We start from the raw sequence: 142996 nt of genomic DNA, 5'->3' as shown, positions 1-142996 counted from the left end.
AAAAAAAAAAAAAAAAAAAAAAAAAATAAAAAAAATAGTAAGTTTTAGCTACTCTTGCGACCTTGGTAGCCCTTGACTCAGGTTCATCAACTTTTCTCTTCAGCGAACGACTCTGCTCGGGTGGATCAAAGACGATATCATCCAGATTGTAGGGTGTGCTCTCAAGCCCCTTACCAACCCCAGCCCCCGAGCCTCCATCACCACTGGTCAGTCGCTTCTGCCCAGAACGGTTCCGATTCCTCTCTTCTCTCGTCACCAAGTCGTCACTCCTCCTCTCCATGAGTGATTCACTAGACGCCCTGAGTAATTTCCCAGTTGTAGTGCACAGCAATGGACAGTATCAATCTAATTGTAGTTGGCTTGGCTACATGATTGAATGTCTGCCAGTAATCAACTCCATACTGCTGATGAAAGCCCTTGGCTACCAGTCTTGCCTTATGTTTATCAATTGTGCCATCTGCCTTTTGTTTAAGTCGAAAGACCCATTTATTATCCACTAGATTCTGAGAAGAAGAGGGTGGAACTAAAATCCATGTATTTGTTTTTATTAAAGCATTGAACTCACTCACCATTGCATCTTTCCAATTTGTATCTTTTATGGCTTGAGAAAAGCAAGTAGGAGTTGGAGGAAGTGAGGATAAGGTAGTTTGAAGAGCATATGGTAAAGGATGTTTAATAGCATGAAAGACCTTAGGTTTGAAAATGCCTTGTTTAGATCTAGTCTGCATGATGTGATTGTTTGATGAGCTAGAGGCAGGAATGATACTAGACAGATTTGAGGTCTGAGTAGAAATGGAAGGTAAACCAGAGTTCAAAGTAGGAAGTGATTCAGTAGAAATAGATTGAGTAGAAATTGATGATTCAGGAAAAGTAGAAAGATGAGAAGGACCAGAAGAACTGAGAGTGACTTGTCTAGGAATAGTAAAAGGAAAATTTGAATTGAAAGAAGAATCTTGTAGTTTGAAAGGAAACTCTTTTTCATTGAATATAACATGCCTAGAAATGTACACTCTTCTAGAATTAATATGAAGACATCTATATCCTTTATGATTCAAAGAATAACCAATAAAAACACAGAGTTTGGATCTTAACTCTAACTTGTTAGAGGTATAGGGTTTTAACCAAGGAAAACAACTACACCCATAGGTTTTGAGCATTGAGTAGTCTGGTTTTCTGTGAAAAAGTTTCTGCCAAGGTGAAATGAAACTCAAAGAAGACGAAGGCAATCTGTTTATAAGATAAACTGATGTTGAGAAAAGATCAACCCAATATTTCGAAGGAATGGAAGATTGAGATATTAAGGTTCTAGACATGTCCAAAATATGTCTGTGTTTCCTTTCCACCACTCCATTCTGCTCTGGAGTGTGTGGACAAGTAAATTGATGAGAAATACCATAAACAGACAGAAAATTTTCAAGTATATCACTAACAAATTCACCTCCATTATCAGTTCTAACTGTTTTGATTTTGTGTGATAAAAAATTTTCAATGAATGATTTGAATGATTGAAACACAAGACAGAATTGAGATTTTGCATGTAAGGGAAAAATCCAACAATATTTAGAGTAATCATCAACAATGGTAGCAAAAAAATTATTTCCACTTACTGAAATTACAGGAGAGGGACCCCACAAATCCATGTGTAACAACTGCAAAGGAGCAGTGGACTTACAAGATGACAAATAAAAAGAAAGTTTTGTAGTTTTGCCTATAGCACAATCAGTACAAAAAGAGTTCTTTGAACCAATGAGAACATTAATAGAGTTATCTTGAATGAGTTGATCGCGATTATAGAAGAGGCGGGGATGTCCAAGTCTACTATGCCATGTAGAATTTGAAGTTTTATTTGATATGAATGCAGTATGAGCAGAGAAGCATGGAGATGATGATGATGAGAAATGTAGAGGGTACAATCCATTTTCAGTTGGGCCTTGGAAAAGCATCCTCCCCGATGCCATGTCCTTGACAAAAAAGGCATTGGGAGTTAAAATTAGGACATAATTATTATCAGAGACAAATTGATGAACACTAAGAAGATTGTGTTTGATATGAGGAACATGTAAGATATTTCTAAGATGAAATGGATGATGTGAATTAGATATTTTAAAAGTAGTAGAACCAGTATGAAGAATAGGCAAACCTTGTCCATTGCCTACGAGCACTTTATCAGATCCTTTGTAGTCAGTGTGAGCAGCAAGATTGTTAAGATTGGCTGTAAGATGATTGGATGCACCAGTGTCAGCATACCAGCAAGAGTCATTAGCTTGAGAAGATGAAGCTTGATTTGATGTGTGATTAGACTCATTGAATTGAGGTGAATCATAGTACTGAGTATCATTGGTTTGAATAGAAAATTTTGTATCATTGAAGCTTGCTAGCATAGCAAGTTTTGCAGGTGGAATCCTGCCAACATAGCTGTGATTCATCCTATTGTGACAGTCCAAAGCAATATGACCAAACTTGTTACAGATTTGGCACTATGGCCTTGAGGATCCTGTATTATTGTATCCTAAATTCTTGTAATAACTACCACCATTGGGACTAAAACCTCCACCATTGGTACTAAAACCTCCATTGCCAGAGTTATTGTTTCCAGGACTGTTATATCCAGAAGATTGTCCTTGATTAAAATTTCCTCTACCTCTATAAGAACCATTTCCTCTTCCATTTTGATTACTTCTTCCACTATTTCTACCATAACCTCGATTTGAACCATAGAAGCCTCTATTGGAGATATTGAAAGCTGCAAAAGCTTGATGTATCTGTTCTGTGTTCAGAAGTCCTTTATTTCGTTGTTCAGTAGTAAGCTCTTCATTCAAAAGTAACCCGTGCAATTCTTCAGAATGAACCGGATCATTTACAGATCTTGTACGAATTGATGTAGTAAATGAGTGATACTCTGTAAGTAATCCTCTTAAGGTGTGATAAATCAGATCAGCATCATCAACAGGAGAACCAGAAGCAGCTAGGCTATCAGTTATCATCTTGATCTTTTGAAGATAATCAGCCATTGAAGAATCACCCTTCTTAATCTCTTGTAGCTGTGTTTTTAACTGAATAATATGTGCCACATATATTGTTCCTAACCTCTTTTCTAGAGTTTGCCATAACTCTCTTGAAGTAGATACTCCAACAACATAAGGAAGCAGTTCTTCAGATAAAGTAGCATTAATCCAAATTAAAAGCATTTGATCACGTTTAACCCATACAACATATTGAGGATTTGTAACAGTTGAATAAATTCCAGCATTATTCATAAGAAATTTAGGGGGACAAACATCAGTACCTTCAATTAAACCCATCAAATCATGTGTTTTGAGTATAGGCATGAAGACTTGCTTCCACATGAGATAATTATCTCGCTTTAGCTTTAATGGAACCATATTTGAGATGTTCTGAAACGAATAAGAGCTGCTTGATGGTGGAACCGCCATTGGAGCATTGAAGCTTGTAAAGTTGTAGTTCTGATTTGGATTTGAGGTTTGAAAACCATTAATAGAATTGAAACCTTGATAATAACCTTGATTTGGCATAAAGAAGGTTTGAGGAACTTGATTTTGTTGTGAGTTTTGTGAAAAACTTGCTGAATTTGAAGTCATGTTGTTGAAGCTTTGAAATTGTTCTTGAACTTGTTCTTGAAGATTTGCTGGAATAGAAGCAGCTGCAATATTGATTTGAGATGCCGGAATATTAGCAGCGGCATTGACTTGATGATGATCATTGATCTGATTTTCATTAAGTTGAGGAGTGATTTGATTTTCAACTCCATTAACAATCAAATTAGGGTTTGAAGAAGGTAAATTTGTATGATTTGATCTTGTCATTGAAAGGTTTTATGAATTGATTTGAAGAAAATTGATGAATCTCAAAACTGTTTTTGGATCAATTAGCACCGTGAGGTGTATTTGGCTTTGATACCATCACAAAATGATTTTCATTACACTTACTACTTACAGAAATGTTCCTATTTATACTACTATCTACAAAGCAAGTAGTTACAATTAGTTACAGAGTTGTTATGCTGTTACAAATCAGTTACATTTGATTACATTTGGTTACAGAATGTTGTTAGATGATTGCTGAGCTGTCCTTCATTGACTGGTCTTCAGATGACTGTTCTTCAGACCCCTTATTACTGAGGACTGGGACTATTGAAGATTGATAGCTGTGATCATGATTAAATGGGTAGTGACAGTGGTGGATATGCTTAGCATTTTGTTTCATTGTCGTTTATGTATCTCTTTTGGAACATTGGTCCTCACTCTCTTCGATATATCGTTAGCCCCATAAAGTTTGTAAGAGATTGACATCCTACAACTCTAGAACTAAGTTGCTTTTAGGAAATGGTCAATGCCTACATTGTCAAAGGTGCCTACAAGACCAAAAGGCATCAATACTGCCGAGGGGAAACTTAGCGCCTTACCCTGCCCCTGACTTCATATGTCAAGCCATCTGGAAGGTAGCTCCTTTCTTGGGGGCTAACAGAGGATTAAGTCAAAATTAGCCTTTGCCTGTTCAGCCTGTGGTCCTCGGAGCAAAAACCCCTTACAATGGGTACGACTGTAGCAGCATTTGGGTTTTGTTTTGGGTATAGCCTGATAGTTGAACTCCTACTCTTAGTAAAGACACCATTGGTGGTTTATTGTGAATTTGGAACTAATGAATTAATGTTCATACTGGTAACGTCATCTGTAATGTTTTTTAGGCCAATCAATATGGTGAAGTGTAAGCTAATAATGGTCAGTGCATTGGTTTTGTGTTTTTTTTGTATGTTCATAAATTTCTTTTTTTATTTTAACAATTTTTTCCTAATTTTTTTGGGGCAAAGTTTTGTTTTACGCTTCATATCGCCATAAGGCATAGGCCTTGTCTAATGTTAGCGAACTTCCTCAGATCTCAATATCTTTCTGAGCTTGTGATTTCAGTGAGAATATATATGTCATTTATCGTGGATGAAGATAATGCATTATGAGTTTATTGTGTCAAAAGAAGTCTATTCTTGATTGGACTGTAGCATTCTGCTCCTGTTTTACTCCATTGTTGGTCTTCCTCATCCCTACATCTCATTTTCACAAATTCGAATAAAAAAGATTTGCATGTATGTGGATATGTTAGTGATAACATGTTCATGTGGTGAGTGCCAAACAGAACTACACTCTTTCAGAGTTTCAGGTCACTTTGAGAAGTTTTATTGGCTTGACCAAAGTTATTTGTTTTGGTTAACTTGTTTAGGGAAGTAATGAATGTACAACAATGAGTTACTTAATTCTGCACCTGTCATTAACGACACTATAGAAGTCTAGAACCTACAGAAAAAAGTTTAGTTTTAGGCATTACCTATTTGAGATTGTTACGTCATTTCATGTCAAACGTCATTCATCTATTCTTTCTGGTCGGTAAGTAACTAACCAAAGTTGAGCAAGATAAATATGTTTTAGGGAGGAATACATCCATTTCTATCCTGCCCTGCCCACAGTGAAATCTGCATGTGAAAGTTATGAATTTGAACATCCAAAGATAATTTCTCTATTTGCATCCATGTACTTGTGCATTTTTTTCTCATGTATGTTTCAGTGACATTGCTGACACACCAACTTTACATCGTAGATTCAATTTGACACCTCCGTACCAAGTGCATAACAAGTAATTTTGCAGGTCACTCCGAATCTCTATGGCAATCTGGTGTCAAATACTGCAGCTGGTATTGCTGGTGGCACTGGAGTGATGCCAGGAGGTACCTACCATAATTTTTAAATTTTCTGATGAAAAAAAGATGTAGAAATCTTCTAGTGGCAGTGTACAGTAAGAGTGGTTGATATGGGTTCCTTGGCCAACTCTAAACATAGATTAATGTGTAGTACTGTAGTGTGTTTGTGTTTTGTCTCACTTGTAAGTTACTATTGTTATCATGACTTGATGGTTAGGGAATGTCGGGGGTGATCATACAATCTTTGAGCAAGGTGCTTCAGCAGGCAATGTGGGGAATGAGAAGCTGGTAGTGGAGAAGAAGGCAAATCCAGTAGCCCTACTCCTGTCGCCTGCCATGATGTTGAGACTGCCGTCAAGAGGGTGATTGTACTTAGAATGCGAGAATCGGAGGATATCATTTCTGGCATTCTACGTACAATCACGTTTTTTTGTCAGACAACATGTCGGTGGTATATTGAAAAATATGGCCGATGTAACTTTTCCCAATATTTTACTGAATTTCGAGTTCAAAGTTGAAACCATGATTTCAATCAGTATTGAGATTTTTTGTCGTCAGTATATGTTAAAAATAACCTGTGTTATTTATTTTTAACAGTGGTTGATCACTGAGATGAATGATCTTCTTGCTCCCAATTTTTTTTATTGATCGCCAGTTATGTTGAACACTAATTTATTATTATTATTATTATTATTATTAAGAGCAATAGATGCTCTGTGAGTAACATTGATCGTCAGTAACATAATTAATTGAAAGGTTTTTACAATCCAGCAGTTTTAACCTTTGAGTACTATTTCTCCAGCCACAACTTCTTTGTTGTTTGTTTTTGGGATTCAGAGCGTTCTATTTTACGTCATTTGATCTGTTCGTTTGTAAACTGTAATTTCCAGCAATTACGAGTTACGACTGTAAATTTGCAATCACAAGAGTTTAAGAACAAACTCAACCTCGTCCCTGGATAAGCAAAAGGATGATATGGACATTGTAGAGAAAATTCTGTTTCTCACGGCCGCCAGCGGCCAGAGAAAGAAGCGACTTCGCTCACTACTCAGATGTTTTAAGCCAGCGCAAAAAAAGCCAAGCCATGGCGCCATGGCTTTTAACCAAGGCCAGAGAAGCGGCGCCCAGCCCTTCGAGTCTTTTTGCGGGCCTCATTACAAGAAACCGCGATTTTTTTGTTTTTTTTTTGGTATAAAAACAAAATCAGTTTTTTGGAAAACCTAACTTTTCCAAAACCAAGAAAAGAGTGATTACAAGAGAACAATTCTTTGTGAGTTGAGTGTTCATTCTTTGTGAGTGAATTGAGAGAGACTTGTAATCGGTTCTCGGACATCTAGTAAAGCTTGGAACTCCTTGATGTGGAAGTAGGCAAATTGCGAACCCGATATATATCTTCTTGTGGTTTGTTCTTCTTTTACATTGATTGTTTTATTTCATATACTTGTTATTTGATATTGAGAAGTGTTGGGATATTGCTTGGAGGGTGTTGAAGTCTTGTCTATTGAGAAAGATCAATCTTTGTGTAGGATTGATCCGTTTGGTGTGGGTAACGCGTTGTTTTCCAGATTAATTATTCACAACAATTGGTATCGGAGCGTAGGTATACGACCTAGGATTTTGAGTTTAGTACTAAAAATTTGTGTAGACAAGGTGTTCGATTAAATTCCGAGGTGAAACTGTTTCTTTTGGGTTATTGTGTGTAACTTGAAAGATGGCTCCCAAGATGTCAAACGCAAGGTTTGAAGTAGAGAAGTTTAATGGGAAGAATAACTTTGGGATTTGGCAAGTCCAAGTAAAGGACATCCTCATCCAACAAGGTTTGCACAAGGCTTTGAAGGGGATTAAATCTAAAGGCGAAAGTATGAGTAATGATGATTGGGAAGAGGGTTCGATCTTCGGGCTTGTTCATCAATCCGGTTATGTCTTGCTAATGAGGTCATGTATAGTGTGATGGGAGAAAATACATTTGCCGGTATTTGGCTCAAACTAGAGTCTATGTATATGACCAAGAGCATGGCGAACAAGATGTACCTTAAGAAGCGTCTTTATCGGTACATGATGGTCGATGGTTCAACGATGCAAGAGCACGTGAGTGAGTTCCGTCGGCGTCTAGCGGATTATTTGAATGTTGGTATGAAGATGGATGATGAGGATCAAGCGGCATGTTTAATATTCTCCTTGCCGAAAGCTATGAGCATCTAATGACTACATTCATGAGCGAGAGAAGTCGCCGATCTTGACAAAGTTGAGTGCTCTTCTTTCTTATGAGTTAATGAAGAAGACACGTGTAGAGAATAGCATTGATGCAAGTCGGGGGCTAGTGGCAAGAGGAAACTTCGTCAACGAGAATTATTCAAGTAATGATAATTCTAGGTCCAAGTCAAAGAAGCCTTTAAAACATGTACGCGATCTTTACAATTGCAATGAAAAAGGACATTACGCAAGTAATTGTCCCCCACCAAGAAAGAGAACAAGAGAGATGGGAGGAAGAAAGGTAAGGCAAAATTTGAGGCAAATTATGCTTCGAGCTCAAGAGGATGAGTTGGTCTTTGTGTGTCCACACAAGACTATATGACCGAGAGGTGGATTCTTGATTCCGGATGTTCCTATCATATGTGCCCGAATAGAAAGTGGTTTACTTCTTATGAGAGCATTGATGGTGGTTCTGTTTTAATGGGTAATGACGTTGCTTGTAAGACGGTAGGAATTGGAACTATATGGGTCAAGATGTATGATGGTGTAGTGAGGACTCTAACTGATGTGAGACATGTTCCTGAGCTAAAGAAAAGTCTTATTTCTCTTGGTACCTTGGATTCCAAAGGCCACAAGTTTGTGGGCGAAGGTGGAGTCCTAAATATTGTTAATGGCTCTTTAGTTGTTATGAAGGGTCAAAAATATGGAACCTTGTATACTCGATTGGTAGTGCGGTGATAGGCGATGTAGCGATGGGGTGCATGTAGTAATGATTCGAAAGTGCACTAAGATGTGGCATACGCGTTTAGGGCATATGAGTGAAAAGGGTTTGACCGAGTTGTGCAAAGCGAGGGTTCTTGAAGAACTTGAAGAAGCCAAGTATGGGGTTCCGTGAGCATTGCGTATCCATGGGAAGCAAAGGCAGAGTCAAGTTCAAGTCAAGCAAGCACCACGACAATGGCATCCTTGATTATGTGCATACGGATGTTTGGGGACCTCCGGGGTGGCTTCAAAGGGAGGTAACCGCTATTATGTCTCATTCATTGATGATCATACTCGCTATGTGTGGGTGTATATGATGAAATCGAAAGATGAAGTGTTTGAGACATTTAAGAAGTGGAAGGCAAGGGTTGAGAATCGCACAGATAGGAAGGTAAAGACATTACGGTCCGACAATGGTACCGAAAGTATACCTATGGACCTTTCCAAGAGTTAAATGCTTGCGCGGGCCCAAGTGGAATTGAATGATTAACCGGGGGGGCACGCCACAACAGAATGGAATGGCAGAGAGGATGAATAGAACTTTGCTTGAAAGAGCAAGATGTTTATTGTCTAATGCCGTCTAGGCAAAGATTATTAGGCGGAATCACGGTGTCCATGGCGTGTTACTGTCTAATAGGTCACCGATACCGGCTATAGATTGCGGGACACCTTATGAGGTGTGGTCGGGGTAACGGTGATTATAGTATCTTGCGAGTGTTTGGATCGTGACTTTACTACCATGTGAGGGACGACAAGCTAGATCCCAGAGCTAAGAAGGCCATATTCTTGGAAGGCTTCGCAAATGGGGTAAAAGGGATACGATTGTGGTGTCTAGAAGCCCACAAGTTCCCGGTCGCCAGAGATGTTACTTTTGATGAGACTTCCGTGTTATCTTTGATGTTCGGAAGTAGGCGGGCGTAATGGTGAGTCTATAGAAGTTCAAACTCACCGAGCTTGAGTTATGCGATGCTGCAGATGGTGGTTAGATCATGATGAGGTACCAAATCATGGAACCACACAAAGAACAGGAAGAAGAGCAAGAGCATCCATGAACTTGTAGTGGTGACCCAGGCCACAGAGACAAGTTAAAAAGTGCACAAGTATGGGCACGGAAGCCGTGAAACACTATGGTCGTGGATTTAGTGGCATATGCACGAATATCGAAGATGATGAGCGGATATAGCTTCAAGGAAGCCGTTAGAGATGCTCATTCTGAGATTGGTTGGTAGCTATGCAAGCGAGAGATGGAATCTCTTGATAAAAATCACACATGGGACCTAGTTTTATTTGCCAAAAAGGGCAAAAGGACTATCGGCGATAAATGGGTGTTGAAGAAAGAGGTCCTTCCCCGAGTCCGGATCAAAGATCGGGTACAAGGCAAGAGTGGTAGCAAAGGGTTTTTCGCAGGAAGGAAGGAGTTGACTACAATGAGGTATTTTCCCGGTGGTCAAACATACGTCCATTCGTGTGTTATTAAGTTTAGTTGCTCACTTCAACTAGGAGTTAGAGCAACTTGATGTGAAAACTGCTTTCTTGCATGGGGACTTGGAAGAAGAGATCTATATGAGACAACCTGAAGGGTTTGTCGTTGCTGAGAAAGAAGATTATGTATGCAAATTGAATCGGTCACTGTACGGGTTAAAGCAATCGCCCATGCAATGGTACAAGCGCTTTGACACATTCATGATGCAACATGAGTACACCCGAAGTAAGTATGACTGCTGTGTCTACTTTAGAAGGCTTCGTGGTAATGACTTCATCTATCTCCTGCTTTATGTGGATGACATGCTTATTGCTTCCAAAAGCATGGTGGAGATAGACAAGTTGAAATCTCAACTTAGCTCGAAGTTTGAGATGAAAGACTTAGGTGGAGCCAAGAAGATTGGGCATGGAGATTGTGAGGAGATAGGAAGAAGCGACGGATAGTTGTATCTCGGAAGAAATACATTCAGAAAGTAATTTCGATTTGGAATGGAGAATGCAAAGTCGGTTTCTACTCCTTTATTTGGGCATTTTAGGCTTCACCTAAGTTTCTCCTAGTTGATTGGAGGAACAAAAGCATATGGCTCATGTTCCTTATGCAAGTGCCGTGGGTAGTTTGATGTATGCTATGGTGCACTGCGCCCGGACATTTCCTGGCGTTAGTGTTGTGGGAGCGTGTATATGGCTAATCCCGGGAAGCAAAGATTGGGGAGGCGATGAAATGGGTACTAAGGTACTTGAAGGGTACTTTGGATGTGGGATTAGCTTATGGTGGAGGCACTTGTTATGTCGGTGGGTTTGTGGATTCCGATTATGCGGTGATCTAGATAGACGACGATCATCGACCACCGGTTATGTGTTTATGATGCATGGTGCACCGGTTAGTTGGAGGTCTATGCTACAGCTTCTGATTGCTCTATCTACTACCGAGGGCGAGTATATGGCGATGGCAGAGGCGGTGAAAGAGGCACTATGGCCGAGGTCTTCTAGATGATTTGGGTATTGAAGCGAAACGGTGTTCTTTGCGTGTATTGTGATAGTCGAGTGTTATTCATTTGGCGAAGAACCAAGTTCATCATGGTCGGACCAAGCATATTGATGTCCGATATCACTTTATCCGGGATGTCGTTGAGGATGGTGATGTAGCACTTGAGAAAGTAGACACCCATGACAACCTGGCGATATCTTGGCGAAAGTTGTCACCGGAGTTAAGTTCCAACACCGTTTGGACTTGCTCCAAATCCTACATGTTTGAAAGAGCCCCGTGTGGGCATAGCCGCCAGGCGGTGACCGCGAAGTCTTCCTTCGGAGGTGTTCTTCTTGGATGTGATCTTCTTTGGATGTGTTCGGCTTGGTTTTATGTGTTAAAACCTCACCGAGGTGGAGAATGTAGAAAATTACGTTTCTCACGGTCGAGCCGCCGCACGCCGAGTGGCGCGACTTCGCTCACCACTACTCCGGTGTTTTATACGCGCAGCTCAAAAGAAGCGCCAGCCATGGCTTTAAATACGAAGCGCCAGCTCTTCGAGTAGTAGCGCCCGCCTTCAGTCTTTTGCGGGCCTCGCTACAAGAATCGCGATTTTTTTTTTTTTTTGGTATAAAACAAAATCAGTTTTGGAAAACCTAACTTTTCCAAAACCAAGAAAGAGAGTGATTACAAGAGAACAATTCTTTGTGAGTTGAGTGTTCATTCTTTGTGAGTGAATTGAGAGAGACTTGTAATCGTTACTCGGGACATCTAGTAAAGCTTGGAACTCGCGAGTGTGGAAGTAGGCAAATTGCCGAACCACCGATATATCTCGTCTTGTGGTTTGTTCTTTTTACATTGATTGTTTTATTTCATATACTTGTTATTTGATATTGCGAAGTGTTGGGATATTGCTTGGAGGGTGTTGAAGTCTTGTCTATTGAGAAAGATCAATCTTTGTGTAGGATTGATCCGTTTGGTGTGGATAACGTTGTTTCCGCAGTTAATTATTCACAACAGACATGAAAACGTTTGTTTCTGAACCTCACTAGAGTCATCACTACTGCTCTTGATATTGCTCAAAATTTTACGTTCAAAATGTTCTGACCAACTCGGTCTCTATCTGTTATTAGACGACTACATCAAACTTCGAGTCAAAGAACACAAGTAATACATTTCTCTTCGAAGAAACCAATGGAGGGTCTATTCCAATGCCCTGCAAACTATGTTCCATTATCACCCATAAGCTTTTTACAGAGAGCTGGTATTGTATACAGAGATAGAGTGTCTGTTATTTATGCTTGAAAGATGTCTAAGACTTGCTTATGCTCTTACCCAGCTTGGTATTAATTTACTTAGTTTCTCTTCAATTGTTTCTTTAGTTATCTTACATTTTTTTTTTTTTTTCTGATCTGCACTTGTGATCCCCCTCTCTTTTTTTTTCTGTGTTTGATTGTGATGTCTGATGAATAATTTGATTGTTCTGATTGTGATGTCTGATGAATAATTTGATTGTTCTTTTAGTTAGTTAACTTGGTGTTTTGGTACTTAAGTGTCCAAGATTGAGTTCTCATGCAAACTGATTTCTCCGAATTGAGCGTTAAGAAGTAAAAAGCTATTACTACTGAGTCTATAGCCAATTTTATGTTTTGGCTTATTTCAATTTTAATGGTGTTTTATGTCACCTATATAACTGCTTGTGTTCGTATTACGTTAATATTTAGTCTCATGAATCCTTCTTCACGCTAGAAGGGGCAGTTGCGCATAGATGGATACTTGATTGCAGGCAAATGCTTTTGAGGTATTGAGAATTGAGAGGCAGATTAAAGAAACACAACAGCTAATTTCTGTAAAGTCTCCCACAGTGCCACTCGAGTTTGTAATACGGATTTCTGCCAACCATTGGTGTATGAACAATTTCTGTAAAGACAGCTGCATCGCAGGGAACCCAACAATTTTATTTGCATCCAGATTATAAGTTTATAACAACACTTGAGTTTTAACAGGTGTTCAAAGTCGGACACTATCCAATTCGGAAAGGACCATTGAAAGATGTTCGAACTCACTCTCCATGAGAGTTTTACTTGTGGGTGTATTTTTATCTTTCCATCATACTGCCTTGTTGCAGGGACACCGTTCAAAGATGGTCAACAATGCTGGATGCAATATATGCTGAACAGAAGTTAGAAATAATGATCCCAATAAAATTGCTTTATCAGATCCTCTTATGTTAAAGTTGCTGAAGACTTTTTGGCCATAAAACTTAGCTGCAGTAAATGTCACGAGTCAACAACTTCCTCTTGGGCACCTGAAATTGCATGTAAGCATTTTCTGTAAGTACCAAAGCTCACATAGTCGCATGTCAATAGGGAAGAACAGTTCAAATGAGAACATATATGATTTTGCACTGAACAAAATGCTTAGACATGGGGACACAGGACACCTCCCTATCAAGTATCTAAGCAGTAAGCTCACATAGTCGTGTGTCAATAGGAAAGAACTGATACAATAAGAATGTATGTAATTTCGCAATTAACAAAATGAGTAGACATGAGGACACCTCCCTGTCTTAAGAAGCACCACAAAAGGGACAAGGAACCCAGCATTGTTTCTCATGATAGGCTCTACCATACCAAATGAACTTTCACATATTTAGTAACCAAATGCTACTTTAACTAATGGGGCGGTTATATGAACTCCACTTAAGTGATTCCAAAAAAACTTCACCACTCAAAACTATGAATTAGAAGCTGATTTTTGGTGGAAATGTTCTCCACACAATAGAGATCAACCTCACAAATAACAGCTGTTTTGAAGATGTCTAACCCCTTCAAAAATTGTTTAGAACATTGTGGTATCTAATGGACCTAATTCCGAAAAAACGTTTGACAAGTTTAAATATATTGTATAAGCTGATTTTTGGTGGGGGTGTTCTCCATTATGGGATGCCTATCTCCACCAAAAATCAGTCCTCAATTCATCTTGTAACTCCACTTTTAGAGGTGGGAGTTATTTTCAAGTCTCGATAAGGTGGAGTTCATATAACCACCCCCCTTAACTATCACACTATAAACAAGACTAGCAAGTACTAGAAAACATAAGAATAATGTATCAAACGAATGCATAGTATGAGGTATATAATAGTTCTGAAAAGTCTAACAAATCACACTAGGAAATCCGAGAGGAGAGTCCTTCGTTTATAATGGTAGTCAAGCAACTCACTTAGTTCATCAACAAAATCAAAGAACATTTAGCAGATATGATAAGATGAAAAATCACAGTAAAGAAGAGAAGATACCAGTTAACCTTAGCCACACTATCTCAAGAAATAACTAGTTAGCCATATAGTAAAATCGAGCACATCACCTTTAGCACAACCTTTTGGCAGGCGCTTGAGAAGCATCTCCATTTCTTTAGAATTTGGTCCACCTTCCACAAACAAGTCTACTAGAAGAGAACTAGTTTTTGCATCTGGTGAGAAACCCTTGTCAAGCAGGATATTGAGAAATTGCTTTGCCTTGTGGGTATCATTTTTTTTGGTCTAGGTATCCTTGGACCATGATATTGAACGATGAAATCATCTGCAGCAAAACCCTTCTCTTGCATCTCATAAAACAAATCTTGAGCTTCTTTGAATTCCCTTCTCTAAAACATTCACTAATCATTACGTTATATGTCCTAGTGTTAATAAGCTGCAAATCCCTGGCTGAGAGGGTACGAAAGATTTCCTTGGCCTCACTTATTTTACCATCTTTGCACATGCCATCAATGATGATGTTGTAAATCAGAACATTAGCTTTCATTCCATTATTTTCCATCACACGGAACAGCTCCATTGCTTCAGCAGAACAACCATTTCTGAAGAGGCCATGCATTAATGAACTATATGTGAACTGGTTTGGTTTTTCCCCACAAGCTTTCATGTCTTTCAGAAGCTCTTTTGCAACCAAAACTTCTCCACTCTTGCAAAATCCATCTATCAGGGTACTATAAGTTATAGTGTTGGGTTTGACTCCCTTAAGTTGCATCTCCTTGAAAACTTGAACTGCCTTGTCCATCCTCCTAGCCTTGCAATAGCCATTGATCAAAATGTTATAGCTGATTCCGTTAGGACCATGACCTCTAGCGACCATCAAATCGAAAACACATTTTGCCTCCGTTATCCGCCCTTGCAAGCAATATCCATCCATCAAACTACTGTATGTGACTGTGTTAGCCTCGTCACCTCTTTCAATCACTGTCTGGAATAGTTCAAATGCTTCATCGACCATCCCATCTTTGCAACAAGCATCAATTATAATACCATACGTGTGTCCATTTGGTAAGATTCCCCTACCTGTCATTTCATTGAACAGTCTTATTGCATCCTTCCCTTTCCCTGAAGTGTATAAACCATCAATTAAAGCATTGTACGTGAAAACGGTAGGCTTTAATCCTTTTTTATATATTTCTTGAAATACCTCAAAAGCCTCCTTTATCCTACCTTGTTTGCAAAGAGAATCCACCATGATGTTAAAAGTTACAACATCCGGTGAGACATTCTCAGATAACATTTGGCTGAATACCCTCTTGGCATCTTCCCACTGATTTGATGTGCATAGGTGCCTGATTAAAGAGTTAAATGTGAAAACATCAGGTTTTAAACCTCTCTGAGACATCTGTTGTAACAAATCAAAAGCTTTGTTTGCCCTGCCTTCTTTACAAAATGCATCCACCAAAATGTTAAAGGTTATGACATCCGGTGTGACATTCTGCGCCAACATTTTGTCCAATAAATGCATGGAATCTATCCATCGACCAGATCCGCATAGCCCGCAAATCAAAGAGCTGTAGGTGATAACATTAGGTGTAAGGTTTCTGGAGGTCATTTCCTGAAATAGATTCAATGCCTCGTTCACCAAATTCTCCTTACAAAGGGTGTCGATAAGCATATTGTATATATGAACATCAGGAGTAAACTCTCTCTTTTCCATTGCCCTCTTGAATTGAAGAGCAGCAGTAGAATTCACAGACTTGCAAATCCCATTCATTACTGTCCCATAACTGACTTCATTGCATGGATATCCGTTTTCCAGCATTTGGGTAAAAAGATCTATAGCTTCGGCAACTTTACCCCCTTTACACAGCCCCTTAAGGAGGGTGTTCAAAGTAACAACACTAGGTTCAAATCCGCGTTTCAGAATACTAGCGAGAATAGCAAAACCGAAATCAAGCCGACCCATATTGGAGTAACAATTGATTAGTGTAGAAAGTGTAACAATATTAAGTTGAATACCAGCTGCATCCATCCTTTTGGAGATAGATAGAGCGACAGAAAAGTGTTTCATCTTCACAAGTGCTCCTAGTAATTGGTTAAAAGGGAAAATGGAAGGCGAGTGTTTCATCTGAATCAACTTATTAAACAGACATAAAGCCTCATCGAGTCCAAGTGTCCCTGATTTACATCTTTCCCGTACAAAATCGGAGAAAGAGGAAGTAGTAGAACTAGTCTTGGAATGGAAAAGAGAAGGAAAATTTGTTACCAGCGGGCGACCCAACAATCCAACAACACATGCTGCTCTTCTCCACATCGCCATTTCCAACAACTCAGTCAAGGTAAAAAAAAAAAAAAAAAAAATTGCTAATGTTATGTTTGAAGAGTGACGTTAATTGTTTTCCCTTTTACAGGCCCATATTCGTTTTACACCATTTGGGGAAATCACACCAAATAAGTCTAAAGTCTTGTGTCAGCTACCATCTTGGCCCAAGATATGATAAGCTATATTTGTCCTGAGAAATCCGGTTGCATTAATGTAGTAGTCTAATTCATGACCTACAGGGTTACATGTCACATGGCCCAAGATGCGGAATAAGAATGAAATGACAGGTAGCAGGATAACAGATTTGCAGAACCCTAAAATTACTGGGTACACACAGCGACATGTAAGGAGAGGAGCGACCATTAGATAGAAAAGACAATCAACGGATAAGAGAGGAAGAAAGTAGTGAAATAAAGGGGGTGGGGTGGAGGCGAAAAGAGAGGAGAAAAAACCCTAAATCCCAGGGAGAGAGAGAAGAGAAAGTGATTGGAAGAGAAAGCCCGATCTCGACCATTTTACAAGAGGTGAATCGAAGAGATATACACATTGACGGGTAGTAAGGTTAAAAGGTGTAAATTTGGCTCACACATTTGGCGACGTTTGTCGGAAGCGAGTCACCCACGACCACGTGGTAAAGAAAGAAACATAGAATATGGCTACAATAGCTAAAAGAGGTGTAGGGAGACCCAGGAAGGTTACAATTCAAGAAGTTGAAGAAGAAACGGCAAGTGCTGAGAAAGGAGGAGAAAGTCACAGATATGGCGGCAGAAGCAACTAGACTCCTCCCAGAAGAAATAGATAGGCTGAGAAATGAGGATGATGAGTTAAGGAGATCAGAGAGAGAGAATAAAAAATAACTAATAATTTACCCAATTAAATAACTAACACCCAAAATATAAATAGTAACAAATAAATACTAAAAATCTTACTACCTATATTTCCACAAACATATTAAACAAATATATATATATATATATATATATATAGGGTGGGATAGAGGCACAGTCACTGTAGCCACATTATAGGCACAGTTAATCTAATCCGTCGATCTGTTTCCAATCCTACGGTTGGATCAGTTTAAATCAAACACCGAAATATATCTAAACGCGAATGGTTTTCTCTCTTCTATTCTTCTCTCTCCAACAACACAAAATCAAACAACAACAAATTTAGCAAGCAACCAACTATTTTTTCGATTTTCAGCACCCAAATTTGAAGAATCCATCTCTGATTTGGGGTTTAAAATTCGATTTGAACCAATTCTCGATTTTTTTTTTTTTTTTTTTGATTGGTCTGGAGCAGTAAATTCGTTAAAATAGATATATATATATGATCGATCTCGACCGTCGCGGAAATAGTTCCGATTGACCGATGCTTACCCGAGCTCCTTGCTTCTCTTTATCTTGGAAGTGAGGCCGGAAGCACTTTGGTGCATTGGAAAGCTAGCTTTGTTGAGTAAAAAGCGGATTTGGACATTTTTTAAGGAGGAATTCAAGATATACTCTTGTTTCTCTTGAGAGGAAAAGAGCGACTCACTTTTTTATCTTGGGTTCTTAAGGAGTTACCAAGTTCACATATTAAGTTTCTTCGATGATAGCCTTCGATTTTTATTCGAACCGATCGAACACACGTTTGAACTCCTCATCACCTGCTGCTTGCTTTTGGCTTGCACGTTCGTTTTAGCTGCTATTCGCCCCCCTTTCCTTGTTAGAAGTGAGTTTGCACAGTGTAGTTTAGTTCTTCAAGACCATACCTAGGCTTAGAGAGTTAAGTTCCTCGAGACCTTGAAGTGTATAGTAAGCTTTCTAGACCTTGAAGGGAATATTACGCTTTCTAGACCTAAGAAATAAGTTAGCATCAGCGTAGTCGCTTCGCTCTAGTTGCTTCTTCGCTCTCACAAGGTATTGAACCCATTTTCAGTAAGTGTTTTTTTTTTGTTTTTGTTTACGTAATAGTAAAATGTTGGTATTGTTATTATTTTAATTGCTTTATGTTATTATTTGTTGAATTAGAGAATACTATGGCGGAATTAGGGAGGCTACTTATATATGAAGCTTGTAGGGATTGGCTGGTGAGTTGATAAATTTTGTTCATGCGTGTCGTGGGTCGAATGTTTTATATTATTGTTATTTGTTTGGACTTTGGATTTACATTTTTAATGCTTGATTGTTTCTAGCCTACTGTAACTGGGGAAATTCAGTCACCTATGGGGGTGGCTTCAGTTGAGTTTATTGATCCAAGAGGCGTTGAATGGTTTGGAGTATCTTCACGGGCAAGGGTGTATACATCGAGATGTCAAGGCTGGAAACATCTTAGTCGACTCACATGGAGCAAGTAAGCTCGGAGATCTTGGTGTGTCTACTTCTCTTTTTTTATTCTGATGATAGGTGGCACAAAAGAAATACAATAACAGGGACACCTTGCTGGATGGCGCCGGAGATCTTGGATATGGAAGAAGGGCATGGATACGACTTCAAAGCAGATATATGGTCCTTTGGCATCACAGCCATAGAGCTTGCCCACGGTCATGCTCCTTTCTCGAGTATCCTCCCCTGTGGAACTGTTTCTTACAATCGACGGATGATCCACAGCGTTTAGATGATATAAAAGACCGAAGTTCTCAAAGCAATTTAAAGCGGATGATTGCTAAGTGCTTAGTAAAAGATCCATCAAAAGACCTTCAAGAACAACACTTTTGAGGGATCGATTCTTTAAGAATCACAAGTTTAGTTTGCGTGACGAGTCTTTGTTGGGAAAAGCCAAAACAGTGAAGGTGAGCGAGAACATATGCAAGCACCTAGTAATATTCAGGATGTGCAAAAGGAGGAGATATATCGCATAATCAGTATGTAAGGGGAGTAAGCAACTGGAATTTTGATATCGAAGAACTGAAAGCACAGGCAGCCCTTATTGAGGACGAGGAGGAAAGTTTTTCTGTTGAAGCATCTTCAGAAAATGGCGACGAGGGAGACAAAGATATTAATGGCCAAAATCTCCAGCAAAAAGGGCGATCGATCAACGTGATATCAGAAAACGCCGACTTAGACAAGGTTTTTGGTTTTTGTAATTGAAAAAATAACTACGTGTTAGCTTGATCCTGTCAATGGGGCAAGGCTTTATGTCCCCCTCCATGGTACGTAGTCAGCCCAGAAGAACTTGGATTCAGCACCAAATATAAATATATAAATAAAAAGTTCAATTCTGTGCAAATTTTTGAACATGTATAATTTCCTTTCCACACTTCTCTTTTTTACACGAACAATACAAATATTTTTTGTGTGGGCTGCAAGTGATTCACATGAAGGTGTTCCCTGACAAAAAGGGTTTGTAATGTGAATTACTATAAATATAAAAAAACACTATTGATAATCATAACTGAGAAACTGACGTTGGGACCTTTGGATTAAAATCTTTAAACAAGATTACCTCATTACAACTAAACAAAAACTCTTCAAACTAAGCTGCAAATACTTCTGGCTACATTCTCATAAGTCTGAGGATCTTTAGAACAACACACTGCAACAGGTAACATAAACAAAACAAAGGCCATCCTCGAGCAGTGCAACCCTATAACAGTTCCCAACAATCATTTGGACTTCTTTCCTTGCTTCTTCTTGATGACTTCATCAACATACATGATACCTTTGCCTTTATAAACCTCGGGAGGTTTACAGCTGTGAAAACGATAGCGACAAAACCGGTGCACCCTCTTTTTAATCCCAAAGTCAGCAAACTATGTTGGGTTTGAAACAAAACACGAAATAAATTTGGTGGAACACTCGGTTCCACTTCATGGTTGTAACCCAATTTCAAATCTGATGAAGTGGCCCCCGACTCGACTCGGCTTTGAATCCAACCCCAACAATCTTTAGAAAAGCGAAAAGAATTTGGCTTCCATCTACAACTTTTGAACAAAGACGCTTGCAATGTGCTTGTACATGAAAAAGGGCTAAGGAAGAAAATATGTAGAAAATAAGCAAATTTAATGGTAAAACCAACTAAAAAGGAAGAATGAAAGAGTGATATAACAAAATTCTTTACTTTTCTCGAGTCAACCACTTATCTATTTTTTTTTTATTTATCAACATTATTAGTAATATTACCTTAATCAGTAGAATTGGGTTTGATACCCACAAACCTCTCTCACTGAGACAGACTGGGAAATAAATGAGATTAATTAAATTTAATAAAGACAAACTATCACTCATTTATTAGGTAGACGCCTACTTGGCAAGATTAGCTACTTCACGCTTGCTTGGCAAGATCAGCTGCTATTAGGTAGACGCCCTACAACAACTAATAAAAAAAATGACATTCTTATCTACACTCTTCACTTGAGTTTCTCCACAACATTATTCACCTCTACATTTAGCGGAGGGGCAGAAAAAGGCTGCTAAAAAGCCTGCAGCTTTACTAGATTTTTTCTTTTTTCTCACTACGTTAACAAAACTCAGAGTGGCTATGCTACAATATAAAGATATACCGAAAGCTTCTAGGGAAATAAATAAACAAATTCAGACCAATCGTGACATCTAACCTAAGGAGATTCAATAACTAAAAATTTCTAAGTTTTAATCCTTGGGCACTAACTCTCAATTTTTTTTTTGTTTTTGTTTCTTTTTAGAAATCTTAAGTCTCTCGAACCCTATCTCTTGAGGAGTGGACTTCTTCGTCTCGACAATGTTTATATTAATGGCAGAGAAATATTGCTTACCACAATGACACATCACATAAGCAAAATGTGAAAGGGCACCTAGCATCCAAGTTCAGTGGATACATTACTAGTTGGAATCCTTAACGTTTTGCTACATAATATAATCTGATGGAAACCATCCAACTTTACCTTTGCATTCCCCTTCAGACCATCCCGATGGAGCCACCTAAAAAAGATAAAGTTTCATGACATTAAACAAGAATCCTGGACCTCAATTCACAAACACTATGCATACAAAGAGAGCACATAACAAGAGAAATGGTCACTATTAATCTCCTGGCGTTATAAACTATGATAGAAGCTATGAGTCCGACTTTCATGAATGAATATCTGAGACATCCAAAAGTAGAACAAACCTTATCTTTTTCTCCTGAAACTCAGTAGTAGGATTTCCATAGTGCCCATATTCCAAACTTGCATAACGTCCCATCGTTCTGGTAAAGTTCCATTGTTTTGCAAAGAAGGAACCAACAGTTCGAATACTACCCATGACATCGTTTGCAACTTGACAGGAAGAGCACAAGCCAGTAGACCACTTCGAGCGTCCAAACACTTTCATGTTTAACTGCAGCTTGTAACAGACTACTACTACTACCCCAATCTCGATAAGTTGTCAATGAGAACAACACCATCTACCTATGGAATCAGTCGACTAGGGAAAACGAAATTGTTGCAAATACTATACCTGTCTTGAAGATTTACCTTGTCAACTTGGTATACGGTATATGGCTTCGATACATTTAAAAACAATTAACAACCAAATTGAAAAAAATAATAAATAAATAAATAAAATCAAGGTCTAAAATATAGTTAATTGATTAAAAATTATACTTGCAACTAAAAATAAAATAAAATAACAACCAAATCGAAAAAGTAAAAACATCGAGGTCTAAAAAATAGTTAATTGATTAAAAATCGAAAAAAATAAATAAAAATAAAAATTATACTTTGCGAAAACAAACAAAAACAATTCACAACTTGTTCTTCTACTATTACCGAACCCATTTCATTAAAATCGAAAAATAAAAATTGAAAATCAACAAAATACATACCTTCTTCCAATTTGTGCTTGATTTTCTCAATTTGGAGAAAGGAGAAGGACAAATCTAGCTTTTCGGGTTTGAATTTGGAGGTGTTTGGTGTTGAATTTGGAGGTGTTGGTTTAGATTCGGATAAATTTGGAGAGAGAAGAATAGGAGAGAAAACCCTTCGCGTTTAGATATATTTCGGTGTTTGATTTAAACTGATCCAACCGTAGGATTGGAAACAGATCGACGGATTAGATTAACTGTGCCTAGAATGTGGCTACAGTGACTGTGCCTCTATCCCACCCCATATATATATATATATATATATATATATATATATATATATATATAAAGAAAAGTAAAACAAATAAATAAATAATTTTTTAATAAAAACAAAGTTGGGTGCCCAAAAAATTCACATTCATCATTCTCAATCCCCCTCACTCTCTCTTTCTTGTAACAAAATTCAATTTTTTATCACGTTAGTTTATATTAATTTTGAATAGAGAAAAAAAAATCCATATGATTATTTATCTATTGACTTAAACAAATGTTTGGATGATTATGTCAAAAAATATGATGATTTGTTTCGCAAGTGCGCCCAATTCATATTTTTTTTGGGAGTTAAGGTTTATTTTTTCTTTATTTAGTTTGTCTTTGTTTGATTTATTTGTGGATAGGCAAGTTTATTTATTTATTTATTACTTTGGTTTTAGTCATTTAATTAAGTATATTATTTAGTAATTTCTATGTTTGTTTTTTGAATTTTGGAAAGAGAATATGATTTTGATGCCACATAAGAAATGGAATCCCAACGGAGTTAGTGAGGGAGTCTGAGTAGAACTACCAACTACCAAGGTCGAATTAAAAAATAAAACTACAAGTCTACGACTGATAACTCCAAATGTGGGTTAATTGGGTTATTTTGTTTACGGAAGCCAATATCTATTTACACCATTTGGATGGGATTAAGGGTGATAATTCATTGATATCATTAGGGTAATTTGGTAAACAAAGGGAGAGTTGTATGAATTTTATTGTTCAAATGACATTTTTACCCCTACTTCACATATAGTTATAACATATTCTCTTTTTAACAATGATCATAATAATTGAAACCGGACAAGGGTAAATTGGAAAATGACTACTATTCACTGAATCATTCTTTTTAAAGTAGTTAGATTTTAGATATATTTTTTGTATAATTCCAAATGATAATTCGGCAAAATCAGATAATAATTAAGCAAAATTGGATTAGAAATCGAAATATATATATATATATATATATATATATAGTCCTGGTCCCAAACAGAAGTACGTATACGGACTTAATTTTAAAAAAAGAATATCACGTGAGAAAGGAAAAAAAATACCCCACCGCACTACAACTTAAAACCCCAAAAATGAAAAGAGAAAAAAAAGGAAATAACCAAATAGATAATAATATATCCTATATTTCCTCAACTCCTACATGACTCTCTTTCCCACTCTTTTCTTTCCCTCCAATATTCTCTCTTTTCCCTCACGTCCTCTCTTGGTTCTCTCACGTCCATTTTATTTATTTTTTTCTCCACAGCCTTAAAAAAAAACAAAAAAAACTTGATTGTTACTTGCTGAGTTGCCGAATAACTTGAAGAGTTGCCGAAGAACTTGACGTGTTACTACCACTTTACAACCTTTACTAAATTAGTTTTAAGGACTTATTTCAATTGTAAGTATCTATAAACTTCTAGTTATTTTCTTTTGTATTCTCTTTACACGTACTATTTGGCACTACATTGTGCCAAGTTCAAATAACATAATCATTAACCGTTAATTTTCTTTTGACCCATGAACACCATGACATACAACTGATTTAACAAAACTAATATTAGAATCATATCATATTCAATCATTTGAATAGAGGATGGTCATATCATATTCCGCCATATAAATTTCACGTGAAAACGGACTATGTGCAGTTCTATTTTGTGCTTTAATTGTTTGTAAGCTTCTGATGTTGATATTGATGTTGATGTTGGTAGAATTTTGTCAGACGATATTGAAATGGATAATGAAGATTTTGATATGGTGACTATTAGTGCGCCTGCGGAATGTGTTGAGATTTATTGTCCTGAAGTCCCATATGATCTCAAGCCTAAAAATGGTCAAGAGTTTGAATCACTTGATGTTGTTAAGAATTTTTACAATGCATATGCAAAAGTAGCTGGGTTTAGCATTCGAAGTTGGTCTCAGAGAAAAACGAATGATGAAATTGTAATGAAAGAGTACGTCTGTTTTAAAGAAGGAAAAAGTACATTGATAGCAGACATTGTAGCAAAAAGGCGTCGGGGCATTATAAAAGAAAACTGTAAAGCAAGAATTGCAGTGGTGAAGTTAAATTCTGGCCTATTTGCAGTTAGTGTATTCTTTGAGAGGCATACTCACTCGTTGTCAACCCCTAGTAGAGTACAATTTCTAAGATCTCGTCGTGGTGTTTCTGATGCCCAAAAGTGTTTAACACAACAGTTTGACATGGTAAATAAACCGCAGCATCAATAATTTAGCCTTCTTGGAGTGCAATCTGGAGGGATAGAACATATTGGATTCATGCAAAAAGATTTAAACAATAAGAAAAGGGATAGGCGCAAGAAGAAGAAGGGCTATGATGGAGATATGTTTCATGAGTATATGAAATTGGAGCATGGAAAGAATCCTTCTTTCACTTATAAAATTGAGGCAGATGATGAACAGAGAATTACTCATTGTTTTTGGGTAGATGTGACCTCTAGACGAGCATACCAGTTTTATGGTGATGTTGTCATCTTTGATACTACGTACAATACCAATCGGTATGGGTTGATACTTGCACCATTATTCAGGGCTAATAATCCCGGTCTGCCCGTTCTTTTTGCTTGCTCTTTTCTCTGCAATGAGACTACTGAATCTTTTGTTTGGTTATTCAACAAATTTTTAGAAGCTATGCCCGGTGAGGCCCCGAAGATGATTATAACATATCAGGATCCAGCAATGACAAAAGCAATTTCTCAGACGCTTCAAACTACTTTTCACAAGTATTATAAAGTTAAACTGTTAGCAAGTTTAAATTAGTATTTTGAATGATGTGAAGTCATTGGATTCATGTTATAGGATTTTGATTTTCAAAAATTCATAACTGTACTACCATTAATGTAAATTTTATAGGATTAACTGTACTACCATTAATGCAAATTTTCAGAATCTCCAATTGTTATAGGATTTAATCTTAATTGATCATTGGTGCAAATAGGTGAAGCAATAGATAGTGATGACAACATATACCAGAAACAAGCGTGTGACTAATCTACGTTTATTTGGCCTACAATATCATTGTAGAAAAACCTTTCTCTTGTTTTTTTTTCTTTTTTGCTTGGTAGAAACTAATTACTAAGATACAAAATGCACCCCTGAAATCTGAAGGCAGATTGCATCAGTACATTGGAAAGCAGGATGGCTAGGCCAGCCTAGCTATTACAGTTCTAATAAATTCCAAGAACCATGCTGTTGATCAGACCAATAAATGAATTTTGCTTTATAACGAATTGATTCCAACAATCTATATACCATGAAAAGTTATTGAAATAAGCTTTCTGCAGTAGCTTTTTCTATTCGTGCATCAATGAAATAAAACAATTTGATGATGTAAACTTCCTAGTCCTTGCACCGTTATGTAAGTTTGTTTTGATTTCTATATTCTCCTTATTTCTCGCTTCAAGATCTTGCTTGGACACAATGTCTGATTTGGGGATGTATAATGCTCTGACATTTCTACATTGATCTTTAGTTAGAAGTCATTTAAATTGCCCTTTATAGTTCAAACACTGATCTTGATTGGAAGTTTTGGAGACCTTTCTTCAGATATAGTGGGGATTGGTCAAGGATTGGAGCAATTTCAAAAGAGTTCGAAGAGTCTCTTAGGCTTGCAGCTTATTTGGTGACATCGTTGTGTCTGTTTCTCATATTTTCTTTCACCAAGGAACAAGAAGGTGCCTGAGTATTTTATATCAACTTAAGCAATTGCACATATTAATGGATTTTGTTTCTTGATTGGAATTATATGGTGGTTTTAGCCTATAAAGCAATCAATTTTATAAATTTTAAATGAACATATATGGTGTGCTATATGGTTTTGGCCATTGACAATGGACTTACAAATTTCACTACAGTGGCTAGCACACAGGAGGGCGTAAACACTTGCAAAAGCTTTAGTTCAAGACGAAGGACTATGCATGCATTTTGTATTTTGCATTAGTTTGAACCATTTTGTAAGAATTGTCGATATTGTGATATTTGAATCTTGTGGAGAGTATATATACACTATGCATGCATTTTGTTTAAATATCTGAATGCCTTCGAAACTTGCATTATCTGAAAGCCTTTGTATATTCTATCACAGGTATTGTAGTTAGCACATACTAATGAAGTTTCCAGAGAAATTAGATACAACTAAATACAGTGAGTACTATGGGGAGTTCTCAAACTGCATATGGGGATCCGAGACGAAGGAAGTGTTTGATTTGAAGTGGACGGATCTGGTTAAGAGGAGTGGCTTACATAAAAATAAGTGGCTACTTTCAATGTATGATATCCGATCCAAATGGGTGCCTGCATATGTGAATCATATTTTTTCTACTGGCATGTCCAGTAGCCAACAAGCAGAAAGTGCCCATTCATTCTTCAAAAGGTATGTTTCAAAAGAAAATTCATTGGTAGATTTTATGGTTCAGTTTGGTAGGGGACTTGTGTGCCAACGCCACGAAGAGCTAATGGCGGATAATAAAGATATGGTTGAAAAACCAAAAATGAAAATGCTCCACAATTTTTTGGTACACATGGTTGAAGTTTATACACATAAGATGTTTTTTAAATTTCAAGACGAGTTGTGGGAGAGTTTGAGTTATAGATTTGAGCTTCTTAGTGAGAATGAAAGTTGTCGAGTTTATAAAGTTCAAAGAAAAATCGCAGAAAAGTCTAGGGTGTGGGAAATTATGTATAAAAAGGATTTGGATTTTGCTTCATGTACTTGCAAAAAAAATTGAGAGCTCAGGGATCCCTTGCAGGCACATTTTGTCATATTTGAACAAGATGCATGATTTTGATAAGTTGCCGGACCATTACATTTGAACGCGTTGGTGTAAAACAACAAAGACAGGGATAGTCATTGATGATGGTGGAACTGACCGATAAATCGTATCTTATGAAGCGAAGTGAATTAATTCACATGTCTACACTTGTAATTGATAAAGCCCTTAGAAGTAAGGAAGCAACTACAGTATTTACTGGTACTTTAAGTAGTGCACTTAAAAATATTAACAGCTTGGTTAGTTGTGGTACAAGTGTAACAGCACCGTTGGATAAAGGTAGTCAAAATTTTGGTTTTGGTACATGTTTAGGAGTGAAAAAAATAATTACTGTGAACCAATTCAAGCGAGGGCAAAAAGGTGCGGAAAAAGGCTTAAGAGGGGAAAAGAGAAAGCACTCGGGAAGGGGAAACAAAATAAAGCCAGACGATGCAATGGTTGTAACTAGGTTGGAGTGACTCATGATAAAAGAAATTGTCCAGAGTTCATAAATCGGTAAGAAACTCGCATTATTTGTTTGTTTTTTTAGTAAAGCAACCAAATACTTATAATTATAGTGGTAATTGACTTGCAGTGCACAGTCTTCCTTATGCGACGAAGATGCAAGGAATTGTCCAGAGCTCATAAATCAGTAAGAAATTAAATTTGCATTATTCGTTGGTTGTTGTTGTTGTTGTTGTTGTTGTTTTGTAAAGCAACCACATACTTATTATAGTGTTAACTGACTACCAGTGAACAATCTTCCTTATACAACGATTATGCAATAGACGAGGATGCAACATATGATGATATTTTGGGTGAACAATCAGTGGATGAGTTTTGAAGTTTACATGTTAAAGGATACTGGGAGGGGTGTATTTTGAAGAGTGCATGGATCTTCTTTTAAGTATTTTGTTTCTTTTTTATTGTGCTTGTTGCTCGGACATCGCAAGCTGGAATAACCATGTTCAGGAAGAAAGGTTGACTCGTTACAAGGGCTTCAAGGAGGGTCATAAACGAATGCTCGTTGCAACATATTTGGTTGGAAGAGGAATAGACATTGAACGCATTAACATTGTGCTCAATTATGACATGCCTGATTAAGCTGATACGTATTTGCACAGGGTTGGTAGGGCTGGTCGTTTTGGCACCAAAGGACTTGTAGTCACTTTTGTTTCATCTAATAGCCACTCGGAAGTTCGTAATCAAGTTCAAGAGAGGTTTGAAGTGGATATCAAAGAGCTTCTTGAAGATGTCGATTCCTCTCTATATATGTCCGCGTGATGTCTCTACTGTTTCATTTGGGAAGGTGGCAGCACGTCAATTCCTAATGGTTCTTTTTTTTGGGGGAATATTACTCCTAAATTCCTAATCATATAAGGGTGTACCACCTTCAGCTCCTAGAGTAAAACTTTACACTTGTTTTAGGTGCAGCTATTTTTTCGTTTCAGATGTACCAACTCTTAGATGTGCCGCATGTGAGGAATGATCCACCTTTCTCACCTCAATTAATAAGTTGATATTGCTTTACCCATGACCGCTTCACGTGCACCCAGAACCTGTTATTTGCATACAAATTAAGAGGTGTTTCTTTGCATATATAAATTAGCATCATTGATTCAAAATCAAAATGATTTTATTGAAATGAATACATGGTTTGGCGTAATTGAAACAAGACCAACATGGTTGGGTAGGACCAAAATTCATTACTACACATAATTAAGGACTTCGATTAGTAATATGAACCCGAGACAAGCTGAACACCCTCAAATTGATGTTATTGGTTCTCTCTAACCAAACTCCTAATCTCACCGCAGCATGAGCAATTTGCAGAGTCAATTACTTCTCTGTTTACAACTCTCATAGTGGGAAGTGTAGGGAGAATGATGTTTACCGTACATGTCACCATCTATAAATCGAAAAATAAAATATCGTGAGAGAAAATGTTATGAACAGAGAGACAGAAAAGAAATAGCATGAGAGAGAGAGCGTGAGAGAGGAGAGAATATTAGGGAGAGAGAAAGTCAGGATGGAGAGAGAATGGTTATACTCTTATTTCCATTCCTTATTTTTCTCTTTTATTTGTGGGGGTTTTTTTTTTGTACAAGTGGGTTTTTTTTTTTCTTTCTCACGTGATATCCTTTATTTTTTGCCAAGTCCGCATACGTACATCCGTTTGGGAGCACCGTTTGGGAGCGGGACTATATATATATATATATATATATATATATATATATATAACTGTTAGGAATATACAACTTAATTGTACTTACTCTTTACCAATTACCAAACTATACAAACCTTTTGTCTTGTAAGTGTCTTGTACTTCTTAATTAAATCCGAGCCTAGTGTAGATACACTATGTCCTTAAGACAGATTTTCCCCCTCACGGTGCTTGAAGGTTGATGGGAAACTATCTCCCAAGATAGAACGGATTTCCTTCTATAGAAAGCTAGCACTTCAATTCTATAGACTCAGCGAACACAACATAGTATTTGACTAAGAACAGAGGGAGAAGAGAAAAATCAGAACTCTGTGTGATCTGGTGTATTTTTCTCTCCAAATTCATCCACTATTTATAGGTGAGTGGTGCCTTTTCGTAACAACACAGTGACTCTTGGGAAAAAGTAAGCAACTCTTTGAAAAGTCACATGTTTCGAAAGGACACACCATTTCGGCATATAAAGCATCCTTTTTGAACCGGTGCTTTCGAAAAGGTTGCACCTTTTCGGCATGATGCAACTTTGTTTCAAACCGGTGCACATTTGAAAAGGTCGCACCTTTTCGCATAATGCACTTTATTTCAAACAAATGCATCATTTTGAAAAGGTTTTTCTCACATTACGTACTGTTTCAAGAAAAAACCCATTTCATCTTAAGTGGGGTAACTTGGGAGACAAACTACTCATTCATATTTAAATGGATTTGAGCAAATCATTTTTCTAACAATCCCCCACATGAATGAAAATTTGGCTTCTTCTATCATAAACATCAGATTTCTGTTCTTTTACAAATGAAAAGATACCGCATCAGGTCAAGTAGCATGGGAGGCCTTGAACTTGCCTTAGTGAAAGTCGATCGGATTTAATTGGACGATCAGTAGACTTCAATTAATGTACTTGAACTGTCAGCCGTTTGTATAAACCTAGACAATCATCTTCACGCAGTACCGTCTCGAATACTGTTGGTTCTCACGTTTGTGTTCATTTTGGCCTTGAACACTTCTTGGTTTTAGATAGTGCTTTTGAGATATTTGTCTTTAAAATTCTCATAGAAGCGGCCCCACTTCACACTAACATAGGTGATTTCTATAAAGAGTATCCTGCAATACTCCACTTGGATAACATAACTTTCCAAGATATAGTAAATCATTAAAAGCTTGACTTATCCTGGTTCTCGCGGCAGATATGCACTGTCTTATATAGGAATGGGTTAGAGTATAATATTACTCTCCAGTGCTAACTGAGTCACTAACATAATTCAGTTGGCCCATTGAACCTAGATCTTGGGATCTCCAAATAACTAGGTTGGTTTTTCCATTATGATGACTCTTGGTTGATTATCTCAAAAGCTTTAAGCCCATTCCCTTGATAATCTTTCTACTTGCTCTCTTGTTAAACCTTTTGTAAGCGGATCTGCAATGTTATCTTTTGACCTTACATAGTCGATTGAGATAACTCCATTTGAGAGCAATTGTCTAGCGGTATTATGTCTACGGACGTATATGTCAAGACTTCCGTTATACATGCTACTCGATGCTCTACCAATAGCAGATTAGGCTGTCACGGTGTATACATGCTTCCGGGTAATGTGTTTAGCCCCAGTTTGGAATATCCTCTAAGAAATTTGAAGCCACTCTACTTCTTCTCGGCCTTGTCCAATGCTATGAATCGGATTCCATAGTGGACCTCGCTATGCACGCGTTTGTTTTGAGGATTTCCAAGAAACGGTGCACCTCAAGTGTAAAGACATATCCACTTGTGGACTTTGAGTCGTTAGTGTCGGATATCCAATTAGCATCGCGATACTTTACGGGCGGCTGGATATCTTGTATAGTGCAAACCAAAATTCTGAGTATACTTTAAGTATCCCAAAACTCTCAATATGGCAATCCAATGATCTCGCCGGGATTACTTTCATTATATCGACTTAGCTTGCTCACGAGTATGCTATGTCGGGCCTTGTACAGTTCATGACATACATTAAACTACCAAGTATCACGAGAGTATTCTAGTTGAGATATGCTATCTCCGATATTTTTGGCTAAATGAAGATTTACGTCAACTGGTGACCTTTTTGGTGTGATGTTATATTTCTTGAACTTGTCAAGAATCGTCTCAATGTAATGAGATTGTGATAGAACAAGTCTATCCTCCATCCTAGAGATCTTAATTCCTAAGATAACATCAGCGACACCTAAATCTTTTATGTCAAACTTACTAGACAACATTTGTTTGGTAGATTTTATGACATCCATATTACTACCCAAAATTAGCATATCGTCTACATAGAGACAAATAATGACACATCCCTTTAGAGTGCTTTTGACATAGACACACTTGTCACACTCATTTATTTTGAAACCGTTTGACAACATTGCATTGTCAAATTTCTCATGTCATTGCTTAGGTGCTTGCTTTAATCCATATAAAGATTTAACAAGCTTGCAAACTTTCCTTTCTTGTCCAGGAGCAATAAACCCTTCGGGTTGTTCCATGTATATTTCTTCATCTAACTCACCATTCAAGAATGCCGTCTTTACATCCATTTGATGTATTTCAAATCCATGTATTGATGTTATTGCTATTAGCATCCTTATGGAAGTTATTCTTGTAACTGGAGAGTAAGTGTCAAAATAATCCAATCCTTCCTTTTGTCTAAAGCCTTTGACCACAAGTTTAGTTTTATACTTGTCGATTGATCCATCAGTCTTAAATTTCTTTGTGAATATCCACTTATATCCCAAAGTCTTGGAACCTGATGGTAAATCTACCAATTCCCATGTATGATTTTGCATTATGGATTCAATCTCGCTATTTATTGCTTCTTTCCAATAAGTAGCTTCTGGAGATGACATTGCCTCATTGAACGTTTGAGGATTATTTTCCAACAAGTATGTTAGAAAATCAGGTCCAAAAGACGTTGGCGTCCTTGACCTTTTGCTACGTCTAGGTTCCTCCTCAATTTCGCTTTGTGTAGGATGGTTACTAGTTGTAGCATCTAAAGTTCTCTTTGTTGAACTTGACTCTATACACATGTTATACGGAAACGTCTTTTCAAAGAATGAAGCATTCCTTGACTCTATAATTGTATTAACATGTATATCTTGAATCTCTGATTTATGAACCAGAAAACGATATGCACTACTATTGTTTGCATATCCAATGAATACACAATCAATAGTCTTGGGTTCTATCTTCACCTTCTTAGGTTTAGGGACTTCCACTTTAGCAAGACACCCCACACTTTTAAGAATTCAGTAGGAAGTCCGATGACCTTTCCACAATTAGGTATGGTGTTTAAAGCGTCTTCTTGTTAGGAATCTTGTTGAGAATGTAATTGGCAAAAAGCAAAGCTTCCCCCCACAAATTCTGGGGCAAACCAGAACTTAACAACATAGCGTTCATCATCTCTTTTAGAGTTCGGTTTTTGCATTCTGCAATACCGTTTGATTGAGGTGAATAAGGAGCCGTAGTTTGATGAATGATTCCATGTTTGAGCGAAACCTTCAAAAGGTGATTCATATTCACCTCCTCTATCACTCCTTATAGCCTTAATCTTTTTGCTTAGTTGATTTTCAACTTCATTTTTATAATGCTTGAACACTTCAATTGCCTCATCTTTACTTCTCAACAAGTAAACATAACTATATCTAGTGCTATCGTCAATAAAAGTAATGAAATACTTTTTACCACCTCTAGTTTGTACATACTTAAGATCACATATATCTGTATGTATTAAGTCTAGAGGTTCAGTACTTCTTTCAATGGAATGAAAGGATGATCTGGTCAACTTGGATTCTACACAAGTTTCACATTTATGGTGTGGGTCTATTTTTATCTTTGGTATATAGTCCAAATTAATTAATCTACGCAAGGTATCATAATTAACATGTCCTAATCTACCATGCCATACATGTGAAGACTCAATCAAGTAAGCAAAAGATTCAACTTTATTGGCACTCTTTGGCGCAATAGTAAAACAAAATATCCTAAAGAGACCATCCTGAAGATAGCCCTTTCCCACGAATACATCATTCTTAGTTAGTACAAATTTATCAGAAACAAAGACTAACTTAAAGCCATTCTTGCTCAGCAGCGACCAAGAAACCAAATTCTTGCGAATGTCAGGCACATAGAGCACCTCATTTAGAGTTAGTTCCTTCTCAGAAGTCAACCTCATCACCACCTTTCCTTTGCCTTCAACCTTGGACGTAGAAGAGTTCCCCATAAAGAGTTGTTCTTCCTTTCCACAAAGATGATAAGTGGTGAACATCGACTTGTTGGAGCATATGTGGCGAGTAGCACCAGTATCCACCCACCATTCCCTTTCATTTCCAATCATGAGACATTCAGAAACCACAGCAGATAGGTTCATGTCATTAACACTATCAGAAAGCGTGTCCATTGTCACATTTGCTTCAGTCTTTTGCTTCTTGTACTTCTTTGGCTTGTGACATTCACTTGCCTTATGTCCAGCCTTTCCACAGTTGTAGCACTTGCCCTTGAACTTAGTAGGCGTACTACTCTCTTCGCCTTGAGCTTTGTCTTGGAGCTTCCTCTTTCCCTTAGCACTAGATCCTTCCACAACATTGGCCTTTGCCACCATGGGATCCTTGCCCTTCTTCTCAGATAGGCGGTTATCTTCTTCTATCCTTAGACGGACAATCAGCTCTTCAAGATTCATATCTTTGCGTTTATGCTTAAGATAGTTCTTAAAATCCTTCCAAGATGGTGGTAATTTCTCAATCATAGCAGCCACTTGGAAAGATTCTCCTAGGGTCATTCCTTCAGCAATGACATCATGGAAGATTACTTGAAGTTCTTGGACTTGGCTTATGACGGTCTTACTATCCGTCATTTTGAAATCAAGAAATCTGCCAACTATGAATTTCTTCATGCCAGCATCTTCACTCTTGTATTTCTTGTCCAACGAATCCCAAAGTTCCTTAGCAGTCTTGAACACACTATATACATTGTATAATGAGTCAGCCAACCCGCTAAGAACATAATTTCTACACAAGAAATCAGCATGAAACCAAGCATCCTTGGCCAAAACCTTCTCCTTGTCGGTTTCATCAGAGCTTACATCAGGAGCCTTATCCCACAGAAACCTTGCCAAGTTAAGGGTGGTCAGATAGAAGAGCATCTTTTGTTGCCAGCGCTTGAAATCAGTTCCATTGAACTTTTCAGGCTTCTCCCCATGAGGAACAGAATGGGGAACAGTAACAGCAGGAGTAACTGGTGGTGTTGCCATATTCTGAAATACAACTACACTTTGTTATTCCTTTAAACCAAAAAAGAAAAGAAAACAGAAACAAATTTCGCGTTAAAGAAGAAGAAGAAAAAGAAAATCTGTCTTAAGTTGTTAGGAATATACAACTTAATTGTACTTACTCTTTACCAATTACCAAACTATACAAACCTTTTGTCTTGTAAGTGTCTTGTACTTCTTAATTAAATCCGAGCCTAGTGTAGATACACTATGTCCTTAAGACAGATTTTCCCCCTCACGATGCTTGAAGGTTGATGGGAAACTATCTCCCAAGATAGAACGGATTTCCTTCTATAGAAAGCTAGCACTTCAATTCTATAGACTCAGCGAACACAACATAGTATTTGACTAAGAACAGAGGGAGAAGAGAAAGATCAGAACTCTGTGTGATCTGGTGTATTTTTCTCTCCAAATTCATCCACTATTTATAGGTGAGTGGTGCCTTTTCAAAAACAACCACGGTGACTCTTGGGAAAAAGTAAGCAACTCTTTGAAAAGTCACATGTTTGAAAGGACACACCATTTCGGCATATAGCATTTTTGAACCCGGTGCCTATTTGAAAAGGTTGCACCTTTTCGGCATGATGCAATCTTGTTTCAAACCGGTGCATTTTGAAAAGGTCGCACCTTTTTCGCATAATGCATTGTTTCAAACAAATGCATCATTTTGAAAAGGTTTTTCTCATTACGTCATTGTTTCAAGAAAAAACCCATTTCATCTTAAGTGGGGTAACTTGGGAGACAAACTACTCATTCATATTTAAATGGATTTGAGCAAATCATTTTTCTAACAATAACTACCTCAGTTCTCATTTGTAAGACTAATTTTTCAATTTAAAGTTTTCTAAATGGTTTTTTTTAACCGGTTCAGATTAGACCGTCCCGGTTCAAATAAACCTAGCTGGTTCTTTGTTAAGAAAAGTCCTAAATATTTGTGATCTTTTAAAAAATTCTGATCCTATATGTTTTTGTAATTTGGGTTCCGATCCTATATGCTTTTGTAATTTGGATATATATAGGAGAATGGTAAAAAGGTCGTGGCATACAGGTTGAGTGGTTAGATAAAATATAGGGGAGCTCATCAATTAAAGCCTTAAAGGAGATGAAGCTTTTGGTGATTAAAACAATCGATTTTGAACTGATTCACAAAGAAAAAAGTGGTAGATAAAATCTCTCAGGTGTTGAGAACACACACAATGATTGTTGGTGGAGTAATTCTTTTGAAGGGATTTATTGCTCAAGTTTCAAAGACTACATATAGGTGCTCTTGAAATCTTCTTTTCTGGTTGTGTAGTATCAATTGCTAGTATTACCAAGGTCGGTTATACATTTTTTTTTTACTTTTAATTACTTAGAAAGAATGTTACTTCTATCACTTCTATATATGTTTAAAGATTTATTTGGAAATTGTAATATTGCTGATTTTATACTCAAATTCATTGTCATAATTGGAAATACATTACAAGTTTAGCGTATTTATAAGAGGGCTATTTTTATAGCTACGATTAATTTTCTGGATTTTAATACATTCACAAGAATGCATAGAATTTATGCGAAGTTGTTGTTTAACAAAATGTGTGAGTGTGGCTTTGAACTTCCTTTGGAAATTCATGAGTAAATGTTTTGTTAGTTCTTGATATGTGACCCGGAATAATTGAGTTTGACTCGGAACTTAAGAAAGGAGTTGTTATCCTTAGGGTGAAAAACCCAAAAGGGGCATTGTATCCATGTGTATTGACGTTAGTGTACACATCAAGGAATGCTTGATTGAGCAGATTCGAAAGTCGACCCAATAGTAACGTGTTTGTAACGCCCCAAATCTCAAACAATTATATACCTAAGATGTGTGACTTTTCTGGGAAATTTCGGCAGAGTCTCATTTGTATTTTCAACATTTCATAAATATAAACCTGTCATAACCTAAAAATTTGATAAGAATACATCCAAACCAAATATAAAACCTCATACCTCAGTCGTAAATTCAACTACTAAAAGATATACTGATTCGTAGAACTAGCTACTTAACCATCTCGACCAATGGCAGTTAAGTTAAGTTAAGTAACCAATCCTCGAAGGATAAAATTATAAATATACAAACATCCCAAAAACCCTAATACACAACTTATATAGTGCAACTAACATACATACATCTTAGTCCCATAACTATCAAAATGTTTACGCCCTTAACAATAAGTACTTACTATAAAGCCTTCTAAAAGAGATACAAAATAGAAAGATACTAAAGCGTCTTGACAAGTGCCAGATCACTTGAGTACCAAACTAATATCGGTTAAACAAACTAAACAAATAAAGATATCTCTAATATAGCAACCGAGTGGACACAAACACAACTAGAATTAATGACACTCATAGCGATAAATATCTAAGTTATAGTAAAACTTACTCTCAGTGCCATTCTTACATCTATCTATTCGTAACCAAATGACATATGTACAACATTAAACCTGAATCACTTGATATCGGTTCTTCCAAGCAAAATACGTGAGGACCCAATATTAAACATATCACACTAAGCACGCTCTAACATATATAGTTATGAAATAAAACAACGATCAAACATCAGAAACAAAGAACTCTACGGGGTAGGTATCTACCTACGGAAGCGGGTGTGCCAGGTGGCTACCTACGTACCCTTTCAGGGATCAACCCATACGTAGTTCTCCTAAATATAGCACAACAACATTATAACTCAACAAACCCACATAACAAATCAACAGTTCGGTATTATATCTCAATAGTTTGATATAATAACTCGAATATCGAAACTCAACAGATAAACTATCTTTCCATAAAAATGAATTACACCTCATATTGCACAGCACTCACAATATCATTCAATGACTGAATACCAAATCATTTAGGTTAAGACATTATTGTTTAAAAGGACGATACCGAGACCAAACACACCATTGAAACCAATAATACAAACACCAAAACAACTAGATAAACATCATAATTAAAGCAATTGTCGGAAAGGACAATAACGAAACACATCACCATTAACAATGGATCGATATACTTAAATTAATTATGCACTCAATACTAATACAAACTTAAAGTAAAATAATCAACAATCATTTCGAACATATATATTTCTTAACGTGTAATGATAAATATATATAACCTTCTTCTCAAAGTCAATGGCAAATCCCTCATTAGATTCGGGAAAAAATAAAAGAAATATTTACTTGCTTTTGAGTTACCGAATAAGCTCTTTTAAGAAATCAGCTTCAAAGCTAAGATGCATCATTCCAAGCAAAGTCTACAGTCCTTAAAGATTTCCCCATAAGTTCCATACTATAATATAGTAAAACCCCCAATTATTCCCATCGAAATAGCTCCAAATCGACACCCCACAAATTAAAACCCTACTTTGTATTTCTTAGAAATAGTGATGATTAAGAGTCCTTCAATCACACAACTAGTCGAAGAAATGGAGTAAATTCTTCCCTACAACAAAACCATAATATTTTCTTTTGAAGACTTTAGGAGAAGAGATCGAAGTCAGAGAGAGCGAGAGAGAAGGTCGAAACTATTCCCACTTTCTTTTCTTTTCTTTTCTTTTTTTTTTTTCTTTTTTATATATTTTTTTTCATGGACCCAACCATGGGTCATGGGCCACCACCCCTAAGCCCAATAATAATACGGCGTTTTACAGTGTTTGTCGAGTGGTTAAGTCGACATGGTGTTCACATATTTAGAATAAGGATTTCACATTATTAAGTGCATGGTTTTTGCATATTATATGTTTTAAGAAAATATAGCATTTTCATTGTATTATTATGCTTTCAAACCATGTTGTCTTTTGTAGTGACTCATTAGGCTTCTTGGAAGCTCACCCCCTTTTTTTTTTCTTCATATTAGTACGCTTTCAATTCACACGTGGCATTATGGAATTCGTGGATAGTTGGAATTCAGAGTTGGATTTAGTAAGAATAGTAGTAGGTTTCTTTATTGATTTCATTCATAGTTGGATGTAAGACTAAACATTATTTATTTGGAGTTTATTTGGGTAGTAATATCGATGTTTTGGGAATTTAAGTTATGTTGAACCGTCATTATTTAAATTATGATATTTGGAATAAATAATTAGACTTGGAGAATATTATTTGTGAAATGTCACGTCTTTTATATTATGGATAGTGCAACTTGGGTCTTAAATTAAATGATCTATTTTAAAATATGGGGTGTCACAAAACTCACAAGTCACACGACTACTATAAAAGCCAACCCATAAAACTACGTTGACTTGATTCAAAATTGTTAATTCAATATATAATTGGATACGTAAGCATTTGCCCCTATAGAAGAACAACCATTACCAAAACCTCCCATTCCTAATATATCTTAATCGAATCACACTATAATATTAAATAGAGTCCTAAAGAGACTCCATTTTACTATGTACACTTAGTCAAGTCAGGTGCTATACCAAAAGTCCCAAAAGCAACCCAAATTCGGTGGACTAAAGATTTTGGAAGCTAGAACATATGGCATATGGGAGGGTTCAAAGTTATTAGCTTAGCTTATGAGGAGTTCATAAAATATCTGCTAAGATCATTTCTAATGCAAGTCATTATTTTCCCCCTCTTTTTACCTCCTGTTTCGACCAGATATGATCAAAACATCAAGTGTTGATAAAAGAGACGAAGAACGTAGAAAAGTAATTAGAAAAATGATGGTGTTCGGGGGAATGATGAGACTGTACCTTGCGGTTGCCTACATACCCAAATTATCAATGGGATCAAGTCTCAAAAACGTAGTTCTGAATGAAAAATAGTTTGGTATTTATATAGGTAGAGTAGAGAGTCCTTGTAGCTCAAGTAATCTTGTAGCTTGAGTAATTGTGATATACTATAACTTTCAACTGATAATTATCTCTTTGATAAGAAAGCGAATCGGGACATAAATCAACGCACATTAGTGGCAAAGCCATGTGGCTAAGGTTCAACCTTAGTCACATGAGTTTATAGATGCAGACATTGATCCATGATATTGCGAATTGAGCTTTAGCCCTGTCGATTAAACGAATAAAGTGGAGACTCCTACCAATTGACGTTTGCCACGCAGGTGGGGGTCGAAACACCTCCATGTAGGCAGTATTTCCCCTCTTTTCCACCGTTTTGGTGGAAAGCAAGGTAAAGTTGTCCAACGCAAAGGTAAATATTAATCTCGTACGGGATGTTAGATTCCGTTTGGACGTAAAAATCGAAAAAACGTTCCGGACGGAATGAAACATCCCGTCTGAAAAAAGAAAAAATAAAAAAAATAAAAATAAATTAAATTAAATTAAATTAAATTAAAAATTAAAAAAAAAATTAAAAATTAAAAATTAAAAATTAAAAAAATTTAAAAATAAATAAATAAATAAAAACCCAAAAAAAAAGTCGAAAAATCATGCGAGACAGAATGAATGAAACATTCTGTCCGAAAAAAAAAAACCCATTTTTTTTAAAAAAAACACACACACACGAAACAGAATTCAACATCCCGTCCGAAGTTCACAACTCAGCCACTATCTCGGTTGAAGATTTCACATTCGTTTTGACTTGGGAAAATAGTCACCTTAGTATTCACTTTTGCATTGGGCAAAGATTTTGAACCATTTGGAGGTGAATAAAGTTACAAACCCACCATAATGACTTGCATTGGAAATGCTCTAAGGTGTGGTGGAAAAATTGTATTTGGGAGACAAATTGTCATCAATACTTTTAGCATCATTGCTAGAAAATATTATCTTAAGGAAAATTATATGGAATACTATACTTGGTTAGTTCTTGTCTACTGTTGATTCCGTAGATACGTACTTTTTTTATTTCTCAATTTTTGCGATTAATTAATCAAGGTAAGCTCACAAATAATACATGATTTATTTATTTGATTTTCTACGGTTATTTAGCTTGTGGCCCTACTTTAATGAGGACTCTAATTGGAAATTAGTATTTGACCCCACTTTTGTCAGTTGACTTGGTCAACTTTAATGCCATCGCCTTTCATTTTTCTAAGAAGTCGAAGGGTTTAATTATCAAGGGCGAGTTATTTCTTCATCCATTTTGTATTTATTTTAAAGTACATCCATTTTAAGTTTAATTTTGTATTTATTATCAAAGTCGAATGTACTTGAGTTTTAAGTTTGTATTTATTTTAAAATCCATTTTGTTTTGTTTGTTATTTATTTATTTATTGATAACGAGGTTTACAAATAATTAATAATTATGACAAACGTGCAATAAGCTGTGCCAACAAGTTTTTTCTGAATAGTTATTTTATTTTATTTTATTTTATTTTTATTAAATTTAAATAATTTTTTTCTCTTTTTTTTTTAAATTTTAATTTAAATCATTAAAAAAAATGAAACATTATGATGCACGGGTTATACCTAGTAATTTAATATATCGGCCTCCGTTCGTAAGATGGGTTTGAAAGCTAGTAGTATCTTAGGCTGAGTCCAATGGCTCTCTATCCCTTTAAAAGTAGTGTTAAAGTCAATAAAGTAGAAATTTAAAGTCGATAAAGTAAATTTAAAAATAAATTTAAAGTAAAATTTAAAAGTCGATAAAGGAAATTTAAAGTCAACATATTTTACTCTCTATAATAGAAGTAAAATAGAGATAGAGAGTGAAATATGTTGACTTTAAATTTCACTTTTTATCGACTTTAAATTTACTTTAAATTTTTATTTTTAAAATTTCTACTTTATTGACTTTTAAATTTACTTTATTGACTTTAACACTACTTTTAAAGGGATAGAGAGCCATTGGACTCAGCCTTATAGTTGGTAAAAACATTAGTTGAGGATACAAGATGTTTATTTGCAGCTCCAACCCACCAGCATCCGAGTTACTAATCTCACTAAAAATAAAAATACATCAAGGAGATAAAGTCATCGCTCCATCTATGTTCAAGGAAGCCAGGCTATTGATTTGAGCGAGTGCCCCCACTCGAGTTCCTGATGTAAGACACGGGCGTCCAACTCTTACAAATGTACCCAACCTTAGATCGTAAAGGAACAAGTTTCTGTGATACACACGCAATAACAATTTGTCACCGTATACTTGTATTGCTTCCACCTCAGCTTCATTCCACCATCTATGTTGTCTTCCATAGACAACCTTGCATGAAAACTTTATTGGAGCAATGTGAACGACATGCCTTTTGGTCCAAACTTGCTTTATAGAGTCCTCTAAAATCCATATGTCTAGTAGCAAATCAGAGGACGAGTTATCTGAAAAGCACAAGCACCCTTTTATTTCTAAGAGTCCCATACAATAGTGTCTTCTTTCTGAGCTGCCACACTGGCTTCCTGGGTGTGGCATTGTGGAAAATTCCTCCCGGTCGATATTGAATATCAAAATAGAATGTGAACAATCTGGCCAAACCTCAAACAGTCTCCTATATTCTTGATCGTTAACCATCCAATGTAGAGCTCCATTAAAGACTGTAGGAGCTCTATTGACATCTGGTGGATGAGAGACATCCCCAGGAATCAGTCTTAGCAATTTAGTGGCCAAGCTAAGTACTGAGAATTTGAAGAATCCACCTTCTTCCTCGATGAAAATAACTCTGTACTCCCCAGCCTTTGGGTGGAAGAAAAACCCACATACAGAATAGAATATTGGTTCTGTAGTACGCTTCATAATGACAATAAATTCTTGTCCAGTAACAGGATTCCAAATAAGTACGTTTGAATTTTTTAATGATTTTTTTATCAGAAGAAACCCGTTGCAAGAACTATAAACTCGTGGCATAGCGTATCTTGAGTGGTCGGGACTTGATAACTCGAATTTGATGCTTTTACTAACAATCTTCTTAACCTTTTCATCAGTGAAATTCATAATGATTTTCCACTTGGGTTTAGCACGACTAAGGGCGGCACTAACTGGATACATTGAATACCAATGGAAAGCAATAACCGGAGTAGCTCGATGGAGATGCATGTCAACAAAATATGGAGTGGGCCTAATGAGATGATGTATACGCTCGGCAGGAAGTCTACTAAGAATGTCGGCAATTACGTCAGAAGGGAGAGAGTCTCCATTTTCAGTTTTGTTTACACATGCTTGAACCCAGGGTAGGCATCGTGTTATATTCATAATATATCTGCACAATATAAACGTATGGCACAATATAGAAATCTAGGAATCAAATTTTTGCTAATTAAAATTTAAAAGAAGAAACAAAAAAAGTTTAAAAAAAAACCCTATGGAGTGGTTGGAGAATTTTTTTCTTCTTCCTCTAATACACTCACGCAGCAGGCCAGATTAATAAAGATAAAAATCCTTAATTTCCTAATCAAACTCGAACTGTGATTACTAGTCCAACGTAAAGATGGTGCCCACCCAACCACCGACTCTTCTTTTTTTTTTTCTATGACTACCGAAACCATGCATGCATTATTAATGCAAAAATCCTTTCTTCTTTCTTATAAACGTACGTAAAGATGGTGTCTTTCCAAGCAATTGTAGAGTTTCAAGCACACCAACACCAACAACAACAACTCACGTCACTTCAACAATTGTATTTTTTTTTTTTCGCAAATTGCAACATTGTCATTGCTGCCCAATTATTACCAACACTGTCTTTGCTGGATGATGAAGAAGATTTCGTGTTTTACAGAACACCAATTGAACGAGAAGAAGATATAACAAGTAGAAAGAAGAAATCAGTTGGTCAATTGTACCCTGGCAACAAGAGGTCCTTCCCTTTTTCTTCATTTCAGTATTCATTCATTATTAAATAAAGTGAGTTGGGATTCTCTCTGTAGGCTTGCGCTACCATCTGTTGTGCTTCTGGGAGATTTTCTTGGACAAATTCTCTCTCTATCTGCTACTATTTCTGTTGACATTGTAATCTTGCTTTCAGGTTCTTTTCAAGCTTGTCGTCATAACTGTACTTGTGAAGATGTGATTGCTGAATCTGCAGACAACTGCATAAAGACGGTACTATACTAAACTGCTTCTATAATTTTCTATTTTCTTTTAATCTATATGCTACTTTTCATAAAAATAATATTCATATTTCAGATGTTGCGTAACTGCAAAGTTGCATGTGTGCTCCCTCGAATTGGTGATTGTGCTAAAAATGACCGCAATGCAGTACTCCCTGCTAGGTATATTTATCTGTGCTTCTTGTTTAAGGTGGAAGTTTTTTTTTTTAATTAATAAATAATTACATTACATGCTGCAGGTGTTGTGACTATGCACTTCTGATACTTGAGTACTGGGCAAATGCAACAAGCAGCTGATCTTTATGAAGATCTAATAAAGTGCTGTGTGGCAGACACAATGAGTGAGGTATTATTTTTTTAGGTTGATGGGTTATGATCACTACAATTTTATATGAGAATTGTGAATTCTAACTAAGACTATCAGGGTGTTGGGTCTAGTAAAATCTTATATGTAAAGTTTTAGGGGGAGACAAATGTACATGCAGCTAGTTGAATAGGATTTTATATATCCTTCTATGTCCTAATTCCGTGTTTTGCGGAAATGAGTGTGCACACATTTATGTACACGATTTCGGTTAAGAGAACCAAGTTTGTTAACACCTTTAAATTTTGGTCTTAAAGCTTTTCATTCATTTGTTTTTTACTTTTGCATGTGTTAGTTAGAAATAAAGATCCTGATGATTTAAGGTGAATTCATCCGTTAGTGAAGCTTTACCTGCGTAAAATAAGTAAAGACAAGTGTGTTTTCGGTTTATAGTTGGTTGTTTTTTGCTTCCGACCTTGTGGTTTAGCCATTTGATTTAATTATGTATTTAAAAATTATTATTACATCTTGTTTTACGGTAGTTTCAGTTAATATAAACCTAGTGGGAAATGAAACTTTTCAGGTGCGATCAACTGCGAGAACTTGTTATCGGATGTTTACAAAAACCTGGCCAGAATGTTCCAGGCATCCATTCTCATCTTTTGATCCCGTCATTCAAAGGGTATTTGTTTCCATCTATTCATGGGATCCCTTGTTAATGATACGAACAAGGTACGAAAACTCAGTGTTTGATGTGATGCATTTCCGTATAGGTTATAAATGAAGAAGGTGGTGTCCCGTGTCCACAGGAGATATGCTTCTCCTTCACTTCGTGATAGAGGGGTGCAATTAATCATTGCGTACTCCATCCCAAACACCTAGTTCTATCGTACCTGGGTACGGAACTTCTGCAATTGTTGCAATGACAGGAGCACACTCTGCCCTCAGGTACACCTCTCTCTTCTGGTCTTGTTTTATCGCAAGCAAAATCTTTAGGAAAAGGTACTGAGAGAAGTCTTGAAAGTGTGCTGCATGCAAGTAAACAAAAAGTTAGTGTTATTGAAAGCATGCTGAGAGGTTTGGATATATCTGACAAACCTTTGCGATCTACTAGCTTGGACCTTGGTACGGAATGTTTCAGCTCAACTACACATTTAATATTACACTGTAATTATTCAGTCAGATTAAGTTTATCCATACAGAACTTTTTTTTTTTAACAATTTACTGCATTATGGATTTATTAACCATTTCCTTAATGTCTAAGCATTAATCACTGTTCCCCTAGTGCAGGAGTTGACACTCCATCAGCTCGTGTTCCGCCACCATTTTCGCTTGCTGTTCCTTCTTCAAGTCATCTCATGGATTCAGTGTTGGCAGATTCAACTGCCTCCAATATTTCTAGAGGTAGTAGTCAGAGCAGTGGGTTAATAACATCCGATCTTATTAGTGCTCAGGTTCATGCTTCCAAAGATCCCAGGAAGTTTTCCTACCGCAGTAGCCTGTCAACTGAGCCTTTTGTCATCTTATACTGCCAAGAGAACTTCTGAGAGACTGCATGATGGGAGACACATTGAAGAAAATACTGATATGAGGATCAAAGTACAGACGATATTTGAACACACATATGGATAGGCAGTATCTAGACACACCTTATAAAGATCCTTGTTTCAGGGAATCACAAAACAACTTTATCCCCAATTTCACTATGCTTCGCACATTGTAATTCTACCATTGCCAATTTTTGCTTGCAACTTAGAACTTTGATTTGGAACGAATGAAAAATTTGACAGCCAATGTTTATAATGCAAGTCAGACTTCACCACCATAGGGGCGGCCGGGTTGCAGGGGATCTAATGAAAGTGCGTTCGTTTTTTTCTTCTTGGAAACCAATGTTTATAATGGAGTGGTGAACCTTTTCTTGCCTCTCATCTGGCCGCCATGGTGGAAAAGGTGTCTCCTTTGTTGCGTTCATTTATCAATTTGATTGATGAAGTTTTTTTTTTTTTTTGTAGCTGAATCACATATGTATGGATTCGTTTAGTTTTGGACGATTCTTTTTCGGGACTAAGCACACTGCAAAGTGTAGTTTGTTAGCATTTATCCTCCGCAGTGTAGTTTTAAAAGTTATAACTCCTTAGAACTCGTGGCTGACAGCCTAGAGTATCTTGGTTTGAAATGGATACATACAATCTGTGTACTTAAGCTTTCATTTTATTTGTTTGATCCAATTATGTGGCTCAAGATATGAATTATCTAACTGCTCTTTCTTATTGTTTTGCAATAGCACTAAACTGTATGCCCTTTTGGTGGTTGGGACTTGGGACTACTACTAGCATATGCCCCCATTCCCCCATGGTCCAGCAATGCTTTTGGCCAAACCGATCCATTTATAATTTTATATACTCCATATGCTAATGCTATCGGTTTAATCATTGTTCATTTGTTCCAAAGACAAAATTTAGATTACCCTTATGGAAGTGTTTGGTTTGTGATGAGCAGTCTTCTGATTGCGAAAATTCTTAGATGTCCCTCAGTACACACGATGTTTCATCTGGGATTTGGAAACTCGATAAAATGGATGTTTGTGACTCGTTGTTAGTTATAAAGACAAGGTGGGATGTTTTCCAATCTGACTTTCCTAGTCCTCTTTACATGAAGAGATGTTATTCTTTAGTTGGATCCTCTGATTCTACTGTCTCTACCCTCGATGAAGAAAACTAATAGTTTGAGTTGTGATTTGCTGTTGGAGAATGTATTACAAACTGCTAATTTTGATAAAGATAAACTCATCTTCAGGTCACCGGAGTATAAATTCAGTTAGAATTTTGACGTATTATTCAACGTGCTTTTGTATGTCACCTCGTAGAGTTGGCAGTGAGCCTGGGAAATCCGAGAGATTTTCCACTCCCAAATCAGTCATATTAAGACTTCACTCACGAAGTTCAGGGATCAAAAAGTAGAGTTTTCCAGCTCAAGATCAAAGGTACCAACTACTTTTGGCTCGACAAAACATGAGAAGAATACAAGGAGAACTAGTAACATGCCTTCAGAGGAAGCTGATTCAAGATGATTTGGATGACGAATTGCAGATCACAGGGAGCTGCTAGAAGACTGCTTTCTGTCAAACATAGACGTTCCAATGAATAACACTTGTTGGCCTCAATGAATTCAATGGGCACAACCGCACAAGGGCGTCAGTGAAAACTTCAGTGAATATGGTTTCTCCCTGGATGAACTTTGAAATGACTACAGGGTGCATAATCCTTTAGCTGACACGTTTTGCAGATTATACTCGTAAATTTACAAACTTGTTCAAACATGCTCTGGCATTTGTGTTATTCAGCAAATTGTCAGAGTTTGTGACCAAAATCCGTTTTGCACTAGAAATGGAGCAACCCAAAGTTTGGCTAATTGATCTCTTAAACGGTTAAACCCAATGAGGTAAACTACTTAGTGCTGGTGCTGGATTCTAATTTAGCAAAACCCATGAGACATAGAAGCTGTAGAAAAGAGACATAACGGGAAAGCACTTCCTGAATCCTGAGTGTATTTGCAGGATCACCAAATTAAAACAACCAACAAATATCCAAGAGAAAGTAGAACAAAGATCAAATGACCAATGATAGGATAACTGAAACCCATGTCGCACTGGTTTGTAGGCATTAAAACGACGACAACATCAAACAACCATTGACAGACGTTACAGCAACATAAGATGATATAGTAGAAACAAAATTAACATCTCTTTAAGAATCTAGAAATCAAAAGTACTCAGACCAAACATTCAGGCGTTTTTAGAACCACCACAATGGCGGAGAACAAGGTGAAGACTGGACTCCATTTGGATATTATAGTCAGCCAGAGTGCATCCATCTTTGAGTTGCTCCCCAGAAAAAATTAGCTTCTGCTGATCAGGTGGGATTCCCTCCGTCTTGAATCTCAGCCTTTACATTATCAATGGTGTTCGAGCTATTAACTTCTAGAGTATTTGCCTTCACAGTTAAGGTCTTCAAGAAAAATTTGCATGCCACCACGTGGGACGAAGGACAAGATGTAATGTAGACTCCTTCTGGATGTCATAATCTGCTAGGGTACGGCCATTCTCAAGCTGCTTACCACTAAAAATGAGCCTTTGCTCCTCCAGTGGAATTTCCTCCCAGTCCTAAATCTTTGCCTTCACTTTGTCGATGTGTCAGAACCCTCAACCTCCAGAGTGATGGTTTTACCAGTGAGTGCCCTCACAAAGATATGCATACCCCAACGTCCGTAGATGAAGGATAAGATGCAATGTAGATTCCTTCTAAAAATTATAATCAGCCATGTCCTACCATCCTCGAACTGCTTCCCAGCAAAGATCAGTTTGGTCAGGTGGGATACCTTCCTTATCGAATCTTTGCTTTCACATTGCCAATTGTATCACAGCTCTCAACCTCCAGCGTAATACTTTGAAGATGAAGTATGATGACACAATGATGCCATATCTGGTAAAAATCTGGGGAACTAGACCCTTCGCTACAGTACTCTGAAGTGTCCATATATGTGGTACGCACATTAGTTTCAATGCAATCTATGCAACCTGCCCTGGAAGTTACAAGCATTCTGACTGTAACTTTTATCCCTCAAAAATCTTGGCGACCTATTGGAAAACATTCCACATCAGGCAGCTGTCTTATGACTTGGGCCTAGCAAACTATCAGTTGAGCACTGAAAGAAAATGCAAACCATTTTTGAATACATAGAATTCTGAGGTATCACCTCGGTAATTCTTACTTCCTCAGGAAACAAGATCATCCATCTAACGGGCTTCATCATGGCACAAATTTCACATCTGAGCATCGCAATACATATAAACCTAACAAATAAAATCTGGTTTCAAAGGGAAAAACCAAGCAGATAACACACTAAATTTCAGGATGCCACCCCTTGAGCAGAGGGGAGCTAATAAAGCGAAGGAAATAAGTAATATCCTTTCATCAATAATCAGAAATATGTAATGCGAACATATCCTTTTCATCAATAATCAGAAATACGTGGCAAAAATATCCTTTTATAAAAAATCAGAAGAGTTTTACAAAGACTATAGACTCAAGACCGTAACCCTAACAAGTACAAAGATTAAGAAATTTTGCGGCTCTAACTCTAAGACGCCAACCAGAGACACTACGCAGCACACAGCACACAGCAAACAGAAGACATCCAGTGAACTGAACACAGTCGTCCATCAGACGTCACTGTCAACGCTTGTAGGGGTGGATCTGGGCGGGGACCCTAGATTTTGTCCAAAAAGAAAATATTAGACTTTGTACTGTTTGTAGTTAGCTGCTGCTATAACTGTTATACTCGTTCCTGAAAAAGAGGCAACACATGTACGTTCAAACTCTTAAAGCACATGGTGGGATGTGGGATGCAGTGAGTTGAAATGTTCACATACATAAGTTTCTCACCAACTAATTTTATGCAATTATCATCACTTTAAACACACTAGTAAGTACTAATTTAAAACTGAATTATTACGATAAGTATAAAGAAGAGTAGGTATATTAACTAAATATGCTTATATATCTCAATGTATTGTAATTAATGTAACTCTATCGTATGAATTGCCGGTGCACTGAGTTATGTATGCCGAATTTTAAAGATCGCAAAAAATTACTTTTCTTACTATACAGAGTGCAGCCCACCCTGTTTTGAATTCCTGGATCCGCCCCTGAACGCTTGAGCTCTGCGGCTTACACTGCTGCTTTCTGCGGCTCTAACTACTAAGGCGTCAACCAGACACACAACCCAGCAAACAGAAGACATCCAATGAACTGAACATAATCGTCCATCACACCTCACTGTCAACGCTTGAGCTCTGCTGCCTACGCTGCTGCTGTCTGCGGATAGATAATATTCGTCAGGAGAAAAGTCAACTCAAACCAAAGAAAAGTGGCCCTCACAATTTCTTTTATTGAAGGTCAGCAACTTACATTAGTATCAAGCGTTTCTAATTTGCTCATCTTGGCAAATATGCTGCCATAGAACTGAGCATCATTCTTACTGAACTCCATCATTTTTTCCTTCAATACTTTATACTCGAGCTTTACGTCCCTAATTCCACAAAGATTCAACCCGCCAAACATTCAGTCAGGAGACATTGGACATCAAAGAATTTGCCAGTTCAATAAAAAGGATCAATACATACCTGTTGTTGGGATCAATTTTCAACGCCTTCCTAATATCGATCTCAGCAAGGTCCAAATCAGCCAGCTGGATGTAAGGTTGTGCACGTCAGTAGAGTGCCTTAACATTCATACTCTCAACTTCTAGCACCTACAAATTATCATTGCAACATTAATCCTTAGCCCCTTGGTTGATGTGATTTGAGTTGTAGGTATAAGTTTATCCATGAGTTACGTTGGTGCAAAGCTTCTCTGCTTGTTTGTAGTCTTTTAGCTTCAGCTTGCAAGCTGCATTATTCCGATTGCAGCTTACCTTTAAAACCTTGGACTGTTTCTTTTCCTCTTCAATGAAGTTGGTGTCATATTCAATAATTTTTCAACCTGATTACAAGGACATTTTCAGTCAGATGCAATAAAACAAAATCATATCTAAAATGATTCGATCCTACTATAAACTCTCTTACCTTTTCATATCATTTAGAAGCCTAAGCATATTTTCCAGCTTTGAATGCTACATTTCTTCTTCCTCTTTCTTCTTAACAGCAGCTTCAATTTTCTCAGGAGTGTTCAGGTCCCAAGATTCTCACTCCTAATAATAGAAAAGGAAAATTTTAAACTCTCCCATACCAGGCACAGTGCAAGAGCTGTACAAAGAGAAATCTCACTTTATGATACCTTGACAAAGGATTCAAGTTCAACTTCATAGTACAGATTCACCATAAGCCAACTCTGGGGGGATTGTAAATAAAGAGTTTTCACCCTTCTTCATGGTCATGATACCCTGGTCCCATCCTTTGATCACTTGCCCTGCCATGGATACCACAAGAATCATTAATTATAGTGGAAAGGTAATTACAGCTAGGCTACATGGAAGGTTCGAAATCATAATTCCAATCCACAAAATTCATAACACGATAACCACAATAACAAAAGATCAACTTGGCACTACATTTTTAAAATGAAACACAAGCACAACGCGCATCTTTACTTACGTAGAAACTTTAAATCTATTTTAAAATCAATAATTTTCTTCCATAGGCAAGAAATACTAGAAAGGAATGCACATACCAATACCAGATATATGTTTGTTCGCATAATAAACAGTTGTCCTCAAACATGTATGTATACGGTTGCCATAGAAAATAATTCACAAATGACCACTAAAGGTTATCTTATAATCTTCGGACGATTCAGGCTCCAGAGCATCTCACATTTGACTGGATGTCTAAACCAGTAAGTGTCGAAGGCTACAAACGAGCAATTAAACAGTTATATGAAGATGGCCACACCGCAAACAGAACTGGTAAAAGAGTCCAGCTATTCAATCTTGGTGTGTTCAAATTCAGCTCATGACATAATATGAAGCGATCATACACATATTCTAATGCTCCTCAAAAAAGTAACCAAGCTTGAACGCAGTAGTAGATTGCTTCTTATATCTTAATACAATTCATGTAAGTCACTGAAGATGATATGTCAAACAGAATACAAATAAACGACTTTGGACATCAAGCACACTTCCAAAACCACTTATCAAATTACACAAGCATGATACATAGCCAACTGATTAAACAATTGGGTGTTCTAATTATATTAAAGTAGAACAAAATAAGTTACTGTAAGATGAAAAAAACGAGACTGAAAAAGCTACCTTTGAATGAATTCTGATTAGAGTTAGAGAAAAGGAAATATGAATTCTAATTCTTTTTCTTTTCTTTTTATTAATTCTAATTTATTCACTAGACCTTTGTTACTTGCATTGTTTTGTGAACGCAACGAGAACAAAAGGATAAGATAGATTAGATTGATATTAACAAAAACTAAACATAGTAGTAGTAGAGCTAGACTCTTCTTTTCCAAGTAACTTCTTCATCATTTCTCTTCAATCTCCTTCTGCATTTCACTTCTCACACTTCTTGTAATGAATATATATGAACAAGAGCATAGATGGATATAAACGGGGTGCGTGTGGGAGCAGTCGCACCCCGAGATTAGAAAAGATTCACTGCCACATAACTAATTGCCTATAAAAATATTCAAACTATAAATACTCGCCCTCCCCTTAATTTTTTAAGGCAATCTTTCACCCATCAAAGTGAGAATATAATAAAAAAATAATAATAATAATATGAAAAAAAAAACTAATAAAAAACATTTCAATAAACCAATGTTTTTTTTAACTTCTCTTTTTGTCCTTACAAAATTATCATTTATCATTTATTTTGAGTCCAAAACCATTACAGAGACACAAATGTGTCTTTGAAGGTTTGATGGGTTAATGAGACTAAAACAAATAGCCAAAAGCCCAAAGCTCAACCGGTAATTTTGTATAATTCTAATCACCCATAACAAACCCGTAAACTCTCCCTAATTTATTTCACTCTCAATTCTTAAACAAGCATCAGACCTCAACCTAAACAAAAAACAAATTCATAAAAAATTTGTGCAACTTGTTACAGGCTTGTCCTAATATTTGTAAAACTCGTTATCATTATCAATAAAATTTTCACTTAAGAAAAACAAATAACAAAACAAAACAAGTTAATTTTTTTTATTTTCAATGTTAATCTTTTATAGTTTTATCCACATGATAGTAGGGTTATATAGACTTATAGTATTATAAGAAGTTAACAATTTGTTGAATTGTTGTAGACTTGTAGACTATATTATATAGATATATTTATAGACATAACACTTGTCATAATTATTTGTAAAACTCGTTATAGACTTATAGGGTTATATAGACTTATAGTATTATAGAAAGTTAACAATTTGTTGAATTGTGGTAGACTTGTGGACTAGATTATGTAGATATATATAGACACAGCGCTTGTCCTAATTATTTGTAAAACTCGTTATCATTATCAATAAAATTTATATTTAAAAAAAACAAAAAAACAAATATATAACAAAACAAAACAATGTAATTTTTTTATTTTCAATGTTAATCTTTTATAGTTTTTTCCACATGATAATAGGGTTATATAGACTTATAGTATTATATAAAGTTAACAATTTGTTGAATTGTTGTAGACTTATGGACTAGATTATGTAAATATATATAGACATATATAGCGCTTGTCCTAATTATTTGTAAAACTCGTTATCATTATCAATAAAAATTCTATTATAAAAAACAAAAAATAAATATATAACAAAACAAAATAAGGTAATTTTTTACTTTCAATGTTAATATTTTATACTTTTCTTCACATGATAGCATGATAGTAGGGTTATATAGACTTATAATATTATAGAAAGTTAACAATTTGTTAAATTGTTGTAGACTTGTAGACTAGATTATGTAAATATATATAGACATAGTAGTATCAATTAATGGTTTAAGTGCTTTTAAGTAGTTAACTTTGTTAGGTGACTATTAAATTCTTAGTAGTCAGCGACACTCTAGTTTTACAAAAGTAGCTATTACATAAAACAACACCAATTGAAACTTAAAAACAACAAAAACTAAACATAGTAGTAGTAGTAGAGTTAGACTCTTCTTCTCCGAGTAACTTCTTCTTCATTTCTCTTCTCCTTCTCCATTTCACTTCTCACACTTCTTATCATGAATGTACATGAACAAGAGAACACCATAGGTGAAGGTAAAAAACAGGGAGAAAACCACCTGCATCAGTTCGATACCCACATACTTCAGTGTTGTTTTAGTACTGTTCCTCTCTAACTTTTCCAACAATACAGCGAGTTGATCGTTTGTTTTCGGTGGATATTCTCTGACTCTTAAGCTTTTAGCTGATTTATCATTTTTATAAAACAAATAAAGTAGCCTACCATTTTCCCAAATGATAACTACATTTCCTAAGGAACTCAGACAGTAAAACACTTTAGCACCTGCTAATAGAACCCTACACACAGTTTTAAGGTTACAAAATATAGGTAGGCTAAATAGAAATGTAACCAGGGCAACTGTGGAGGTGGTGATGACAACTTGGGATTTAACGGCTTCAAATATTTGGCTCTAAAAGTGTATTGTAGTCTTTTTGCCCAACCATTTTTGCCTAAACTTTAACTCAATTTTGCTTTGTTAAATGGGGCCATTTTAAGAAGTTGTGACTTGTGAAAGTTGTGAGGAAATGAAAAGCCCCTCGTCCTATTTATAAGGGTGTGTTTGAGTTATAGTGTACCCGGGTTCAAATTTGAGCGTGAGTTGGAACTACCTCGGGTTGATTTTAGTTAAAGAAAACCCTAAACCGGGTTCAGTTAAAAATGGCATAACTTGGTGGTTTTTTTCAACCCGAAACATTAGATATTTTGTTTATTAGCCTTAAATAAAAAATGTGTTTTTATGGGGCGTGTTTGAGCTCGGATCGGATTATGATATGGATTTACATAATTAATTCTCAAATTTTTCATAACCTAATATGTCATGCCAATCTGATATGATTCATGTTTTGAAATGGTAACATTTTTCCAAGTAATTGAATTTTCGACAAACTTCAAAAAAAATATAAATCGGATGCAATTGAATTTTTTTGAATATTCAAAATTTTTAACACTCAGTCTATTTTATAATTTGTATAATGTATACATGCAAATTCTAGGGTTTTAGTTTTTTTGTCTTTGTTATTGATGAATGCAAGTTTATCATTGTAACAATTCTAATTACATTAGAACCATAGCTTCGAATTGAGCGGAATCTCGAATTTTGTCGGATTAGTTTTTTGAAAAATTCAAAATTATATGTTAAGGATCGAAATATTGATAATTTCAAAATATGTTCAAAATATACTGAATAAAGTGTAGGGGCATTTTTTTTTTCACCATCAAAATCGTTTCGCTTACTTTTTTACCTTCAACTCACATAAACAAAATAAAAATCATCCAACACCTATTACCACAAAATAAAAATTATACATATCGCAAATGTATTTGTGGTGATATATAGGTGTTGGATGATTTTTTTTTTTGTTTATGCGAGTTGAAGGTAAAAGTAAGTGGAAGCGATTTGATGGTGAAAAAAAATTGATAGTGATGAGGTGGTGAGCAAATAAAAATAAGGTGGCGATGAATCACTTTCTAGATAGGAATCTATAAAGTACGACTTTGAATACCAATTAATGTAGAAAAAAGTTATAGAAGTAAAAAAGAATGGAGATTATAAGATTGAACGAATTAGAACAATATGTTAAAAAAAACATGAAGATTTAGAGTATAAAGATATGTAATAACAAAAACAACTCAACTAAAAGATTCTTGAATAATAATCAAATAATAATAATAATGGGTTGGTTCATACAGAATAATAATAGAGAAACCATATTTATAGATATGATTTGTTAGACTCTAAACAATTCAAAATAAGAAATACTTATAATTTATAAATAACTTAACTCCTAATTAAAACTATTCTAGAACCAACTATTGATATGTTTCCTATCCTACATAAGAAACTTAAGTAAAACTTTATAACAAAAGCAGAATAGATATAGATTGATGTGATATTAATAAAAATGTTATTTCATTATCGAAAACTAAAACAACAACATTTTAAACTTAAAACAACATAAACTAAAACAACAACAACTGAAACTTAACTAATATAAACTAAACATAGTAGTAGCAACAGCAGTAGACTCTTCTTCTCCCACTAACTTATTATTCAGTTCACTTATTCTTCTCCCAACAACTTTTTATGCATTTCACTTCTTCTCACACTTTTTGTCCCTGATATACACGAACAATATAACTCCATAGGTAAAGGTGAAAAAAGAAAAAAACGTCACTTGCATAAGTTGGAGGGCCACATAGCCCATTGGTCCCCAAACATTCGAGAGCTCTAACTTTTCTAACTCTATAATAAATTCCTCAGTTGTTTTCACTATATATTGTCGGATTTCTCTACTGGCATCCACTTGCATAAGTTCGATACCCACATACTGCATTGTTCCTTTAGTACTGTTGAGCTATAACTTTCGCAACTCTATAGTGAGGTCTTGGGTTGTTTTCGATGGAAATTCTCGGACTCTCAAACTTTCAGCCGACCGATCGGTTTCATAAAACATATAGAGTAGTTTACCATTTGTCCAAATGGTTATTACATTCCCTATCGAACTCGGGTAGTAGAACACCTTAGCAGCTACTAATAGTACTATACACACGGTTTTAAGTTTGCAAAATATGGGTAGGCTAAATAAAAACGTAACCAGCGCAACTGTGGAGGTGGTAACGACTACTTGTGATTTGACTGCTTCAGATATGTGGGTATGAGAGCATATTTAATGGTGAGACTTCTCTAGCACCAAATACCAAAATTTGGTGTTTTTCATATTTAATAGTGAGACCTCTCTAGCACCAAACCAAAAAAACATCCAGATTGAAATGTCAAATTTGCAAACAAAAATGCAATTGGACAGGTGATGCAACCGAATTTGTTTCCACCTAGAATTGGAATTACGGAAAATTCCGAATTTTGAAAGCAAATTTGAAGAATTTGGGAGGTGATACTACCACCTAGAGATGCTCTAAAGTTGCTTTCATTTATTTTTTTCCTTCCTTACTTTCAAAAAATTGCCAAGACGAGAGAAACTGACGAGGCATACCAAACAAAATTGGAGATTGTACCTACTCTATAGACGACAAGCATGTGCATTATTTTGTATATGGCGATGCACTGAGGCAATGACACTACCAATTATTACGATTCACGACACTATCTCATTATCTGTATTGTTGCTTACATCTACAAGGTAGCATGCTGTAAACAAAGGCCCATGCAATGGAATAGGCCCATGTACCATTGAAGTTGCTTCAAACTATGATGATCCATTCTATCCAAGTGAAAAAGCAAACAACCCCGTCGTTCAACCACCAATCTTGACTGCTTAATGGGACTTTTACTCTCAAAAGTGGTGGTTTTTATTCTTCTCTAAACTTTAGTAAGGCTTTCATCTTTCTACTATTTTTATTTATTTTTTATTTTGTTGTTGAGAAGATGAGACGTAAAAAATGTTTTTACCCCGACTTTGTTATTTGAAATTTGGAGTGTTAGATCTTTTGAGACTTAGATTAGATCAGACGGTTCAGGAGAGGTGTAAGATATGGATGTCACAATAAGAGTGTCACTATAGCCAAACCAATCAACCAAATAATTAAAATTTAAACGAAGAAACAAAAAAAGTTAAAAATATAATAAACCTGTGGAGTTGGGTGGAGGATTTTTAGAGTATTTTTCTTCATCTAATATACTCACGCAGCAGGCCAGATTAATAAAGATAAAAATCCTTAATTTCCTAATCAAACTCCAACTGTGGCTACTAATCCAAACTTAAAGATGGTGCCCACCCACCTCCTAATTATTATGACTCTTATTTTCCTATGACTAACGAAACCATGTATATATGATAGCCGGGTTTTCAGGAATCCCCCCTATAAATGTCACTTAAATTAAAAAAACTTCCTAATGTCACTTAGTAAAAAAAAAAAACCTCGTGCTACCGTGCTAGCACGGTTAAATATTTCATCCACATATATATCCTAAATATCGTCGATTTACCAGAAAACACCAGTCCGATATTTATGGTAACTAACGAGTCCGATATATATAAAAGGTTGTTATTAGTAAAGTTGTAGTGGGCAGATCGAGGAGACTACTGAAGTTTTTGTCGATGGCTGTTCCAGTTGAAGAAGCCATTGCAGCTCTTTCCACATTCTCCTTAGAGGTAATTATTATGTAGTAGATCTCATCATACCATTTCCACATTGTTCTATTCTTTCTGTTGCTTCACCAACACATTTTACACTTGTGATGATTTAGTTTGAGTTGAGGTTAAAGGAAAGTTTTTATCTTTAGCTAATTACGCTTGCAGGATGACCAACCTGAAGTGCAAGGCCTTGCAGCTACACTTTCAGTTGAAAGGTTTGCTACAACTAGTCCAATAGGTATGCTGATGGCAATATTATTATAAGATTGGTTTAAACTATTATAACATGTTGTGGTGATTCTTACATTCATATAAAACTAGTACTAAGTCACATTCACACGGATACGCGTGTTGGTGCCTGATACGGGCATGTGGACATAACTAATTAAAAAGGAAACTAGTACTATTTTTTAGTTACACAACTAATTCTTAGGCTGAAGACCTTACAAAGCATCTCCATACAAATATATAATGATTAAATTGGCATAATATGGAGTTGTAACTAGGTTATTAAGTTGTTTCTTTGTCTTTTAGGGTATAGAAGAAATCCTAGTTTGAAATTGTTTGCACAACGTGTCCGTGTGTACGACACGAGTGTGATTGTGTCTGTGTGCCTTATAAAAATAGGAAGCGTACCACAGGTCCTTGGTTTTCCTTAATTAATGTAGCTCATTCAGGTACTAAAAAATACATTCTACACTTTCTTCTGTAGATTATGGTGATGTTTCTGCCTACCGTCTATCTCTGTCCGAAGATACTAAAGCTGTCAATCAGTTGGTAATACCATTTTTTTCCCCCCAGAAAGTGTGAATTTTACTGAATTTAGCTTATTGAGCGTCCGCATTAAATGTTTCTTGTAAAACTTATCTTTTTTTCACTAGTTATTGATCTTACATTTAATTTTTGGCTTTAGTTGAAGCATTTGATGGATTATTTTGAAACACATGCAGAACATTCTTATCCAAGAGGGGAAGGAGATGGCATCTGTTCTGTATACATATAGAAGCTGCGTCAAAGCACTCCCTCAGGTTAATTTAGATATCAGCTTCACATACTCTATGCCTGGGCTTTGCATATATACACAGCGCGTTCATATCTCATAATGGGTGATCGCGACCGTTTATATGATCATTGGTATCTAACAAGGGCAATTATGTAAAATGGGCTTTATAAGCCCTTTTATAAAATTATTTTCCTTGTTCAAGAAAACAAAATGGATGGATTGTCAGTTGTGAGAGATGTTTAGCATTTAAAAATAATAAATAAATATGACCCAACTAACAATATTTTGGCATAATGTATTCTGCAAATTCAATTATATATTTCATTTTAACCTTGGAAATGAGGATTGGACGTAGGCGTCCGTAACTCATCTTGTCATGGACTCATGGGAGTAAGACAGCCTTTGGTTGTGTCAATGAAACTTTTTCTTCCTACAGTTGCGGCTTGAAATAGCCAGTTTAGCGGTCCATACATATTATTAGGTTCCTGTTTAATTCTGCTACATAATCATATCTGCTATGTTGCAGTTGCCTGATTCTATGAAGCAAAGTCAAGCAGAACTATATTTGGAAACTTATCAAGTGCTGGACTTGGAGATGAGTCGCCTACGGGACATACAAAGGTGGCAATCGTCAGCGGCTTCTAAAGTACATATCCTCAACTCTTTTTACATTTGATTTAAGTAGAGTGCATAAAGTAATTACTATTAGGTATTATCGTGTGTGTTGTCAGAATGAATTTATATTGTTCAAATATCATAAAACAAACCAGTCCAAATTTTTATTCATCAAATCTACCTACCTTGGCCTCAATAGTAATAATGTTTGCCTAATTGCACTGGCGGTGTGTATATTGTGTCGATATAAATGAAAGCTCTGCCCTTTATGTTTTAGCTGCTCTTTGAATGAAGATATCCTAGATGAAGAAAGTCATACATGAACTTAAGTGAATGCAATTCAATTTAATTAACTATTAGTTGAGAAAACGAGTAGGGCATCTTACTGAAATAACAAACAACCTAAAACTATTGAACCTTACAGGAGCAATAAATGCAGAAACGTTTTTTGTCATGTCTTGGCTGATGTACTCCATGCCATATTAGTAGAGGATGTTTGTTCCTCACGTCACCAGATCCGAGAGTCTGTCGCCAAGACATATTCACAAGTTACTCAGAATGCCCATCAGTACCACTTGAGCAAAATACCTACAATCTAAAGTGGGGGAAAATCTTTTACAACTTATGCCTTAGCGTGTGAAACATGTCGGACAGATCAACAGTATTTCCAATCTCTGTTGTGTGCCTCCTCTCCAGAGAGCACCCTATGAAGGGGTGTCCAAACTCCAAAGGGTGCCATGGACGTGTCGTAAACCGTACAGTCAAGAGTGTGATGAGTCTATTGTAGGTGGGGTCGAGAATGTGATGAGTCTGTTATATAAATGTGTTTAAACCATGAGTCATCAATGCGATGAGTCCTTGAACATATAAGAAAGTTTGTTTGAAAGATGAATTTAGTTCCAGTAGGCATTAGATGCCTCTTTTAATAAAGTGATGTGTCTTCTTTCAAGTTGTCTTCATAATAATGCTTTTACTTGTCTTCATAGTATTGCTATTCCTTTTGAGAGTTGTCATGTCAAGTTTACACTTCCTGTTTTATGCAGTTAGCAGCTGATATGCAAAGGTTTTCAAGGCCGTGCGGCGATAAATGGCCCAACAATAACTCATCTTGGTTAGTGTTTTTGTTTTAATTGTTTTTTTTGGAAACATTTTTAGGCTTTGAACCAGTAGTTATGCCAACTAATTAGTGCTATATCCGTTGAGCATCTCAGGGTGCTCAAACCAAATTTCCTACCATTTGAATAAGACTAGAAACTGTTCTTCTAATGGTTCCATTATGCATAAGCGTATTCCGTTATTACAATAAAAAAAGGTAACAAACATCTCATCTGAGACTATAACAAATATCTCAACATTCCCCTTCGTGTGGCATTACTTGAGCCTAACACTTGGACACCACACTTGGGTGATGTGGACTAGACGGGTCCTTTTGGGCCAAACACAGTAACATGCTCTGATACCATATTAAACACTACGAGCTTCCAACTCAAAACCGATTAGTGATAAGTGGAGAGGCCCAAGAACATTTATACTATATTGCAAGACTTCACACCAATAGCATCCTATATTCCAATACTCCCCCTTTATCTCGCGGTGGTTGAAAACCAACATGAGATTACCACCACTATGAGAATTTAGTTCCAAATATGTCATTGTTGCCAAACTTCAAGTCTAAAATTCTGCCCAAACAACCACGAACAATAGCAGCTTGAACTTGTAGACGGAGGCTTCCACATTGTATTCACATGGTCCAACAGATGGTAGGTACATACCATACCACAAACATGGAGTGGACTTCGTTAACACTCCCACAAATATGGAGTGGACTAGTTAATACTCCCACAAGGGGACCACGGGTCACGCACATACGACAACACAACACAAAACCGATTGGCCATGAGTGGAATGTCCCCGGGAACTCATATATTAATTAGCTAGGTGTCAAACTCCTGATGTGGGACTATTTATCCAACACCTATAAAAGGAGTTATACTCTGCTGTTCAATTATATTTTCGGCACAATGCTTTTTCCTAAACCCTAAACCCTAAACCCTGATCCAATTACAAAATGGTTCAGCTCTCTTGTAGTGTTGTTCTGTTTTTGTGGGGGAACCAAACAATGTAAATTTTTGCTCATCGCTTGTCCTATTTATTGCTGCTCATTACAGTTTTAAGTGTTGAAGTGTTTGTTTATCTGAATAACATTTAAATTTGATATCATTTGCTAGGTCTATGTTGAAGCTGCTTGATGTTTTGGTGCAGCTGGATCATCTTAAAAACGCGAAAGCAAGCATACCCAATGATTTTTCTTGGTATAAGAGGTATGATGATCATCTTCTTTGTTTCCTGTCAATTTTATTTTAGCTGGCATTTTGCTTATCTTCTAACGTGTAACGTACATGAACAATGAGATTATCCGATTTTGTTATATTGGTAACTGTGTCATTACCTTAGTGTTTTATACTAGCCTATTAGTTGTTTTTGTTCTGTCGTACCAGTTCAAGCACCCACCTTTAAATTGTCGTTCTCTTTATTGCCTGTTATCTAAGACCACTGTCAGGAGAAGTCTCACTTTCATTCTTGACTGTTGATTTGCATCTCATGTATACTGAATATTTTTACTAAAGTATTTGTTGAGTATCCCTGCTTTCTTTTTCTTCTGACACTGTGATCATCAAAAGTATCCCCTGTTGAAATTTGAATGTTTTTTTGAATTTTCAGGACGTTCACTCAAGTCAGTGTTCAGTGGCAAGACACTGATTCAATGAGAGAGGAGTTAGACGATTTGCAGGTTGTATATTTGGTGCCTAATATGGATGTCATCAAGTTTTGAGTTGTTGTGTTAGTCTTGAGGCATTTCATATCCAATTGTGGGAACAGAATTGGGTTTTTATTTCCTAAAAAATCCTAGAATGGCTGTTTTCTTTACATGGATATGCATTGCAATCATTTCACCTACATTTCATGTAACAATGTTTATGTCCATTACCAAAAGGTATATCATTGAACATTTCCTCCTAAATATTTCTGCTAGAGTAATCACTCTTTGACGGCATGAAAAGGACCTAAGAAGAGAACAAAATGATAAACCTGATATCTATTCCAGAACCTATATACTCTAATCTTTGCTGAACAAATCAATTTTTTGTTTGATTTGAATTTAGTTTAGCATCTTTATTGTATAATTGTGAAACACATCTGTCAGTTATTGTTACTTCCAGGTAGAAGATAATGGAAAGGGAGACAAAGTAGTAACAGTTATTTGTTAATTTTATTATATCTTACATTGCTTGCAGATTTTTTTGAGCACTAGATGGGCTATTTTGTTGAACCTGCATGTTGAGATGTTCCGTGTTAACAAGTATCCTTAAGAAAGTGCAACTGTAATTTATATCTGAGACTCAATTGTCTGTATTCAAGAATTATCTTACTCCCCCCTCCCTCTCCCTTTCTTGGATTTCTAGCCATATGTGATGTCCTTGACTCAATGGTAGTGTAGAAGACATTCTTCAGGTTCTCATAATATTCTGTGTTGAGTCCCTGGAGTTGGATTTTGCACTTCTGTTTCCAGAGCGACATGTTCTTCTTCGTGTTTTGCCTGTTCTTGTTGTTTTAGCTACATCTTCAGAGAAAGATGGTGAATCTCTTTATAAGAGGGTCAAAATCAACCGACTTATCAACATATTCAAGGTACGAAGCTTTTCTTTGCTGATTTAACCAATTGTTTTGACTATTACTTGTCATGAGATGTGATCGTACCATACTACGTTTTACTACAGATTTTGTAGATTAAAATGCTGAAGTTGTGGAGCCACCAATTTTTGTGCCTCTTTTGCAGAATGATCCTGTTATTCCCGCCTTTCCGGATCTTCACCTCTCTCCTGCTGCAATCATGAAAGAGCTGTCAACGTACTTTCAAAAGTTCTCAAGTCAAATCCGCCTTCTCACGCTTCCAGCACCGCATGAGCTCCCACCTCGAGAGACACAAGAATATCCATTACCTTGTTCAGCATCAATGAGCACCAATTTTTATGAAGTCCCTTATTTCTCTGGTATATGCATCTTTATCGGTAGTTGGCATTTTGGCATTGCATACACAGTCTCACATGATTGTTAAAAAATCATTATAGGTATCAAGAAGAGTTGACCAGTTTGTCACAAAGCAGTATTAGAGCCGTGGACTTGCTTATCGTAAAAGTGAGGGATGAGTGTGTGCTGGAAAGGTACCTAGCCTTGAGGTGAAGGTTGCACCAGTAGTTTAGTCCCACATCAGTTAGGCTCCGTCCAAGACTCGGGGTTCTCATGTGCTGATGGTTCTCTACTTAGTACAGACGACAGAGGCCTTTTGAGTCAAACTTACACCTCTAGTGAGGTGTGGTTAGGTGAGGACTGCTGGGTTGAGTTCAGCAGATCATCACGTAATGCCCATAAATCTAGGAGCTTATGCACAACAAGCATACAAATGCTGACAGTTGTTTGTGTAACATTTTGCACTATTACTTGTTCTGAAGATGAGGGCGTGTTTTAATTTCATTGGCGAGTATTATTGTCAATGGACATTCTTTGTTTTGTGTTTGGCACTTGTGGTGCAAGAAAAAGACAAGTTGAAACCTATTAAGTAAAAAGAGAAAAATGTCAACTATGATTACTTTCAGACATCATACAAGTTTTATTGCAAATCTTTGGTTAGGTTGGTTGATGAGTCTGAGCTGTTAGAAAATGTGGATGATGGATGGTGAGAAGTGATGTAGCATACTTCTAGAATAGAAAACAAACATAGTTGACCAAGAAGAAAGGATAATTTTTTTAAAAGGATTTCTAACACAGAAGCACTCTTATGTAATTGAGCACATATGTCAAATTTACTATGTTGAACCTTATACGAAGGCAAGTTTCTTTATGTTATATCACTTATATGTCTTTCATCATGTTTATATACATGTTAATTTTTATTTTTTCGTGTTTATTTAGTTCATTAATTTTGTGATTTACCACTGTGATTTATCTCATGCATCTATAAATAAAACCCCGGTTTGCTCTGCTATGTCCTTTTGACTTCGGTTGTTGAAACCTTTGCTGCTTTAGTCCGTACCTCAATATCTAGTGGAAAAACGATGCATTACACTTATGGAACTATTTGTGAATGGAAAACCTTGACTAATCACGTATCAGAGACATTACCATATCACCAACCACATTGGAGCTATTCGTTCCGAACATGATGATTTTGCAATTCGCTTTGCTTCATCAATGAATCAGGTACTCACTCATCCTGCCAAATACTTGATGGTTTTATGTTTGTAATTGTTAGATCCCCATTTACTCCAAAAGCTCGAGGTTCTAAAGAGCATGGACCAAAATATCGCCGATATATCCGATATATCGCCCGATATATATCGTATTTTTATTACGATATCGATATTTTCGACATATATCCACCGGGAATATAGAACTCTTTTTTTCGATATATATGAATTTTCGATATGAAACTTTATATCGATATAATCGATATTTCGATATAATCGATATATATCGGTTGACTTTTTGACCATTTTAAAATATAAATCCGATATTTCCAATATATTTCCGATATATATCCGATATTTCCGATATATCCGATATTTTCGATATTTTAAATAGTTTGGATTGGTTACCAAAAAAATGGATATATCGAAATATCCGATATATCCGATATATAGTTTTTGGGTACACCGATATATTCATCGATATCGATATTTTGGGGCTAAAAGAGGAATTTTATAAATTTCAAAGGGAGGTCATCGATTGAACATAGGTGGGACCCTCCGAGGAGGATTATTAAATTTGCTGAGAAGAAATGTCTTTGGAGAATCCACAGCCTTTTAGACCAAAACTCCAATACCATGTTAAATCTCCATTTACTCCAAAACTTCGAGCTTGTAGAGAAGGTGGAGTTACATGAAATTCAAAGAAGAGGCCAGGGGATTGAACATAGTTTGGGGCACACCTAGACAAAGGGAGGAGTAATAGATCTCAACAGATTTGTTTGTTTTTATTTTGTTTTGTTTTGTTTTGTTTTGTTTTTCTTTTAAACCGATGAATCTCAACAGAGACTCCTGTATTTATGCAAATATCTGCTGGAAGTCTCACACCACTAGTCACTAGACAGAGACAAGTTTACTATTGAGAGACCTAATCTGAAAGACATAATAAATTATGAATAAATCTTGCTGGGTGTAATGGTGCTTTTCTTCGCATGCAGATTATATTATTGAAATCAACGGATGGTGCAGATAGTGAGTGGTGCAATGAAGTGAAGGGAAATATGTATGATATGGTAGTCGAAGGTTTTCAGCTTCTAAGCCGATGGACAGGCCGTATTTGGGAGCAATGTGCTTGGAAATTCTCTCGTCCCTGCAAAGATGCAGTGCTCACAGACTCTCAAGAAACTTCTTTATTTTCTGATTATGAAAAGGTCTTTACTCTTTATTAATATAACCTTTTTTTTTTCAAATATGTGTATTATATTCCAGTTACTTCTTTTCAATCTGGAACATCTAATGCTAAAAGGTTCCACATTATACACTCTCTATTGATTAAGAATTGGTAAGTGGTTTGGCTGCTTGCCTGCTGCTGTAAATAAAATACTCCAGGAATATATATTACGACTTTTCTTGTACCTGGCGTCATATAGGCATGCTTTTACCTATATCTCTTGGGATATTTTGGCTCATCGATGAAAAAGAGATAATAAAATAAATAAGAGCGAATGGATAATGTCAGAGTTTTAAGGGACATCTCCCTCGGGGTTGGGGAGACATCTCCACCGCGGCTTCTTTTTTTGTTGTGGGTGGTTTTATTAGGGGTTTGGGCATAGGCCCAGAGATGTCCCTTTTGAACTTTAGCGGATTATGTTAATGCTCACTTGAATTTGATTATGTATTTTTAAGTGAAGAATATATCATGCTCATCATTGCGTGACCCTCTTTTTGGCATTTTTATTGATGCATGTTATTTTTCAATCCTGCAGGTGCGACTGAATTACACTGCAGAGGAAAGAAAGGCATTGGTAGAGCTTGTTAGTTACATCAAAAGCATTGGTTTTTGATGATGCAAAAATGTGATACCTTAGTAGCGGATGCTTTATGGGAGATTATCCGCTGAGGTCAAGATTTTGTGCAGAACAAGTTAGCCATTATGCTTGAACCACATTGAAGAAGAAAGATCTCTCAAAGGTGCATATGTATTACACCTGTTTATTTTATTTACTTTCCTAGAAGACTTATTTGGGATATCATCTCCAGAAATCACACTGAGCATGGCAAAAGCGGTGTAATGTTTTTAAAATTTGGACCATACTCAATATGGTTAGAAAATAGCATAACCTTTGGGTGATTAGTTTCCATCTTGAGAATATCATCTTCTCTGAGATTACCCTAAATTCATCTCCATTTGGATCCAATAACATCTTCATATGGTCAGTGGTTATAATTTGATGTGATGTTAAGTGTCTGCTAAACCTGCCAAGCTATCGCATCATCCCTTTCTTTTCTGTTAGTATTAACACAAATTCAATCTTTCTCAATTGCTTGTGTTCTATATCCGTTTCAAACTTTTAAGGATATTATCTGATATGCGAACCCTTTCAGCAGATTGGATGGCAAATACAAACAAACCTGAACCTGAATTGCACTCTTCACATGGCGGGGAAGAAAGCAAAGAAGGAAACTTTTTCTATCCAAGGCCAGTTGCACCGACAGCAGCTCAGGTTAGTTTGACTTCTTCCTGCATTTTGTCCCAATTCAGCTATTCTTAGTTTGTCTGTCTTGTAGGCTGTAGCTTTAAACAATGTTAGAAGGTCATTGACTTCTCCTTGTGATTTTCTTTCCTTCAGAGGCGTCTGGCAGCGTATGTGGCGTGTTTAATACGAAGGCGTTACTCTGGCGTTCTCGCTTAGTTGATCCTCAGAAGTATAGGTCTCAACTTAGCGAGGAGACTTCGGGCGATGAGCATGTAAGCTCTGAAATCGTCTGGCGTATGGCTGGCGTGTTTATGCGGCGTTACGCTCTGAAGGCGTTCACCAACTGATTGATCGTTAGGTCCACGACTTAGCGAGACTTCGGGAGAAAGCGATGAGCTGAAAGCTCTGGTCCTGGCGTATGGCGGCGTGTTTAGCCGAGACGTTACGCTCCCCGGCGTTCACCAGCAGTTGATCACAGAAAGTATAGATTATGACTTAGCGAGACTTCGGGAGAAGCGATGAGCTGTAAGCTCGAAGGCGTCTGGCGTATGGCGTGTTTGCGTGTTTTCTGAGGCGTTCCGACTAGTTGATCCTAGAAGTATGGGTCACGACTTAGCGAGACTTCGGAGAAGCGATGAGCACAATAAGCTCTGAAGCGTCTGGCGTATGGCCCGGCGTGTTTAACCGAGGCGCGTTACGCTCTGAGGCGTTCACCGCTTATTGATCCTAGAAGTATAGGTCCTCAACTTAAAGACTTCGAGGAAAATGATAGTTTTAATATAGGTAGCTCTGAAGCGTCTGGCGTCTGCGTATGGCGTGTTTAGCCCCCGCTTGCTTATACATGGGAGGTGTGGTTTGGAGATGTGAGTAGACCGCCATTTATGATACCTTCTTTGATTTTCTTTCATTTGAACTTTGTTGTGCTGGGGAGCGGGAATTACAATCAATGTCTGACTATTGGAAAAATTGCTTTAACAAGTATGTGTTCCAAGGTCGCGGGCGGCATCTTTCCTTTCTTGGGTTTTAATCAATCCTGGCATTGCCAACGACACGTTCCACGATGTAAGGGCCTTCCCATGTTGGTGCTAGCTTAAGCGTCGTCTTGAGTTTTCTTCAACCACGAGATCCCCTTGTTGAAAAATCGTGGATGTACTTTCGTTTGTTGTAAGATCTCTTGAGGACTGTTGGTAAAGTTCGCCACTCGGGACGGTTGCTGGGGTCACGCCGTTCCTCGAGAAGGTCGATCTCTCGAGCTAGAACTGAGTCATTAAGTCCTGTTTCGACAAGTTCAGATCGGGTTGTCGTGATTGTCAGCTCGGTGGGTATGACGGCTTCTGTGCCATAGCATAGGGAGAATGGGGACTTCGCCGGGTGCGAGTCAGAAGTCGCGATGAGCCCAGAGTATGTTCTCCAGCTGATTGGGCCACTGGCTTTTGTTCTTTTCAATTTTCTTTTTCAAATTCTCCAGAATGGCTTTATTGCTGGCCTCTGCTTGTCCATTGCTTTGAGCGTACTGTGGTGTGGAGAATGCATGAACGATCTTCCATTTGGCCAGAAACTCTTTGACTGTTTTCCCTTTGAACTGGGATCCATTGTCCATCACCAGTGTATGTGGTAAGCCGAACCGGGTGATGATATGGGTCCAAATGAAATTTTTGACGTTTGATTCTTTGACGTGTGCTAATGGAATTGCTTCAACCCACTTGGTGAAGTAGTCTGTGGCGGCAAGGACGAAACGAAAGCCCGCTCTTCGAGGGATGAACGGTCCCATAATGTCCATGCCCCCCATGTGGAACGACCAGGACTCGCGATGTTAATCGGGCCATGAAAGTCGGCTGTATGATGTTGTGCCCAAATGTTTGGCATTTGACACATTTGAGGACATACGCTTTAGCGTCAATCTGCATACGAGGCCAGAAGTAGCCTTGGGAGATCGCCTTGTGGGCAAGTGAGCGACCTCCAGCATGGTTGCCGCATTCTCCTTCATGAATTTCAGCAAAATTAGGCCGCCTTGTTCGGCCGATACATCTCAGGTGAGGTCCCCCTGCGGATTTGCGGAATAATCTGTCGTTCACCAAACAATAGCTGCGTGCTTGATGTGGAACCTTCTTAGCTTTGGTGCGCTCCACTGGGAGTGTGCCGTACTGGATGTACTGTATAATAGGCTGCATCCAGGATTGACTCGTCTGATCTTCAGATAGTGGGAACAGGTCGCTAATTGTGCAGACGTGGTCCGCTTGGTAGGCTGGTCGATCGACCACTTCGATAAGTAATTGTCGAGGGACCGCGCCGGTGTCGAAAGTGGCTAAAATCGTAAGCTATCTGGCGTGGGTTCTCGCCCGCAAAAAATGGTGTATCGTCAAACTCGCTAAATGATGGAAGTAAATTGTTAACAACTTGAAGGTATTTGGAGAGGTTACCTTCAGCGGTAGTGTACTCTTTTGCAACTGGCGAATCGACCGGTTCTTGAGTCACTAAAGATTTGGATCTCTTTTACTCCGAAATTTGGATCGCGGCGATTCCCATTATTAGTGCTTCGTTACTCGCCCGTTGTTGGACGTTCGCGAAGTCTATCTAACCGCCTTTTCTACCATAGCTCCTCTCGGGGAGACTAAGGCGATTCCCATACCACTTGCCTCGGGGTTCTTTGGAACCATCGGCGATAGAGACCAGGTGTGTGCATGCTCGCTTTCTTGGGTGCGACCTCTGTTTCAGCCTCCCAATTAGGGTCGTCGGCTGGGAAATCGGCGAGGAAATCTGCCACGACACGGCCCTTCTCGTGATATCGCGCGGACGAAGTCGATGTGGTGTTAAAGCCGACTCTTGACCCCCATAATGCCATCCTTGTAGTCTTGTTTTCTTTGTGGAGAATCCTCTTTAAAGGAAGATCGCTAAGCACCTTGATTGGATGAGCCTGGAAATATGGTCTAAATTTTTAGTCTGAAGTACAACAAAGCCGGGCGGCTCTCTATGTAGGAGTAGTTCTTCTCGGCTGGGGTAAGTGTCTTGCTTGTGAAGTAGATCGGCTTTTCTGAATTGTGTTCGTCCTTGAATAGGACTGAACTAATGGCGAAATCGGATACCGCCAGGTAGAGCCCCGAGTTCGCCCGTCATTGGTTTAAGCGAGGGCGGGGAGGTGTTGTGAGGTACTCCTTGAGGGTAGCGAATGCTTGGTGGCATTGATCGTTCCATGAGAATTGCTCGCCTTTCTTTAGTATCTGTAAGAACGGTCGGCATTTGTCTGATGCTCGGATATGAATCGGTTGAGTCTTGGCGACCATACGACAACTTTTGTATCTGTTTCTTTGTTTTGCTTGGTCGGGGCATGTCGATGAACGCCCGATTTAGTCTGGATTTGCTTCGATGCCTCGTTGTGAGACGATATCCGAGAAATTTTCCGGAGGACGCTCCAAAAAGACACTTTTCTGGATTCAGCTTCATTCCAGTTCGTCTTAGTCTGGAGAACGCTTGGTCGAGGTGAGTGAGGTGATCAGCTGCTTTTTTGCTTTTGACCACCATGTCGTCTATGTAGACCTCCATGGTATCTCCTAACATGTCCTGGAACATGTTAGTTACTAGCCGATTGATAGGTCGCCTCTGCGCGTTCTTTAGTCCGAACGGGAGAACGTTGTAACAATAAATTCCTTGTTCAGTGATGAACGATGTCTTCTCCTGATCTTCTTCAGCTAGTGGTATCTGATTGTACCCGCTATACGCGTCCATGAATGATAACAGCTCGTGCCCACAAGTCTGGTCGACTAGTTGGTCGATTCTTGGTAGGGGGAAGCTGTCTTTCGGAGTTTCTTGATTGACGTTGGTGAAGTCGACGCACAATCGGACCGTGCCATTCTTTTTCGGGACTGCCACTATGTTGGCGATCCACTCTGGGTAGTCGACCTTCCGGATGAAACCGACTTGTTTGAGCTTATCTACCTCGTCGTTGATTGCTTTTTGAAAGCGTAGTGACAATCGTCTAGGACGCTGTCGAACTGGTTTGGCGCCAGGGTTGACATTTAACCGGTGGCATGCAACACTAGGGTCTATCCCAGGTACATCGATATACGACCAAGCGAACACGTCTTTATTCATAGACAGAAAGTTTACAAGTTGAGCCTTAAGTGTGGGGTCTAGGTTGGCTCCCACATAGACGAAGTTTAAATTCGCTCTTCGGTTCCGAGGTTCACTTTGTCGCTTGTCTTGAGTCGGCGCTTGGCTCTGGCGCCTAAAACTTTCGGCGAAATGCGTGCGTGCTCTGTCTTTGGTGTGTTGGTAAGCCGATGAGTCGAGGAACTGGACGTCCGCCGTGGGTTACGACAACGAATCGGTGATCGCTGTTGTTGGACAACAGAACCGGGTAGTTCCCCGACATTCTGGCCGTTGGAGGGGGTGGTGGTGGTAGCAACGCAGTCGCTTGTTAATTGATGTCTTTGCCAATGGGGCGATCTCCGGGATTTGAACCGTTGATCGCCTAGTGCTTTGGTAGTGGTTGAGATCGGGTGGTGGATCGAAAACTCTTCTTTGGAGCCCCCGCAGCGTCTTTTTTTGTTCGGCTAGCTCTCACCTCGACCACTAAATCCTTGGCCATAGTATAGTTGGTAGGTTAGTTCTTGTGAGGAGATGGGAGGTTCCTCGCTCTTGGTTGCGGCAATGATTTGGTTTCTGATGATGGGCTTCGGGTTGTTGCTCGGTTCCATCATTCCCCTGGGCCGGAAAACGGATGACGATCGGCGTGGATGGTACGGCAGCATCGATGTATCCAACGTCGTCCTAGAATGGCGTTGTAGGGCGACTTGGTATCTAGACGCCGACTGCGGCGTGTTGAAGCCGACTTTGTCTTCCGGGATCCCACCGAGACCGGAGGATGATGTCTCCTATCATCGGCTCTGGAGCCGTTGAATCGAAGAGGGGTGCAATGGGGTCTATGAAGACCGACTTTGGTAAGTTCATCTCTTGGATGGGTGTGATAGAACAAAATATATCGCCGCGAAATGCCGTGGTCGATCAAAACTCGCTTGACGGTCCAGTCACTGATTTTGACGTGGACCACGAGTGCATCGTTATGCGGGAGGCAGACCTTGTTGAGGTCGACCTCGGAGAAGGTGATATCTCCTGTTCTTCTTCCTGAACTGCGCGGCATGGCTGCAGCTTGTGAAGAGAAATTGTATACTTCATGGAGGGCGCCTACGCGCCTTCGTTTTTCCCGTGAGCTTGAGACGGAATCATCTTGAAGAGTGATCATGTGGATGGTTCTGTCGTGCTCGCGACCTCTGGACGGCTGACGGTGATCTTGATGGATGCGTTCTCGGGAGCGTCCTCTGATATGAGGGCGACTTTGAGAACGCATGTCGCTCCTTCTGGGTGGGGACCTGCTTCGTATTCTGCGAGCCATGAGTTTGTGGCGCAGGTCGCCGTCAGGTATATTAGTGTACTGCTTGATGTGCCCCGCTTCGATCAGGTCTTGCAAGTAATGCTTGACCCCGACGGCGCCGGGTCTTGGGCGGTTAAAGCGGTGAAAAGCGCAGATAGGGCGGGTGGTCGGGCGATCTGTTGGCTGCCTTATCTCCGGGCTTCGGTAGAATCGCGTAAGCTTTGATCTTTTCTAGTATGTAACTGGGAGATCTGGTGAGCGTGGCGAATTCTCGATCGTTTCTTGGTTTTGGTGCGGGCCGGTTTGCCCTTTGTTGTCGGTCGCCTTCCTAGAGGATGTTGCTACTTCGTAAACCTCTCCCTCTTCTGCGGCTTCTTCTTCTTCGCGTTTCTGCTTTAGCAAAGCTTCTTGCAGTTTGATGTATTTATCCACTCGAGCGTACAGCTCGGCCAACGTTTCGGGTTGGTCTTTCAAGAGCGACCTGGTTAGGTCGGTCTTACGGGAGCGGCAGGCGGTTGTGAAAGCCACTGCGGCAAATGATTCCTTGAGTCCGCTTTCCATGTCCAAGAGTTCGGTTTTGAACCGGCTTAAGAAGGAGCTGTAGGTTTCCTCCCTGCCCAGAGTGAGTTGGAAGAGTGAATTGAGGTCACCCCTCTTGCGTCTGTTGTGTACGTACTGGCTTGCGAACAGGTCGGTAAGCTGTTCGAAGCTTCTTATGGAGTCTGGTTCGAGGGAGAAAAACCAATCGAGTGGGCCGTCCTTCAAGCTTCTTTGGAAAGAGCTCGCGATCGTAGATGGTCGAACTCCGGGCGTTGATAAGCGCAAGCGCTTTTGAAGCATATCGTGCTATATCTTTGGCTTTGGCATGTCGACCGTCATACGATGGAAAACGTGGTTGGACAAAGTCCGAGGTGAGACCTTGTGAAGGACTTTGGCAGTGAATGGAGAGGCGCTGATAGGTTTTCGACATTTTACGCACTATTTGAGTGGAATCTTTCTTGACCGCATTCTTGTCGAGCCTTTGATTTAGCTCGGTGATTTGTTGGTGACGTTGATAACGTCGTCCGGGCGTGATTACCGGCTAGTGGGCTTTGTGTATCTACTTGTGCACGTAAGGTGACGTTTTCTTGCCTGAGTTGTGCAATTTGTTCGTTCATGGTTCCTAGCTGGCCGGCCAAAGAGTTGAATTGAGCTTCGAGGCTTGCCATGCTTCGTGGGCTTGAGAATCTTTCTGGTTTGGTTTTTTGCTAATGATTAGTGTGAAAGTGGTTTGGTTTCTCAAATGTCGAGACCACGACGCGCCAATGTAAAGGTGTGATATGATATTCCCTTACAAACAGTCTCTGGGGACTGGTATGAATGGATAGGTGAGACCGAGTTCGGCTTTTGGAGCGAACTGCCTACGTATCTTGCTCTGGGGGCTGGGCTCAGAGTAGAATCAGGTCTGGCGTAGTTCATAGGAGTGGTATTTATGGAGATTGAAAGTGTATCCTCACCCTCCACGTGTAAAGGATGTCACCAACGTAGGGTGAGGATCATAGGAGCACGTGAGAAATATCTACATAGGTCTGCTGTGATGATGAGGAGTGACAGTCTGGGCAAGTAGCTTGCGGCCGTGATCAGTGACTGTCAGTCAGGATTAGTGCAGGTACTCCTTGAGTCATGATTGCTTATGGATAGGAAGTCTGTGTCACAGCCAGGTGTAGTTCGCGTGATGTTGCGACCTGTCTTGTGGTGCGATACTGGTTCGTGGATGCGACCTGATACCACAGGTCGGTGCGTTAGTTCCACCCTGCTAAGCGCGTGCTGGATAGAGAATATCACTCCCCTACAGAGATGATGTATACGCTCGGCAGGAAGTCTACTAAGAATGTCGGCAATTACGTCAGAAGGGAGAGAGTCTCCATTTTCAGTTTTGTTTACACATGCTTGAACCCAGGGTAGGCATCGTGTTATATTCATAATATATCTGCACAATATAAACGTATGGCACAATATAGAAATCTAGGAATCAAATTTTTGCTAATTAAAATTTAAAAGAAGAAACAAAAAAAGTTTAAAAAAAAACCCTATGGAGTGGTTGGAGAATTTTTTTCTTCTTCCTCTAATACACTCACGCAGCAGGCCAGATTAATAAAGATAAAAATCCTTAATTTCCTAATCAAACTCGAACTGTGATTACTAGTCCAACGTAAAGATGGTGCCCACCCAACCACCGACTCTTCTTTTTTTTTTTCTATGACTACCGAAACCATGCATGCATTATTAATGCAAAAATCCTTTCTTCTTTCTTATAAACGTACGTAAAGATGGTGTCTTTCCAAGCAATTGTAGAGTTTCAAGCACACCAACACCAACAACAACAACTCACGTCACTTCAACAATTGTATTTTTTTTTCGCAAATTGCAACATTGTCATTGCTGCCCAATTATTACCAACACTGTCTTTGCTGGATGATGAAGAAGATTTCGTGTTTTACAGAACACCAATTGAACGAGAAGAAGATATAACAAGTAGAAAGAAGAAATCAGTTGGTCAATTGTACCCTGGCAACAAGAGGTCCTTCCCTTTTTCTTCATTTCAGTATTCATTCATTATTAAATAAAGTGAGTTGGGATTCTCTCTGTAGGCTTGCGCTACCATCTGTTGTGCTTCTGGGAGATTTTCTTGGACAAATTCTCTCTCTATCTGCTACTATTTCTGTTGACATTGTAATCTTGCTTTCAGGTTCTTTTCAAGCTTGTCGTCATAACTGTACTTGTGAAGATGTGATTGCTGAATCTGCAGACAACTGCATAAAGACGGTACTATACTAAACTGCTTCTATAATTTTCTATTTTCTTTTAATCTATATGCTACTTTTCATAAAAATAATATTCATATTTCAGATGTTGCGTAACTGCAAAGTTGCATGTGTGCTCCCTCGAATTGGTGATTGTGCTAAAAATGACCGCAATGCAGTACTCCCTGCTAGGTATATTTATCTGTGCTTCTTGTTTAAGGTGGAAGTTTTTTTTTTTTTATTTAATAAATAATTACATTACATGCTGCAGGTGTTGTGACTATGCACTTCTGATACTTGAGTACTGGGCAAATGCAACAAGCAGCTGATCTTTATATATGAAGATCTAATAAAGTGCTGTGTGGCAGACACAATGAGTGAGGTATTATTTTTTTAGGTTGATGGGTTATGATCACTACAATTTTATATGAGAATTGTGAATTCTAACTAAGACTATCAGGGTGTTGGGTCTAGTAAAATCTTATATGTAAAGTTTTAGGGGGAGACAAATGTACATGCAGCTAGTTGAATAGGATTTTATATATCCTTCTATGTCCTAATTCCGTGTTTTGCGGAAATGAGTGTGCACACATTTATGTACACGATTTCGGTTAAGAGAACCAAGTTTGTTAACACCTTTAAATTTTGGTCTTAAAGCTTTTCATTCATTTGTTTTTTTACTTTTGCATGTGTTAGTTAGAAATAAAGATCCTGATGATTTAAGGTGAATTCATCCGTTAGTGAAGCTTTACCTGCGTAAAATAAGTAAAGACAAGTGTGTTTTCGGTTTATAGTTGGTTGTTTTTTGCTTCCGACCTTGTGGTTTAGCCATTTGATTTAATTATGTATTTAAAAATTATTATTACATCTTGTTTTACGGTAGTTTCAGTTAATATAAACCTAGTGGGAAATGAAACTTTTCAGGTGCGATCAACTGCGAGAACTTGTTATCGGATGTTTACAAAAACCTGGCCAGAATGTTCCAGGCATCCATTCTCATCTTTTGATCCCGTCATTCAAAGGGTATTTGTTTCCATCTATTCATGGGATCCCTTGTTAATGATACGAACAAGGTACGAAAACTCAGTGTTTGATGTGATGCATTTCCGTATAGGTTATAAATGAAGAAGGTGGTGTCCCGTGTCCACAGGAGATATGCTTCTCCTTCACTTCGTGATAGAGGGGTGCAATTAATCATTGCGTACTCCATCCCAAACACCTAGTTCTATCGTACCTGGGTACGGAACTTCTGCAATTGTTGCAATGACAGGAGCACACTCTGCCCTCAGGTACACCTCTCTCTTCTGGTCTTGTTTTATCGCAAGCAAAATCTTTAGGAAAAGGTACTGAGAGAAGTCTTGAAAGTGTGCTGCATGCAAGTAAACAAAAAGTTAGTGTTATTGAAAGCATGCTGAGAGGTTTGGATATATCTGACAAACCTTTGCGATCTACTAGCTTGGACCTTGGTACGGAATGTTTCAGCTCAACTACACATTTAATATTACACTGTAATTATTCAGTCAGATTAAGTTTATCCATACAGAACTTTTTTTTTTTAACAATTTACTGCATTATGGATTTATTAACCATTTCCTTAATGTCTAAGCATTAATCACTGTTCCCCTAGTGCAGGAGTTGACACTCCATCAGCTCGTGTTCCGGCCACCATTTCCGCTTGCTGTTCCTTCTTCAAGTCATCTCATGGATTCAGTGTTGGCAGATTCAACTGCCTCCAATATTTCTAGAGGTAGTAGTCAGAGCAGTGGGTTAATAACATCCGATCTTATTAGTGCTCAGGTTCATGCTTCCAAAGATCCCAGGAAGTTTTCCTACCGCAGTAGCCTGTCAACTGAGCCTTTTGTCATCTTATACTGCCAAGAGAACTTCTGAGAGACTGCATGATGGGAGACACATTGAAGAAAATACTGATATGAGGATCAAAGTACAGACGATATTTGAACACACATATGGATAGGCAGTATCTAGACACACCTTATAAAGATCCTTGTTTCAGGGAATCACAAAACAACTTTATCCCCAATTTCACTATGCTTCGCACATTGTAATTCTACCATTGCCAATTTTTGCTTGCAACTTAGAACTTTGATTTGGAACGAATGAAAAATTTGACAGCCAATGTTTATAATGCAAGTCAGACTTCACCACCATAGGGGCGGCCGGGTTGCAGGGGATCTAATGAAAGTGCGTTCGTTTTTCTTCTTGGAAACCAATGTTTATAATGGAGTGGTGAACCTTTTCTTGCCTCTCATCTGGCCGCCATGGTGGAAAAGGTGTCTCCTTTGTTGCGTTCATTTATCAATTTGATTGATGAAGTTTTTTTTTTTTTTTTGGTTTTAGCTGAATCACATATGTATGGATTCGTTTAGTTTTGGACGATTCTTTTTCGGGACTAAGCACACTGCAAAGTGTAGTTTGTTAGCATTTATCCTCCGCAGTGTAGTTTTAAAAGTTATAACTCCTTAGAACTCGTGGCTGACAGCCTAGAGTATCTTGGTTTGAAATGGATACATACAATCTGTGTACTTAAGCTTTCATTTTATTTGTTTGATCCAATTATGTGGCTCAAGATATGAATTATCTAACTGCTCTTTCTTATTGTTTTGCAATAGCACTAAACTGTATGCCCTTTTGGTGGTTGGGACTTGGGACTACTACTAGCATATGCCCCCATTCCCCCATGGTCCAGCAATGCTTTTGGCCAAACCGATCCATTTATAATTTTATATACTCCATATGCTAATGCTATCGGTTTAATCATTGTTCATTTGTTCCAAAGACAAAATTTAGATTACCCTTATGGAAGTGTTTGGTTTGTGATGAGCAGTCTTCTGATTGCGAAAATTCTTAGATGTCCCTCAGTACACACGATGTTTCATCTGGGATTTGGAAACTCGATAAAATGGATGTTTGTGACTCGTTGTTAGTTATAAAGACAAGGTGGGATGTTTTCCAATCTGACTTTCCTAGTCCTCTTTACATGAAGAGATGTTATTCTTTAGTTGGATCCTCTGATTCTACTGTCTCTACCCTCGATGAAGAAAACTAATAGTTTGAGTTGTGATTTGCTGTTGGAGAATGTATTACAAACTGCTAATTTTGATAAAGATAAACTCATCTTCAGGTCACCGGAGTATAAATTCAGTTAGAATTTTGACGTATTATTCAACGTGCTTTTGTATGTCACCTCGTAGAGTTGGCAGTGAGCCTGGGAAATCCGAGAGATTTTCCACTCCCAAATCAGTCATATTAAGACTTCACTCACGAAGTTCAGGGATCAAAAAGTAGAGTTTTCCAGCTCAAGATCAAAGGTACCAACTACTTTTGGCTCGACAAAACATGAGAAGAATACAAGGAGAACTAGTAACATGCCTTCAGAGGAAGCTGATTCAAGATGATTTGGATGACGAATTGCAGATCACAGGGAGCTGCTAGAAGACTGCTTTCTGTCAAACATAGACGTTCCAATGAATAACACTTGTTGGCCTCAATGAATTCAATGGGCACAACCGCACAAGGGCGTCAGTGAAAACTTCAGTGAATATGGTTTCTCCCTGGATGAACTTTGAAATGACTACAGGGTGCATAATCCTTTAGCTGACACGTTTTGCAGATTATACTCGTAAATTTACAAACTTGTTCAAACATGCTCTGGCATTTGTGTTATTCAGCAAATTGTCAGAGTTTGTGACCAAAATCCGTTTTGCACTAGAAATGGAGCAACCCAAAGTTTGGCTAATTGATCTCTTAAACGGTTAAACCCAATGAGGTAAACTACTTAGTGCTGGTGCTGGATTCTAATTTAGCAAAACCCATGAGACATAGAAGCTGTAGAAAAGAGACATAACGGGAAAGCACTTCCTGAATCCTGAGTGTATTTGCAGGATCACCAAATTAAAACAACCAACAAATATCCAAGAGAAAGTAGAACAAAGATCAAATGACCAATGATAGGATAACTGAAACCCATGTCGCACTGGTTTGTAGGCATTAAAACGACGACAACATCAAACAACCATTGACAGACGTTACAGCAACATAAGATGATATAGTAGAAACAAAATTAACATCTCTTTAAGAATCTAGAAATCAAAAGTACTCAGACCAAACATTCAGACGTTTTTTAGAACCACCACAATGGCGGAGAACAAGGTGAAGACTGGACTCCATTTGGATATTATAGTCAGCCAGAGTGCATCCATCTTTGAGTTGCTCCCCAGAAAAAATTAGCTTCTGCTGATCAGGTGGGATTCCCTCCGTCTTGAATCTCAGCCTTTACATTATCAATGGTGTTCGAGCTATTAACTTCTAGAGTATTTGCCTTCACAGTTAAGGTCTTCAAGAAAAATTTGCATGCCACCACGTGGACGAAGGACAAGATGTAATGTAGACTCCTTCTGGATGTCATAATCTGCTAGGGTACGGCCATTCTCAAGCTGCTTACCACTAAAAATGAGCCTTTGCTCCTCCAGTGGAATTTCCTCCCAGTCCTAAATCTTTGCCTTCACTTTGTCGATGTGTCAGAACCCTCAACCTCCAGAGTGATGGTTTTACCAGTGAGTGCCCTCACAAAGATATGCATACCCCAACGTCCGTAGATGAAGGATAAGATGCAATGTAGATTCCTTCTAAAAATTATAATCAGCCATGTCCTACCATCCTCGAACTGCTTCCCAGCAAAGATCAGTTTGGTCAGGTGGGATACCTTCCTTATCCCGAATCTTTGCTTTCACATTGCCAATTGTATCACAGCTCTCAACCTCCAGCGTAATACTTTGAAGATGAAGTATGATGACACAATGATGCCATATCTGGTAAAAATCTGGGGAACTAGACCCGCTCGCTACAGTACTCTGAAGTGTCCATATATGTGGTACGCACATTAGTTTCAATGCAATCTATGCAACCTGCCCTGGAAGTTACAAGCATTCTGACTGTAACTTTTATCCCTCAAAAATCTTGGCGACCTATTGGAAAACATTCCACATCAGGCAGCTGTCTTATGACTTGGGCCTAGCAAACTATCAGTTGAGCACTGAAAGAAAATGCAAACCATTTTTGAATACATAGAATTCTGAGGTATCACCTCGGTAATTCTTACTTCCTCAGGAAACAAGATCATCCATCTAACGGGCTTCATCATGGCACAAATTTCACATCTGAGCATCGCAATACATATAAACCTAACAAATAAAATCTGGTTTCAAAGGGAAAAACCAAGCAGATAACACACTAAATTTCAGGATGCCACCCCTTGAGCAGAGGGAGCTAATAAAGCGAAGGAAATAAGTAATATCCTTTCATCAATAATCAGAAATATGTAATGCGAACATATCCTTTTCATCAATAATCAGAAATACGTGGCAAAAATATCCTTTTATAAAAAATCAGAAGAGTTTTACAAAGACTATAGACTCAAGACCGTAACCCTAACAAGTACAAAGATTAAGAAATTTTATGGCTCTAACTCTAAGGCGCCAACCAGAGACACTACTACGCAGCACACAGCACACAGCAAACAGAAGACATCCAGTGAACTGAACACAGTCGTCCATCAGACGTCACTGTCAACGCTTGTAGGGGTGGATCTGGGCCGGGGGGGGGGGGGGGACCCTAGATTTTGTCCAAAAAGAAAATATTAGACTTTGTACTGTTTGTAGTTAGCTGCTGCTATAACTGTTATACTCGTTCCTGAAAAAGAGGCAACACATGTACGTTCAAACTCTTAAAGCACATGGTGGGATGTGGGATGCAGTGAGTTGAAATGTTCACATACATAAGTTTCTCACCAACTAATTTTATGCAATTATCATCACTTTAAACACACTAGTAAGTACTAATTTAAAACTGAATTATTACGATAAGTATAAAGAAGAGTAGGTATATTAACTAAATATGCTTATATATCTCAATGTATTGTAATTAATGTAACTCTATCGTATGAATTGCCGGTGCACTGAGTTATGTATGCCGAATTTTAAAGATCGCAAAAAATTACTTTTCTTACTATACAGAGTGCAGCCCACCCTGTTTTTGAATTCCTGGATCCGCCCCTGAACGCTTGAGCTCTGCGGCTTACACTGCTGCTTTCTGCGGCTCTAACTACTAAGGCGTCAACCAGACACACAACCCAGCAAACAGAAGACATCCAATGAACTGAACATAATCGTCCATCACACCTCACTGTCAACGCTTGAGCTCTGCTGCCTACGCTGCTGCTGTCTGCGGATAGATAATATTCGTCAGGAGAAAAGTCAACTCAAACCAAAGAAAAGTGGCCCTCACAATTTCTTTTATTGAAGGTCAGCAACTTACATTAGTATCAAGCGTTTCTAATTTGCTCATCTTGGCAAATATGCTGCCATAGAACTGAGCATCATTCTTACTGAACTCCATCATTTTTTCCTTCAATACTTTATACTCGAGCTTTACGTCCCTAATTCCACAAAGATTCAACCCGCCAAACATTCAGTCAGGAGACATTGGACATCAAAGAATTTGCCAGTTCAATAAAAAGGATCAATACATACCTGTTGTTGGGATCAATTTTCAACGCCTTCCTAATATCGATCTCAGCAAGGTCCAAATCAGCCAGCTGGATGTAAGGTTGTGCACGTCAGTAGAGTGCCTTAACATTCATACTCTCAACTTCTAGCACCTACAAATTATCATTGCAACATTAATCCTTAGCCCCCTTGGTTGATGTGATTTGAGTTGTAGGTATAAGTTTATCCGCAGTTACGTTGGTGCAAAGCTTCTCTGCTTGTTTGTAGTCTTTTAGCTTCAGCTTGCAAGCTGCATTATTCCGATTGCAGCTTACCTTTAAAACCTTGGACTGTTTCTTTTCCTCTTCAATGAAGTTGGTGTCATATTCAATAATTTTTCAACCTGATTACAAGGACATTTTCAGTCAGATGCAATAAAACAAAATCATATCTAAAATGATTCGATCCTACTATAAACTCTCTTACCTTTTCATATCATTTAGAAGCCTAAGCATATTTTCCAGCTTTGAATGCTACATTTCCTTCCTCTTTCTTCTTAACAGCAGCTTCAATTTTCTCAGGAGTGTTCAGGTCCCAAGATTCTCACTCCTAATAATAGAAAAGGAAAATTTTAAACTCTCCCATACCAGGCACAGTGCAAGAGCTGTACAAAGAGAAATCTCACTTTATGATACCTTGACAAAGGATTCAAGTTCAACTTCATAGTACAGATTCACCATAAGCCAACTCTGGGGGGATTGTAAATAAAGAGTTTTCACCCTTCTTCATGGTCATGATACCCTGGTCCCATCCTTTGATCACTTGCCCTGCCATGGATACCACAAGAATCATTAATTATAGTGGAAAGGTAATTACAGCTAGGCTACATGGAAGGTTCGAAATCATAATTCCAATCCACAAAATTCATAACACGATAACCACAATAACAAAAGATCAACTTGGCACTACATTTTTAAAATGAAACACAAGCACAACGCGCATCTTTACTTACGTAGAAACTTTAAATCTATTTTAAAATCAATAATTTTCTTCCATAGGCAAGAAATACTAGAAAGGAATGCACATACCAATACCAGATATATGTTTGTTCGCATAATAAACAGTTGTCCTCAAACATGTATGTATACGGTTGCCATAGAAAATAATTCACAAATGACCACTAAAGGTTATCTTATAATCTTCGGACGATTCAGGCTCCAGAGCATCTCACATTTGACTGGATGTCTAAACCAGTAAGTGTCGAAGGCTACAAACGAGCAATTAAACAGTTATATGAAGATGGCCACACCGCAAACAGAACTGGTAAAAGAGTCCAGCTATTCAATCTTGGTGTGTTCAAATTCAGCTCATGACATAATATGAAGCGATCATACACATATTCTAATGCTCCTCAAAAAAGTAACCAAGCTTGAACGCAGTAGTAGATTGCTTCTTATATCTTAATACAATTCATGTAAGTCACTGAAGATGATATGTCAAACAGAATACAAATAAACGACTTTGGACATCAAGCACACTTCCAAAACCACTTATCAAATTACACAAGCATGATACATAGCCAACTGATTAAACAATTGGGTGTTCTAATTATATTAAAGTAGAACAAAATAAGTTACTGTAAGATGAAAAAAACGAGACTGAAAAAGCTACCTTTGAATGAATTCTGATTAGAGTTAGAGAAAAGGAAATATGAATTCTAATTCTTTTCTTTTCTTTTTATTAATTCTAATTTATTCACTAGACCTTTGTTACTTGCATTGTTTTGTGAACGCAACGAGAACAAAAGGATAAGATAGATTAGATTGATATTAACAAAAACTAAACATAGTAGTAGTAGAGCTAGACTCTTCTTTTCCAAGTAACTTCTTCATCATTTCTCTTCAATCTCCTTCTGCATTTCACTTCTCACACTTCTTGTAATGAATATATATGAACAAGAGCATAGATGGATATAAACGGGGTGCGTGTGGGAGCAGTCGCACCCCGAGATTAGAAAAGATTCACTGCCACATAACTAATTGCCTATAAAAATATTCAAACTATAAATACTCGCCCTCCCCTTAATTTTTTAAGGCAATCTTTCACCCATCAAAGTGAGAATATAATAAAAAAATAATAATAATAATATGAAAAAAAAAACTAATAAAAAACATTTCAATAAACCAATGTTTTTTTTTTTTTTTAAAGCTCTTTTGTCGCCACAAAATTATCATTTATCATTTATTTTGAGTCCAAAACCATTACAGAGACACAAATGTGTCTTTGAAGGTTTGATGGGTTAATGAGACTAAAACAAATAGCCAAAAGCCCAAAGCTCAACCGGTAATTTTGTATAATTCTAATCACCCATAACAAACCCGTAAACTCTCCCTAATTTATTTCACTCTCAATTCTTAAACAAGCATCAGACCTCAACCTAAACAAAAAACAAATTCATAAAAAACTTGTGCAACTTGTTACAGGCTTGTCCTAATATTTGTAAAACTCGTTATCATTATCAATAAAATTTTCACTTAAGAAAAACAAATAACAAAACAAAACAAGTTAATTTTTTTTACTTTCAATGTTAATCTTTTATAGTTTTATCCACATGATAGTAGGGTTATATAGACTTATAGTATTATAAGAAGTTAACAATTTGTTGAATTGTTGTAGACTTGTAGACTATATTATATAGATATATTTATAGACATAACACTTGTCATAATTATTTGTAAAAACTTCGTTATAGACTTATAGGGTTATATAGACTTATAGTATTATAGAAAGTTAACAATTTGTTGAATTGTGGTAGACTTGTGGACTAGATTATGTAGATATATATAGACACGGTAACATGTCCCTAATTATTTGTAAAACTTCGTTATCATTATCAATAAAATTTATATTTAAAAAAACAAAAAAACAAATATATAACAAAACAAAACAATGTAATTTTTTTATTTTCAATGTTAATCTTTTATAGTTTTTTCCACATGATAATAGGGTTATATAGACTTATAGTATTATATAAAGTTAACAATTTGTTGAATTGTTGTAGACTTATTGACTAGATTATGTAAATATATATAGACATATATAGCGCTTGTCCTAATTATTTGTAAAACTCGTTATCATTATCAATAAAAATTCTATTATAAAAAACAAAAAATAAATATATAACAAAACAAAATAAGGTAATTTTTTACTTTCAATGTTAATATTTTATACTTTTCTTCACATGATAGCATGATAGTAGGGTTATATAGACTTATAATATTATAGAAAGTTAACAATTTGTTAAATTGTTGTAGACTTGTAGACTAGATTATGTAAATATATATAGACATAGTAGTATCAATTAATGGTTTAAGTGCTTAAGTAGTTAACTTTGTCAGTGACTATTAAATTCTTAGTAGTCAACGACACTCTAGTTTTACAAAAGTAGCTATTACATAAAACAACACCAATTGAAACTTAAAAACAACAAAAACTAAACATAGTAGTAGTAGTAGAGTTAGACTCTTCTTCTCCGAGTAACTTCTTCTTCATTTCTCTTCTCCTTCTCCATTTCACTTCTCACACTTCTTATCATGAATGTACATGAACAAGAGAACACCATAGGTGAAGGTAAAAAACAGGGAGAAAACCACCTGCATCAGTTCGATACCCACATACTTCAGTGTTGTTTTAGTACTGTTCCTCTCTAACTTTTCCAACAATACAAATGAGTTGATCGTTTGTTTTCGGTGGATATTCTCTGACTCTCAAGCTTTTAGCTGATTTATCATTTTTATAAAACAAATAAAGTAGCCTACCATTTTCCCAAATGATAACTACATTTCCTAAGGAACTCAGACAGTAAAACACTTTAGCACCTGCTAATAGAACCCTACACACAGTTTTAAGGTTACAAAATATAGGTAGGCTAAATAGAAATGTAACCAGGGCAACTGTGGAGGTGGTGATGACAACTTGGGATTTAACGGCTTCAAATATTTGGCTCTAAAAGTGTATTGTAGTCTTTTTGCCCAACCATTTTTGCCTAAACTTTAACTCAGCTGCTTTGTTAAATGGGGCCATTTTAAGAAGTTGTGACTTGTGAAAGTTGTGAGGAAATGAAAAGCCCCTCGTCCTATTTATAAGGCTGTGTTTGAGTTATAGTGTACCTGGTTCAAATTTGAACGTGAGTTGGAACTACCTCGGGTTGATTTTAGTTAAAGAAAACCCCTAAACTGGTTCCAGTTAAAAAATGGCATAACTTGGTGGTTTTTTTCAACCCGAAACATTAGATATTTTGTTTATTAGCCTTAAATAAAAAATGTGTTTTTATGGGGGCGTGTTTCAGGCTTCGGATCGGATTATGATATGGATTTACATAATTAATTCTCAAATTTTTCATAACCTAATATGTCATGCCAATCTGATATGATTCATGTTTTCGAAATGGTAACATTTTTTCCAGCGAATTGGAATTTTCGACAAACTTCAAAAAAAATATAAATCGGATGCAATTGAATTTTTTTGAATATTCAAAATTTTTAACACTCAGTCTATTTTATAATTTGTATAATGTATACATGCAAATTCTAGGGTTTTTAGTTTTTTTTTGTACTGTTATTGATGAATGCAAGTTTATCATTGTAACAATTCTAATTACATTAGAACCATAGCTCGGGAATTCGAACGGAATCTCCGAATTTTGTCGGATTAGTTTTTGAAAAATTCAAAATTATATGTTAAGGATCGAAATATTGATAATTTCAAAATATGTTCAAAATATACCTGAATAAAGTGTAGGGGCATTTTTTTTCACCATCAAATCGTTTCCGCTTACTTTTACCTTCAACTCACATAAACAAAATAAAAATCATCCAACACCTATTACCACAAAATAAAAATTATACATATCGCAAATGTATTTGTGGTGATATATAGGTGTTGGATGGATTTTTTGTTTATCTTGAGTTTGAAGGTAAAAAATAAGTGGAAGCGATTTGATGGTGAAAAAAAATTGATAGTGATGAGGTGGTGAGCAAATAAAAATAAGGTGGCGATGAATCACTTTCTAGATAGGAATCTATAAAGTACGACTTTGAATACCAATTAATGTAGAAAAAAGTTATAGAAGTAAAAAAGAATGGAGATTATAAGATTGAACGAATTAGAACAATATGTTAAAAAAAACATGAAGATTTAGAGTATAAAGATATGTAATAACAAAAACAACTCAACTAAAAGATTCTTGAATAATAATCAAATAATAATAATAATGGGTTGGTTCATACAGAATAATAATAGAGAAACCATATTTATAGATATGATTTGTTAGACTCTAAACAATTCAAAATAAGAAATACTTATAATTTATAAATAACTTAACTCCTAATTAAAACTATTCTAGAACCAACTATTGATATGTTTCCTATCCTACATAAGAAACTTAAGTAAAACTTTATAACAAAAGCAGAATAGATATAGATTGATGTGATATTAATAAAAATGTTATTTCATTATCGAAAACTAAAACAACAACATTTTAAACTTAAAACAACATAAACTAAAACAACAACAACTGAAACTTAACTAATATAAACTAAACATAGTAGTAGCAACAGCAGTAGACTCTTCTTCTCCCCACTAACTTATTATTCAGTTCACTTATTCTTCTCCCAACAACTTTTTATGCATTTCACTTCTTCTCACACTTTTTTTGTCCCTGATATACACGAACAATATAACTCCATATGTAAAGGTGAAAAAGAAAAAACGTCACTTGCATAAGTTGGAGGGCCACATAGCCCATTGGTCCCCAAACATTCGAGAGCTCTAACTTTTATAACTCTATAATAAATTCCTCAGTTGTTTTCACTATATATTGTCGGATTTCTCTACTGGCAGCCACTTGCATAAGTTCGATACCCACATACTGCATTGTTCCTTTAGTACTGTTGAGCTATAACTTTCGCAACTCTATAGTGAGGTCTTGGGTTGTTTTCGATGGAAATTCTCGGACTCTCAAACTTTCAGCCGACCGATCGGTTTCATAAAACATATAGAGTAGTTTACCATTTGTCCAAATGGTTATTACATTCCCTATCGAACTCGGGTAGTAGAACACCTTAGCAGCTACTAATAGTACTATACACACGGTTTTAAGTTTGCAAAATATGGGTAGGCTAAATAAAAACGTAACCAGCGCAACTGTGGAGGTGGTAACGACTACTTGTGATTTGACTGCTTCAGATATGTGGGTTTGAGAGCATATTTAATGGTGAGACTTCTCTAGCACCAAATACCAAAATTTGGTGTTTTTCATATTTAATAGTGAGACCTCTCTAGCACCAAACCAAAAAAAACATCCGCATTCGAAATGCCAAATTTGCAAACAAAAATGCAATTGGACAGGTGATGCAACCGAATTTGTTTCCACCTAGAATTGGAATTACGGAAAATTCCGAATTTTGAAAGCAAATTTGAAGAATTTGGGAGGTGATACTACCACCTAGAGATGCTCTAAAGTTGCTTTCATTTATTTTTTTCCTTCCTTACTTTCAAAAAATTGCCAAGACGAGAGAAACTGACGAGGCATACCAAACAAAATTGGAAACTGTACCTACTCTATAGACGACAAGCATGTGCATTATTTTGTATATGGCGATGCACTGAGGCAATGACACTACCAATTATTACGATTCACGACACTATCTCATTATCTGTATTGTTGCTTACATCTACAAGGTAGCAAGTTGTAAACAAAAGCCCATGCAATGGAATAGGGCCATGTACCATTGAAGTTGCTTCAAACTATGATGATCCATTCTATCCAAGTGAAAAGGCAAACAGCCCCGTCGTTCAACCACCAATCTTGACTGCTTAATGGGACTTTTACTCTCAAAAGTGGTGGTTTTTATTCTTCTCTAAACTTTAGTGAGGCTTTCATCTTTCTAATATTTTTATTTATTTTTTATTTTGTTGTTGAGAAGATGAGACGTAAAAAATGTTTTTACCCCCATTTTGTTATTTGAAATTTGGAGTGTTAGATCTTTTGAGACTTAGATTAGATCAGACGGTTCAGGAGAGGTGTAAGATATGGATGTCACAATAAGAGTGTCACTATAACCAAACCGATCAACCAAATAATTAAAATTTAAACGAAGAAACAAAAAAAGTTCAAAATATAATAAACCTGTGGAGTTGGGTGGAGGATTTTTAGAGTATTTTTCTTCATCTAATATACTCAAGCAGCAGGCCAGATTAATAAAGATAAAAATCCTTAATTTCCTAATCAAACTCCAACTGTGGCTACTAGTCCAAACTTAAAGATGGTGCCCACCCACCTCCTAATTATTATGACTCTTATTTTGCTGTGACTAACGAAATCATGTATATATGATAGCCGGGTTTTCAGGAATCCCCCACTATAAATGTCACTTAAATTAAAAAAACTTCCTAATGTCACTTAGGAAAAAAAAAAACCTCGGTGCTACCGTGCTAGCACGGTTAAATATTTCATCCACATGTATATCCTAAATATCGTCGATTTACCAGAAAACACCAGTCCGATATTTATGGTAACTAACGAGTCCGATATATATAAAAGGTTGTTATTAGTAAAGTTGTAGTGGGCAGATCGAGGAGACTACTGAAGTTTTTGTCAATGGCTGTTCCAGTTGAAGAAGCCATTGCAGCTCTTTCCACATTCTCCTTAGAGGTAATTATTATGTAGTAGATCTCATCATACAATTTCCACATTGTTCTATTCTTTCTGTTGCTTCACCAACACATTTTACACTTGTGATGATTTAGTTTTAGTTGAGGTCAAAGGAAAGTTTATATCTTTAGCTAATTACGCTTGCAGGATGACCAACCTGAAGTGCAAGGCCTTGCAGCTACACTTTCAGTTGAAAGGTTTGCTACAAGTAGTCCAATAGGTATGCTGATGGCAATGTTATTATAAGATTGGTTTAAACTATTATAACATGTTGTGGTGATTCTTACATTCATATAAAACTAGTACTAAGTCACATTCACATGGATACGCGTGTTGGTGCCCGATACGGATACAGAGTGTCCGACACACGGCGTGTGGACATAACTAATTAAAAAGAAAACTAGTACTATTTTTTAGTTACACAACTAATTCGTAGGCTGAAGACCTTACAAAGCATCTCCATACAAATATATAATGATTAAATTGACATAATATGGAGTTGTAACTAGGTTATTAAGTTATTTCTTTGTCTTTTAGGGTATAGAAGAAATCCTAGTTTGAAATTGTTTGCACAACGTGTCCGTGTGTACGACACGAGTGTGATTGTGTCTGTGTGCCTTATAAAAATAGGAAGCGTACCACAGGTCCTTGGTTTTCCTTAATTAATGTAGCTCATTCAGGTACTAAACAATACATTCAACACTTTCTTTCTGTAGATTATGGTGATGTTTCTGCCTACCGTCTATCTCTGTCTGAAGACACTAAAGCCGTCAATCAGTTGGTAATACTATTTTTTTTTTCCAGAAAGTGTGAATTTTACTGAATTTAGCTTATTAAGCTTCTGCATTAAATGTTTCTTGTAAAACTTATCTTTTTCTCACTAGTTATTGATCTTACATTTAATTTTTGGCTTTAGTCGAAGCATTTGATGGATTATTTTGAAACACATGCAGAACATTCTTATCCAAGAGGGGAAGGAGATGGCATCTGTTCTGTATACATATAGAAGCTGCGTCAAAGCACTCCCTCAGGTTAATTTAGATATCAGCTTCACATACTCTATGCCTGGGCTTTGCATATATACACAGCGTGTTCATATCTCATAATGGGTGATCGCACCGTTTATATGATCATTGGTATCTAACAAGGGAAATTATGTAAAATGGGCTTTATCGCCCCTTTTTATAAAATTATTTTCCCTTGTTCAAGAAAACAAAATGGATGGATTGTCAGTTGTGAGAGATGTTTCGCATTTAAAAATAATAAATAAATATGACCCAACTAACAATATTTTGGCATACGTATTCTGCAAATTCGAATTATATATTTCATTTTAACCTTGGAAATGAGGATTGGACGTAGGCGTCCGTAACTCATCTTGTCATGGACTCATGGGAGTAAGACAGCCTTTGGTTGTGTCAATGAAACTTTTTCTTCCTACAGTTGCGGCTTGAAATAGCCAGTTTAGCGGTCCATACATATTATTAGGTTCCTGTTTAATTCTGCTACATAATCATATCTGCTATGTTGCAGTTGCCTGATTCTATGAAGCAAAGTCAAGCAGAACTATATTTGGAAACTTATCAAGTGCTGGACTTGGAGATGAGTCGCCTACGGGACATACAAAGGTGGCAATCGTCAGCGGCTTCTAAAGTACATATCCTCAACTCTTTTACATTTGATTTCGTAGAGTGCATAAAGTAATTACTATTCGTGTGCGTGCGTGTGTGTTGTCAGAATGAATTTATATTGTTCAAATATCATAAAAACAAACCAGTCCAAATTTTTATTCATCAAATCTACCTACCTTGGCCTCAATAGTAATAATGTTTGCCTAATTGCACTGGCGGTGTGTATATTGTGTCGATATAAATGAAAGCTCTGCCCTTTATGTTTTAGCTGCTCTTTGAATGAAGATATCCTAGATGAAGAAAGTCATACATGAACTTAAGTGAATGCAATTCAATTTAATTAACTATTAGTTGAGAAAACGAGTAGGGCATCTTACTGAAATAACAAACAACCTAAAACTATTGAACCTTACAGGAGCAATAAATGCAGAAACGTTTTTGTCATGTCTTGGCTGATGTACTCCATGCCATATTAGTAGAGGATGTTTGTTCCTCACGTCACCAGATCCGAGAGTCTGTCGCCAAGACATATTCACAAGTTACTCAGAATGCCCATCAGTACCACTTGAGCAAAATACCTACAATCTAAAGCGGGGGAAAATCTTTTACAACTTATGTCTTCACGTGTGAAACATGTTGGACAGATCAACAATATTTCCAATCTCTGTTGTGTGCCTCCTCTCCAGAGAGCACCCTATGAAGGGGTGTCCAAAGGGTGCCATGGACGAGTCGTAAACCGTACAGTCAAGAGTATGACGAGTCTACTGTAGGTGGGGTCGAGAATGTGATGAGTCTGTTATATAAATGTGTTTAAACCATGAGTCATCAATGCGATGAGTCCTTGAACATATAAGAAAGTTTGTTTGAAAGATGAATTTAGTTCCAGTAGGCATTAGATGCCTCTTTTAATAAAGTGATGTGTCTTCTTTCAAGTTGTCTTCATAATAATGCTTTTACTTGTCTTCATAGTATTGCTATTCCTTTTGAGAGTTGTCATGTCAAGTTTACACTTCCTGTTTTATGCAGTTAGCAGCTGATATGCAAAGGTTTTCAAGGCCCGAGCGACGCATAAATGGCCCAACAATAACTCATCTTCGGTTAGTGTTTTTGTTTTAATTGTTTTTTTTTTGGAAACATGTTTAGGCTTTGAACCAGTAGTTATGCCAACTAATTAGTGCTATATCACGTTGAGCATCTCAGGGTGCTCAAACCAAATTTCCTACCATTTGAATAAGACTAGAAACTGTTCTTCTAATGGTTCCATTATGCATAGCGTATTCACGTTATTACAATAAAAAAAAGGTAACAAACATCTCATCTGAGACTATAACAAATATCTCAACATTCCCCCTTACGTGTGGCATTACTTGAGCCTAACACTTGGACACCACACTTGGGTGATGTGGACTAGACGGGTCCTTTTGGGCCAAACACAGTAACATGCTCTGATACCATATTAAACACTACGAGCATCCAACTCAAAACCAATTGGTGATAAGTGGAGAGGCCCAAGAACATTTATACTATATTGCAAGACTTCACACCAATAGCATCCTATATTCCAATACTCCCCCTTTATCTCGCGGTGGTTGAAAACCAACATGAGATTACCACCACTATGAGAATTTAGTTCCAAATATGTCATTGTTGCCAAACTTCAAGTCTAAAATTCTGCCCAAACAACCACGAACAATAGCAGCTTGAACTTGTAGAGGTAGGCTTCCACATTGTATTCACATGGTCCAACAGATGGTAGGTACATACCATACCACAAACATGGAGTGGACTTCGTTAACACTCCCACAAATATGGAGTGGACTAGTTAATACTCCCACAAGGGGACCACGGGTCACGCACATACGACAACACAACACAAAACCGATTGGCCATGAGTGGAATGGCCCCGGGAACTCATATATTAATTAGCTAGGTGTCAAACTCCTGATGTGGGACTATTTATCTAACACCTATAAAAGGAGATATACTCTTCCGTTCAATTTTATTTTTGGCACAATGCTTTTTCCTAAACCCTAAACCCTAAACCCTGATCCAATTACAAAATGGTTCAGCTCTCTTGTAGTGTTGTTCTGTTTTTGTGGGGGAACCAAACAATGTAAATTTTTGCTCATCGCTTGTCCTATTTATTGCGGCTCATTACAGTTTTAAGTGTTGAAGTGTTTGTTTATCTGAATAACATTTAAATTTGATATCATTTGCTAGGTCTATGTTGAAGCTGCTTGATGTTTTGGTGCAGCTGGATCATCTTAAAAACGCGAAAGCAAGCATACCCAATGATTTTTCTTGGTATAAGAGGTATGATGATCATCTTCTTTGTTTCCTGTCCATTTTATTTTAGCTGGCATTTTGCTTATGTTCTAACGTGTAACGTACATGAACAATGAGATGATTCAAATCGTATCCGATTTTGTTATATTGGTAACTGTGTCATTACCTTAGTGTTTTATACTAGCCTATTAGTTGTTTTTGTTCTGTCGTACCATTTCAAGCACCCACCTTTAAATTGTCGTTCTCTTTATTGCCTGTTATCTAAGACCACTGTCAGGAGAAGTCTCACTTTCATTCTTGACTGTTGATTTGCATCTCATGTATACTGAATATTTTTACTAAAGTATTTGTTGAGTATCCCTGCTTTCTTTTTCTTCTGACACTGTGATCATCAAAAGTATCCCTGTTGAAATTTGAATGTTTTTTTGAATTTTCAGGACGTTCACTCAAGTCAGTGTTCAGTGGCAAGACACTGATTCAATGAGAGAGGAGTTAGACGATTTGCAGGTTGTATATTTGGTGCCTAAAATGGATGTCATCAAGTTTTGAGTTGTTGTGTTAGTCTTGAGGCATTTCATATCCAATTGTGGGAACAGAATTGGGTTTTTATTTCCTAAAAAATCCTTGAATGGCTGTTTTCTTTACATGGATATGCATTGCAATCATTTCACCTACATTTCATGTAACAATGTTTATGTCCATTACCAAAAGGTATATCATTGAACATTTCCTCCTAAATATTTCTGCTAGAGTAATCACTCTTTGACGGCATGAAATGGACCTAAGAAGAGAACAAAATGATAAACCTGATAGCTATTCCAGAACCTATATACTCTAATCTTTGCTGAACAAATCAATTTTTTGTTTGATTTGAATTTAGTTTAGCATCTTTATTGTATACTTGTGAAACACATCTGTCAGTTATTGTTACTTCCAGGTAGAAGATAATGGAAAGGGAGACAAAGTAGTAACAGTTATTTGTTAATTTTATTATATCTTACATTGCTTGCAGATTTTTTTGAGCACTAGATGGGCTATTTTGTTGAACCTGCATGTTGAGATGTTCCGTGTTAACAAGTATCCTTAAGAAAGTGCAACTGTAATTTATATCTGAGACTCAATTGTCTGTATTCAAGACTTATCTTACTCCCCCCTCCCTCTCCCTTTCTTAGATTTCTGGCCATATGTGATGTCCTTGACTCAATGGTAGTGTAGAAGACATTCTTCAGGTTCTCATAATATTCTGTGTTGAGTCCCTGGAGTTGGATTTTGCACTTCTATTTCCAGAGCGACATGTTCTTCTTCGTGTTTTGCCTGTTCTTGTTGTTTTAGCTACATCTTCAGAGAAAGATGGTGAATCTCTTTATAAGAGGGTCAAAATCAACCGACTTATCAACATATTCAAGGTACGAAGCTTTTCTTTACTGATTTAACCAATTGTTTTAACTATTACTTGTCATGAGATGTGATTGTACCATACTACGTTTTACTACAGATTTTGTAGATTATAATGCTGAAGTTGTGGAGCCACCAATTTTTGTGCCTCTTTTGCAGAATGATCCTGTTATTCCCGCCTTTCCGGATCTTCACCTCTCTCCTGCTGCAATCATGAAAGAGCTGTCAACGTACTTTCAAAAGTTCTCAAGTCAAATCCGCCTTCTCACGCTTCCAGCACCGCATGAGCTCCCACCTCGAGAGACACAAGAATATCCATTACCTTGTTCAGCATCAATGAGCACCAATTTTTATGAAGTCCCTTATTTCTCTGGTATATGCATCTTTATCGGTAGTTGGCATTTTGGCATTGCATACACAGTCTCACATGATTGTTAAAAATTCATTATAGGTATCAAGAAGAGTTGACCAGTTTGTCACAAAGCAGTATTAGAGCCGTGGACTTGCCTATCCCAAAAGTGAGGGATGAGTGTGTGCTGGAAAAGTACCTAGCCTTGAGGTGAAGGTTGCGCCAGTAGTTTAGTCCCACATTAGTTAGGCTCCGTCCAAAACTCGGGGTTCTCATGTGCTGATGGTTCTCTACTTAGTACAGACGACAGCGGCCTTTTGAGTCAAGCTTACACCTCTAGTGAGGTGTGGTTAGGTGAGGACTGCTGGGTTGAGTTCAGCAGATCATCACGTAATGCCCATAAATCTATGAGCTTATGCACAACAAGCATACAAATGCTGACAGTTGTTTATGTAACATTTTGCACTATTACTTGTTCTGAGGATGAGGGCGTGTTTTAATTTCATTGACGAGTATTATTGTCAATGGACATTCTTTTGTTTTGTGTTTGGCACTTGTGGTGCAAGAAAAAGACAAGTTGAAACCTATTAAGTAAAAAAGAGAAAAATGTCAACTATGATTACTTTCAGACATCATACAAGTTTTATTGCAAATCTTTGGTTAGGTTGGTTGATGAGTCTGAGCTGTTAGAAAATGTGGATGATGGATGGTGAGAAGTGATGTAGCATACTTCTAGAATAGAAAACAAACATAGTTGACCAAGAAGAAAGGATAATTTTTTTAAAAGGATTTCTAACACAGAAGCACTCTTATGTAATTGAACACATATGTCAAATTTACTATGTTGAACCTTATATGAAGGCAAGTTTCTTTATGTTATATGTCTTTCATCATGTTTATATACATGTTAATTTTTATTTTTCCGTGTTTATTTAGTTCATTAATTTTGTGATTTACCACTGTGATTTATCTCATGCATCTATAAATAAAGCCCAGTTTGCTCCTGCAATGTCCTTTTGACTTCGGTTGTTGAAACCTTTGCTGCTTTAGTCCGTACCTCAATATCTAGTGGAAAAACGATGCATTACACTTATGGAACTATTTGTGAATGGAAAACCTTGACTAATCACGTATCAGAGACATTACCATATCGCCAACCACATTGGAGCTATTCGTTCCGAACATGATGATTTTGCAATTCGCTTTGCTTCATCAATGAATCAGGTACTCACTCATCCTGCCAAATACTTGATGGTTTTATGTTTGTAATTGTTAGATCCCCATTTACTCCAAAAGCTTGAGGTTCTAAAGAGAGGAATTTTATAAATTTCAAGAGGAGGGTCATCGATTGAACATAGGTGGGGCACACCCAGAAGCAGGGAGGATTATTAAATTTTGATACTCCCTCCAAGAGGAAATGTGCTGGAGAAGGTATCCACAGCCTTTTTAGACCAAAACTCCAATACCATGTTAAATTTCCATTTACTCCAAAACTCGAGCTTGTAGAGAAGGTGGAGTTACATGAAATTCAAGAAGAGGCCAGGGGATTGAACATAGTTGGGGCACACCTAGACAAGGGAGGAGTAATAGATCTCAACAGATTTGTTTTGTTTTTGATTTTGTTTTTTGTTTTGTTTTGTTTTTGTTTTTTCTTTTGGAAACCGATGAATCTCAACAGAGACTCCTGTATTTATGCAAATATCTGCTGGAAGTCTCACACCACTAGTCACTAGACAGAGACAAGTTTACTATTGAGAGACCTAATCTGAAAGACATAATAAATTATGAATAAATCTTGCTGGGTGTAATGGTGCTTTTCTTCGCATGCAGATTATATTATTGAAATCAACGGATGGTGCAGATAGTGAGTGGTGCAATGAAGTGAAGGGAAATATGTATGATATGGTAGTCGAAGGTTTTCAGCTTCTAAGCCGATGGACAGGGCGTATTTGGGAGCAATGTGCTTGGAAATTCTCTCGTCCCTGCAAAGATGCAGTGCTCACAGACTCTCAAGAAACTTCTTTATTTTCTGATTATGAAAAGGTCTTTACTCTTTATTAATATAACCTTTTTCAAATATGTGTATTATATTCCAGTTACTTCTTTTCAATCTGGAACATCTAATGCTAAAGGTTCCACATTATACACTCTCTATTGATTAAGAATTGGTAAGTGGTTTGGCTGCTTGCCTGCTGCTGTAAATAAAATACTCCAGGAATATATATTACGACTTTTCTTGTACCTGACGTCATATAGGCATGCTTTACCTATATCTCTTGGGATATTTTGGCTCATCGATGAAAAAGAGATAATAAAAATAAATAAGAACGAATGGATAATGTCAGAGTTTTAAGGGACATCTCCCTCGGGGTTCGGGAGACATCTCCACACGGCTTCTTTTGTTGTGGGTGGTTTATTAGGGGTTTGGGCATAGCCCCGCCCGGGAGATGTCCATTTGAACCTTAACGGATTATGTTAATGCTCACTTGAATTTGATTATGTATTTTTAACTGAAGAATATATCATGCTCATCATTGCATTGACCCCTTTTTTTTGGCATTTATTGATGGATGTTATTTTTCAATCCTGCAGGTGGTACGACTGAATTACACTGCAGAGGAAAGAAAGGCATTGGTAGAGCTTGTTAGTTACATCAAAAGCATTGGTTTGATGATGCAAAAATGTGATACCTTAGTAGCGGATGCTTTATGGGAGATTATCCACGCTGAGGTCCAAGATTTTGTGCAGAACAAGTTAGCCATTATGCTTCGAACCACATTTCGAAAGAAGAAAGATCTCTCTAGGTGCATATGTATTACACCTGTTTATTTATTTACTTTCCTACAAGACTTATTTGGGATATCATCTCCAAAAATCACACTGAGCACGGCAAAAGCGAATTGTAATGTTTAAAATTTGGACCATACTCAATATGGTTAGAAAATAGCATAACCTTTAGGTGATTAGTTTCCATCTTGAGAATATCATCTTCTCTGAGATTACCCTAAATTCATCTCCATTTGAATCCAATAACATCTTCATATGGTCAGTGGTTATAATTTGATGTGATGTTAAGTGTCTGCTAAACCTGCCAAGCTATGCGCATCATCCCTTTCTTTTCTGTTCGTATTAATACAAATTCAATTTTTCTCAATTGCTTATGTTCTATATCCGTTTTCAAACTTTCAGGATATTATCTGATATGCGAACCCTTTCAGCAGATTGGATGGCAAATACAAGCAAACCTGAACCTGAATTGCACTCTTCACATGGCGGGGAAGAAAGCAAGGGAAACTTTTTCTATCCAAGGCCAGTTGCACCGACAGCAGCTCAGGTTAGTTTGACTTTTTCCTGCGTTTTTGTCCCAGTTCAGTTATTCTTAGTTTTGTTTGTCTTGTAGGCTGTAGCTTTAAACAATGTTAGAAGGTCATTCACTTCTCCTTGTGATTTTCTTTCCTTCATACTGTGTTGCATGGAAACTTTAAGATGGACTGTGATTGGGCCCTGTCCAAGATGTATTCATGTAACATAAGATACTACTCTGCACAATATTTTCGGTCCCAAATGCTTGTCAATGTACTTTCAGATAAAATATTAATGATGTTACCTTTTCTCTTTTTTTGTGCACTTTTATATAAGTATTTAATTTGTTCTACTTTATCCAATTACATATCTCATGTCTATCTGATGTAACTTGTTGGCGGAAGCTTCAACAATCGATAAACATCAATTATGATTAATAGAACAAACACCTAAAACTAGGGTTTATATGTTCAAACAAGAAGAACAATTCTCAAAGAATTAATATTCTATAATAACCAAACTAACAATGGAGGCCTAGACGCCTTTATATAATAAACTCAACCACCAAATCTAATTGGATTCCAAATAGGAAACCATCATAAATCCTATTCCTAATTGAATTAGGAAACCAAGGAAAATAGAAACTAATAATTAACTAATTAATCCATTCTCACGCATCAATATGTACTTTACTAAAACGGTTATATCTGGACTTTACATTTGTTACATGATATTTTCTTAAATACATTCTTTCCATATTGTATAGTGTATACATGACAAGGAGAGTTCACTATTGATGGAAAGCCCCTTACTGATTGTCTCATAAGAATCCCAGGTCTTTATTGAGACATAACAGACACCTTTTCAGTGTCCTCCCTTTGGGAGTTGGGGTATTACCATAAACCAATTATATCTCTGGATGTTCTTGGCATTTTCTTTTGGCCGACAAAACAAGGTTTCATTAACATTATAACATATCATAGTGTGAGAGGGTCAATAAAATCAAGCCTCACATTCCTAACAGTATGAAGATGAGATACCCATCCCCAAAGTACACATTTGCAATTACAAATAACATTTACTAAAAAAAAATGATTTCTTCCAGCCAGATGGTCCATGTATAGCATGTGCACTAATATTATCTTGAGAGTTCTTAGCATTTAAGGGAGTCACTACAGATGCGATATAGTAAACTTGGATAGAGCTAATTTGATGCTTTATTGAGTAGAAGTTTGATTTACCATGAGGGGAGTAGATTTGGAGAGGTTGACTCAAGGAAGTGGATTTGGGAGGAGAAAGATGGGTTTACCGTAAAATCCTTTTACTTGAACTTGGCCAACAAGTTTACCTTGCAACATCTCAACACTACGGAGAGGATCCTTAATTTCCCACATAAAAGGATTTGGAAGATGTCTATCCCGTTCAAAGTGACATTTTTTTGTTGGCTCACTTATTTGGGAAGGATCAAAACGGTTGATAATCTTAATCAAAGGGGTATGAACCTCCTAACCCTTTGTTCACTTTGCAAAAGGGTGGATGAAAGTGTTGATCTCCTTCTTCTCAATTGTCCACTTGTGAGCGATGTTTGGAAGGATTTTTTCTTCTCATTCAATAGACTTTGGGATCCACCATTAAATGTTAGAGAAGCCTTAGTGAAGAATTTGATTGCGGGTTCTTTGCCTAACAAGTCCAAGTGGCTTGCGGATCATCTTCGTAGTGCTATTATGTGGACTTTATGGAAAGAAAGAAATATGAGGATCTTTGAGCACAAGGAGAAAGAGATACATAAGATAGTGGAAGAAGTCAAAGAATTGTTGTTCGAGTGGGCTAGTGTGTGCCCAAGCTTCCGGGGAGTGGGTTATGTCGATTTTCTATGTGATTGGGATACTCTTGTAATTTAAGTGTACAAGTGGGTGTGATCGAGTAGTTACTTGCTACCTAAGATCTACATGTAATTTGTAATGTGTAACCTTTGGATCTATAATAAATAAAATTGAGTTTTACCGGTCAAAAAAAAAAAAAAAAATTGAGTAGAAGTTTGATGTATAACTTAGTGAATATATTTTCTTTTTCCTTTTTCGCAGATCCATTGCTTGCAGTTCCTGATATATGACCTCGTCTCTGGTGGTAATTTACGGAAACCCGGTGGGCTCTTTGGGAACACTGGTTCTGAGCATTCTGTTAATGATCTGAAGCAGTTGGAGACTTTCTTTTACAAGCTTAGCTTTTTCCTTCATATTTTGGACTATACAGGTTAGTATTCTGTTAATAACTATTCACATATTTTATTTTCCTTGCAAAGATTTAGGGTTGTGAGACTGTCTAGCTTTATTTTTAATTTAATATTTGCGAGTTGTGACACTTTTGGAGAGGTATTATTTTCCCTCTGAAGACAAAAGTTTCTCTCTTCTATAAAGTGAAGCAAAGCTCTTATCCACTTTTGGAGGAGGGGGTCTCAAGCAACTTCTTTCGCTCATTACCATAGAAATCCGTGAAGATGAATTCATCTATTTGCACTAAGTTTTTGTTAAACACGCAGTCTTAAATGAATTTAAATAATTGATGGGTAATAATTTTGTACTAGCAAAGTCATTTTTCAGAAACTTTGTTAGTAAAGTTTTTGTGTTGTTTTTGCAGTTACAATTGGAACATTAACAGATCTTGGCTTCCTCTGGTTTAGAGAGTTCTATCTTGAGTCTTCTCGTGTTATCCAGGTAATACTTGACGACATCACATTACTTATCTATGCAATGACAAGTTTTTCTGGATACCCATCGAGTGCATTTACATCTACCCATCCAAACCATCCAAACCAACCAAAATTACTTTTCCTTTAGAGTTGGGCTATGACAATTTATTGCCTGTTTTTGTTTCTCAATGCGATCTCACTATAGCCCTTATCACTCTCACTTGGCAAGTTTACAAAAGTGTAGGACATGGTGACATGTTCTACGACTGGCTCCACTTCTAATTAAGAGAAGGGGTTTCTAGCTTTTACTCCATGTAGTCATGCCATATTTAGGCTTTAGTCTAGATTTAGTTGTTTATTAACTTTCTGTCTCTTTTCCGTCAGTTGACTGCGTTGAGCATGAGTGAAGTGTTGGTATTATGTTTCATGCCTGTAATACCCTTATTGCACATGTATCGAGGCAGATGACCATGATCCAACATCTAGTGTTGGCCATCTTATTCCACTACCCTACATCCACCATCCTGTATCTCGTTTGGGGATTGCTTGAAGAATGGGTAGTCAAGCAGTGAGAATCTTCTAATCGCATCATCTTCATCCTCTTGTAACAACCCATTTTTATTTCCTATCATAGAATCAAACTCCATTTTCGGGATGAAGAAACAAAACCCCAAGTCTTCTTTGTTTTCTTCACCTACTAAAATCGCTACTAAGTTCCATCGAGTCCAAATATCCCCATTGTTAGACACTTATACTGTGAAGCAATTCTATCCAAAAATTAGTGATGTCGAGCTAACTTTGAGCCCCAAAGACCGGCTTCTACTTAAATTTTGGATTTAGGAATTGCTTGAAGAATGAATGTTAAGAATGTTCTTCATTAAGTTAAGAGTTTATGATTATGGATGATGAGGTAACACCATTATTTTGTTCTTGAAGTGGTTGTTTTGATTTTGCCAATGTCGGTGGTGGCGGAGGAGGAAATAGGAAGGAGAGGATGAAAAGGAAAAGATGATGAACAATTTATATTAGGCTTTGGTCCAGGGGCATCTTAGGTATTAGTGAAAATGCTCACACTTTGGCTTCAGTCAACTGATGGAAAATGGACCAAGAATGCTAAACTGTGGACCAAGGCCTAAATGTGGCATTGATACAGGAACTGAAAGTTAAAAAAACCCTTGAAAGATTAGGTAAAAATTAGTTAAAAGTGAGGCAGGAAGGAGAGGGATTTCTATTTTATTCTTAATTGCTGTATTAGATTGACGTGAGACTCCTTTCAGAGAATTAGTGGTCAGATGGGAATCTTTGTTAGGCTATGCTTAGCAGTATATAATTTATTCTGTTTTGTTTTATTTCAGTTCTTGTTCTAATCTTATGTTAGGATATCTCATCCTATTGTTATGTATTCTCTTTTTATGTATAATATATCTCTACCTTTACCGGTAAAAATAGAAAACAAAGGAAAAACAAAATTGATTTTCAAGCATGCATGCTGCAAGAGAATAGGGTTTTACAGCAAGATATTTCTAATCAATCAAATACATCACAAGTGTGCGTATTGTTGAACTTTTTTCCCCCTTGGGATGATTAGATTTCTAGTTATCAACCCAACAGACCATTAGGTGTTAGAACTCAGAATGACTAGTCCAGTTAGCTTTCTGAGACACTCTACATGAGTTCCTTTACATCATTTACCATTAGAATACAAAAAAAGAGGAAGACAAAGTAGTTTGTTTGATTATTTCTTCAAGAAGATTTAGTTGTACAAGCTTGCGGCAATGGACTTCTTGAAAAACATTGGAATTACTTATATCCTTGGATACATCAAAGTTATTTCCTTTATCTATAATTGCTTTATATGAGATTGGTCATTTTTTTATCCACAGTTTCCAATTGAATGCTCTCTTCCTTGGATGTTGGTGGATCATGTGATCGAGTCCCAAAATGCTGGTCTTCTTGAGAGCGTCCTGCTGCCATTTGACATCTATAATGATTCTGCTCAACATGCACTGGTTGTGCTTAAACAGCGCTTCCTTTATGATGAAATAGAGGCTGAGGTATGAGCTATGAATAACTTCTCATGACCGTTTGTTCTAAAATTGGAAGTTTTTTTATATGTTGTGAGCATATTACCTCTTTCGCACATGAGCTTGTCGCTCAAGTGGTTGTGCACCCCTGCTCTCAGGGGGGAGGTTACAGGTTCAAAACTCACTAGCGTCGTCCTGGGAGTTTTACTCTATAATTTAGTATTATCTCTCTGTGTGATATCTGGTATGTGATATCTGATACATTGTCCCTATGCAATTTAGTATTATCTCTATGTCAGATGTTGTGATATCTGATACGTCGTCCCTTCACAGTCTGATAAAAAAACAGATAAATATCGAGGATTCTCATTAGAGCTTCTTAACTGAGAATCACACAACATTTTAAACACGCATTATCACTTGAGGCAAGCCTCAGAGGCGCTTGAGGTAAGCCTCAATAATAAAAAAGAAGAAAAAGAATTAGGAAAAACGGGGTTTGATGATGGAAGTTTGTGACTTCTAATAGAATGAGGTGTTCTGATGCTCAAACATAACCTAATAAGCATTTTTAGTCTTTAAAGAAGTTACGAGTGGTTAACATCAAAAAATGGATTTTTTTTAAAAGATATAAAAAACGTGTAAGGCTTAAGGCTTAAGCTTCAGTCTGATAAACGTTGGAAGCATATGATATGTTATATGTACAGTCAGATTTCTAGCTTTTGTATATTTCTAGCTTTTGTATAGTGGGACCTATAGTAGAGAATCAAAAAGACTCTCGCATTGAGCTCCAAGAGTTTAAACCTCTACCCTTGGGCATTCTGATGGCCCCTGTGAACTTCATAATGGATGAGATACTTCTCAGATGGGTACATTTTACTTTTCTATTAGTAAGTTTTGAGCACATAATGGCCTACACTACATAAAAAGAACGGACCTGGTCTCCATACTTCATCCATTTATTTTCGAAGAGACAATCTTTGGCAAGTTCAGGGGTCGCAATGTTTGTCTTGAGAAAGAACTCAAATCAAATCTTGCTGATGAGTTAGTAATGCATGCAACATGCCACCTGTCATGTTCTTGGAATACCAAATAGTTGATAGCATTGAACAATTCCTTGTTTGTAATAGTTAACTCTCTTATGAGTTTAACTTTCGTCTTACTGGTTATGTTTTGTGAACCAGGCCCCTTTACTTGGTCCAACAATTATTAAAATTTCAATTGTAAACTCAAAGTTGATGGATTTAATGACGTAACTTGTTGGCAAAAGCTTCAACAATGTTAAACATCAATTAAGTTTCATGAAAGAAACACCTAAAACTAGGGTTTAAACCTTCAAACACGAAGAACAATTCTCTTAGAAATAGTATTCAATAAAAACCCATCTAACAATGAAGGCCTAGATGCCTTTATATAACAATAAAGCATATTCCTAATTCTAGTTGGACTCGAAAATAGAAACCTTGCTAATTAACCTAATTCCAAAACAATAAGGAAACTAATAACAATAACCAACTATTGATTAATAATAATACTAATTTCAGTCCATGCTCCTGCATCATACTCCCCTGCTTGAAAGAAACTAGTCCTTGAGTTTGTTGTTATGAAAATCCATGAATGCATTAAAGCTCTACATAGTCGTGTCTGTCACCTCCCTCGGTTGCAGAAAATTTGATTGCGAATTTTGCCTAAATATTTACTCTTAAAATCAATAATGATGCAAAATGTCGATGTTCTGCCATTCAACAAATAGATGGGAAGGTTCCAATCCATAAAATATGCGCAGAAGAATTGTGTATGTTAACGGAGAAAAATCTTGATCGTGATATACCAAATAAGGGTCGACATATTCGCTGAATACAGTACCCCGCGACAATGTAAGCACACTAGGAAAAGGAGTCAAATTCCATACACCCTAGAGTTTGGAATAATTTGCAAACATCCTTGATGAACTTTTATCATAGCATCGGCGGACCTGGGGCAAAATTTTCTTTGGAGCAAGCTGATTCTCCACTCCTTTAGAAACAACAACTAGCATGGGCTGGACACCTTAATCAATCCAATGTGCAAGTTCTTCAAAGCAACGAGATGATTATGACATGATTCATACAGCAGAAATTGAAAAGCAATAAGACCCCAAACAGCAGTGTGCAATCCAAACTGCGAAGTGCCACCAAATCTGTTTCTAAATGTTGTTTTGACCATATTCGTTGCAGTAAACTGTTCTGTTTGAATTTTCTTTTTGGTAAAGTACCACAGTTCTCAAATTCCCCGAATTATTATAGAAACACTCAACTCTTTGTATCAAAAGGATCATTTGGTGTACCGAAGGCAAGCAGACGCCTAACACCAAACTGGGGGTGTGCTTGTATATACCCTTATTAATCTTTAGTGCTATCAGTGGAAATAATTCTTGAACCTGATACAGTGATACGATGTTGACTAGCAGTTTGCTCCAAAATCCTGAGCTGTTAGAAAAAGGGACAACTAGGTTTGTCAAAGGGATTTAGGCCTGACAAGGGGCGGCATACCTAACAATGCTACGTGGTGGAATCATACCCAACAACACTGTTGTCAGTGTTTTTTATTGAATGTGTTCTAGGTGCTACTACTTCCATAGAACATTTTGTATTTTTGTCGCAGATGTTCTTGTGATTTGATTCAAAACGTTTTTTTTTTATTGGCAAAAAAAAAACGTTTTCATTTGTTTCTTGAGCGATAGTTTTATTTTGTAGGTAGATCTTTGCTTTGATCAGCTCATTCTGAAATTAAGTGAGACCATTTTCACATACTACAAAAGCTGGGCAGCCAGGTACAGTTTTTTCTCATGTACTGCAAGATTGTTTTAGTTTGCTTTTTCAGATATAGTTTTATCACGATTCATTCATATAATATTTGACTGTTATTTTTCCTGCAGTGAGCTACTTGATCCGTCATTCCTCTTTGCCTTGGATAATGGTGAAAAATATTCTATCCGACCAATGAGATTCAATGTGTTATTTAGAATAACAAGAGTAAAGGTTAGTAATGCTATCTCATAGGTAACTTTATTTTAAATATGCTTTTGGTCAAGTCATATATGCTTTAATACTTGTAATACTTGCAAAAAAAAATGCAAAATACTTTTCCAAATGAGGATTTGTGGCAACAATTCATGCTAAAATATTTATAGGTAGATAGTATTGCGAAAAGTGAATGTTGTATTTTGGTGATATATTGTTTATAATTGAAGTCGTGATACTGTCAATCCCACATCCACACCAAAAATAATTTCTCACTCTGGGGGGTGTTTGGTTAGTAGAATAATAACACTAATGAGATCTTCAAATCAAAGAATTTCATTGCAGCAAATGATTTGAATGAACTGGAGGTTGTTTGCAAGATGTCTATGTTACTCTTATAGATTCAGGATACTCAAAGATTGTGATCTAAATTTGTGAAATTGATCTTGGATCTTTGTGGCAGTTGGTTAGGATATACTGTTATTTTTAACGTTTTTGACATACAAATTCAAATATTTGGAAAAGCAAAAACTACATAAGTGATATATTCCTATTTCTCACCGGCAACGTACCAGCTACATAATTTACTCATGTTTTTGTTCTAGATTTAGTCTGTAAGCAGACTGACAAATTTCTGTATGATATGAAGCTACTTGGGAGGACTATCAACTTTAGGAGTCTAATCGCTGAACGGATGAATAAAATGTTTAGAGAGAACCTTGAGTTTCTTTTTGACCGCTTTGAGTCGCAGGATTTATGTGCTGTTGTGGTAAGTAGCTGTTACCCATATCTAGCTTTTATATATTAGTCATTTGTCATTGGTCGATTCTAATGAAGATGTATCCCCAGGAGTTGGAGAAGCTCCTAGATGTTTTAAAACACTCGCATGAGTTGCTGTCAGAAGAGCTTTCAGTAGATTCATTCACTCTAATGTTGAATGAGATGCTAGAAAATATATCTCTTGTCTCATTTTCTAGTCGTCTTGCTTCTCAGGTTTGGCCTCTTCGAAGTTATTTATAGTTCTACCTTATTGCTTGTAATTCATATTATTTTGTGATAGTCCTATGCTTGCCCAACTCATTATACATTTCGTCCTATTAATTCTCAGTTTCTCAGATGACTTTAATCTTCTGTGTGGGAAAGATACTATAGTCTAAGAAAAAAAAATGATCCTTTACAGATAGCAGAGTTTTCACGTTGTATCAACTTGTTGATATTTATAAATATGCTTTCCTTTATGCATTTTTGTGTCTTATGATGTGTATGTATGTGCTTCACCTCGAAGTAAGCGGGGACCATTTTTCATCCTCATGAGAGTCTATTAGAAAAACGTCTTTCTCACCATGGGGCTAGTGTGTGCATGCGGGTGCGTCTTGGGTATGCTGGGTCATGGTCCGAGTATATTAGCTTCTGGCTAATTCCTAGGCGTTGATGTAATTTTGGTTATTATATATGTGTTATGGATTAAAAAAGAAAATATTAAAAGCTTTTTTTTAATTGGTTGGTGATCAGCAATGACAAATACATCCACTTGAGGTTTCTGAAAAATAAGTAGATGTACTCTGGTTCTCAATTTGGATTTATTGTTTATCGCTTGGTGTAGCTTTAAATAACTTGATAGTTTAACTTCCAGATTTGGACAGAGTTGCAAACTGACTTCTTGCCGAACTTCATCTTTTGCAATACTACTCAACGTTTCATTCGATCATCGAAAGTGTCTCGTGTTCCTATCCAAAAGCCATCAGTTCCCCATGCAAAGCCTAACTTCTATTGTGGTTCTCAGGTAAGTCGTCATTAATTTATCACTTCTTTACAGTTATCCACATGTTCGTTCAAGTTAATTTTTATCTTTATGCAATGGCTTTCCCTGAAGTTATGTCCCTCGTGAATTCTTTGGAAGATTATATTTTTAAAATTTTATTTTTTTTGATCTAGGATTTGAATGTGGCTCATCAAAGTTTTGCGCGGTTACATAGTGGATTCTTTGGAGTACCACACATATTTGCCATTGTCAGACTTTTAGGGTCTAGATCTTTGCCTTGGCTTGTTCGAGCACTACTTGATTATATATCAAACAAGGTAAGTTCCTCCTAGACAATTGATGTGTTAATGCAGATTTAGGTAAATCCATGTCTTGTTAATTACATCATATCATGTTGTTGTGCAGTACTATATAATATCCCATGTAGATACTTAACAATGGGACTTGTATCAATTGTCTTACTATGCAGGATACTTCCTTGAAGTTTGAAAATTGTTCTCAAGTTTTATCAATCTATAACTTCGTTCATCCTTAGGGTCAATCTAGATCCATGATTTGCTAACACTTCTTGATCATCCTTTTCTTGCTTTGCATACAATGATTGCATTGTTTCCTGTATATGAGACTGTCAATGCGGTTTCTGCTTGTTTGGTTGGAACTTGCAAGTAGAAAGTTTCAGTAATTTCTGTTATACAACTTCTTCAGTTAGATTATCCAGTGTTACGAAAAAACAGTTCTAGTGCTTAATGAGTAGTGATTATATGTAAAGCATTTTGTTGGCATTGTTCCCATTGTTGGCTATACATTTTTGTAGACTCTGAATGCTCGATATCAGTGGCTTGTATGCATTAAGGCAGTTTGTGCATCAAAAGTGACTGTAAATATATGGTCCTTAACAGTATGTTGGGAAGCCATGCCAGTTATCTGGTTCACTGTAGTGTGTCACTACTTTGGGCCGGATCATATTATATAGCACATAACACTTTATTGTTATTCTCGTAAAGGACTTGCAAAATATTTTATTTGATGTTTAACTTACTACTTTTTTCAGATAACTGCACTTGAACCAATGATTACAGGACTGCAAGAAGCATTGCCAAAGTCTATTGGATTGCTCCCTTTTGATGGAGGAGTTGCAGGTATATATGTAATAATTTAATTTATTGCAAAGAAGTCTGCATTTATTTAATTCAAGTTGGGAGTTGGTTTTTCGTATTTCTTATCTGATGGGTTCGGCTGGGAAATAGTGTCAGTATCCCACTTACCCGCCTTATTAATAAACATCTGGAACTAGGGAAAAACAGAGGCTCCTTCATTTACTCCTATGAATAAACATCTGGGACTAGGAAAGACAATAACTAAACACCTTATGAACATTCTAGTTACTCCAATATATCTGTTTCCGTTTTATGTTTCATCGTTTTTGTTTATTTTAACCATGGAATACCAACGGTTTATATGTTTTAAGTTATATGTGATGTAAACTTTGAAACCAATGGAGGACAATTGTTCTCCCCTAATTCTCTTTCTACGCCTCTTCTGATCTTCTCTCACTAGTCACTACTATATCTGTTCTTCCATTTTTAAAGGTCATATATAGAGGTGAATACAGAAGTACTGACTAAGTTTCTTATGTACAGGGTGCCAAAGGATTGTTAAAGAACATCTAAACTGGGGCACAAAGTCGGAGCTCAAAGCTGAGGTCCTTCATGGTATAAAGGAAATTGGAAGTGTAATAAGTTGGATGGGGCTACTTGATATTGTCTTGGTGAGAATAAGACTTTTTCTTTCTATGTTTCCTGTTTGTAGGAAAAAACATATCAATTTCTAATTAACTTTACATGAGAAAATATATGTTATGTGACTTTTATCATTGGCTTTTGGATATAGTCATATAGATTAACTGCTGCATTGGAGCTGCTAAGATAAAACGTAACTAAAGAATGACTGAACGAATATACACTTCCTTTTGTTTTTGTTCATTTCCTTTCATTTTTTTTGGGTATTAACATTTTGTTTGTATAAACTATAAACCACTAGACATTCACTTATTAATTAGAAGGTATAGACCTTTCTAGCTTCTAACAACTTTAATTTGATGTGCAACAGAGAGAAGTTGACACCTCTAGTTTTATGCAAACCGCTCCGTGGTTGGGCTTGATTCCTGGAAATGATGGGCAAATTCTGCATTCTCAAGATGTTGGTGATAGTCCACTAGTGTCCCTCTTCAAATCTGCAGCCGTTGCAATTGATTCTTATCCTAGGTTTTCAAACCCAACATCTTTCCACACCATGTCAAAGCAAGCAGAAGCTGCGGGTTTGTACTTTCTCTAACACTGCTAAAAGTACTTTCCCTTTGATTTCTCATTAAATGACATGACATGGGTTTGCGTAGGCAGGCATGAAATATAGATTCTATTGTAGAATATACTTATGTATGCCTGTATATACTTTTCAGAAAATAATACTCTATGAATTCTCAAATTGGTAAGAAATTGACAAAAGTGTCGAATTGAACCAGTCTGTGACATGATTGGACCAAAAGACTGAAAGCGATGTTTGTTTGAGTAAAATTATATGACTGCTAATGAAGAGGAAAGTTTGGAGAGAAAAGAGAGTGTGGCCTAGATGGGTTGTGGCCTTCTCTGTCACATCTTTACATATGAAAAAGATAGGGTGGGTTTGCATCAGTTAAAGAATGAAAAAGTTCGAGGGGAAATGTCCCAACTGTCTCTTAGAAGTTAGAACTCTAACAGGTGTTATAGGTTGAGAACCACTGAACAATATGTTTATGCCTTCATGAGGTATGCGGAAGGCTTAATGTTCTACATTCGAGCCTCTAGCTAAGTAATTGAGCTAAGCAACTTTTGAGATCCACTCCATTCCAAAAGATCCAACCAGTAAATTGAAATTCCACAGACACCACCTTTCGGTTACAGCACTATGCTTCTTAAGTCCTCCAGTTTCACGAAATTTGATTTGTCTTCTCTATTTGCAGATGTGTTGTACAAGGCCAACATTAATGCAGGAAGTATGTTGGAGTACACCCTTGCATTTACAAATGCGGCACTCGATAAATACTGTAGTAAATGGAATGCTGCTCCTAAGACTGGCTTCATTGACATTTCAACCTCAAAGGACTTCTATCGTGTATTCAGTGGCCTCCAATTTGTAAGCCTTGCAGAACTCTCTTTCCATGAATCAGAGCTTGAAATGAATCAAGATCCTGCTAATTAGGCAATTACAATCTGACTGTATACAACTGATCAAAATATTTGCAACACTAGATATTACTATTACTAACATAGTACAAATTTTTATGCTGGTTTCGGTGCAATGCTTAAAACTTCAGCTTTGCCCTGCCTTTTAAATTGGAGGTTAGTTGTTCTACGGCTAGAATTTCAGTATAACAATTCATGATGCAACTCGGTCTGGTTGAGTTTGATTGAGTCAAACTCAAAGGATATTGAACCTTGAATTGGTGAAATTTTCTTGTGTTATGGCAGATCTGGGTCCAAAAAGCACCAGCAGTCCAGCACCATAAATAAAACCTTTCCAATCTTATTTGCTAAAGAATGAAAAAACGAAAAGAGAAACATAATCTTCATAGTAGTAATTTACCATGGATGATGAACTGATAGGGATTTACTGGTATTTCAGATTTATGTCGATATTATTTGTCTGTTTCTTGTTGAGATACCAAATATACATGTTCAACGTTGACCTCGCTGCAGTGCAATTTCGTGCCAACATTAGTCGTAGAGTCATACTAGATACATGAGGCCTTTGATAATCGTTTTGTTGATGATCTTATGAGTCGCCTCGAATTGCAGGGCTACCTTGAGGAATCTGTCCAGTTACCGCCAAACCATCACGAAGTGTTAGGTGATTCAGTTGCTTGGGGGGGTTGTACTATAATATACTTGCTCGGACAGCAGCTACATTTTGAGTTATTTGATTTTTCCTATCAACTGCTCAATGTTGCAGAAGTGGAAACTGCATCAACTTTGGCTCTTAGAAATCCAAACTATATGCAGGTATTACCAGTCCCACAGAAAACTGGTGTGATGATTGAAGTTTCCCTTTTCCTGCATACTTTCCCAAATTTTGTCTGAAATCATTACTATCATTTATTTATGGAAGAGGTGCATTTGTCCCCTCAGAAAATTGACATTAAATTTCCATGTAGGGGCGTGAAAACCTGTTGGAAGTTATGAAAAAAGAGAGGAGGTTGAACAATCATGTTTTCTCAATGCTGAGAGCACGTTGCCCACTAGAGGACAAAACAGCTTGTGCAATCAAGCAAAGTGGTGCCCCATTGCATCGGATCAAATTCGAGAACACTGTCTCAGCTTTTGAAACCCTGCCACAGAAAGGTGCCTGAAACCACTAAATCCTTTCTTTCTTTGTCTTCGAGGTGAATCAGGTGATATTTGTCTGCTATGTGCATAAGAATTTGATGGCATCAGTTTTGGAAATACAAGGATGTAGAAAGATGGCATGTATGACCACGAAAAATGTCTAGCGTGGTTGATAGTCTGTTGTACTGTTGTATCATGTATGTTTTATTGGATCAGACAGGTAACTTTCTTGTAATATGATTATCGAAAAAAGAACTTTCTTGTAATACCAATAAAAAAAAAAACTTTTCTTGTAATGATTTTTATTTCCTTTAAAAATGAGCGATTTCTTATAACTTGTAACTGATTTGTTTTTCAGTTTGATAAGAGCATTCCTAATGCAAGTGAAAATAACAACCCCCCTTCACCGCTACGTAGGCAGTATTCACCAATTTTTTACCGTTTTGGTGAAAAATAAGGCGAAGCTGTGCAATGTAAAGGTGAAAAAAATATCTCGGACGGGATGTTGGATTCCGTCCCGATGGTTTTTGATTGAGACGGAATGTAACATTCCGTCTGGTATTTTGTCTGAAGTTAAAAATAAAACTAAAAAAAATCTAAAAATAAAACCGAAAAAATCGAAAATACACTCGAGACGGAATAAAACATTCCGTCCGAAAAAAAATGATTTTTAAAAAATATACGCGAGACGGAATCCAACATCCCATCAAATCAACTGGGGAAAATAGTCACCAGTTTTTCACCTCTATATTGAACACTTATTTTCCACAAAAACTGGTGACTATAGTCACAAACCCCTCATGTTACCCTGCATTGGGAATGCTCTAATCTCCTAGTCCTACCATAGTCGTGAGGCAATAGTTGAGAGCATGAATAGTTGAGGCAAGAGTTACAGATAATGGTTCCAAGCCCACTTTTGGCTGGACTAGCTTTTCACCCCCGATGAGAAGCCAAACATCTCATAATGTCACGCCGAATTTGCCATAACATGGTTAACTACTGATTTATTGACGCAGTGCAATGCATTATGTTGTGGGTTGCCTGCCACCTATAAGTCTATAACAAATCATTGGTTGCAATTGGCACAATCAGTTGGTCATCTGTTATTTTCTGTAAGAGTGTTCTATATATGAAATAAAAGTTCACAGGTGGAAGAGTCTGGAGTCAGTACTTTGATCATCAATGTAGAACGGTCAAAGTGATTAGATTCCAATTGCTCTAAAGGATGGAAAGAAACCGACTGTCGTTCTCTTCTTACCAGTGAAAGGAAATCTGTATTTTTTTCTTTGGGTTTGGGGAAGAGATCTCATAAAGAAATAAGTACAAACAACTGTACAAGGGCAACAGACACACATACACATGGTTAATTAGTTACTATTTCTCAGCTGAATTTTGATCACTGGTGCTGAATGCTGTAATTAACTTAAAAAATAAACACAAGAGGACAATAACTGAGTGGTTGGTTCACTTAATATATTCAAAGCTTGGTTGCTCAGTTACTTATGGAACAAAACACACAACACTTAAATTTCAAGTCAAATAATTGAAAATTAAAATTATACAAATGTCCTCATTGTTTACAAAAAAAAAAAATATATTCAATTTTAATTAGATGGGGACATTTATGTAATTTCAATTATTTGACTTGAAAATTAACGGTCAAACTAAATTGACCGGTGTGTTTAGGGGAAGACCCTAATTTCCCATCTAGTGGGAGAAAAACCCTAATTAGTGGGGAGTAACACTAGTTCACCCAAATTTCAAAGTTTAGTGGATCTGATCTCATTCCATAGACTTCCCATTTGTTTTTTTTTGGAAATGCTAAATTCCACAAAATGCGGATATTTAAAGTCAAAATGTGGTCAACATAAAAAAAGTCAAAAAAAAAAAGTCAAATCAGGTGAATGAAAATATGCTAAACCTCTAAAACCCTAACCAGCACTCCAGCAGCCAAACCAAGTTTCTAGACCCTTCCTCAAAACCCAAACAACTTCATTCTTTCTCAACTCATTTCTGCCAATAAACTTGTTCCACAGCAGCCTCTCTTTCTCTCTTCTTATTTTCAATAAAAAACCACTCTTTAATCTCCAAAACTACCAACAATGTATAGAGCCGTTGCAAATCTTGCTTCCAAAGCTAGGCAAGATCTCTAACTTTACTCATCTCAGTACTATTTATTTCATTTCATTGTACAATCTATTTATGTTTCCTTTTGTTTTCTGCATTGTAGGATTGCTAGCAGGAGCAATACTAATCTGGTAAGCAGTTGGGCTTTTTTCATTAAATGGGAATTTGTTACATTTTTTTTTCTTCTAAAGATTGATTTTTTATTCTTTGTTTTTGAGTTTTAGGTTGGTAGTAGGTTGAGTTGGAGTAGAAACTATGCTGCGAAAGATATTAGATTTGGAGTTGATGCTCGTGCTTTGATGCTTAGAGGTGTTGAGGAACTTGCTGATGCTGTTAAAGTTACAATGGGACCCAAGGTATATTTTGCATCTTTTTATATGATCTCTCTTGATTACTGTACTTTGAGTTTTGTATTACATGATGCAGTCTTAATTTTATGTAGTTGTAGTGTCTATAGAAATAGTAGTACAATAAGTTTAAGAAGAAAAAGTGACATGAAATCTTTGAATGAATGCTGTTTGTTTAGAGTAACTAACAAGTGTATAACAAAAGAGATCCGAAAGATACAAATTTGTAGGAGGTAGGTTCTCTCTCTAAAAAGAGGACCAAGGATAGGAGTTTTGTTTTGTTTTGGTTTTCGATCGGTTTAATCAAGATTGTTGTTTCTTCTGCTTGTAAGAAGTCTGCTGGGTTACTTGTTTTCTTCTGACTTTCACATGATTTGACAAATGTTTTTTGTTTTGGTCTTTTGTAGGGACGTAATGTCATAATCGAACAAAGCTATGGTTCACCCAAGGTAACAAAAGATGGTGTTACCGTTGCAAAGAGCATTGAGTTCAAGGACAAAATTAAGAATGTTGGTGCAAGCCTTGTGAAGCAAGTTGCAAATGCAACTAATAATGTTGCTGGTGATGGTAAGGCTCTATTACATGGCTGGCCTTGTTAATAGTTGACGTTTGTATCCATGTCAATTTGATTTTTTCCTGTTTATTTGATTCTGACCAGCCTCTTTTTGATGGTTTGCAGGTACTACTTGTGCTACAGTCCTTACCCGTGCAATATTTTCAGAAGGTTGCAAGTCGGTAGCTGCTGGAATGAACGCGATGGACCTTAGACGTGGGATCACGATGGCCATTGATTCAGTAATCACAAGCTTGAAAGCCAGCGCAAGGATGATTAGCACATCTGAAGAAATAGCTCAGGTTCATTACTACATTCCGTAGTTCCAACTGTTTGTATCATTGCTGTTTTTTTTTCCACATGCTGATTTGAACTTCTTGTTGAGAAGGTTGGTACAATATCAGCAAATGGTGACAGAGAAATTGGTGAATTGATAGCCAAGGCAATGGAGAGAGTTGGCAAGGAGGGTGTTATTACTATTGCTGTAAGTTGTTGAAATTAGATTTTTCACTGCAAGTGGCATATGAAACTTCACTCTCTATTGTCTGTCTTATAGCCAAATTGAATGGTTTTGTAGTAGTTATTAATCTTCAAAATAACTTTGTGGTGATAACAAAATCTATAGTAAAATTACTCTATTTTTCTTTTCTTTCATTAGGATTTGTTTTTTAATTATTATAAAAGAGGAAAGGCAATTTGTATAATTTATAATGGCGGAATTGTAGGGCTTTTTAGTTTCCATAGATGGGTAGCATGTGTCAGAACACACGAAGATTACTATCATGAAGACATGTATTAATGGTTTCTGTCGTGTGGACATTCTCTTTTCTAGAAAATGTACTTTGCATTTCACACCCCTTAAATATTTTCTTGTTGGCCGAGTGAGAATTGTTAATGGCCTATTGCTCAGTAAATATGTTCGTGAGTTTGTAGCATATAATTGTTGGTACCTAGTCTGCCTATAAAACTATTCCAGGATGGGAGGACCCAGTATATTATATTGATTCGTTTGTAGCAAATAATTGTTGATACCCAATCTTCCTCTCAAACTATTGCAGGATGGGAAGACCCTGTACAATGAATTGGAAGTTGTTGAGGGAATGAAGCTGGACAGAGGCTATATATCCCCCTACTTCATCACTAACCAGAAGAACCAGAAATGTGTATGCCTCTGGCCTTTGAGATGGGTTAATAACATATTTCCCACATAAGTTTAGTGTTAATTTGGGGATTATTGGTATAATTTCTATTTGATTTAGTCAACCATTTATTTCTTTTAGTGAGCATCATTGGATATTATTTAATCGTGCAGGAATTAGATGATCCACTCATTTTAGTTCATGAGAAGAAAATTTCAAGCTTAAATGCTGTGGTCAAAGTTCTTGAGTTGGCCCTAAAGGTAAGCACCTAAGCATTTCTTATGATAAATTTTTCCACTTGATAGTTTTAGGGCATACAGAATCTGAACAAAATTAATTTTTTTTTTCCATTCAAATCATTATGCATTTGCAGAAGCAAAGGCCCTTGTTGATTGTTGCTGAAGATCTGGAAAGTGAAGTACTAGCAACCCTTGTTTTAAATAAGCTTCGACTTGGAATCAAGGTGAACTTGTTGTTGCCAGCATAGACAATGGAATGTTTGTTCCTTCATTATTCTGGATACATAATCTTTTGGGGTGTAACCACTCTCTGAACCTTTTTCACGGATGCCATGTGAATCTAATATAGGTTTGTGCAATTAAAGCGCCTGGGTTTGGAGAAAACAGGAAAGCGGGTATGCAGGATCTTGCTGTTCTTGTTGGTGGTCAAGTGAGTTAAACTTTTGCAGTTCTGTACATTTTAATTCCCATTTGTTCCTTAAAATTATGAACAGTTGAAAAGATTCTCCCTACTTTTGGGTTGCAGCTCATAACTGAAGAACTTGGTATGGACCTAGAGAAGGTAGAACTGGAGATGCTAGGCACATGTAAAAAGGTCTGTATCTAAACCCCAGCTATGTGCTTCAGTAGTCTGTAGGATACTATCTATTTGGGTGATACGGTTTACAAGATTACAAGAAACTCATTGTTTTCGATGCTGAATATTGATAAACTAGTTCCAGTGACTTATTCCCTTTTTATGTTTGATCTTTCTAAAATTCATTGTCTCACTGATCTTGCTGTGCAACTTATGGCGTTTTCTTCTCTTAAAAACTTCTAATTGTAATGGGTTGTGTGTTCTTTGGTTGATGTGAATGGAGTCAATGGACTGTATTAGGAAAAGGACTAATTTTAGAAAAGTAGGATGGGAAAAGTAACAAGTCAAAAGCCAAGTAGGAAAAGACAAAGGAAACAAAAATGAAACTAAAACACAAAGCATGTATGGATTGAGTTGTCGACAAGCGCTAGGGAAGCTCTCTTGTCCCACGGCATCTACTTGCCACCTTAATTCTTGACTAAAATGCCTTCTGAGTGACTTTTGATTTGATCTCTGTAGTCCAGACGTGTTTTACTCAAGGAATTTCTTTTCTTAATAACATTCTTGGAGCTATATCAATAATCTTCTATCCTGTTCCACAACAGAACAAAAGTAAATAAACTACTGGGTCAGTTGAATTCTATACTGTGACTTGTTAGATGCATAAAAATGAACTCCTGAACAAGGTTGTAGATAGTTTTCGAAGTTACTCATTTGGATGTAATTACCTGTTGCTTTCGTTCTCTTACATCATTGGCAATTCTCTCATCAGAGCATTCCCAGTGCACATGGGTGCCATTAGGACATAGTGACCAACAAAACAGTCCCAATGCAGAAGGTAGCTCTGTTTTTGGACGAATTCTTTCATTCTGTTTGAGCATTTTAATACAAAATCCCACCAATCAATTTGCATTTTAAATAAAGAAAGAAAAATTGCAAAGAGTGTTGGACAGATTCTTTCATTCTGTGCGGGAAATTTAAGTTTTGTAAACTTGGTAGCTTTCTTGGTAAATAGAGCTACCAAGTTCAGAGCTACCCTTGCATTGGGACACTCTTTTTTGCCCACCTAGGTAGTAGAGTTACTCACCTCGTAAGGCTACCTTGCATTGGGAATGCTCTCAGTGGGAGTTCTCCACATCTAGCTAAAGATGTCTTCTGTCTATCATCTTCTATTGGTGTTTGTGCCATTTATCCTTTATAATCGAACAAATCAATATAGTGTCTTATCGGGGCTGGTTCTCGAACTTAGAGCACTATCTAGATATTTGTGAATCTGTGATTTGTACTGATGTTCAGTGATTGAGAATTCTAATGACAATATGTAGGTAACAATCTCAAAAGATGAAACAGTTGTTCTTGATGGGGCAGGTGACAAGAAAGCCATCGAAGAAAGATGTGAGCTGGTATGTTGCATTTCATCACTCAATGTCAATGTGAGACCTATAGTAGCCTTTATAATTGATTTTGTTGTCTTTGTGATGACAGCTTAGGTCTACAATTGAATTAAGCACTTCCGAATATGACCAAGAGAAGCTACAAGAAAGGCTGGCAAAGCTTTCTGGTGGTGTTGCAGTTTTAAAAGTATAGTTCCCTCTTCCTGGTCAAAGATATACTTAATTTCCATTCATTCAGATGATATCAGATTCATGATGCTTGCAAGTCCATAAGAACTGACTTTCAGTTGTGCTAACTATTTTGCAGATTGGTGGAGCTAGTGAAGCTGAAGTTGGTGAAAAGAAGGATAGGGTTACTGATGCTCTAAATGCAACTAAGGCAGCTGTTGAAGAGGGTATTGTGCCAGGTAATTTTTAATTATTTCTCTGTTTTCCATAGTTTGTTTCTACAGTACAGTGGGATCCTTAAAGATTTTTTTTTCAGGTGGTGGCGTTGCTCTTCTTTATGCATCAAGGGAGCTGGACAAGCTGCAGACAGCCAATTTTGACCAGAAAATTGGGGTTCAGATAATCCAGAATGCTCTGAAGGTAAATACTAAACTGCTATATTTCTGTTGCAATTTGTTTGTCAAGTTTTGTTTAAAATGGAAGAGTTTGTGTTGGCTCAGTTTTCTAGCCAACATAAAGAGATACTTGATCATGATACTCGTACACTAGCAATTCGTAATCCCAGTGTATTGGTATCTGTTATCCCCGTGTATTGGTATCTGTGATTATACCCATGCTTTGTAACGTGTAATACGTCAAAACCTTCTTGAAGTGTCCATATTCATTATGTAATCGTTCTTGGACCCCACTGGGATATGTCAGTTGTGTTACATGAAGGGTTGTGTACGATTGTGATCATACTTAGCTGATTCTTAAATTGCAATCACTGTACAAAAGATGCCAAGTGAAGTTCGCTGTCAGCACGTTTATTTGTCGACTTGTCGTGCCTGATCACTGCTGTTTACTCTATACATGACTTTTTGGGGGGGATTTTTTTTCTTCAGACCCCTGTGCATACGATCGCTTCCAATGCTGGTGTGGAAGGGGCTGTGGTTGTTGGCAAGCTGTTGGAGCAGGATAATACTGATCTTGGATATGATGCAGCCAAAGGTTTCTAATTTGTTTTGTAGTTTTAGTTTGATTCACTGATGTTTGATCTGATTTTAACTTTTATTCCCTGCTGCTTTGGGGATCAGGTGAATACGTGGACATGATTAAGGCTGGAATTGTTGATCCTTTGAAAGTAATAAGAACCGCATTGGTGGATGCTGCTAGGTAATTTTAATCCATTCTGTAAAATGCTGAATCTCTTCAGTTACATTTTTGGATTTTCCCCTTGATTATATAGATTATAGTCGGTTCCTTCTTTTCGATTGGTTGACTGAGTTTTTTATTTCTTTTTGTACAGTGTGTCATCTTTGATGACCACAACTGAGGCTGTTGTAGTTGAGCTTCCAAAGGAAGAGAACAGCAGTGCTTCAGCAATGGGTGGTGGTATGGGTGGCATGGGAGGCATGGATTATTGAAGGTGGTCGTGGACCTGACATGCATCCCTTTCTTTTGAGGAGTGACATTAAATTGGAGAGAGCATTGAAAATCAATTGAGTCATTTTTTCGATTTAATTTTGATATTCCAATATGATTTGATAAATCTCTGCTTTGGAAAAATGTTTCTTCCCTTGTCATGTCAAGAGGCAGGATATTTTCATAGTGAGAGTACTAGCTCATGGGGACGTTTGTTCTATAATAGTTGGTTGTTTCACCTCCGTTGATTGACTAAAATTGATTCTCAGATTTGATATCTTATATATATTGGTAATTTAAAAAGGGATTTTGTTCATTTCCACGATATATATTTACTGAATATAGAATTTTTTTCGATATAAAAAAATAAAGGTTATATTTGCCGATATAATTAATATATCTGATATTTAATGATATATATCACCCTGAAAACTTTGACCATTTTTGCAATATTTTTGATATTTTATTTTACAGTGATATTTTACTGATATTTTAAATACTTTTGGGAAGACTTTGGGTACCATAAAATTGCTGTTCATATCCAATATATATTTGTTTTTGATGACATGGTCGTATTCATCGATATTGATAATTTGGGTCACGTTAACAGATTCTCCTCCATTAATTGACTGGTCTTTGATTTTCATAAAGAAAGAGGTTCGTAAAATTTTAACTGGTAACATATAATAGGTAATGTTAAACAGTTTAGAAATGTTTATCCTATTTCTGAATTCATAATAAAAATTAAGTTTTTTACCCTCGTTTGCTTTTAGTTTTTTCCATGGAAACTGGAGCCAAAACAATGTGGGTTTGAGCTAAACAGGATTGCAAGTAGTTAATGGGCTATATCACCCTCAAAACTTGAAAGAAGGGATGCAAATTAGTGAGAACTTAGCTGCTCAATTGCTGTTCAGCTCAATACTAGATTTGATCATTTGATGACATGGTTGTCCACAATCTTTTAAAAAGAACTAATTTTTTGAGCACGTTTCACTAGGATATTGGCACAATTTTTTTCACCGACCAATTTTTTTGAAAAAATGTCGTTAAAACATTTTTCCCCCAAAACAAAACAAATGGATTAAAATAATATAAAAACAATTATCTTGTAATTGAAGATGCAAAATTGGGACAGAACATTAATTCAATTTGTTTGTATTGACAGAGACAACTCAAATAAGAAAAAACCAACCCACGTTGTCAACAACTCAATTCATTTGGTTAGCCCATTGACATCAATAAAGTCCTTTTAGTCTTTTTCCCATTAGTCCCTAACTAAAACAACCATTATATTTTGTATTTAGCTTTTCTTTTGTATTTTAAAAAAGAAACTGGAGGTATATTTGTCTGAATTGGTGTTGGTGACGGAATTTGCATGGCAAACGGCTCACTTATATATATCCTCATTACATAGTAGAAGAATATAGTTTAATAGATTGGTCCTCACGTTAGCAGATGCTCTGGGCTATTTTCTATAACATATTCGTAGTCTTTCTTTTCACTCCAACAAAGAAAAGAAGTACTTAAAATTTAAACAGGTACAACTCGAAGCAATATGCAAACAGTTTAGCACTATAAGCTTTGCCTAAATTGCTAGAGCAGTCACAAAAATCAAAATTATGCATTTTTATCCAAAAGGTGCAGTTCATCACAGGATACCCCAAGAGCAACTATAGACGATTGTACACTACACGCCTATTTGCCCCACGCTCGAATTGCCTGATCGCATTTTCAATATGTTCCTTTTTCGTGTTTCTATTGTGCTAGGATATTATACATTAGTTGTATTATTTTGTTAGTTTCTCAAAGTTCTCATTGGTCTCATCCAACCATCCATTCCAAAAGGATTTTGAAAGGATATCACACCACACCATTACATCATATTAATTAGAAAAACATACATTTTTAGTTGCAACAAAAGAATGAAATTAATAAAGTACCTTTCAACGAAGGTGATTTTCATGAGAAGAATGAGATTCTGTTCTTGTGAAAAGTTGAACAAAATCGCGAGACACGTATACTGAATATACAAATGTGGGGTGGTGATAAAATTGAATAGACTATTGGTTGATGTTGGCAGCACTACTACACACGAAATAGCTATGGTGTCACAGTGCATTTCTTATTCAAAATCTTGTTCAGATCAAATAATCATAATTCAGAGTTTCCTGCTGAGTGGATTTTTCTTAGGACATATCATCAGCTAATATACATAAAGACATTTTTAGCATATGAAATTTTGGATTTTATGTCTTTCCATTTTATATATCTAACTAGCATTTAGTACTTTGCAAGATGCACTGTACCATTGCTTAACGTCGTTTTTTATACATATTATCAAAAGGGGATGAAACGAGTCAAGTGTAAAGATAAAACGATTACACCGTAAAAATATAGTATTTGCTCTTGAATTTGATTTTTTTCATCCTCCATGAAAACCAATCGCATGGGACTTTTAAGTGTCTGCAAATACAGGGAATCATCTCTGTTTTCTTTAGCCCTATTAACAATAAAATAACATGCATTTTTAGTCATTTATCAAAATAAAATAGGTAGTTATGCAAAATTGAGGAAAAATGAAAACATATCCTTTTCAAGCGCCCCTTTGACTTTCAGCTGAAAGATATTGGTAAATTTTGAGGCTTATTGAGGACGCCGCCGCCGAATTCTTTTAGATTATAGAGTTGGGACTGAAAAGCATTTGATTCCCTCCAAAACAAAATTCCATTGGAAGTCCCCTGCAATGAATTGCAACCTAACATCAATCATTCATTTAGGCTTTAAATAAAAGCCATTCGTTTGCTCCACAACAAAAAATCCCTAGTCCCCAACTTCCACTTTTCCACAACCTAACATCAATAATTCATTGTATATCCAGCTCTTCCTTGGACTTGATACAATTTTTTATTGGATATCACAGTCCTTTAAAATCTACTATATTGGCGAAATTTTGGCTTATGAGAAGAAGGTATCTCATTTGCTTGGAAAACATTTGATTCCTCAAAAACAAAAGCCATTGGATTCCTCCACAGCAAAAAGTATTCGAAGTTCCCACATACATGTTGCAACTTGCAACCTAACATCAATAATTCATTTGGCTTAACATCTAGAGGCATGACCACGAAAAAAAGAGATAAAACCAACTTTTGTTGTCCCCATTTCCATAATTCATTTGGTTGTGGAATTGACTTAAAAAACTCTCCTTGATTAGTCTTCCTTTTCCCATTAGTCTTCACACTTTAAAATCTGCCAAAAGAAGAAACATGACTAAAGCAATAGTTTCTTCTGTCATAGACCAGTTGGCCTCAGTCATTGGAAGACTACCTTTTAACAGGAGGTCACGGTTAGTGGTTGGCGTTCGTAAAGAAGCGTCAAAGAACTTTTGCAACATCATAAAAATTGCCAAGTCCCACGAGATGCATGTTGCAAATTGCAACCTAAACATCAATAACTCATTTTGGCTTAACATCTAGAGCAGGACGTTTAAAAGAGAGATAAAACCAACTTTTGTTGTCCCCATTCCATAATTCATTTGGTTGTGGAATTGACTTAAAAACATCTCCATTGATTATTGTCTTCCCTTTTGGTTAGTCTTCACAGGTCTCTTCAAAATCTACAAGATAATTATTCTCTTCTTTGTTGATTGAAAAAAAAGAAGAAACATGGTTGAAGCAATAGTTTCTGCTGTCATAGACCAGTTGGCCTCAGTCATTCGAAATGAAGTTGAACAGAAGGTGCGGTTAGTGGTTGGCGTTCGTAAAGAAGTAGAAAAGCTGGAGACTAATCTCACTCTGATCAAAGCGGTGCTTGAAGATGCTGAAAAGAAGGAAATACATGAAAATGCAGTAAAGATTTGGTTGGAAGATCTCAAAGATGTGATGTATGATGCTGATGATGTATTGGACGAATGGAACACACAAATTCTCATCTCACGAATAGAGGGATTTCCTGCTGACGGCTCTTACGTTGCCAACAAGATGTGTTCCTACTTGTTATCTCCGTGTGCTTGCTTGAAACATGGTGGTGCACGCTATGATATTGCTCGTAGGATTAAGGACATAAGAGAAAGACTTGCTGAGGTTGCTCTCACCAACAAGGACCAACTACACCTCCTTCACGCGGAACATCAACAACCTCGACAACTCAACAACTCTCCACAATGTCAAAACTAGCTCTGTTGTGGATGTATCAGAGATATTCGGTCGGGATCATGACAAACAAGAGATACTTAGCGTGCTGCTATGTGAGACTAGTCAACAAGAAACTCAGGTCCGTATCCCTATCTTGTCAATAGTTGGAACTGGTGGGTTTGGCAAGACAACTCTTGCGCAGCTAGTGTATAACGAAGGAACTATAACGACCACCTTTGAGCTGAAAATATGGGTTTGTGTTTCTGAACCTTTTGATCGTGAAAGGATTGCCAGAGAAATCATTGCACACGCTACTGGAGAGAAGCTACCAGAAAATATAGTTGGGTGGGATCTTTTACATCAGCATTTGTGCAACTCAGTAAAGGGAAAGCGGTTTTTGCTTGTGCTAGATGATGTTTGGACTGAAGATTCCAACTCTTTGGGAGCCATTGAAGTTATCTTTGAAATGGTGGTGAGCGAGGAAGCAAAATCATCGCCACCACACGTAACGAGGTAGTTGCAACAATGATCGGTTCAATTTATATATACACAGGCTGGTAGAATTGTCCGAAGATGATTTGTTGGGACTTATTCAGACAAATAGCTTTTTCGGGGAAGAACACAACAAGATTGCGAAAGATTGAAGGAATTGGACAAGAACTCGCGAAGAAATGCAAAGGTGTTCCACTAGCTGTCAAGACATTAGCAAGTCTAATGCGATTCAAACGAAAGCAAAAGAAGATTGGATGGGTGTATTAAAAGTGACGCTTGGAAAACACAAAAAAGGTTTTTACCTGCTCTTATGTTGAGCTATCATGCTTTGCCGCGTGTTTTGAAACGATGCTTTATGTACTGTGCAATCTTTCCAAAAGACGACAAAATGGAGAAGGATCAATTGGTGAAGCTATGGATGGCTCAAGGTTATCTCGGGTTACGATGGAGCAAGAGAGCTAGAGAGGGTTGGTGTAGAGTATTTTGATGTTCGCGGCGATGCGTCATTCTTCCAGGATTTTAAGAAAGACGATGATGGAAACATCGTTGAATGCAAGATGCATGATTTGGTACATGACTTTGCCGAGTCCCTCACAAAAACTGATTGCTATGTTTTGGTGAATAATGGGAAAATTTGCAGTGACAAGATTCGTCATTTGACAGTTGATGATGTAGAGAATCCATCTATCTATGAAGCGAAGAAGTTACGCACGTTGTTGGTAGGAAAAGCATTCAGGCCGGTACCTTCTGCATTATACCAGTTGACGTGCCTTAGGACCTTAGACTTGAGTGGTGAACACTTCTTTTCTGGGTCTAACCTTGAAGTACTTCCAAGTGAAGTGAGTAGATTATTACATCTTCGGTATCTTGATTTGTCGTATACAATAGTGAAGGAATTGCCTGAGACAGTGAGAAGTCTAGTTAATTTGGAAACATTGAAGCTTAATGGTTGTTATAATCTTTGTAAACCAGAAGGAATTGGGGAACTTTCTAACCTAAGACATCTGAAGTTGAAGACACTAATGCTCTAAAATATTATCCGCGAGGAGGCATTGAGAGATTGAGTCATCTTCGAACATTAAGTAAGTTTGTTGTGAGTGATGGAAGCAGCAAAGGGTCCGTGATTGGGGAACTGGGAAATCTCAATTTTCTAAAAGGAAGGCTAGATATTACAGGGTTAAAGCATGTAAAAAGTGTGAATGAGGCCAAACATGCAGAATTGCATAAAAAGAATTACATTTCAGACTTGAGGTTAAATTTCGGATATGACGAAATTCGGCGAGATATTGGAGACGTCAGCAGCGAAGAGGAGATACGAAGGATGGAAGGTGTTCTTGAAAATCTGGAACCACATAAAGAAAGCTTGGAACGATTGGAAATACGAAACTATGTTGGCTCCACGCTCCCTACTTGGATGATGTCCAATATTACATACTTGGTCCTTTGGGATTGCCCAAATTTGAAGGTGGAACCGCACTACCTTTTTCCTCCTCTGCTTGAAACTCTGGTATTATGGTGGGATGTAGGTGTTCTTTCAAAATCGTTAATGTCCCTCACCCACAACAACAACAACCTGAAGACTCTTTGTATCTTTGGTCTTCCGCATTCCTCTCTCCCTCAAGGATTAAACCAACTCACGTCACTTCAAGAATTGAATTTTCTATTCTGCTATTCCCTTGATTTCAAGCCAGAGGAGTTGAAACCACTCACCATGCTTCGCAAATTGTTCATCGACGCCTCCTCTGTTCGTACCAGAGAAGAGGACTGGAGCATCTTAACCCACATTCCCACCATTGTCATTGACTACCAAGATATTAAAAGAAGCATTTTTGACTGAGTTAGTTTTTCTGGCGGAAAGTTCATTTTTCATTTTTGATTACACAATTGAACGAAAACATGAAGAAGATTTGGTGTTTTACAGAAGCCCAATTGAAGGAGAAGAAGAGGTCCTTCCCTTTTTCTTCATTTCAGTATTCATTAATTATATTTATTTTTTCAATTAATAATAAAGCTTAATATTATCTCATTTGTCTGACAGTGAAACTTATTGCAAAGATATGAAAAGGTAAGAGAGTTTTTAGTAGGATTGAATAATTTTAGAGGTGATTTCATTTTGGATGAAGGTGAAAATTTCCCGTAATTAGGCTTGGAAAATTTATTGAATATGACACCTTAAACTTCAGTGAAGAGGAAAAGAAACAGTCCAGGGTTCTGCAGGTAAGCAAGTCTGAATAATGGACTTTTCTTCTAGAGCTGTTTTATAAATGTTGGGAAATTGATTTCACTGTAAGGGGTATTTGCATCCCAAAAAAAGGGTTTTTCTTTCTAATGGAAACCTTAATGTTGAAGTTCATTGTTATTGTTTGTATAGCTACATTGTTGATAACTTGTAGTTGTAGTTAGAGAAACAATGGGATTTGTTTCTTAGATATGGAAAACCATTTGCACTGCAGATCATTTGATCATCTCTACCTCAAAATGCTGCGAATATCGTTTACTAAACAAGTAGCAGGCAGTAATCCATTCTGGATACTTTGACACCAAATGCCAATGTGCCTAGTTATTTATCTAACTGTAATGTAGATATTTTGTAAAATGTTGTTTTCTCATTCATAACTAGTTCTGGAGAATTTTCCTAATATTTTGTATGATGGCAAACTAAACTGTGTCTGGCACTCTATGCTATGTAAATGCGCAAGTTACAAATAAATTATGAACTTTGTATGCTATTTTTTTTTTACCAACAATAAGTTTCTAAGTGGTTATTGCACGATTCCAAATCCAATTTTATAGTGGGCATCTTAACATTTTTTGTTTTATCAACTCATGCTGTAATTTGTTCTATGATTATTTTGTGTCCAGATACATGTATTCGATCTGGAGCTATCTCAGGATCTGGATCAGGATGCTGGGGCTTTAAGCACACATATGATTTTTAGGCTTACATTGTTATATTAGAATTTATAACAATAATGTAAGTGTTTTTCTTCTCGTTCTACTACTTTGTTGGTGTAAATGAGAATATAGATTTTCCGTATCTTTACTTCATTTCAGTATCTTTACTTTTGTTTATCCTTAGATGATAAAATTGTGATGCATTTGTATACGTTGAAAACTTGAAATGGAAATGTTAAAGTTGGGACTAAAGTACATTTTATGATATAGGTTTCTTCACCAACAATTATTGTTGAAAGAGCCGGATCTTATGCCTGGATGCACAAAAGTTGGAGAGTCTGCGAAGAGTTTGCACGGACTGTCACGTCGGCAATTGGTCTATTTGCTTCTACAGAGCTTCCCCTTCAGGGAGTTATACTTCCTCCTGTAAGTAACTTCTCGATTTTGTATCAAACTTTTGATAAACTACTGTCACCTGTCAGCTCGAGGTTATCATGTTGCGTAAAATACCGATGAGGAGAGGCATGAAGCTCATTCATATCATCTGCAAAAATGAATTTTAAATGCTTATTACATTTGCGTATCTATGTTTATATAGTTTTTTTGTATTATCAGATTTTGCAGATGCTGAATGATTCAAATCACAGTGTAAGAGAAGCAGCAGTACTTTTTATCGAGGTGAGTGATGAGGACACAGTTGTTTGAAGAACTAGATTACTGTAGTGATTAGTTATTTTGAACTGTACTAATAAGATCTACTCATCCCTGTTGAGTTGAAGTATCTCGTGCCCTTTTTTCTCATTATGTATATTTTTTTAATTTTGATCTAAAAGACTAAAACTTTCAAATTACTAGTAAATCCTAGGCGAGGGAGTAATCTGATGAGGACTTTGCTTGATTGTATTGTTTTCCATACCTCTTTCTTTTATGTTTTATCTGTAGGTTCCCTTGACATTTGTTGTGTATCTTATCAAATTATAGAGAGAGGGAGATACAAAGCAGGAGATACAGTGTAGAAGATACAAAGCAGGACAAAGCATCCTACATATGAGAGAGTCATGTTGGCAATCTCCAATACTTTCAACTCTGAAGTTATTAGTTATGACTTACATCCAGTGCACGGCAAGAATATTAAGAACAAACTACTTATGTTCAACCCGAGAATAAAAAAAACTACTGTATTTTTAATAGGATAAAAGTTATTTGTTCCGGAATGTTACTCAAGCCTGAGCATGGCCCTTGGCAACCAAGGGAATCTTGTACCTACTAATTTCAATTACGTTCAAGCAGTTGGTTTGTGGATTCGCCAGCAAAGTGCAATGATCGTAGAGTAACTTACATTTTGTTTTTTCCTGCGTCCTACCCTTTATGTGTTTGACTATCTCATTATAAGATGACGCCAGACAGCCTTTGTGTCTTTTCTTTGTCTTTTAATTAAGTTAAATTTACATAAGTAATGTTACAAAGTTGTTCTCTAAGTTCTCTAGATGTGTATGGACTTAACATCTCTTATTGATTGAAAGGTTGCATGTTCTAACTACTATAAAACTGGGTTTGTGGGCATATTTTATTTGACCATTTGTTTTTTTTTCGCTCTTCAGGAAATGTATGCACAAGTTGGATCTCAATTTCGAGAAGAGTTGCAGCGTCACCATCTTCCCTCATCGATGATGATTATCACTGTTTAACTTGCTTCTGCTGGTTTTAAGAATAGGATTGTCCTTTCATATGAGAATAAACTTTATTATACCCTGCCTGTGGTGTTATTAATTCTGTTCAGATTTTGAACTTCTGGTCAAAGATATCAATGCTAGATTGGAAAAAATTGAATGGGGCTGCAGGTCATTTTTTGCCAGGGGAGATGAAGTCTGCAAGTCTTAGCCACAAAAAGAAACCGTCCGAAGAATAAAAACCTTACACGTGAAATCTCTTTCACTGGAGGTAAATTTGTTGCGACTTTATTATTAGTTTCTTTGTTCCATCTTCTTCGTTTGTTGCTTTGCTTTCAGACATTATTTTGCTGTGTCATTTATCTATTTATAAAATCTGCTAGGTGGTTCTGTCCTTGCTATTAGCATATCATGTTTTTGTGGTTTGATTTTGGTTCCAGACAGTACGTACAAAATATACACACACACATGCTCAGTTGGTTCTGTGGTAAGAACTCCCACAAACTTGAGGTGGATGGTGTCCTATTCAAGAGTATCTTTAAAATGTAGGTGAGTTTTAGTGAAGTGTATTTTTGGTTCCTCTATCATTTTAGCTAGAAACTAATAACCTAAGACCAAAAAACTGAAGTGCCAACTTAACCCTTAAACTTAAAGTGAAAGTCACTTAATGAAGGGTACTTTTGACATTCACTTCAAGAAAAGACAAACTGGAATATAAGTCACCTCACTTTTAACTTTTCAACTTTACCCCTAATCTTCTACATACTTTAGGTACTTTATCTCTGAGAAAGAGCATATTTGTTATCTTTTTTGTTTTTTTTGTCAAATTAAATTGGTTACAAAAAATCGACTTTGATTTATTCTTTTTATCACAATAATTGTCTAATGTAGTCAATGTATGTTAATAACTTAATATATTAATATTTTTCGATAAATTGTATTTCATTTACATCCTTTTAGTTTATCAGAGATAATTTGTAGTCAATACTCAAAAAGAGCATTCGTCTATACCAGAGTGGAGGACTTGAAACCTTCCTTTTCCAACGAAATACGAAATACAGGCTGCATAAGCATATGACAGTTGGTGCTTCCCAGATACATGGGAAATCGCTCTTTTAGAAAATATGGAAAACATATTGTCAAATGACGAGGTTTCGGACCCTTCTGCTTGGTATAGATGATTTGCATTTGTAATTAAAACACATTCCCGTGATATCAGTGTATCACACCATTCAACTGAAAACCATTTCAAGGGAAGTTAAGTCAGCATTTCTTGCGTTTTTACTATCACTTATTTTCCTTTATGCTATTTGTTGTCATTTATCAAAAGACATTTCAGCCGTATCTCATCATTCACTACTATGGTATTTATTACATCAATGTTGACTCTTTGTAATGTTTTGGTTATACGAACACGCGCCTTCACATTCTTAGGAAGAAATGCATGACCCCGTGTCTATTATTAATCAGCTATCCTACTTTTTATCTTTGATAACTTTTAAGTTGGAAAGAACTCAACATAACTTAACAAGCTGCTTTATCTCCACAAATAAGCTCCACCTTGTAGCAGAAGGATCCAGAATGTCCTTTTGCTATGGAGGCTTAACGGTCAGTTTGTCATTTCATGTTTTCTCTCATGTACGGTGGACCGAAAATTCAGGCACATTGAATAAGTTCGCAAGTTGTAATATTTTTATCTGTATGTTAAAAATTGTTTGCTCCAGGTGACATTGTCTACCATCCCTTGTATATTCTGGTACATAGGTTATGCATCTCATTGAATAACATATTCGTTTAGTGTAATGTGCCTTGAAGGCATGTAATTGAATGGAAAACTCCCCGTACTACGTCGTTATCTTTGTTAACGCCTAATTCTGCAAACTTAGATACCAGATCACCCTCCTTACCTTTTTTTTTTTGTGCAAAATGTACTTATCTTGGATCAAGAATATTTATGAAATCTTATTCTTTTTGGGTTGATGTAGGTCTCCATGCTCAAGAGCCGTGTAAATATTGCTAGTGGTATGCCAAGCAGGTAAGGAATGTAAGCTTTTGACTATTTCTGCAATTGTAGCCCTCGGCTCAAACCTTAAAAGGAATATTTCCCTTCAGCACTAAATTTTTAGCAGGATAGTGTTGAGAAGACAATTAATTAATAAACATCGTTGTAAGTACGATGTGGCTCTTTTACAACACTTTTTTTTTCAAGAACCAACTTACATATTGAAGATTGTATAGTTGGATAGAAAGTTATTTACTAATAAACATGCGCGTAAGCATAAGGTGGCCCTTTGTCAATATTCTTTTTTTTTAGAACCAACTTACATATTGAGAATTGTAGACTTTGATAGAAAAGGGAAACTTCAATGCTTGAGGAGTGATCTTGTTGCTAGTTGTGCATGCACTCTTTAATTAAAAGCCAACTTACGTATTGGAAAATTTGGACTTGATAAATAAAGAAAACATACAGGGAAAAACTTGAACCCTTTTGGAGTGTACTTTTTGGCTAGTTGTGATTAGTTGTGATAAGTAGCATGCCTATTTCAACTTTAAGAAAGTTCTGGGACCTTTCATCTTAACAATACTATCTAGATGACATCACCAAAACTACCAAAGCCTATTCGCTAGTGATGACTTATTTGCTAGTGATGGGCTTGAAAATTTGAATCTCTTGTCTAACATTCGGAATGTAGTTGGTTGGGAGCTGTTCGTGGGTTGTCAGAGGGGAGGGGCGTAGCCTTAATTAAGGAGTTCTTTAGAACGGGCACTAGGACTTGGGATGTCGGTTTGCACCATGTTAGTGAGATTCTCTCTCACATTTGTATCCTTGTTACATCCTAATTAATAAATTTTATTTACAAAAGAAAATCTTTCCTAGATCAATCTATTATCAGATCTTGATGGCAATAGGGCTTTCCATTAGAAGTGATAAAAATTCAGTAATGTATCACATTTGTTTCTGTTGTTTGGTGTAGGCTAACTGATGGTACCGAAGTAATCAGTGAAAAGATCTTAATCAAAGTACAAATTAGCAAAATAAATTAAGTTAATCGTCTAATTGTTTTAAATAGATTAAGGAAACCATAAGTAGGGGCTTCAGATTGGCTATGACAAGTGAATGAGTGATTTATATGTCAACAAAATCGACTCCAAATTTTGGTTCTTCTAGAGTACACCTCCATCTTGTAATATGTGACTTAGTGTTAAATTTTATGGCCAGGATTAAAAAGTTAATTGACGTGGATGCTTTGGGGCTTTCAAGGCTATCAGTGATTGTGATGGACATGCACACAGATGCAGAAGGCTATTCATTGCTTACTCTTCCGCAAGTCAGGTATAGCTATGGAACTCTATAGATTTAAAAAAAAATCCGAGCCTTGGTTTTTTTGTGTTATTAATTCTGCTTGACATCCATCAAAACTTTTTGTATTAAAATCCTCACTGTATAGACTTTATTGTTGTTTCCTTTGGCAGTGAAGAGTTTTGGGACTTGTATAAAAGCCATTTTCACCACCTAAAGGTCCAGGGAGATCTACGCATCTGTCTCTACGGCCCAATATCTTGTGCGTGTGACAAAAAGAGTGCAGCAACTCATGATGAGTAACTACCGTTTATGAAGCAAAGGTATTGAACAATCTGTTGTACTAGTATACTGATGAAGATTCATTGCACTTCAGTTCGTTTCTGAAAAATTAAAATTATTCAATTCAATTAAGTCAGCAGGGTTCTCTACTTCTTTTTGTGGGTTTTGTATAGTGCACATCTAATAGCTATTCTTGAAATCTATGTACCACAAATTAAATGGCAATTACTTCTGTATTGAGCACCTAGTATATACCAGCACAATTCTACTAAACTAACGTAGCTAACAAGAAGATGATAGTGTGAATTGGTGGTAAAGTTCACTAGACATCTATATTTGCTTGAGTTTTAGCATTTTTTCTAATATATACGACTGGATGTATAAATTGATTGTCTCCAGCATAAAAGTGTTTAGCTCATAACTGATCGGTCAGCTGATGCCTTATACCAAGGTGTTTGCCGAATGACTAAGAGCACATACTGGTCTGGCAGCAAATCAACGAATTCTCATCTGAATCCATGTACTGTATGCTCAAACCACCAAGTCTTTTTTTGTGGATAAGTAAATCTTTATTAAAAAGTAGTGCAAAGGCACAAAGAGATACATACAGAGAGTGAGTTCGTCACAGTATGACAGATACAAATACAGAGAAACAAAAGCAAAGAAGAGAAACTCACACCCCTTTAACATTACCCCCATCAACGTTCATAATAACATTATGCCAATTTAACACCAGATTTCTGAAGTGGTAATGTCTATTTTCGAACATTGCAGTCCCTATTCCTGAAAATGAGGAGATTTCTAGATAACAGCATATGGTAAGAGCCTCCACACGGCCAACCCAAAATTCGTCCCTCCGTCTTGGCCAACTAGCGATAAATTCTTCAACTGAATCTGCCTGTGCTAGCAGACGGAAAGCCATAACCATTGGCTGTAACAGCGTAGCCCATACCTCCAGAGCAAAAGGGCAATGCAAGAACAAGTGACTGATATTCTCCATAAGCATATTACACATTGAACACATAAGAGAAACAATTGTACCTCTGTGATTTAAAGCATCAGTAGTCAAAGTCCTCCCAAGCATAATTCCCCAGAAGACAAACTTCACTTTTAGAGGTATCTGAATACTTCATATCAGTTTTGAGGGGAAGGGGTTGGGCCGTAGTTCCAGAGTCCAGACTATTTGATTGGGTTTGAATTCTATCATAGAAAGAGCTAACAGAGAACACGTTGTTCTTGGTCCAAAGCCATAAGCATCTGTCCTCTTCCTCATTCAATAACATTGTTTCAAGTAACACTATGAGGTTAGCATATTGCTGCACTTCCCAATCGTTGCTACACCTCCTCAAGAATAAAATTCATGCCAGATGGCCATTGACTGTCTGTGTAAACTTATGAACATAACCTTTTTGCTTGGTAGAAACTTGAAACACTGAAATTTACTCCACATTTGAAACTCGGGAACACCTTCAGAATTTGTCTCCAAAGGCTGTATCCATAAGGTTTAGTTGTTTGCTTAGGCGGCGCCGGCAACTATGATTGTCGCATCATACTTTGCACTAATCACATCACGCCAAAGAGAACCTTCTTCCGCCATATATCTCCATATCCATCTTCCAAGTAAAGCATAGTTCATGTCTACAAGTGAACGTAGACCCAAAAAAAGTCTCAGATCAATCACTCAATATTTGCAGCCACGCCTTTTGGAATAATAACCAAAGATAAACTCATCAAACCATAGATACAAATATTCACCTGAGTCGATTTTTTAATTTATGAGATAACAAATATGCGCAAAGTTAAAAGAATACATTAAAGATTTGTTTGTCCTAAGAATAATGGTCCTACAAACTTAGTTTGACAAATTGCAATAAAAGCAAAACAATTTTGGTGGAAATCAAGCCAAAAAGGAAGAAGGTCCTAAACTATGTTGGTAACCTGCAACCAAGGCCCAAAATATCGATATCGATGAATATATCGGTGTATCCAAAAACTGATATATATTGGATATTTCGGATATATCAATTTTTTTGGTAACCAGTCCAAACTATTTAAAATATCGGAAATATCAGATATATCGGAAATATAATGTCGGAAATATCGGATTTATATTTTAAAATGGTCAAAAAGTCAACTGATATATATCGATTATATTGGCGATATAAAATTTCATATCGGAAATTTCAATATATATCGGAAAAAAAGAGTTCAATATTCGATGGATATATATCGGAAATATCGATATCGGTGTACCAATTTACCAAAATATATCGGCGATATATCGGATATATTGGCGATATTTTGGGCCTTGCCTGCAACACCACATGTGAAGATCAACGTTAGATGTTTCCAAAAAAGAGTTGCTTCTGATTGTGAACTGATCTCTTCATTCTGAAAGAAGTTTAGACTCAGTAACTCGTAAGAGTTTTGACTGTCAGCCTTAATGTAATGGATGAAGAGGATTATCCAAGTATATACTAGAGGATTAACGAAAAAAGAAGACACAGCTTGAACAAAATGCAATTATTGAATCAATTCAAGTTACATTCAGATTCATAGATAAGCATTCAAGCATAGAGACACAGAATCGAGTCTCTCAGGACACAATGAAGAAACACAAGCTGACACATACATGTCTGCTCTTTAGAAGAAGTGTGTTCTCGTAGTGGTCCTTGTGATTAATTTCTTATGATAAATTGATAAGTCCTAGGTAGCGATCTTAACAGGGTTATATTAATAAAGAAAGATTACAGATTCCAGCGTACTAAACAAATGGGCACACAGACAATTGAAACATATTTATACATACACACATGTAAACATGGACTTTCATTGCAATTTTTTCCTCAGGCAATGGACAATGGACCATATGGCACAACAAACATTGAGTGCTATAATTACTTTATAATTTCACAGCAATACAAATCGAATCTCATTGCTTAAGCAACAGCAAGCTTCGTGCAAACACAACGAAGGGCAAGCATTATCTCAATCGGTGCTTCTCTTCATTTGTCACTGGAAGAGTTGACTACGACCACAGCTGGCCAGCTCTTATTTTCTGTTAAATACGGGTCTAAGCATCAAGCTTCTCCCGAACGTTCACTGGACGTGGATTCACCATTCCCACAGTTCCAAAGCTGTCTCAGCTCTCCCCTAATGGAACCCAGTATAACAATGGACTGAAAAATCAAGAAAAGAAATTGTACATCAAAATTATGATGCCTGGAAACTTACTTTTCCCATTGCACCCGTATCCACCGGGTACGATACGGATACGGTTACAGGATACAACACAGATACTGAATATACTTATCTCCTCATTGATACTGGCTTCCAGGCCCATTCCAAATATCTGATCTTTGTATCTTTCTAACAACTAATGGTTCCATATGAAAAATGAACGTATAATTGTTTTTCCTAGTAACAAAACAATTTTAACATCATATAATAGTCGTACCTGACTCTAGTACCCGTATCCTGAATTTATGAAAGTCCCGTGTCGTATCCCGTACCCGTGTCCCTGTATCGGTTTCCGTATCCTTATCCGTGCATCATAGGATCAAAATAAAAAATTGTAGCCTGTAATAAAAAACAGCTTCAAATGGCATCTAGCATTTCATTACCTAACGTACATGGAACAAGGCAGAGGAGTGCAGGTTGGCCATGCCCATCCATCAAGTATAGACCAAGATATGTAAGGAAGAGACCTGCATGCAATAGGTAGAAAAAAACCCTCTGTTAATAAATGCACAAATGGATATAAATAACTACAGAGAAAAGGAAACCCAAAGCGCATTTTGAGATTATTGTACTCAGAATGAGAGAGGACAGGTGGGAATTATTTCAGAAACAGATTTTCAGGAATTCTGCTGAATTGAGACTCACCAAGTCCATAACCAATCACCAACCACAAAATGTATACATTGAAGATGCTCTTCTTACTTTTTCTGTCATATCTACATAAACCAAGTGAACCCATAAAAGATACAGTGAAACAATAGAGCACTATACATACTTTCATTTCCATTTAAAATATAATGCTTCATCCTCCTCAGCTATAGAGACTTATAGCAACTATAGAGCACTTCAACAGTTTTATGGGCATTTCAAACTTTTGTTCTTTACCAAGAAACCAAATGATGCAGGAGCATAGAAGCAATCATTAATTACCTTTACTTGATTAGCATTGTTTTAGTTAGTCTCTATTTACAATAGGTTATTAGGTTATTGGTAGTTTCCTATTCCAATTAAATTAGATTTAGAACTAGTATTAGATTTAGAAATAGAGGTTAGAAGTCTCATTGCACTTCGGTTGATTTAGTTGTATTCAATTGAATAGTGAAATTCAATTTTCTATTGAAACCCTAGTTTTGGGTCTTTATTTCAATTATTTTAATGGTGTAATTCAATAGAATTTGCTTCCGCCTTCTTGTTACATCACAAAAATTAGCCTAGTTAACAGGAGGCATGAAAACATATGACCTATTGTTCTCAGTGATTACTATGTACCACATAGCATAATAACTATATAAATCTTATCATTTCTCCACAAATTTCCTAATTTGTTTGTATGTACGCACTTCTCCTTCAAACCAAAGGACTTCTTAAATAGTTTCATAGTACCATCCGACAACTTCGAGGATCACAAAATTCTTTCATCAATTTATGGAACAAAATAGTTCTCTTTTACTATCTACTGATTTATTTGCTATGCTATACTTTCCCAAAGGATTCTCAATAACATAGGAATGGCTTCTCCGTCACTATTATCACCATGAGCAACCTATAAGTTAATGAAGAGGTGTTAAAATAAAATTTTGCTTGAAATTCATACATCATAATTCTCATCATGAACATTCGGCATTTCACATCATTTGATCGAGTCATAACTGATGAACTGTGAAACTATAATACTATATAGACCTCCAAGAGGATTTCTATGTAAAAAATTACTATATGTTCATAATAGTTTCCATTACTATCGTCCATCTCAATGATAAGTATATCTATTTTCTAATTTTCCTTGGAAATCCTGGAATACATAGGACGTAAGATCCTCACCAAGTGGAAAGCTCCAAATTTCACTCTTTCCTGAAATGCAAAACTATACCCATACATCCTCTAGCAACTGGTGACTCTCTTTTTAGCACACAATTACAATAGACTCTCTTTTTAAAAGGTTAAAAGGGTGGGGGGTTTGGAACTCTACACCCTGATGTAGGAAAGCTGTTCCCATAGGTTAGAAGAGAAGAACCGATGAGCTCTGTAAACCAACCCTTCATAGTCAACACCCAAGGGTTAACATCTAAGACTGGGGAAAACCCAAACATGACATATGAGGAAAAACTAGTTGATACGCCTGTCGAGGGACACATCAGGAAAGAAAAATACTACTTATTCCTCCTCCATTGAAAACCCAAGGCCATAATTGGTCGAGCCATCTCAATTCTTAAGAGAAAGTAAAAGTGTAACTAAGGGCATATACTTCACACCTTCACATAAAAGCAGTATTGTTTATATCCAAAGAACATTGATGGATGATGCAACCTCAAGAAAGAAAAAGGTATTCCTTCTCTTTTCACCAACAAGGTGAAGCTGTGCAATGCAAAGGTGAAAAATAATTCCGGACGGGATGTTGAATTCGTCTGGAGGCATTTTGATTGAGACGGAATGTAATATCCCGTCCGGTATTTTGTCTGAAATTAAAAAAAACTGAAAAAACACGCGAGATGGAATGAAATATTCCGTCTGAAAAAAAAATTGAAAAAAACACACGAGACGTTTTCCAACATTTTGTCCGGTCTTTTGAACAAGGTTTCATCCACTAACTATTGGAAGGTTTCATCTTGATTTCAACTTGGGAAAATAGTCTATAGGCGGAAGCCTATAATTTTTTTTTTTTTTTTTAAAATAAATGAAAACTATTACCTAAAGTGGATGTAATGTAGATTGAAACGGCGGAAGCAGCACGAAATCGAAATCTACACTTTATAGAACCCTAAAAGTCTCACATTTTATTGAATCTCACTCAATTTCATAAACACAAACACAACTACCCCAACCTAAATACAAGCCCTTATTTACACTAATAACAATAAAGCAACAACTAACTGGTGGGCTCATGACCCATGGGTTTGGACTCGACTAGATGTCCACATCACACTCTCCAAGAAGCTTGTTGACATGAAAACCCACCAATATACAAAAACTCATCAAACTTGTATATGTCACACTCCTGTGGTTCTGAGGAATTCGACCTTGAATCTTGCCCCAATATCGGCTCAAACGAATAAAAGGATGTCTCATTAAGTCGTATGTGATTGAAGAGGACAAATAAAAGGAGAAAACAGAGGAAGTCAGATAGAGATGATTAATATTTACCCTGATGACTGATAAGAGTTGTAAGCAGACTCAACCACGAATCTAGTGATGGCATGTTATATCCCAACTTAAGATTCAGGTTCTTCACATCTTAATGCGGACACAGATATAAAAGACACCAGAAGTTGATTTACCGCAATCATAACACTGCCTTTGAAAAAGAAAGGCGATATGAAGACCCAAAATATGTCGTACACAAATGCGCAACAAACGGAAAGTTGACAAATTTGAAAAGAGAGACATATCAGTCCTTTCTTTTTCAAAGGCAGTCGAGCCGTTTGCAGAACAGTGATCATCAAACAGATACCCTATCAACATAAAGTTAAACAACTAAGTAAAACATAGTGGAATGGTCAAGAATTGTAAATCAATTCAGTACAAAACAATAGTGTCAGAAGACCATCCAACATCTAAAGAAACCCTTTCCCACAATTCCACCATCCAAAATATTTATAAGTGACCCTCTTTCACTAAAAATGAAAATATTGCTAAAAGGCTTCAAGAGCTATATACAATTTATGAGGAATCTGTCAAATCTGATAGAGTTGTGATGGTCTGAATGTTCTGGTACAAAACTAGGAGAATCCTTTATCAAAAGTGTTGTATCAGAGCTTCTGATGCATCTAAGGGTTCCAAATCCTTGTTTTAGTTCCATATTAATTCATATATTATTAGGACTATTTCTAATTATGTTTAGATGTTTTGATGTTTTTAGCATATGTTATTTTTGGGGTTATATTTAATTTCGAAAATTAGGATTACTAGTTTCTAAATTTGAATTAGAAGGCTAGCTTCTAAATTCATAGTCTCTATAAATTGAGTTGTAGGCCATTGGCCATGGTTAGTGTTGATGAATAATAAAGTTTGAGGTTTTTTCAATTGAATTCTTGTGAGAGTTAGTGTTCTTCATGAGGAACAAGGTTGTCGACATAGATCTTGGAATTAGGTTCCAAAATCATATCTAGGTCATACGTGACCATCAACTTCATTCAAAAATCACAGTTTAGGTTAGGATGAGGTATCCAAACCAGTACAAGAAATCTCCTCTGAGAAAAAACTGAAAAAGAAAAAGAAAAAAACTAAAAGATTATAAAGATCCACTCAAAACATGAGAGACTCCCATCCATAATACAAAATATCTCGATATATCGCGATATTTGGGGATACCTATTCAGATTTCAGATAAAGATATATAAATATCACAATATGTTTAGAAATACATACAACTACAAATATCGGTGATATTTTGATGATATTTATAATATTTGTGATATTTGGAAATATTTGGGGATATTTTATGTATATAACAATTTTATTTAATATTTACCATTATATTTCAAATAAATATAAATAATATATCATGATATATTAAGAAATGTCCACAATATCTATTATATTTATCGATATTTTGGATATATTCACGATATTTGCATGTGAAACAATGTCAAATATCCCAAAAAGATAGATATATCCACGATACATATCCAGAAATTAAACATCGATAAATACCCATATCCTGATATTTTGTACTATGCTCCCATCTACCCACAAAATAGAATATATTATGCGTGTCATCATCAACCTTTGTCTAGAACAAAAGAAGTCCCTTGATAGACATCATTACCTTCTCCATAGTTGCCTTGATTCCCTCAAAAAGTCTCTTATTCCTTATTCAAAAATCACAGTTAATTTTATTTTTGTTATTTTCTGATAGAACTTTAGCAACCAAAAGCATCCCTAACATGTACGACAACCACATTTAAAGCATGGGCTCACTCCCAAGTCCCAACTGAGATGTGTCAGTAAGACATACTTTTAAGCTTTTTAAACCGGGCTCTCTGACTCTTGAATTCGTCACTCACCAGTTTTCTTGACTTTTGTGGCCAAATTGTGCAAACTAAACTAATCCAAAAGTAACATAATCGCATAAAGTAGTGAAGAAGTAAGTCAGACTTTTGAGGAAGAGTGTGATAGTAGAGTACAAGGGACTAGAAGTAGACGCCTGTGAGTTCTTCCTTTCAGTCTATATACATCAGATCAAAAGAGTGCCTAACTACGTACTTTCCTTGATTATATAGAGGTTTCTAAATCGATCTTTTACGAAAGTACTGAATCTAATATATATTTTTTAAATTTATTATTGAAATTCATAAGTTAACTATCCATGTAAGACCTTTTCTAAGAATATATCTAATTGTATAAATTAGAACATTGGCAACATAGACTGGCGCTCTCAAAATGCTTTGAACAATAGGAATTTTTTTGTTAGGCACTCTAACGCTTGCGCTTTTGCATTCTCTCTCACTCCCGCTTTACGTTTTGGTTGCTAAGTTTAGATCTTTATTCCCTAATCATATAATTTCCAGGTGAAGGTACCAACCCAAGACCTTCAGCCCAACCTCCCAAGTCTTGACCAGTACGCCGCAGGACACCTTCACCAGAGTTAACAACCTCAACTTGATTTCATAAAGAACTTACTTGATAACAATTTTTCTTAAACGCATTGCTTAAACCATAAAAGACACCAAGTCAGGTATAGAGATGGATCAGAATTTTTAAAAACATATTCCTCAATGAGCAAGGGAACTAATTAATTTTGAAGAGAGAATCATAACTTACAAGAACATCCAGATGATGCACGCCGAGTTGCAGCCCAAAAGATGGCAAACCCCAGACAGAAAGGTGTAATAATCTAGTATCGAAAAACAGTAATAAGAAAGGAAGTAAAACTTATCACTGAGGATTGTGCTCGGCACAATTTCCTTAAGACGAAAAACGCCGCCGGTTTGGTTCTTTGCCGACCTCAAGCGTCGTCTCTCCCCGTGATCTGGCCCGGATGGATGAGCGTGTCACACCAATGACCCAAGAACTCTGCAAGAACTCTCAAAGATACTCGGACAATTTTTAAAACGAGGAAAATAATGTTGTGTTTTTCGTGTTCGTTAAAACAGGAGAGACCTTAGGTTATAGATCTGAAAAAAACGCAACTTCAGGCTAGAGTCACGACTCCTCATCATTGCCTTGACTCGAATCAAGGAAAGAGATTTTGTAACTGTTATCGTTTTGGAAAGAAGACCAAAAAATGATTTCTTTGAGTTTTGGAAAGAAGACCAAAAAATGCAAAAACAAGCCCAGTACTCGCACCCACGCGAAGCCCAATTGGGTGGATTTGCACCCCCCTGCGGCGTGTGTGGGCACCATCAGCGCTAAGGTTTTCTGGAGCTCCCACCTCCCGAGAGCCCCCAAACCAAGGAGGCCTTGTGTGCGCGCGAGCACCTCCTTATATCTCTCTA

General features: G+C 36.8%; 9 protein-coding genes and 5 long non-coding RNA genes across 44 annotated transcripts; 9 read left to right on the top strand and 5 right to left on the bottom strand.

The window, feature by feature from the left end:
• Window positions 1–13048: 13048 nt before the first annotated feature.
• Window positions 13049–16745, bottom strand: LOC147506727 (uncharacterized). Of its 3 annotated transcripts, XM_086558791.1 has the most exons (3): window positions 15595–16745; window positions 14478–15489; window positions 13049–13419 (listed from the first exon to the last, which is right to left on the bottom strand). In XM_086558791.1, exons 1-2 carry the CDS (start codon window positions 16685–16687, stop codon window positions 14639–14641), a joined length of 1944 nt encoding a protein of 647 aa, XP_086414917.1. In that variant the 5' UTR covers window positions 16688–16745; the 3' UTR covers window positions 13049–13419; window positions 14478–14638. The 3 variants fall into 3 exon arrangements, with proteins under 3 accessions (XP_086414917.1, XP_086414915.1, XP_086414916.1); XM_086558789.1 differs by having other exon boundaries at window positions 14478–16744; XM_086558790.1 differs by having other exon boundaries at window positions 14490–16744.
• Window positions 16746–24478: 7733 nt separating this feature from the next.
• Window positions 24479–24973, top strand: LOC147506726 (protein FAR1-RELATED SEQUENCE 5-like). Its single transcript, XM_086605826.1, has one exon. The coding sequence runs from the start codon at window positions 24479–24481 to the stop codon at window positions 24971–24973; it is 495 nt and encodes a 164-aa protein (XP_086461952.1).
• A 16921-nt stretch (window positions 24974–41894) lies between these two features.
• Window positions 41895–43118, bottom strand: LOC147506725 (F-box protein At3g07870-like). Its single transcript, XM_086605825.1, has one exon. The coding sequence runs from the start codon at window positions 43116–43118 to the stop codon at window positions 41895–41897; it is 1224 nt and encodes a 407-aa protein (XP_086461951.1).
• Window positions 43119–43589: 471 nt separating this feature from the next.
• LOC147506724 (uncharacterized) lies at window positions 43590–46121 on the top strand. 3 transcript variants are annotated; one of them, XR_015193896.1, is made up of 6 exons: window positions 43590–43719; window positions 43888–43964; window positions 44049–44134; window positions 44212–44318; window positions 44860–44958; window positions 45050–45298. It is a non-coding gene; the product is annotated as an uncharacterized LOC147506724 (long non-coding RNA). The 3 variants fall into 3 exon arrangements; XR_015193895.1 differs by adding an exon at window positions 45732–46121 and having other exon boundaries at window positions 43601–43964; window positions 45050–45224; XR_015193894.1 differs by having other exon boundaries at window positions 43601–43964.
• Window positions 46122–47874: 1753 nt separating this feature from the next.
• On the bottom strand, window positions 47875–52125 carry LOC147506723 (uncharacterized). 7 transcript variants are annotated; one of them, XR_015193888.1, is made up of 7 exons: window positions 52090–52125; window positions 51114–51245; window positions 50903–51027; window positions 50674–50819; window positions 50462–50589; window positions 50247–50367; window positions 47875–50153 (listed from the first exon to the last, which is right to left on the bottom strand). It is a non-coding gene; the product is annotated as an uncharacterized LOC147506723 (long non-coding RNA). The 7 variants fall into 7 exon arrangements; XR_015193889.1 differs by lacking the exon at window positions 52090–52125 and having other exon boundaries at window positions 47875–48913; window positions 49033–50153; window positions 51114–52083; XR_015193891.1 differs by lacking the exon at window positions 52090–52125 and having other exon boundaries at window positions 47875–48913; window positions 49048–50153; window positions 51114–52083.
• A 5869-nt stretch (window positions 52126–57994) lies between these two features.
• Window positions 57995–64350, top strand: LOC147506722 (protein PIR-like). 2 transcript variants are annotated; one of them, XM_086558785.1, is made up of 12 exons: window positions 57995–58117; window positions 58265–58337; window positions 58812–58876; window positions 59050–59127; window positions 59629–59748; window positions 60761–60828; window positions 61946–62038; window positions 62439–62508; window positions 63014–63078; window positions 63212–63407; window positions 63556–63769; window positions 63848–64350. In XM_086558785.1, exons 1-12 carry the CDS (start codon window positions 58064–58066, stop codon window positions 63862–63864), a joined length of 1113 nt encoding a protein of 370 aa, XP_086414911.1. In that variant the 5' UTR covers window positions 57995–58063; the 3' UTR covers window positions 63865–64350. The 2 variants fall into 2 exon arrangements, with proteins under 2 accessions (XP_086414911.1, XP_086414910.1); XM_086558784.1 differs by having other exon boundaries at window positions 63556–64350.
• Window positions 64351–75161: 10811 nt separating this feature from the next.
• On the top strand, window positions 75162–75908 carry LOC147506721 (uncharacterized). The gene is made up of 4 exons (XR_015193897.1): window positions 75162–75365; window positions 75534–75610; window positions 75695–75780; window positions 75860–75908. It is a non-coding gene; the product is annotated as an uncharacterized LOC147506721 (long non-coding RNA).
• Window positions 75909–76401: 493 nt separating this feature from the next.
• Window positions 76402–78402, top strand: LOC147506720 (uncharacterized). The gene is made up of 3 exons (XR_015193898.1): window positions 76402–76611; window positions 76703–76877; window positions 77221–78402. It is a non-coding gene; the product is annotated as an uncharacterized LOC147506720 (long non-coding RNA).
• Window positions 78403–79531: 1129 nt separating this feature from the next.
• On the bottom strand, window positions 79532–84207 carry LOC147506719 (uncharacterized). 15 transcript variants are annotated; one of them, XR_015193881.1, is made up of 8 exons: window positions 82787–84207; window positions 82578–82700; window positions 82349–82494; window positions 82137–82264; window positions 81922–82042; window positions 81605–81828; window positions 80693–81297; window positions 79532–80573 (listed from the first exon to the last, which is right to left on the bottom strand). It is a non-coding gene; the product is annotated as an uncharacterized LOC147506719 (long non-coding RNA). The 15 variants fall into 15 exon arrangements; XR_015193882.1 differs by having other exon boundaries at window positions 80708–81297; XR_015193878.1 differs by having other exon boundaries at window positions 80693–80789; window positions 82787–84201.
• A 5454-nt stretch (window positions 84208–89661) lies between these two features.
• Window positions 89662–112900, top strand: PIR121 (transcription activator). 2 transcript variants are annotated; one of them, XM_086558781.1, is made up of 30 exons: window positions 89662–89805; window positions 89953–90025; window positions 90522–90586; window positions 90759–90836; window positions 91339–91458; window positions 92463–92533; window positions 93657–93749; window positions 94160–94229; window positions 94735–94799; window positions 94933–95128; window positions 95277–95428; window positions 96597–96690; window positions 97297–97509; window positions 98059–98270; window positions 98656–98800; window positions 100854–101022; window positions 101407–101483; window positions 103342–103512; window positions 106215–106291; window positions 106397–106499; window positions 107131–107250; window positions 107331–107474; window positions 108115–108264; window positions 108417–108560; window positions 109295–109382; window positions 109884–110011; window positions 110353–110560; window positions 111242–111414; window positions 112077–112280; window positions 112433–112900. In XM_086558781.1, the coding sequence occupies exons 1-30, from the start codon at window positions 89752–89754 to the stop codon at window positions 112625–112627; spliced, it is 3852 nt and encodes a 1283-aa protein (XP_086414907.1). In that variant the 5' UTR covers window positions 89662–89751; the 3' UTR covers window positions 112628–112900. The 2 variants fall into 2 exon arrangements, with proteins under 2 accessions (XP_086414907.1, XP_086414908.1); XM_086558782.1 differs by having other exon boundaries at window positions 89716–89805; window positions 94938–95128.
• A 1618-nt stretch (window positions 112901–114518) lies between these two features.
• Window positions 114519–120794, top strand: LOC147506717 (chaperonin CPN60-2, mitochondrial). Its single transcript, XM_086558783.1, has 18 exons — window positions 114519–114744; window positions 114835–114862; window positions 114956–115087; window positions 115486–115645; window positions 115758–115933; window positions 116020–116115; window positions 116690–116794; window positions 116944–117030; window positions 117144–117233; window positions 117359–117439; window positions 117536–117604; window positions 118912–118989; window positions 119072–119167; window positions 119288–119387; window positions 119465–119568; window positions 120033–120138; window positions 120225–120303; window positions 120437–120794. Exons 1-18 carry the CDS (start codon window positions 114707–114709, stop codon window positions 120552–120554), a joined length of 1743 nt encoding a protein of 580 aa, XP_086414909.1. The 5' UTR covers window positions 114519–114706; the 3' UTR covers window positions 120555–120794.
• A 3420-nt stretch (window positions 120795–124214) lies between these two features.
• On the top strand, window positions 124215–127011 carry LOC147506716 (putative disease resistance protein RGA3). The gene is made up of 5 exons (XM_086605824.1): window positions 124215–124631; window positions 124747–125195; window positions 125279–125432; window positions 125603–126082; window positions 126175–127011. The coding sequence occupies exons 1-5, from the start codon at window positions 124215–124217 to the stop codon at window positions 127009–127011; spliced, it is 2337 nt and encodes a 778-aa protein (XP_086461950.1).
• On the top strand, window positions 124720–133572 carry LOC147506715 (CLIP-associated protein-like). Of its 5 annotated transcripts, XM_086558777.1 has the most exons (10): window positions 126149–127120; window positions 128037–128148; window positions 128340–128495; window positions 128685–128747; window positions 129671–129739; window positions 129911–130010; window positions 130123–130288; window positions 131725–131774; window positions 132960–133073; window positions 133214–133572. In XM_086558777.1, the coding sequence occupies exons 3-6, from the start codon at window positions 128388–128390 to the stop codon at window positions 129932–129934; spliced, it is 264 nt and encodes an 87-aa protein (XP_086414903.1). In that variant the 5' UTR covers window positions 126149–127120; window positions 128037–128148; window positions 128340–128387; the 3' UTR covers window positions 129935–130010; window positions 130123–130288; window positions 131725–131774; window positions 132960–133073; window positions 133214–133572. The 5 variants fall into 5 exon arrangements, with proteins under 5 accessions (XP_086414904.1, XP_086414903.1, XP_086414902.1 ...); XM_086558778.1 differs by lacking the exon at window positions 130123–130288 and adding an exon at window positions 127213–127297 and having other exon boundaries at window positions 124720–127120; window positions 127968–128148; window positions 129671–130010; XM_086558776.1 differs by having other exon boundaries at window positions 126161–127120; window positions 129671–130010; window positions 130123–130284.
• A 2405-nt stretch (window positions 133573–135977) lies between these two features.
• LOC147506714 (signal peptide peptidase-like 2) lies at window positions 135978–142381 on the bottom strand. The gene is made up of 5 exons (XM_086558780.1): window positions 142323–142381; window positions 137208–137278; window positions 136946–137029; window positions 136780–136842; window positions 135978–136501 (listed from the first exon to the last, which is right to left on the bottom strand). Exons 1-5 carry the CDS (start codon window positions 142328–142330, stop codon window positions 136476–136478), a joined length of 252 nt encoding a protein of 83 aa, XP_086414906.1. The 5' UTR covers window positions 142331–142381; the 3' UTR covers window positions 135978–136475.
• Window positions 142382–142996: the final 615 nt, after the last annotated feature.

This window comes from Coptis chinensis, chromosome 4, assembly GCF_015680905.1.
Source record: "Coptis chinensis isolate HL-2020 chromosome 4, ASM1568090v1, whole genome shotgun sequence".
NCBI lineage: Eukaryota > Viridiplantae > Streptophyta > Magnoliopsida > Ranunculales > Ranunculaceae > Coptis > Coptis chinensis.
Note: the sequence above shows the minus strand (reverse complement) of the source record. Positions and strands in the feature narration are given on the sequence as shown.

Excerpts from the sequence above, each read along its gene's own strand:
- LOC147506714 (XM_086558780.1), bottom strand. Across the intron at positions 137,030-137,207 it reads GGTGATTGGTTATGGACTTG|GTCTCTTCCTTACATATCTT; the intron begins GTGAGTCTCAAT and ends TATTGCATGCAG. Across the intron at positions 136,502-136,779 it reads GATACGGGTACTAGAGTCAG|TCCATTGTTATACTGGGTTC; the intron begins GTACGACTATTA and ends TTGATTTTTCAG.
- LOC147506725 (XM_086605825.1), bottom strand. The coding sequence starts at position 43,118 with ATGAATATAACACGATGCCTACCCTGGGTTCAAGCATGTGTAAACAAA.
- LOC147506722 (XM_086558784.1), top strand. The coding sequence starts at position 58,064 with ATGGCTGTTCCAGTTGAAGAAGCCATTGCAGCTCTTTCCACATTCTCC. Across the intron at positions 59,749-60,760 it reads AATCGTCAGCGGCTTCTAAA|TTAGCAGCTGATATGCAAAG; the intron begins GTACATATCCTC and ends TGTTTTATGCAG. Across the intron at positions 63,079-63,211 it reads GAGATGTTCCGTGTTAACAA|TGTAGAAGACATTCTTCAGG; the intron begins GTATCCTTAAGA and ends ACTCAATGGTAG.
- LOC147506726 (XM_086605826.1), top strand. The coding sequence starts at position 24,479 with ATGGATAATGAAGATTTTGATATGGTGACTATTAGTGCGCCTGCGGAA.
- LOC147506717 (XM_086558783.1), top strand. The coding sequence starts at position 114,707 with ATGTATAGAGCCGTTGCAAATCTTGCTTCCAAAGCTAG. Across the intron at positions 114,745-114,834 it reads AATCTTGCTTCCAAAGCTAG|GATTGCTAGCAGGAGCAATA; the intron begins GCAAGATCTCTA and ends TCTGCATTGTAG. Across the intron at positions 117,031-117,143 it reads TTCTTGAGTTGGCCCTAAAG|AAGCAAAGGCCCTTGTTGAT; the intron begins GTAAGCACCTAA and ends ATGCATTTGCAG.
- LOC147506715 (XM_086558776.1), top strand. The coding sequence starts at position 131,731 with ATGCTCAAGAGCCGTGTAAATATTGCTAGTGGTATGCCAAGCAG. Across the intron at positions 131,775-132,959 it reads GCTAGTGGTATGCCAAGCAG|GATTAAAAAGTTAATTGACG; the intron begins GTAAGGAATGTA and ends TTTTATGGCCAG. Across the intron at positions 133,074-133,213 it reads CTTACTCTTCCGCAAGTCAG|TGAAGAGTTTTGGGACTTGT; the intron begins GTATAGCTATGG and ends TTCCTTTGGCAG.
- LOC147506727 (XM_086558789.1), bottom strand. The coding sequence starts at position 16,687 with ATGGCGATGTGGAGAAGAGCAGCATGTGTTGTTGGATTGTTGGGTCGC.
- PIR121 (XM_086558781.1), top strand. The coding sequence starts at position 89,752 with ATGGCTGTTCCAGTTGAAGAAGCCATTGCAGCTCTTTCCACATTCTCC. Across the intron at positions 91,459-92,462 it reads AATCGTCAGCGGCTTCTAAA|TTAGCAGCTGATATGCAAAG; the intron begins GTACATATCCTC and ends TGTTTTATGCAG. Across the intron at positions 109,383-109,883 it reads TTTTGATGGAGGAGTTGCAG|GGTGCCAAAGGATTGTTAAA; the intron begins GTATATATGTAA and ends TCTTATGTACAG.
- LOC147506716 (XM_086605824.1), top strand. The coding sequence starts at position 124,215 with ATGGTTGAAGCAATAGTTTCTGCTGTCATAGACCAGTTGGCCTCAGTC. Across the intron at positions 125,433-125,602 it reads AGCAAAAGAAGATTGGATGG|GTTATCTCGGGTTACGATGG; the intron begins GTGTATTAAAAG and ends GGATGGCTCAAG. Across the intron at positions 126,083-126,174 it reads TGAAGGAATTGCCTGAGACA|ACATCTGAAGTTGAAGACAC; the intron begins GTGAGAAGTCTA and ends TTCTAACCTAAG.